The following is a 144,179-nucleotide window of genomic DNA, read 5'->3' as shown; positions in this document are numbered from 1 at the left end:
CGGCGTTATTACAGTCCATGGAAACATGGAGCACTCCGTCCATACTGAGGAGCATAAGGCGGTCCTTGCAGTCGAAATACAGGGTGGCCTCATTAAACTGAGTACTACATCGGCAGTCAAGCCCTCGAACACTGTCAAAAGGGTCCGTTCTACCCTACAGAATGGCAGTCCGGCTCGTCCAGAGCTAGATTAGCAATTCAGCCTCCGCCAAAGCCCCAACCTGATAATGGCATATGTACCGCGCGTACATAACTACGCACTAAAGATACCATGGCCAAGGATAGAGGCATATTAAAGTCCACAATACGGCTCAATCCTATCGGGACCATCATATTCTTTCTTTCTTTTTCCTATTTTTATTTTTCCAGGCTCTTTATGACCCAAATCATTTTTAAAAGATCACACATCAAGGTGAAAAGCAGCACAGACATGTGGCAGAGTATCCAAAGGACCTTCAAGATCACTGCTACCTCTTTTAGCACTGCATTGGTTTTCCCCGAAGAGGAAGAGATGATGCAGCAAAGTAGCGTAAGTATTTCCCTCAGTTTTTGAGAACCAAGGTATCAATCTAGTAGGAGGCTACACGCAAGTCCCTCGTACCTGCAAAAAACAAATAAATCCTCGCAACCAACGCAAATAGGGGTTGCCAATCCCTATAGGGCCACTTACGACAGTGAGATCTGATAAGAAAATATTTTTGGTATTTTTATGATAAAGATGCAAAGTAAAATAAAGGCAAAATAAATAGCAAAGTAAATAACTAAGTAGTAGGAGATTGATATGATAAAGATAGACCCGGGGGCCATAGGTTTCCCTAGTGGCTTCTCTTGAGAGCATAAGTATTCTACGGTGGGTGAACAAATTACTGTTGAGCAATTGACAGAATTGAGCATAGTTATGAGAATATCTAGGTATGATCATGTATATAGGCATCACGTCCGAGACAAGTAGACCGACTCCTGCCTGCATCTACTACTATTACTCCACTCATCAACCGCTATCTAGCATGCATCTAGAGTATTAAGTTAAAACAGATTAACGCCTTAAGCAAGATGACATGATGTAGAGGGATAGACTCATGCAATATGAAGAAAACCCCATCTTGTTATCCTCGATGGCAACAATACAATAGGTGCCTTGCTGCCCTTACTGTCACCAGGAAAGGACACCGCAAGATTGAACCCAAAGCTAAGCACTTCTCCCATTGCTAGAAAGATCAATCTAGTAGGCCAAACCAAACTGATAATTTGAAGAGACTTGCAAAGATAACCAATCATACATAAAAGAATTCAGAGAAGATTCAAATATTATTCATAGATAGACTTGATCATAAACCCACAATTCATTGGTCTCAACAAACACACCGCAAAAAGAAGATTACATCGAATAGCTCTCCACAAGAGAGGGGGAGAACATTGTATTGAGATCCAAAAAGAGAGAAGAAGCCATCTAGCTACTAACTATGGACCCGTAGGTCTGAAGTAAACTACTCACACTTCATCGGAGAGGCTATGGTGTTGATGTAGAAGCCCTCTGTGATCGATGCCCCCTCCGGCGGAGCTCCGGAACAGGCCCCAAGATGGGATCTCGTGGATACAGAAAGTGACGGCGGTGGAATTAGGGTTTTGGCTCCGTCTCTGATCGTTTGGGGGTATGTGGGTATATATAGGAGGAAGAAGTACGTCGGTGGAGCAACAGGGGGCCCACAAGGGTGGAGGGCGCGCCTGAGGGTGGGGGCAGGCACGCCCCCCTACCTCGTGGTCTCCTGTTGATTGGCTTGACGTAGGGTCCAAGTCTCCTGAGTTGTATTCGGTGAGAAAATCATGTTCCCAAAGGTTTCATTCCATTTGGACTCCGTTTGATATTCCTTTTCTTCGAAACCCTAAAACCGGCAAAAATCAGCAATTCTGGGCTGAGCCTCCGGTTAATAGGTTAGTCCCAAAAATAATATAAAAGTGGATAATAAAGCCCAATAATGTCCAAAACAGTAGATAATATAGCGTGGAGCAATCAAAAAATATAGATACATTGGAGACGTATCAAGCATCCCCAAGCTTAATTCCTGCTCGTCCTCGAGTAGGTAAATGATAAAAACAAATTTTTTCATGCGGAGTGCTACTTGGCATACTTTTAATGTAATTCTTCTTAATTGTGGTATGAATATTCAGATCAGAAAGATTCAAGACAAAAGTTCATATTGACATAGAAAATAATAATACTTGAAGCATATTAACAAAGCAATTATGTCTTCTTAAAATAACATGGATAAAGAAAGTTATCCCTACAAAATCATATAGTCTGGCTATGCTCTATCTTCACCACACAAAACATTTAAATCATGCACAACCCCGATGACAAGGCAAGCAATTGTTTCATACTTTTGACATTCTCAAAAAAAATTCAATCTTCACGCAATACATGAGAGTGAGCCATGGATATAGCACTATAGGTGGAATAGAGTGGTGGTTGTGGAAAAGACAAAAAAGGGGAAGATAGTCTCACATCAACTAGGCGTATCAATAGGCTATGGAGATGCCCATCAATAGATATCAATGTGAGTGAGTAGGGATTGCCATGCAACGGATGCACTAGAGCTATAAGTATATGAAAGCTCAAAAAGAAACTAAGTGGGTGTGCATCCAACTTGCTTGCTCATGAAGACCTAGGGAAATTTTGAGGAAGCCCATCATTGGAATATACAAGCCAAGTTCTATAATGAAAAATTCCCACTAGTATATGATAACATGAGAGACTCTCTACTATGAAGATCATGGTGCTACTTCGAAGCACAATTGTGGTAAAGGGATAGTAACATTGTCCCTTCTCTCTTTGTCTCTCATTTTTTTCTTTTTTTATTTGGGCCTTTTCTCCTTTTTTATGGCCTCTTTTTTTTCTCTTTTTTTCATCCGGAGTCTCATCCCGACTTGTGGGGGAATCATAGTCTCCATCATCCTTTCCTCACTTGGGACAATGCTCTAATAATGGTGATCATCACACTTTTATTTTCTTACAACTCAATAATTACAACTCGATACTTAGAACAAGATATGACTCTCTATGAATGCCTCCGACGGTGTACCGAGATATGCAATGATGCATGAGTGACAAGTATGAAAGAATTATGAACGGTGGCTTTTGCCACAAATACTATGTCAACTACATGTAACGCCCGGGTAATCAAGCTACAGTAAATCCATGCTAATGGTGCCACGTCACCACGATTACTGTTGCTAATATACCATTAGTTCAAAACCGAGTCAAATTCAAATTTAAAATAAAATTAAATAATAAAAGTTTTCAAAAGTTAAAACAAAAATGTTCGGGCGGTGCCATAATTTGCATATGTAATTATGGTGTAATAAACACATTTTTATAAAGTGCCTAAGTATTTTAAAATGAAATAAAACAGAAAAAGAAATAAAAGAAAAGAAAATACAAAAGTAGAAGTCAAAAAAAGGAAAAGAGAAAAGCCCCCCCCCCTCCCCGCTGGGCCAAGTGGCCCAGCTGGCCTCTACCGACCCAACCGGCCGGCCCACCCCACTCCCATAAACCGTCCCCCACTCCACCCACTCCACCGACACCCCCACTCCTCCCACGAAAATATCTCCTCCCCCTCTCCCCCGATTGGATCGGGATCGTGTGGGAGGCCACCGACGCCGTCGCCTGTCGCCGCCAGGAGATCACGCCGCCTCACCGGAGCCCCTCCCCACCGGTCTGCTCCCACGTCGCTCGTCGTCCCCGTCCCCCACCTTGTGCCCCACTGCCCTTGTACCCACGCGCGCGCCGCCCGTCCCGCCGTGGCCTCTTCCTCACCGCCTCGCCCCGCACGGCCAGCCACCTCGCCTCCACCCGCGGCACCCCCTGTCGCCGCCCTGTGCCCGTGCCACCCAGACGCTGTGCGCGCCCCGTGCGCCCGTCCTGGTCGGGCCCCTCCTGGCCGCGCCAAAGCGCGCGCGCCTGCACCCCGTGCTCCTCGCCTCGCCCCTGATGCCTTTGCCCACTCGTTGGCCCAGCAGCTCAGCCGCTACAGCCGGTTGCCTGTTGCGCCCTGGCCACGAGTCCTACCGCACCCGTCCACGCCCCGCACCCGTTGCGCCCGTCCTGGCCTCCCCCGCACCCCCTCTCGCGCCCCCTGCTTCTCCTCCCGCGCCGCTGCCGCCGACAACCACAGCCGTCGCGCCCCTACTCCCCCCGCTCCGCTCCGCGTCAGGCCCCCGCGCTCCCGCTCGCTGCTGCCTTCTGCTACAACTGCGGCGGCTACCACCGTCTGCGCGCTCGGCCGCGACCACGGCCACCGGCGCCAAGGCGCGCGCCCACCCTCTGCACGGCACCCCACAGCGCCTGTTTGGGCGGGCTAGCGCTCGTCGCCTGGCTCTGCCCGGTGCCCGTTTGCCCGCTATGGCCCCCTAGGGCCTATGACAAAGGGGGCCCACCCCAGAACGTTTACAAAAAAAGGAAACAAAAATAATAAAAATAAATAAATAAATAAATATTATTAATTAATTACTTAATTAAAGAATTAATTAAATTAATTAATTTTGATTAATTAAACTAATCAAATAACTAAACTAATTAATGCTGATTAGGTTAATTAATATGTTTAATTAAAATGTGTCACTGACCAGTGGGACCCACTGGTCAGGTTGACCAGTCAACCCCTGTTGACTGCTGATGTCAGCATGACATCATGCTGATGTCATAAATCCAATTTTGAATTAAATTAAATAATTAATTAAATTCTAGGAATTAATAAAATCTTTAGAAAATCATATCTTTAATCCGTAACTCGGATTAAATTATTTTCAACATGAAAATTGCTCAGATCGACGAGAAGAATCCGGATACGCAGCCCGTTCGTCCGCCACACACCCCTAACATATCGAACTCGCAACTTTCCCCCTTCGATCCATCGGTCTGAAAACGCAAAACACCGGGGATACTTTCCCGGATGTTTCCCCCCTTCGTCGGTATCACCTACTACCGCGATTGGGCACACCTAGCCTCACGCTTTGTCATGTCATGCATCGTCATGCATTTGTTTGCATTGTATTTATTGTTTCTCCCCCCTCTTCTCTCGCTAGACACCAAGACCGACGCTGCTGCTACCCAGTACGACTACGGTGTTGACGACCCCTCCCTCATGCCAGAGCAACCAGGCAAGCCCCCCCCCTTGATCACCAGATATCGCCTACTCTTCTCTATACTGCTTGCATTAGAGTAGTGTAGCATGTTACTGCTTTCCGTTAATCCTATTCTGATGCATAGCCTGTCATTGTTGCTACAGCTGTTGATACCTTACCTGCAATCCTAAATGCTTAGTATAGGATGCTAGTTTACCATAAGTGGCCCTACATTCTTGTCCGTCTGCCATGCTATACTATCGGGCCGTGATCACTCGGGAGGTGGTCATGGGTATATACTTATATACATAATATATGATACTTGTGGTGACGAAAGACGGGTCGGCTCGTAGGAGTACTCGCGAGTGATTCACGGATTGGGTCCGAAAGGACGTTTGTCCCGACGGCCCTCTGAGTGGATCTTTGTGGCGGAGCGACAGGGTAGGTTGAGACCACCTAGGAGAGAGGTGGGCCTGGCCCTGGTCGGCGTCCGTGGTTATTTCAAAATAACACGCTTAACGAGATCTTGGTATTTGATCTGAGTCTGGCTACTGGCCTATACACACTAACCAACTACGCGGGCAATTATGGGCACTCGACGTCATGGTATCAGCCGAAGCCTTCGTGACGTCAGCGACTGAGCGGCGCTCGCCGGATTGGACTTGAACGCCTGCTAGGCTAGGTCTGCTTCCGACCGCCCTCACAACATGCAGGTGTGCAATGGATGATGGGCCCAGACCCCTGCCCTTAGGATTTAGACCGGTGTGCTGACCTCTCTGTTGTGCCTAGGTAGGGCTGCGACGTGTTGATCTTCCGAGGCCGGGCATGACCCAGAAAAGTGTGTCCGGACAAAGAGGATCGAGCGTGTTGGGAAATGTGGTGCACCCCTGCAGGGAAGTTAATCTATTCGAATAGCCGTCATCTTCGGTAACAGGACGACTTGGAGTTGTACCTTGACCTTATGACAACTAGAACCGAATACTTAATAAAACACACCCTTCCAAGTGCCAGATACAACCGGTGATCACTCTCTCACAGGGCGACGATGGGAGGATCATTGGTTAGGATTATGCTACATGATGTTACTTGGTGAACTTACCATCTACTCTCTTCTTCTGCTGCAAGATGGAGGTTACCAGAAGCGTAGTCTTCGATAGGATTAGCTATCCCCCTCTTATTCCGGCATTCTGCAATTCAGTCCACATATGATACCCTTATTCCATTTGATACCAATGCATACATATGTAGTGTAGCTCCTTGCTTGCGTGTACTTTGGATGAGTACTCACGGTTGCTTTGCTCCCTCTTTTCCCCCTTTCTATACCCGATTGCTGCGACCAGATGTTGGAGCCCAGGAGCCAGATGCCACCGTCGATGACGAGTACTACTACTTGGGAGGTGCCTACTACTACGTGCAGCCCGCTGACGACGACCAGGAGTAGTTTAGGAGGATCCCAGGCAGGAGGCCTGCACCTCTTTCGATCTGTATCCCAGTTTGTGCTAGCCTTCTTAATGCAAATTTGTTGAACTTATGTCTGTACTCAGATATTGTTACTTCCACTGACTCGTCTATGATCGAGCTCTTGTATTCAAGCCTTCGAGGCCCCTGGCTTGTAATATGATGCTTGTATGACTTATTTTATTTGTAGAGTTGTGTTGTGATATCTTCCCGTGAGTCCCTGATCTTGATCGTACACGTTTGCGTGTATGATTAGTGTACGATTGAATCGGGGGCGTCACAAATTGGTATCAGAGCCGACTGCCTATAGGAATCCCCCTTCCACACTCCTTGGCCGAAGTCGAGTCTAGACATTACAAAACTTTTACTAACATGGTTGTGTGCCTTACGGGCCCACGTCGCCATCTGGGTGGTATTAGGATCTTTTACTCCTCGATCCTTACTCTGGGACTCTGAACTCTCTTCTACTCGGGTTAAACGATTTTACTTACTCTAACATTAGGATCCCGTGACCACGTTCACCCCAAAGTTGGATAAGCCCTAGTTATTCTTTAGAGTAGTATTTGAACATTATCCACATTGTCATTTGACTCCTTGAAAACATCTTTGTTTTTCAGATGGAACCCACGAGACAGGTCGTGCGCCACACGATGGCCATTGGTGCCACAGGATCACCTGCTGTGTTGGTTGAGATGATGACATATCTGGGTTATCCCTGGCACCCTGAGTACACCGTCTATGAGGAGTACCAGGACTTCAACCAGGAGCAGTACCGTGCCATCGTCCACCTCTACTCTCGGGAGTATGACTCCACTACCGTGCTGCACACTGCTCATGGTGTTGGTGTGACTATCGACATGGCGGTGCACGATGCTGCTTATGCTGCTCTGACACGTCTTCGTGGAGAGTACCGGGAGTTGGACACCTCCCCCTTTAGGCACATTGCTATCGCATCTGATGTTGGTGCGGAGGGATACTACACTGCTGCCTACTCCACCGTCACCCGAGATCCCTTCTACCATCAGAACCTGGTTCTGCATGCTGATGGGCTAGATAGAGCTAACCGAGCTCTTCGCCACGAGTTGTACACCACCCGTCAGCACCTGTACCGTGCTCTGACGCTGTTGCACCCCTCTGTCCGATCCGGTGATCTGTCGTGTTCTATGATATACCCTGGCAGGACCGTGATGCCCCAGGGCGTAGGATGGCCAGATGTGGGAGGCTACTCTCCTGCACTTGGTCCTCTCCTGCCACCTGCATGTCGGGTTCCGCACCAGAGTATCCGCGGACCCCAGGCTACTCGCGTGGAGGACTTCCCTTCTCGTCACTACCAGCTGTCAGGCTACACCTACCTCCACAGTTCCTCCTGGGACTGATGTAGGCTTGCTTGTTAGTGTTAGATGCATTCACCGCGAGCCTGCGTGCCGCCTATGATGTTCTTAGTTTGTGTACTAAACTCTGTGTACCGAACTCTATGCATGATCTCTTTTATAAGCTATGCCAACTACTATGTAGTATCTATCATGTTCCTTTCATTATTCATATTTCATCATGAATGATTTTCGCCCTTGCGAATTCTCAATGCTGAACTACCCCTGTTATATATTGGCAGGATGGTTAGACCAGGTGGTTGTGGTCGTGGTAGCCATGCCCCACCACCGCCTGAGTACATGGCTGGTATGATCCAACAGTTAGAGCTAAACCGCCAATTCATGGAAAATATGATGGCTCGGTTTCCTCGCCCCAATATGAACCAGCAGCCAGCCCAAGTGACTCTGCAGGATTTCATGCGCCTCAGCCCAACTGTGTATTGCAGCTCAACTCAGCCTCTGGATGATGATGACTGGCTCCATGACATCACCTACGAGATGGAGTCTGCTGATGTAGCCCCTGCCAGCTACGTCACCTTTGCTTCCTTCTTCTTGAAGGGACCCGCTGCTCAATGGTGGGACATTCACAGGCATACTCTGCCAGTTGGAACAATCATCACCTGGCTAGACTTCCAAGCTGCTTTCCATGCTCACTTCTTTCCTCAGAGAGTCATGGACCATAAGAAGCGTGAGTTCCGCAACCTCACCCAAGGCAACAAAACTGTTGAAGCTTATCAGCGGGAGTTTCTGGACTTGTTTCGCTATGCTGAAGAGGACATTGCAACTGATGCGCGTAGACAGGAGAAGTTCCGTGACGGCCTTCAAGCTGACATCAAGCTCGCACTTCTAGTGCATGACTTTATTGATTTCGCCACCTTGGTGAACAAGGCCATTAATGTCAAAACTAGTCTGCAGGAATACCAGAGCTCTCACAGGCACAACCGTGACACGGGCTCATCTTCGGGCCCGCCCTCGCAGAAGCGTAAGATATGGATTCCCAACAGCATGTACTAGCCAACTGCACCTGCCCTAAGGCAGACCTATGCTGCACCTCATCTGCCTACTCCTCCAACTAGGCAGCCAAGGCTTCCAGCTCCACCACCCCAAGCTCCTGTTCCCACTCCCAATAATGGTTTGTGCTTCAGGTGTGGTCAACCAGGGTACCGTGCTAGGGAATGCAACCAGAACCAGAATCAACTGGCCCTCCCAGCAACTGGCCGTGGAAGCAACCAGCCCCGCAACAATAGTGCCAAGTCTTATGGACGTGTTCATGCCAACCACGTTGATCTCAATGAAGTTCTAGACCATCCCGCTACTGTGGTGGGTACACTCCTCATAAATTCAGCACCAACATCTGTTTTATTTGATACAGGTGCATCACATTCATTCATGTTAGAGGATTTTGCATTCATGCATGGCATTAAAAGTGAGGACATGAACACTTCGCTATTAGTACACACTCCCGCGGGCCAATGTCGGACCTCCATGATTTGCAGCGACGTCCCCGTTGAAATCGAAGGACTGGAATTCCTTGTCTCTCCCATCGTACTAAAGTCCTGTAGCATCGACCTCATTCTGGGAATGGATTTGTCGAAAGCGCATACTGCTCCTATAGTTTGCGCCACTAAGGTCGTCCATCTGCTACACCCTTCTGATGAAATAATTGCTTACCAAGCTCATCTAGTTCAGAACGCCGAGGCACGGCTTTATGCCTTGAATGCATTGAACGCTGCACCACTTGAGGGCATTGAAAACATTCCCGTTGTTCGTGAATTCCAAGACGTCTTCCGAGAAGAACTTCCAGGGATTCCCCCTGCTAGAGTTGTTGAATTCATCATCGACTTAAAACCCGGCACCACCCCTATAGCTAAACGACCCTACAAGATGCCGCAACATGAACTCATTGAGCTTAAGGAGGAAATCGACAAATCTCTTAGCAAAGGGTTCATTCGCCCTAGTTGCTCTCCTTGGGGAGCACCTTCTCTCTTTGTTAAGAAGAAGGATGGGACAAACCGATTGGTCCAAGACTACCGTCCTATAAACCAAGCTACCATTCAGAATAAATATCCTCTTCCTCGGATCAATGATCTTTCTGATCAACTGGCTGGTTCATCAGTGTTTTCCAAACTCGACTTGAGGTTGGGTTACCACCAGATCCGTGTTCGTGAAGAGGATATCCCAAAGACCGCCTTCGTGACTCGGTATGGGTCATACGAGTACACCGTCATGTCATTCGGCTTAACGAATGCTCCCGCCACCTTCTCTCGTCTAATGAACTATATATTCATGGATTACCTCGACAAGTTCGTCGTGGTTTATTTGGATGATATCCTTGTATTTTCCAAGAACAAAGAAGAACATGCTGAACATCTTCGTCTTGTGTTGGAAAAGCTTCGAGAGCACCAACTCTATGCTAAGTATTCCAAGTGTGAATTCTAGCTCCCCGAAGTAACCTATCTTGGGCATGTCATCTCCAAGGATGGTATTGCCGTCAACCCTGAACGAGTTCATGATATTCTCGATTGGACTCCTCCGAAGAATGTCAAGCAAGTCCCAAGTTTTCTCGGTCTCGCCAGCTATTCCCGTCGATTTGTCGAGAACTTCTCCAAGATTGCCAGGCCTCTGACTAATCTGTTGCATAAGGGTGTCAAGTTCGAATGGATAGACAAGTGTCAGGAAAGTTTCCAGGCGCTCAAAGACAAGTTGACTTCTGCCCCAGTGCTTGCTCCACCTGATACTAAGAAGGACTTCGTCATTTACTGTGACGCTTCCCGTCAAGGATTAGGCTGTGTCCTAATGCAAGAGCGCAGAGTGATTGCTTATGCCTCTCGTCAACTGCGTCCTCACAAAGAAAACTACCCAGTTCGCGACCTCGAGCTTGCTGCTGTCATTCATGCGCTGAAGCAGTGGTGACATTACCTTCTCGGTAATCGTTGCGAGATCTTCACCAACCACCAAAATCTGAAGTATCTGTTTACTCAGCCAGATCTGAACCTCCGTCAGCAGAGATGGATGGAGACTGTTGCAGACTTTGACGTGGGTATATCCTATACCCCCGGCAAGGCTAATGTAATGGCTGATGCCTTGAGCCGCAAGTCTTACTGCAACCACCTCCAGGTTCACAAAGTTCAGCCCTCGCTTGTCGAAGAATTTAGAAAGCTGAACCTTCATATTGTTCCCCCTGGAGCACTCGCTCCCCTCCCCAGAGTTTCAGAAGATGAATCTTCGTGTTGTTACTAAGGGTTCTCTAAATACCCTGGCTGTCGTACCAGATCTCGTAGATGGTATAAAGACTATTCAAGGTTATGACTCTGAAGTCCATAAGATTAAACGCCATCTAGCAGAAGGAAAGCCCTCATTCTTCACTATCGCCGATGATGGCGCCTTGTACTTCAAAGGCCGCCTAGTGGTACCACGTTCGAGGAAAAACCTGGATCAGACTAAAAAGGTTATGAAAGAAGCTCATGATACGCCTTTGTCTATTCATCCCGGTAGTACAAAGATGTATCAGGATATTCGTCAGAGATTCTGGTGGTCTAATATGAAGCAGGACATTGCTCGTTATGTTGCTGAGTGTGACGTTTGCCGTCGTATCAAAGCTGAACATCAAAGGCCTGCTGGAACTCTGCAACCTATCTCTATTCCTGAATGGAAATGGGACCATGTTGAAATGGACTTCGTCACTGGATTTCCCAAATCGCAGAAAGGTAATGATGCTATTCTTGTCGTCATTGACCGGCTTTCTAAAGTTGCACATTTTCTGGCGGTCAAAGAGACAATCACTGCTAGTCAGCTTGCTACTCTCTACATGTCCAGAATTGTTTCACTTCACGGTATTCCACTGGTTATCAGTTCAGACCGCGGCAGCTTATTCACTTCAAGATTCTGGGCAAGTTTCCAAGAAGCTATGGGGACTCATCTGTCGTTCAGTACTGCGTTTCATCCTCAGTCGCAAGGTCAAGTTGAACGTGTCAACCAAGTTCTCGAAGACATGCTTCGAGCTTGTGTAATTTCCTTCGGCAAGAAATGGGAGGAATCTCTTCCATATGCCGAGTTCTCTTATAATAATAGCTATCAAGCTAGTCTGAAGATGTCCCCCTTCGAAGTGTTATATGGACGAAAGTGTCGGACCCCTCTGAACTGGTCAGAAACTGGGGAACGTCCACTCTTCGGTCCGGATATTATCCAACAGGCCGAAGAACAAGTTCGCATTATTCGTGAGAATCTCAAGACTGCTCAGTCACGTCAGAAAAGTCAGTATGACCGTCATCACCAAGACATGGTCTATCAACCTGGCGAAAAGGCTTTTCTTCAAGTTACACCAATGAAGGGTGCTCACCGCTTCGGGATCAAGGGCAAGCTAGCTCCTCGCTATATCGGTCCCTTCACTATTCTTGAAAGGCGTGGAAAAGTGGCATATCAACTGGAGCTTCCGCCAAACCTTTCCTAGGTTCACGATGTGTTCCACGTGTCACAACTCCGCCGTTGCTTCAAGGATCCAATCCGAGCAATGGATCATGAAGTGCTCGAATTGCAACAGGACCTCTCCTACAAAGAGCATCCGGTCCGCATTCTTGACCAAGCTGAACGCCTCACACATCAAAAGGCGATTAAATTCCTCAATGTCCAGTGGTCGCATCACTCTGAAGATGAAGCCACTTGGGAACGTGAGGACCGCCTGCGTGATGAATACCCCGCACTGTTTCCTTCTACCTCCTAAATCTCGGGACGAGATTTCTTGTAGTGGAGGAGTTTTGTAATTCCCGGGTAATCAAGCTACAGTAAATCCATGCAAATGGTGCCACGTCACCACGATTACTCTTGCTAATCTACCGTTAGTTCAAAACTGAGACAAATTCAAATTTAAAATAAAGTTAAATAATAAATGTTTTCAAAACTTAGAACAAAAATGTTCGGGCGGTGCCATAATTTGCATATGTAATTATGGTGTAATAAACACATTTTTATAAAGTGCCTAAGTATTTTAAAATGAAATAAAACAGAAAAAGAAATAAAAGAAAAGAAAATACAAAAGTAGAAGTCAAAAAAAGGAAAAGAGAGAAGCCCCCCCCCCCGCTGGGCCAAGTGGCCCAGCTGGCCTCTACCGGCCCAACCGGCCGGCCCACCCCGCACCCATAAACCGTCCCCCACTCCACCCACTCCACCGACACCCCCTCTCCCCCACGAAAATATCTCCTCCACCCTCTCCCCCGATTGGATCGGGATCGTGGAGGAGGCCACCGACGCCGTCGCCCGTCGCCGCCAGGAGATCACGCCGCCTCATCGGAGCCCCTCCCCACCGTCCTGCTCCCACCTCGCTCGTCGTCCCCGTCCCCCACCTCGTGCCCCACTACCCTTGTGCCCACACTCCCGCGGTGAGTCTCCCTCCTCTTCTTCTCCTCCTTCCCTGCGGTCACCGCCGCGCACCGGCGCCCGCGCCTCCCTGCCTCGTGCGTCGCCCGTCCTGCCATGGCCTCTTCCTCACCGCCTCGCCCCACACGGCCAGCCACCTCGCCTCCACCCACGGCACCCCCTGTCGCCGCCCTATGCCCGTGCCGCCCGCACGCTGCGCGCGCCCCGTGCGCCCGTCCTGGCTGGCCCCCTCCTGGCAGCGCCGAAGCGCGCGCGCCTGCACCCCGTGCTCCTCGCCTCGCCCCTGATGCCCTTGCCCGCTCGTCGGCCCCGCTGCTCAGCCGCTACAGCCGACCGCATGTTGCGCCCTGGCCACAAGGCCTGCCGCGCCCAGCCACGCCCCGCGCCCGTTGCGCTTGTCCTGGCCTCCCCCGCATCCCCTCTCGCGCCCCTGCTTCTCCTCCCTCGCCGCTGCCGCCGACGACCACAGCCGTCGCGCCCCTACTCCCCCCGCTCCGCTCCGCCTCAGGCCACCACGCCCCCGCTCGCTGCTGCTGCCTTCTGCTACAACTGCGGCGGCTACCGCCGTCCACGCGCTCGGCCGCGGCCACGGCCACCGGCGCCAAGGCGCGCGCCCACCCTCCGCACGCCGCCTCGCAGCTCCCGTTCGGGCAGGCTAGCGCTCGTCGCCTGGCTCTGCCCAGCGCCCGTTTGCCCGCTTTGGCCCCCTAGGGCCTATGACAAAGGGGGGCCACCCCAGAACGTTTACAAAAAAGGAAACAAAAATAATAAAAATAAATAAATAATATTAATTAATTACTTAATTAAAGAATTAATTAACTTTATTAATTTTGATTAATTAAACTAATCAAATAACTAAACTAATTAATCCTGATTAGGTTAATTAATATGTTTAATTAAAATGTGTCACTGACCAGTGGGACCCACTGGTCAGGTTAACCAGTCAACCCCTGTTGACTGCTGATGTCATAAATCCAATTTCGAATTAAATTAAATAATTAATTAAATTCCAGGAATTAATGAAATCTTTAGAAAATCATATCTTTTAATCCGTAACTCGGATTAAATTATTTTCAACATGAAAGTTGCTCAGATTGACGAGACGAATCTGGATATGCAACCCGCTGATCCGCCACACACCCCTAACATATCGAACTCGCAACTTTCCTCCTCCGGTCCATTGGTCCGAAAACGCGAAACACCGGGGATACTTTCCCGACTGTTTCCTCCCTTCGCCGATATTACCTACTACCGCGATTGGGCACACCTAGCATCACACTTTGTCATGTCATGCATCGTCATGCATTTGTTTGCATTGTATTTATTGTTTCTTCCCCCTCTTCTCTCGCTAGACACTGAGACCGACGCCACTTCTACCCAGTACGACTATGGAGTTGACGACCCCTCTCTCTTGCCAGAGAAACCAGGCAAGCCCCCCCCCCTTGATCACCAGATATCGCCTACTCTTCTCTATACTGCTTGCATCAGAGTAGTGTAGCATGTTACTGCTTTTCGTTAATCCTATTCTGATGCATAGCCTATCATTATTGCTACAGCTGTTGATACCTTACCTGCAATCCTAAATGCTTAGTATAGGATGCTCGTTTACCATCAGTGGCCCTACATTCTTGTCCGTCTACCATGCTATACTATCGGGCCGTGATCACTCGGGAGGTGGTCACGGGTATATACTTATATACATAATATATGATACTTGTGGTGACGAAAGACGGGTCGGCTCGTAGGAGTACCCGCGAGTGATTCACGAATTGAGTCTGAAAGGACGTTTGTCCCGACGGCCCTCTGAGTGGATCTTTGTGGTGGAGCGATAGCGTAGTTGAGACCACCTAGGAGAGAGGTGCGCCTGGCCCTGGTTGGCGTCCATGGTTATTTCAAAATAACACGCTTAACGAGATCTTGGTATTTGATCTGAGTCTAGCTACTGGCCTATATGCACTAACCAACTACGCGGGAACAGTTATGGGCACTCGACGTCGTGGTATCAGCCGAAGCCTTCGTGACTTCAGCGACTGAGCGACACGCGCCGGATTGGACTGGAATGCCTGCTAGGCTAGGTCTGCTTCCAGCCGCCCTCGCAACGTGCAGGTGTGCAATGGGTGATGGGCCCAGACCCCTGCGCCTTAGGATTTAGACCGACGTGCTGACCTCTCTGTTGTGCCTAGGTAGGGCTGCGACGTGTTGATCTTCCGAGGCCGGGAATGACCCAAAAAAGTGTGTCCGAACAAAGAGGATCGAGTGTGTTGGGAAATGTGGTGCACCCCTGCAGGGAAGTTAATCTATTCGAATAGCCGTGATCTTCGGTAACAGGACGACTTGGAGTTGTACCTTGACCTTATGACAACTAAAACTGGATACTTAATAAAACACACCCTTCCAAGTGCCAGATACAACCGGTGATCGCTCTCTCACAGGGCGACGAGGGGAGGATCATCGGTTAGGATTATGCTACATGATGTTACTTGGTGAACTTACCATCTACTCTCTTTTTCTGCTGCAAGATGGAGGTTACCAGAAGCGTAGTCTTCGATAGGACTAGCTATCCCCCTCTTATTCCGGCATTCTGCAGTTCAGTCCACATATGATACCCTTATTCCATCTGATACCAATGCATACATATGTAGTGTAGCTCCTTGCCTGCGAGTACTTTGGATGAGTACTCACGATTTCTTTGCTCCCTCTTTCCCCCCTTTCTATACCCGATTGCTGCGACCAGACGTTGGAGCCCAGGAGCTAGACGCCACCGTCGACGATGACTGCTACTACTCGGGAGGTGTGTACTACTACATGCAGCCCGCTGACGACGACCAGGAGTAGTTTAGGAGGATCCCAGGCAGGAGGCCTGCGCCTCTTTCGATCTGTATCCCAGTTTGTGCTAGCCTGCTTAAGGCAAACTTGTTGAACTTATGTCTGTACTCAGATATTGTTGCTTCCGCTGACTCGTCTATGATCGAGATCTTGTATTCGAGCCTTTGAGGCCCCTGGCTTGTAATATGATGCTTGTATGACTTATTTTATTTGTAGAGTTGTGTTGTGATATCTTCCCGTGAGTCCCTGATCTTGATCGTACACGTTTGCGTGTATGATTAGTGTACGATTGAATCGGGGGCGTCACACTACATGATCATGCTAAGCAATATGACAATGACGGAGTGTGTCATGAACGGAACGGTGGAAAGTTGCATGGCAATATATCTCGTAATGGCTATGGAAATGCCATAATAGGTAGTTATGGTGGCTGTTTTGAGAAAGGTATATGTTTGGTGTATGATACCGGCGAAAGGTGCATGGTATTAGAGAGGCTAGCAAAGATGGAAGGGTGAGAGTGCGTATAATCCATGGACTCAACATTAGTCATAAAGAACTCATATACTTATTGCAAAAATCTACAATTTATCGAAGCAAAGTATTACGCGCATGCTCCTTGGGGGATAGATTGGTAGGAAAAGACCATCGCTCGTCCCCGACCGCCACTCATAAGGAAGACAATCAATAAATAAATCATGCTCCGACTTCATCACATAACGGTTCACCATACGTGCATGCTACGGGAATCACAAGCTTCAACACAAGTATTCCTCAAATTCACAACTACTCAACTAGCATGACTTTAATATCACCATCTCCATGTCTCAAAACAATTATCAAGTATCAAACTTATCATAGTATTCAACACACTCATAAGAATTTTTTTATTATTAATCTTGCATACCAAGCATATTAGGATTTTAAGCAAATTATCATGCTATTTAAGACTCTCAAAATAATCTAAGTGAAGCATGAGAGATCAATAGTTTCTATAAAACAAATCCACCACCGTGCTCTAAAAGATATAAGTGAAGCACTAGAGCAAAATTATATAACTCAAAAGATATAAGCGAAGCACATAGAGTACTCTAACAAATTCCAAATCATGTATGGCTCTCTCAAAAGGTGTGTACAGCAAGGATGATTGTGGTAAAATAATAAGCAAAGACTCAAATCATACAAGACGCTCCAAGCAAAACACATATCATGTGGTAAATAAAAATATAGCTCCAAGTAAAGTTACCGATAGAAGTAGACGAAAGAGGGGATGCCTTTCGGGGCATCCCCAAGCTTTGGCTTTTAGGCGTCCTTAGATTATCTTGGGGGTGCCATGGTCATCCCCAAGATTAGGCTCTTGCCATTCCTTGTTCCATAATCCATCAAATCTTTACCCAAAACTTGAAAACTTCACAACACAAAACTTAAAGTAGAAAATCTCGTGAGCTCCGTTAGCGAAAGAAAACAAAAGATCACTTGAAGGTACTGTAATGAACTCATTCTTTATTTATACGGGTGTTATACCTACTGTATTCCAACTTCTCTATGGTTTATAAACTAATTTACTAGCCATAGATTCATCAAAATAAGCAAACAACACACGCAAAACAGAATCTGTCAAAAACAGAACAGTCTGTAGTAATCTGTAGCTAGCGCAAGATCTGGAACCCCAAAAATTCCAAAATAAATTTCTGAACGTGAGGAATTTATCTATTAATCATCTGCAAAAATAATTAACTAAATAGCACTTTCCAAATAAAAATTACTGCAGTTCTCGTGAGCGCTAAAGTTTCTGTTTTTACAGCAAGTTCAACAAGACTTTCCCCAAGTCTTCCCAACGGTTCTACTTGGCACAAACACTAATTAAACACAAAAAAACACAACCAAAACAGAGGCTAAATAATTTATTTATTACTAAGCAGGAGCAAAAAGCAAGGAATAAAAATAAAATCGGGTTGCCTCCCAACAAGCGCTATCGTTTAACGCCTCCCAACAAGGAGCAAAAAGCAAGGAATAAAAATAAAACAGAGGCTAAAATAGACTTGATCATAAACCCACAATTCATCGGTCTCAACAAACACACCGCAAAAAGAAGATTACATCGAATAGATCTCCACAAGAGAGGGGGAGAACATTGTATTGAGATCCAAAAAGAGAGAAGAAGCCATCTAGCTACTAACTATGGACCCGTAGGTCTGAAGTAAACTACTCAAACTTCATCGGAGAGGCTATGGTGTTGATGTAGAAGCCCTCCGTAATCGATGCCCCCTCCGGCAGAGCTTCGGAACAGGCCCCAAGATGGGATCTCGTGGATACAGAAAGTTACGGCTGTGGAATTAGGGTTTTGGCTCTGTCTTTGATCGTTTGGGGGTACGTGAGTATATATAGGAGGAAGAAGTATGTCGGTGGAGCAACAGGGGGCCCACGAGGGTGGAGGGCGCGCATGGGGGGGGGCGCAGGCGCGGCCCCCTACCTCGTGGCCTCCTGTTGATTGGCTTGACGTAGGGTCCAAGTCTCCTGAGTTGTATTCGGTAAGAAAATCACGTTCCCGAAGGTTTCATTCTGTTTGGACTCCATTTGATATTCCTTTTCTTCGAAACCCTAAAATAGGCTAAAAACAGCAATTCTGGGCTGGGCCTCCGGTTAATAGGTTAGTCCCAAAAATAATATAAAAGTGGATAATAAAGCCCAATAATGTCCAAAACAGTAGATATGTTGGAGATGTATCAATCACCTTGTCATTTCTTGGGACCTGTATACAGCTTTCCCTTGTTCTCAGCATATAAAATAGCCTCAAGGCCTATGGCATCCTTTGTAAAAATATGTTTTGGCGTATCCATCAGACTTGGCTTATCTCCTAGTATGTATCCCCTCTTTTCATCCGATTGCCATATACACATTGGCACGACTTAAATCGCCATGGGCTCTACCCAGCCACACATATTTTTCAAAAAAGAAGTCCGAACACTTTTTATAGTACACTTCGGCATCCCAAATATAGCATTATATGCATCGACTCTGAATCATGTCTTTGGTCAATAGTTGGGTTGCCAGGCTCCTATTGTTACTACCTTACGTTCTGCCCGTTCGACTAGGGTAGTAAAAGGAGAACTACTGCGATTGTGTTTCCGGCTCGTCCGGTCAAACACCTCAGTAGAGAAAGCCGAAAACTGACTGTCATGATACGGCGAGAGCTGGTCAGCTATTCGGTGACTAAATACAAATCTCTTGCGATTTCTTTCCATATTATATGAAGGACGGGCTTCCACCCGGTCAGGCGTCTAAAGCATCTAAGTTCGGATAACCGAACAGCACCAGGGGCAACGCCTATAATCTCATTGTCAAACTCCTATGGCCAAGTGAGAGTGATAAAATCGCATAGTTTGATTTCCTGGTTCGTCGCACCGACACCTCCTTCAAGGACCAAGACGTTGGGTTAAGTGTGCTCATGTGCTATTTCGAACACCCCCATAGTATCAATGTGGGGGCTAAAGCCGACGACTGGTAAACTTTCAGATATAGCAAACGACCGCACAGGAGGAAAATAATCTGAGATAAAACAAGCAAACATATTATACAAAAGTCTCGTTTCATAATGCAAAGTTCGGGCAACCCAGATACATTCATTCAAAAATAATATCCTTCGAACACTGGCCCTCTACAATGCGGGATCCTTCCAGGACTTCATTAAAATACTGCTTCGGCTGCTCCTTGTCTGCGGGTGGTCCCTCGGTTGCAAGCTTGGTGGCATTCATCTTCGCCCACTACACCTTGACACAGGTGAAGGCCATCCGGGCACCTTCGATACAGACCGACCGCTTTATGGCGTCAAGCCGGGGACAGGCAGTGACTATCCGCTTCACGAGTCCGAAGTAGCTGCTGGGTATGGGCTCGGCTGGCCAAGGACGGACTATAACATCCTTCATGGCCAATCTTGCCACCCTATGTAGTTTGGTCAACTACTTCAGCTGATCACTGAGGTCCACTAGATGCTCTGGCACAAGGTACTGCGACCAGAACAGCTTCTCCGTTGAGCTCCCCTCTTCGGCTTGGAAGAACTCCGCAGCGTCAGCAACACTGCGGGACAGATCCGCAAACGCTCCTAGAGAACTCCAAACCCGAGTCAGTAAGATATATCTTCTCCTTACAAATTTGCACTACATATTAAAGGACTTACTCGCCGCTATCTTCCTTGCCTCTTGGATCTCCCGGTAGGCTCCTTGGGCTTCAACACGGGCCTTCTTCGCGCTTTGGAGGGCCTTAGTAAGATTGGAGTCTTGATCCGAAACCTTGCGCTCCAAGGACTCACATTTTTTATGGCATCCTTGAGCTCTTGTTGGACTTCATCCAGCCCCGCTTCTTGTTTTTGCGGGCGGCTCGTTCCTCCTCCACCTCCTTTTGGCTTCGCCAGTGTGCTCTTGAGGGATTTGACCTCAGAGGCATTCACTATGAGTATAACCATAAAACCCAGCAACATAACCAATCAGAGCTCATATCATTTCAGGTATGTATAGGTACCACATACCTTGCTCTTCCTCAAACCGCTTATTAGTGCGGATGAGTTCTTCATCGGCCCACTCCAACCTCTCCTTAAGTTCGGACAATTCGGCAGCCTGTGTGGTTGCCGCTAATAGTGATGCCTGTTTATCAAAATAGACATGTATGTTATCTCCTGCAAATACTAATTGATTCTCTATTCGGCCCTTCTTGGCAAAAGCCGAATAGAGTCTCAGGGGCTACTATCTATACACAGGCATATTTTTTGCATATGCAAAGCAGATAAAAAAATATTATTTCACATACCTCAAAGCCTGTAAGTAGGATGGTACAGGCTTCATTTAAACCACTTTTAGCGGACCGAACTTTTTCAACCACCGTAGCGATAAGGGTACAGTGTTCGTCCACAATGGAAGTGTGCCGGAGCGCTTCCACCAGAATGTTCGGCGCCTCTGGATTGACAGAGCTCGCCGATGGAGTTGACGCGCCCCCTTCTTTCAAAGGAGGCTTCTCGCTTGATTCCGGAGCCATGCGGATCTCCGGAATGATATTCGGTTGGGGCCGAATTGAGCATGACCCCGTTGCCAGTATCCATGGGGGTCTGTTCCCCCATGTTTTCGGCACCTGAGGTACTACCCTCTGGCGCCGTCTTGACAGCCTCCCGCACCTCTCCTTGCCCTGGAGATGTTCTTCGGGACAACACTTCGGTGTTGTCCATGGCAGTAGGCGGGGAGGCCTGCGGAGGCGTCTCTGTCTCCATCATGTTCGGCCCTAGCGAATTCCCAAAAGACGATGATCGTTGGGGGAGATCGCGAGCTGGACTACAGCACGCAATTCAACGTGTTAAACCAACAAAACATAAAACCAGATATATGTATAGTGTCCTTGGATACTTACGATTTGGCCAGGGCCTTCGGCCTGGGGCGCTACTCGGGGATGGCTTCAGCGTTCGATTCCGAATCATCCGAAAGGGAGATCTTCCCTTTCTTGGACGCCTCTGCCTCTAGGTCCCCAGAAGCCACCCTTTTCTTGTTTCCCCCCTTAAGGGGAGAATTGCTCTCCTCCTCCTCCTCTTCATCTTCGCCCCCCTCGTGCGAGGAGGGAGCTTCGGTATCCCCAGACACAGCGTCCGAAGTACCTTTTTGGTGAAGGCCACCTCTGGCCCCCTTGCCCTTCTTCTTGGCCTTCTTCTCTGGCACCCGGTACGGCGCCGGGACCAGCATCTTCATCACAAGAGGAATAGCTGGATCTTCGGGCAGCGGAGCCGGGCATCGGATCCGCTCCGCCTTCTTTGTCCAACCCCGAAGAAAGAATGGAAGGCTCACTATACCCCTTTGGGTTTTCTAGTTGAAATTATGGTTTGGAAATCCGAAAACTTACAGGAGTGGCTGGATGAGCACAGTCGAGGCTGATGTCTTCAGTCGGCTCCGGCCATGACTTCTGGGCCTTGAAGAGCAGCTTCCAGATCTCTTCATGTGTCATGCCGAAGAAGCATTGTAGGGTCCGAGGGCTAGCCGGATTGTACTCCCACATGTGGAGAGTCCGGCGCTGGCAGGGGAGAATCCGGTGAAAATGCATCACCTGGACCACATCAGCAAGGCTGGCGTTCTTCCTCATTATATTCTTGATGCACTTCTATAGCATCATCACCTCATCGGATGACGCCCAATCCAGACCCTTGTTTATCCATGATGAAAGCCGTGTCGGGGTCCGGATCTGAACTCAGGAGCCCCCGCCTAGTTGGCACCACGGGGTTCGGTGATGTAGAAACACTCCTGCTGCCATATCTTGACGATCTCCACAAAGGCCCCTTTTGGCCAGGTGACATTTGGGAGCTTGCTCACCATGGAGCCTCCACAGTTTGCATGATCTCCATCAACCACCTTCGGCTTCACGTTGAAGACTTTAATCCATAGGCCGAAGTGGGGAGGGGTGCGGAGGAGTGCCTCACACACGACGATGAACGCCGAAATATGGAGGAAGGAATTTGCGGCTAGATCATGGAAATCTAGTCCGTGGAGAAAGTGAGGGATGAACTGTAGCGCCCAAGATGCGATTCTATCCCAATCATGTGATGAATTCCGGATTGGGGCACAACGGCATTTCGAGCGCATAGCAATGTGGATATCATTACAACATACCATGTACTGAATAGATGAGAATACAAGATAAAGGCTTACACTCGCCACAAGCTACAACATCAATACAATAGTTCATCCATACATAGCAATCATCATATAGAAGAGCGGGATGCGACTATGGATGAAATCAAATGAAAAAGAAGAACGACATCGACCCTGCTAATCCCAGGCTCCCCGACTCGAAACCTATCCCTTGATCGATGAAGAAGAAGCAGAAGAACTTCAAACAATCAAGCATCGCACTCGCGTTAGATCATCGCATTACCTGTACCTGCAACTGTTGTTGTAGTAAACTATGAGCCACGAGGACTCAACAATCCCATTACCATGGGTATCAAGACTAGCAAAGCTTAATGGGTATGGAATGGATAAGTGTTGAGGTTGCAGCAAGCGACTAAGCATTGTATGGTGGCTTGCTTACGGGTACAAGAGTAAGATGTGAAGCTATGTAACGGTCGCAAACTAGTAATGATCAAGAAGTGATCCTAAACTACTTACGGTCAAACATAAGCCAACCATGTTCTCTTCTGGAACATACCCGAAAAGAGACAGTCACGGTTACGCACGCGGTTGGTGTACTTAAATTGAGTTCACTTCAAGTCCTCTACAACCGGATGTTAACAAATTCCCATCTTCCAAAACTCCGCGGGCACGGCTCTCGAAAGTTTAAACCCTGCAGGGGTGTCCCAACTTAGCCCATGACAATCTCATGATCCGCGGTTCATCACGTGATTGGGATAGAATCGCATCTTGGGCGCTACAAGTTGGGATCAGAGCCGACCCTCGCGGTTACTTGGATGTTTGCAGATAGGTGCGTGGTCATGTTGTTCATGACGTTTGTGACCCGTCGTGGCACACGGCATGGCACATGTACCGGACTGGATGCACAGACGTAAGTGCCAAGATGGAACGTTCCTGTGGCCCGACGAGGACGTCGGTTCCTCTGAGTGGGAGTGTATGTGATAGCCTCGCTTATTAGGGATGATAGACTACTCATATCAATAAGGATTCCGTATTTTTTGGGATCCCATTCAGACAGAACTCCAAAGTTAAGCGTGCTCAGCATGGAGTAGTTTCAGGATGGGTGACCGACCGGGAAGTTGCTCCTGGGTGCACATGAGTGAGGAAAAGTGCGTAGAAAAGACTAGTATTGATCTGTGGGGCCAGTCTAGATCCCGCCAGGAGTAATGACCACCGGTGGGTGTGTCCGGGGCGTTACATGAACACTACCCTCTCATTAGGCTCCGGAGTGGGGATGATCTGCTTTTTGGCAGGAAGCCGGTGGGTGATGTTTGCGGCTAAATACCCCGCTTCCCAGAGTCCCTTGATGTTCCTCTCCGTGACGGAGTAAGCCATCCACTTTCCCCGTGAGCCGGATCTGGACATGGCTGGAGTGTTTGGTGGCGACGGAAAAGATCGAAACTTGGGCGCTGGAGCTCGAGGATGGAAGGGCAGAGGAGGAAGAAGGCATGGGGTAATAAGGTGGGTTCTTATCCTCTTATAAAGGCGGTGAATATCAAGTGCCTCACTCACAAGCCTTAAAGCTCTCCTATTCCCAAGGGGTCGTGCGAACGACATGGTTGGATTACCCAAATCCATATTGATGAGAATCCCGCAATAAGGGGACACGATCTCTGTTTTGACAAGACGTGTCAATAGGGGCCACGCCTCGAGGCGTGGAGTGGGAGGCCGCCGAAAAAGCTGTCAGTGGGCATGACTTGTTTTTCTAAGTATTTCACCCTTGTGGTTCAGGGTTGTAACTGATTATACAGAGCCGGATGTAGTTCTTTCGTTCAGCTACTTTGGAGTATTCAGAGGAGGAACCCGCCTTGCAATGCCGAAGACAATCTGCGCGCCGGACACATCGTCATTGTAGCCTAGTTCAGGGGCTACTGAGGGAGTCCTGGATTAGGGGGTCCATGGGCGTCCGGGCTAAGTGACATGGGTCGGACTGATGGGTCGCGTGTCGGTGTCAAAACCGGCCGATCTTAGGTAGGGGGTCCCGAACTGTGCGTCTGAGAATCGAAGGTAACAGGAGATAAGGGACACGATGTTTACCCAGGTCCGGGCCCTCTTGATGGAGGTAATACCCTACTTCCTGCTTGATTGACTTTGATGAGTATATGGGTAACAAGAGTTGATCTACCTCTAGATCGTAATGGCTAAACCCTAGATATCTAGGCTGTATGATTATGATTGCCTCTACGGACTAAACCCTCCGGTTTATATAGACACCGGAGGGGCCTAGGGTTGTACAGATTCGGTTTACAGAGAAAGGAATCTTCATATCTGAACGCCAAGCTTGCCATCCACGCAAAGGAGAGTCCCATTCGGACATAGGGGAAGGCCTTCTATCTCGTATCTTCTTGCCCCATCAGTCTGGCCCATATAACATAGCTCGGACGCCCGGGGACCCCCTCATCCAGGACTGCCTCACCGTGAAGATACAAGATAGAAGGCCTTCCCCCGTGTCTGGATGGAACTCTCCTTTGCGTGGATGGCAAGATTGGTGCTCGGATATGAAGATTCCTTTCTCTGTAAACCGACTTTGTATGACCCGAGGCCCTTCCGGTATCTATATAAACCGGAGGGTTTAGTCCGTAGAGGCAATCATAATCATATAGGCTAGACATCTAGGGTTTAGCCATTACGATCTCGAGGTAGATCAACTCTTGTGACCCCTATACTCATCAAAGTCAATCAAGAAGGAAGTAGGGTATTACCTCCATTAAGAGGGCTCGGACCTGGTGAAACATCGTGTCCCTTGTCTCCTATTACCTTCGACCCTCAGATGCACAGTTCGGGACCCCCTACCCAAGATCGGCAGGTTTTGACACCGATAGTCGCCGCCCGGGTCCGCCCCGATGGGCCCCCGCGCCCGTTAACGCATGGCTACGCCGCTGCCAAAGGGGCCCCACAAGCCCCATTTCTTTAAAAAATGTAAGAAAAATATATAAAAATATAATTTATTAATTATAATGGGTTATTTAGACTAATTACTTAGTTAACTTAGCTAATCTGTAATTAGTTAGGTGAGTCTATGACAGGAGGCCCACCCCCTGTTGACCAGTGAAACATTGACCGGTCAACTGGGACCCCCTAGCCCACCTGTCAGCCATTGGGTGCACCTAGCATTTAACATGTATTTTCAAATTAAAAGTAATTTCGGAATATTGTTAAAACTTTCGAAATTCGTAGAAAATAAACCGTAACTCGGAGGAAAAAGTTTTATACATGAAATTGCTCAGAAAAATATAATGAATTCGAATACGCCCTCCGTTAATTTGTCACATGCCCCTAGCATAGCGAACATGCAACCTTCCCCCTTCATTTCATTTGTCAATAATGCCTAATGCCAAACTTCGGGATAACTTTCCTGGATGTTTTCCGCCTTCACCTGTATCGTGTAGTGCCGCGTTAGAACACTCCTAGCACTGTGTATTGCCATGTTATGCCTTGTGATGCCTTGTTTGCTTTGTATTTACTATTTCGTCCCCCTCTTCTTCTCTCCAGTAGACCCCGAGACCATTGATGATGTCCCTGTGATCGACTACGTCGACAACGACCCTACTTCCGTTTCAGCGGAGCTTCCAGGCAAGCCCTGTCGGTGTCAAAAACGGTGGATCTCGGGTAGGGGGTCCTGAACTGTGCGTCCAAGGTCGATGGTAACAGGAGACAAGGGACACGATGTTTACCCAGGTTCGGGCCCTCTCTATGGAGGTAATACCCTACGTCATGCTTGATTGATATTGATGAATACGAGTATTACAAGAGTTGATCTACCTCGAGATCGTAATGGCTAAACCCTAGAGGTCTAGCTTGTATGGCTATGATCATGAATAATTCTCCCCCTCCGGACTAAGTCCTCTGATTTATATAAGCACTGGCAGGATCTAGGGTTACACAAGGTCGGCTACAAAGAAAAGGAATCTACATATTCGGTCGCCAAGCTTGCCCTCCACGACAAGGAGAGTCCCATCCGGACACGGGTACAGTCTTCGGTCTTTGTATCTTCACAGCCCATCAGTCCGGCCCATAGTTAACAGGCAGGACGCAAGAGGACCCCTTAGTCCAAGACTCCCTCAGTAGCCCCTGAACCTGGCTTCAATGACAAGGTATCCGGCGCGTAGATCTGTCTTCGGCATTGCAAGGAGGGTTCCTCCTTCCGAACTCCAAGATGGTCTTCGGATACATCGAACGTGTCCGGACCTGTAACACACACCACACACAACTGTAGAGAGAATATAATATTCCATGAGTCCAATCCATTGACAACTTTTTACAACATGACATCACGTCCGCCCGGTCACTATATCGAACCATTTTGTCTGCCATCCCGTGTTTAGGAATGTGATTTCCATTGGCACGTCTTGTCAAAGTAGAGATCGTGTCCCCTTATTGCGGGATTCTCATCAATACGGGCGTGGGTAACCCAACCGTGCCGTTTACACAGCCCTTGGGAGTAGGCGAATTTTAAGGCGAGTGGGGAGGCGTTCGATATTTACTGCCTTTATAGGGACATAAGAATCCCTTTTCTTCACCCACACCTTCTCTCTTCCTCTGCCCTTCTACTCTTGAGTTCTAGCGCCCAAGTTCTCATCTCCTCCGTCTCGAGCAAGCACTCAACCATGTCCGGATCCGGAGGTCAAGGCAAGTGGATGGTCACCTCCGTCAAGGAGGAGGACATTACCCAGCTTCGGGCAGCGGGTATCTGGCGAAGGAAATCGCCCACCGTCTTCTAGCCCAGGGGCAAATTGTCCCCACACCGAAGCCCAATGAGAGGGTGGTATTCCTCCCTCATTTCCTCCGTGGGCTAGGGTTTCCACTCCACCCTTTCGTCCGTGAACTGATGTTCTACTACGGGATAGACTTCCACGACCTATCCCCGAACTCCTTCCTCAATATCTCGATGTTCATCGTCGTGCGTGAGGCCTTCCTCCGCATCCAACCCCACTTTGGGTTGTGGCTCAAAATCTTCAATGTGAAGCCGAAGGTAGTGGATGGCCAGCACGCGGAGTGCGGAGGCCCCATGGTGACCAAGTTGACCAATGTCTCCTGGCCAAGAGGCACTTTCGTGGAGACCAACAAGGAATGGCAGAAACAATGGTTCTACATCACAGAACCCCGCGATGCCACTTGGACCGCGGCTGCCCAATTCAACTCCGGCACTCCCATGTGACTCACCTCCTGGGTCGAGAAGAGCCCGAACTGGTGTTCGTCAGACGAGCTGATAGCGCTGCAAACGCGCATCCAAATCATGGTGGACAAACACATCAGGCTCGTCGACATAATCCAAGTGATGTTGGTGCGTCAGATCCTCCCCTGCCAGAACCGAAGCCGCCCTCTATGGAAGTTCAGTCCGAAGAAGCACCATACCCTAAAGAGGCTCTTCGAAACCACTCACGAAGATGCCTGGAGGTTGCTTTTTAAGAGGAACGAAACACCGCCGGCCACAGATTCGGACTGCGGGCATGACATCAACCACCTCGCAAACGAGGTATATTATTCTTACTGCATCCCTTACTTGCTTGTTTCAAGGATGATGTCTAAGCTTTTGTCGTCATCGATTCTTTAGGACTGGATGGAGAGGGTGAAGGAAATCGAATGTCCGGCTCCGCTGCCTGAAGAACCAGTCATCCCGCATTTAGCGAATATGCTGGTGCCGGCACCCTACAAGGCGCCAGAGAAGAAGGCCACAGGGAAGACCAAGGGGTCCGGAGTGGCCCCCACCGCAAGGGCGTTTCGGACGCGACGTCCGAAGACAAGACCCGCTCCTCCACCGCCGAAGACAACAACGATGAAGAGGAGGAGGAGAACAATCCTCCCCCTGACGAGGGGAGGAAGAAGAGGGCGGCTTCATTGAATTTGGAGGCAGAGACATCCAAGAAAGGGAAAAGCTCCCTTGCGGATAACACCGCGTGGGACGTAGACAGCAGTCCGGAGAGACGCCACCGCACTAAGCCGCCTTCCACGATAGCTCCCAAGTCTTTCCCTTCGTTGAATTGATATAATTAGTTATGCTATTACAGTCCAGCCCACGATAGCTCCCAGCCCCCTTGCCATCCCTCTCGCTGCCTCGCACCCCATTCCGCGCGGGAGGCAGGGATTAGGAGGTGCCTCCACCACCTCCTCCCTAAGAAGGCGCCCTGGCTCCAGGGCGCGCAGCCCCAGGGCGAGACCCTCCACGTCCGGCGCCTGCGCAGCAAGAAAGGAGCTGCCAAGAGATCCCTCGTCCCCAAGAAGGTGCTCGCGCGCTCCCAGCGCCGGCACGCCAAGATCGCGTCCCTGCACCTCCAGGCCAAGACCCCGCGCTGCTCCAAGCGGCACGCGGTAATCCCCAGGAACAAGCCCAGCACCAGCAAAAGGCACCGGTGGCCACGGCAGGCTGCCGCGCCCTCACCCCCGAGCTACGCGGCGTCGCCTGGCCAGGCAAATTCAAGCCCGACCTGCCCCGTCGCTATGATGGCACGGTGGACCCCGCGGAGTTCCTACAGCTCTACAAGCTATGCATCGAAGCCACCAACGGAGACGAAAGGGTCATGGCGAACTGGTTTCCCCTGGCGCTCAAGGACGGGACCCGCACCTGGCTCCTGAACCTGGCTCCTGGCACAATCTCCTCCTGGGACGAGATGCACACTCGCTTCATCGCCAACTTCCAAGGCACTCGCGACCGGCCGCCCGCCGTGAGCGATCTGTGCCACATCAAGCAGCAACAAGGGGAAACCCTGCAGAAATACATCCAGCGCTTCAACAACGCTCGCCTCAAGATCCCCAAGGTGACTGAAGAAGCCATCATCTCGGCCTTCTCCGATGGCGTACGCGACATCAAGATGAAGGAGGAGCTAGCAATCCATGAAGACCTGTGCACATCCCTGGAGCTGTTCAACTTGGCAACCAAGTGCGCCAGGGCCGAGGAAGGGCGCCTTTCGCTCCTCGAACTCTCGGCTGCCGACCCAGAAGAGAAGAAACCCAAGGCCAAGGACGTGAAGCACAAGGGGGCTGTCGTGCTTGCAGCGGAACCAGACACAAAGCGAGGCACAGATCAGCCTGAGTCATCCAAGGGCAGTCGGTACTGCGTGTACCACGACCTCCACACCCACAACACCAATGAATGTCAAGAGCTCAGGTCCGTGAGAGATGGACGTGTCGGCCGACACCCCGAGCGCAACGACAGGGGCTAAGGCTGAGGAGGACGAAGAGGTGGCGGACGATGGGAAGACCGTGGCCCTCGCCAAGGGTGGCGTGACCGACCTCGCGACGATCACTGGCAGGACCAGCCTAGCGAGGGAGGCTGGAGAGATCAGCCTCATGAGGATCGCCCGTATGGCAACGTAGGCCTTCCTCCTCTGCCGCCACCGCCAAGGAGGAACAAAGACCAACATCAAGACGAGGGGGCTGGGGGCTTCCAGGAGCTGTGCACAATCGCTTGCATCTTGGGTGGAGCGCAGGCTCCAACCTCACAGCGCATCTTCAAGCAGTTTGCTCGCGAGGTGAATGCAGTCCTCCCCAAGCTTGAGGGCACGCGCCCTCTCAGGTGGTCTGCGTGCGCTATCACGTTCAGCTCAGCGGATCAGCTCAAGTGCGTGGCAACGGCCGGAGTCCTCCCAACGCTTTGCTCCCTAGTTATCAGCAATGTGCAGGTCACCAGGACCCTCATTGACGGCGGAGCAGGACTCAACGTCCTATCCGTTGAGACGTTCGACAATCTCCAAGTGCCGTACGATCAGCTTCAGCCGACCAAGCCCTTCTCAGGAGCCACCGATGGTTCCACTGTTCCAATAGGGCAGGTTCGCCTTCCAGTCACCTTCGGGCAGCGCAACAACTACCGCACACCGCTCATCGACTTCGACGTCGCCCACATCCTTCTGCCATACAATGCCATCCTCGGGTACCCGGCCCTGGCCAAGTTCATGGCAGTGACTCACCATGGGTACAATGTCCTCAAGATGCCAGGAAGCGGTGGAGTCATCACTGTACCCTGTGAAGAAAGGGACGCAGTGTGTTCACTAGAGCGCGCGTTCCAAGCCACAGCAATCGAAGACCCGGACCACAGGAACGGAAGGCTTCTCGAGGTGACCCTTAAGAAGAAGAAGGTTTCGCCTGGCCCAAGCCACAAGGAGGCAGGCGCCTCCGGAGGTGTTGCGTCAGGATCTGTGCCCAATCAGGGAGCGCCACCCTCTCTCGCATAGGATGGCGCGCCCGGCGCCCTCCTCAGGCAAGGCTCGGGGGCACTTTCTTGGAGAACCACCGACTTTGCCAAGGTCGCGAGGGAGGCGCTCGAGCACCGCTTTGAGGGGTGCTTCCAGGAACGTTTCCCTCAGGAAGGTACAAGGCAAGGAAGACCAAACCCTCAGGAGTTCATCGCAAGAAACACCGAGGAGCTACAGGAGTCGAGAGTCATGCGCGGCAGTCGCCGTTTGCCCGCCGTGGCCGCACATCCTGGCGAGGATGGTGGGCTGCGCGTCTGCATCGACGTGCTAGGGCTCAACCGAGCCGCGTCTCAGGAGCGCCTCTGGCCTTCGTGCGTGGGGCGTTGCGAGGGTCCACCTCATAGCTACGTCTGCATGTCTCTCGGCCTGTCGAACGCGGTCACCGCTCATCAGCGCCTGCTGAGGAGCATTCTGGAGTCTTAGGAGGTCAGGCATTGTGCGGTCCTGGCGGAGATGGAGATGGCTCTCGGAGACCCACCTGTGCCCCCGGAGCCTCCCGAGGCTCCTGGGCCTGGGGGCTCGTGAGGGTCGACGTCTTCATCGCACATTGCCCGCTTCTTCAACATCACTCCATCTTCAACGGCACCAGGTGAAACCTTTCTAAGTTCCGTTCTTAGCTGGGAGCGCCCACAGGGCCGCATCATTCCCAGGTCGCGTGGGTCCGTCCCTGCGGCATGTATCCGTTTTGCTTATACTCTTTACTTACCTTGTTGGGGGCGCCCCTCAGGCTGCATCATCCCCAAGCTGCTCGGGCCTAGCCCAGCGGCGTTTGCTTTTCTCGCGTCTACTTAAAATGGATTTTCTCTTTCGCGCTTAATTGTCACCTGCTGCTTATCGCGGACTTCTTCGCTTTCATGCAAAGCGCTTGCACGTTAAAAGGGGGGTACCTGAGCATCGCGACTCATGGGCTCCTACTGGCTCTCCAGCCCTCACCCCCTGGCCTTGACCCATGGCATCGCGACCTGTCAGACCAGAGGCGGCTGAGCTAGCTTGAGGGCCGGGACCTGAGGACGTAGAGCATTTGCATTCTAACCACCCTGCAGGAACACACCATTGATAAAGGCCCAGAGCCAGGCGCAACCCGCCTCGAGGTAGGTCCTCGTGAGTCCCGCGCTGGCTCACGAGTGCCTAGATACACCTCTCCTAGCCCTACCGTGCCGGCCACGTGTCAGGGCGGGGTTGTACACGCCCCGGGGGCTCCTTTTGGAGGGGAGCCCCCTCCCATGTACCAGTGGAAGCACCATGCTCCGTGCTGGTTGACAACACTGCCGAGGAGCGGCTATGCCCGTACACATACGGAAGCGCTATGCTCCGCGCTAGTGATAAACAACTGAGGGCGGTCTACGGTCGTACCAACCTGAGGAAGCTCAGAGCTTAGTGTCCGGCACCATCGCAACGCCTCCCCTCGAGAGCGCCGCGAGAGGGGGCTGGACACGGGGGCTACGCCCGGGCCTCGCCCGAGCACATGCCACCCAGCCAGGTCCCTCGGACCTGGTCATCACGCGCCCCTCCCTGAGCGGAGCCAAGGGATGGAAACCCGTTTGAACGTCAAGGGGGACTCCTGAGCATTGCGACTCAGGAGCCTAACTTGCACCGTAGCCCCTCACTCCTTAGTCCCGTCCTGGTATCCGGTCGGGGCTAACGCTGGGTGAGGTATGCGTGGGGCCGGGCCCTGTCGACGCAGAATGACTAATCCACTCCTCGTTCCCCCCTTTCCTACATGTTGCTTGCGCGTCAAGGGGGACGCCTGAGCATTGCGACTCAGGAGCCTAACTTTCCACGTAGCCCATCGCTCCTTAGTCCCGTCCTGGTTTCCGGTCGGGACTAACGCTGGGTGAGGTATGCGCGGGGCCGGGCCCTGCCGATGTAGAGCGCGAGCAAGTAGGGGAGAAAAATGCAAATTCCAGGAATTCAAAGCAAATATTACAAGCCATAGATTGTTTCACAACGCCAAACACAAGTTTAAACGCCTCCACGAGGCATGGTGCATGTTGCAGGAATAAAAACATGACAGAAGCCGCGAAGGGATCACTCCCCAGTGGCGCTGCCGCCCGTGGTGGAGTCACGCTGGGCGACTCCGCCTCCCGGGGCCGCGGAGCTGGCGGCACCGCGCCCGGGCATGACACCGAAGGCGCGGAACCTCCCCAGCAAAGCTTCGGCTCGGCCTTTCACGGCCTCAGCGGCAGCGGCGGCAAGGTCGCCGCCCACGGGTTCCAGCAGGCTGTCGAAGTCGACGTCGGGGTCGCGCAGGTAGACGTGGCTGAGGACATGCGTCAGCGCTGCAGAAGACAGGGCACGCGCCTCGGCCACGGCCGTGGGGCCAAGGCCGTCTACGACATCTTCAAGCGCACGAACCAGGAAGGGAAGCAGCTTGGTGGGGACGTCCTCCGTACCGGCCAACGGTTCCTCCAAGCCGCTCTCGTAAAGCGTCTTCAGCGCGGCACGAGCCTTCTCCTCGATCCTCGCGAAGGCCACCCAATCCTCCGCCAGGACCTTCGCCTTGGCATCAAGCTCGGTCCTCTCCGCCTTCAGCAACCGCTCCAGTGTCTCCATTTTGCTGTGGCGGTCATCAAGCTTGGCATCCCGGTCCTTGACGGCAACCTCCCGAGCCTTCATCTCCTTCCCTTTCTCCTGGCGGTCATGGACCTCCTTGGCGAGCTCGTCGCACTGGCCTTGCAGCTCGGTCTCCAGCGCCTCACAACGAGCCTTGGCAGCCGCAGCATCACCCAGGGCAGCGTCACAAGCGGCCTTGGCTTCGTTGGCAGCCTGCTTCTCCCCATCAGAGGCCGCCACGGCCTGGCTCAGTGCTGTTCGGACGGAGGCAGCGGAACGGGCCCAGCCAGATGCTAGCTCCAGGTGCCCGGCCACTAGGCGAGGGTCCACGCTCAGAAGATCCTCCCGCAGCTGGCTCAGTTCATTGGCGACCTGGTCCAGGACGGTGGCAGAGGGAGCAGAAGAAGCGGGAACCGGCGGAGCAGGCGAAGAGGACGGCGGCGTGATCACGACTTGGCAGGAAGGAACCCCCTGGGGCTTGGCTGCCCCGGCTGCAGCATCGAGCGTAGCCGACTCCAGGGTCAGCGGGGCCACGGGGGCTGACTCCTCGCCAAGGCGTCCCGGCCGGCCTCACGAAGATGATTGGACCGGGGAGGCGCGAGCCTCGCCGTCTTTCCCCTCAGCGGACAAAGGCGCCATCACGACAGGTGAGCTCGCCCCAAGCAGGGCCGCAGAAGCCCCTTTCAACCTCTTCGCCGCAGGCGCCAACCTGACAAAGAATATGGACGTCAAGCCTCGGTGGCAGAAACCAAGCAAAACACGAATCGAGTACTTACTGGTCATCGCTCACGGACCCAAGCAACCTCCAGCCAAACTTGAAGCCCGAGAACCTGCAGCTGGGGTCAGCCTCGGGAGCCCGAAAGTAGAGGGCACGTCAGGAGGGCTGGAGCTAGCCTCAGACCGCCCAGGGACTAGAGTAGACCCTGGGGGAACCAGCCCCGACCTGCCCTTCCTTGTGACCAAGGGAGAGTCCTCCCCTCCACGCCTGGCGTCAGCCTCGTCGTCGTCCGGCATGGAGCGGAGGGCCTGGGACTTGTGCCGAGGGAAAGACTCCCTCGACTCCTCGCCAGTCGCCTCAGAGTCAGACTCTTCCTCCTCCGCCTCTTCTTGCCCCTCGCTCTCGCTGGAGCTGTCAAAGGACACGTTCACCATCGTCAGCGCCCCAAGACCCTCGGGAGCTTCCGCGGGCACCAGGCCCTCACAATTGAAGGTGGGCATGGCGTTCACCATCTGCTCCCAGTCGTCACGAAGGAACAGGGGGACGGGGGCGCCCACCGGCCTCGCCACGTCTCCCCCAACCAAGGAATGGAGGGCAGCGACCAGATCCTCGTCGGTCAGGGCCTCAGAGCTTAGGCGCAAGACGGCGTCCGCTTCCCCAAGCCTCCACAACGGGAGCGAGTTCTCCTGGAGTGGAGCCACCCGGTGCTCCAAGAACTCCCTCAGGAGCGTGGCTCCAGTCAGCTTCGCCACCCCCAAGTTGCTTGGCCTTAGGTCGTTCATCCTCTTCAGCACCGCCCTCGCACGGGGATCGACGAGCTTCGCGCGGGACTGTCAGGACCGGATTTTCGGGATATTAATTTCCCAAAAGCGGCCCTTGTGCTCACCAGGCCCAGGATTACTGTTAGCTGATGAGACACCAACTTGTTATAGAAACTCCAAGCAAAATACAAAATATGAAGTACAAGACCATTCTGGCCTATGGGTACAACAATTGGTTTCTAGTGGTTGATGGCGGAAGCGGTTTGCGGATCATCAGCGTCTATGGGACTCCATTTCCCACAGGAACAGCTGACCATGATAACTCCTATCTTTGCGAGGCTGCTATCACCATTACGTAGGTTTCGGGGCTGTCATGCAACGCTCCTTTCCACGCAAGAAATCTGGCCAAGAAAATAGCCAAGGACAAGCCAGTGAGTACTTTGAATGTACTCACAAACATTAAGAACACAGGTATAATATAGCCATTGATAATCATGTTTTGAAATATTCCATGATCACTTCGTCAGTTATGAAATAAGGTTCATGATGCACGCAAGCAGATCATTCAAATAAAACATGAGTAAACAATCAGGGAGTAGAAATGAAAAGCACCGATCGGGTGTCTGAAGTGACGCCTCGAAAGGATAATAATATGAAGCGTGCCTCAGTCGGGCGTCTGTGCGACACCACATAAAGGGCTTATAAGCAAATGACATAACAAGCATGCCACAGTCGGGCGTCTGTGCGACACCACATAAAGGGCTTATAAGTAAATGAAATGACAAGCATGCCACAGTCGGGCGTCTGAGCGACACCACATAAAGGGCTTATAAGTAAATGAAATAACACGCATGCCATAGTCGGGCGTCTGGGCGACACCACATAAAGGGCTTATATAAGAATAATCACGGTGAATATCTAGGAGGTAGAACCGTCCCAGGGATACTCTATAATTCAAATAACATAAATGGTTAGTCCATAATAATAATAATCATAATCATCATACGTCACCGGTCATAATCAATGTTCTGGTTTAGTAGTTTTTCCTCCGAAGACTGACACTAAGACCGACACTTGACCCATCCCAGACTGTAGTCCTTAACCATGGACACGGCTATTCGAATAGGTATTATATCTCTGCAGAGGGTGTACTCTTTACCCACGAGTAACAGATTTCTTTAGTCCATCGGAACTAATTCCGTCTACGGTCTTTTAATTGAAAACCCACCTAACCGCACACACCAGCCAAACTCACCGGTGTCTGGAATCACCCTTGACACCCGTTAAGCAAAACTCTAAGTGGGGAGGCTACAACCTCGACTTAGCATTGGATCACAAAATTTATACCATGCGCAAACTGGGGGAGCTACCCCCTTCGGCTACAACCGAAAACACCCATGCCCCCGGACCAGGTGGCATGCCTACCGGATGCAGCCGGTATCTTCCACCATGGCCTCTCTGTACGGTGTGTGCTAGGATAGGGGTTGACAACTTAGTGAACCGTACCCTACCTACGACAGGGACAAGTGGCAGCACGAAACAAGTATGAGGGTTGCTAGAACAAGACTCGATCTACGGTGGACTCTGGAGGCTTAAGTATTTCCTGCATGATTAGCTCAAGGATAATATTTCACATCCATCAGACACAACCACCACTCCTCATACCCCCCCTGCCCCACCGGTCATAACCGTCTCGACGAGGGACAAGCTCGTGTCTACCCAAGACAGATACTTTCCCGTATCCTTCCCGGTAGGCATGAGAGGCATATGAGGGTGATTTCTATCACAAGTATGTCCATTTCCAACAGCAAAAATTTCCATTTTTGCACTCAAAGTGTATGATCACATCGTCACAAAAAAATAACTAATGCTTCATGTCGAGGTGGTGTTATAACCGTATCAAACAACCCACGAAATATTATGCCAGGGTTCAGAATGCTTGCCTTCAAGGTGTGGAGAGGCAGGGGGCATGCCAAAACTTTTGAAAGTTTTCTCCTTCTTCAAATTCCTATTTTTGAAAATATTCAAATAACACATACTTTAAAAACAGTACAAAAAAGTTGTTTGGAAAATTTTGAAATAAATATGAAAATAAACTAGACAACATTTGGGAAACAATAGAAAAAGAATCAAGTCACTTGGATTTATATTTAAAAAGTTATAGCCAGTCAAAGTTTTAGTCAAACTCTGTTTTTTTTAAAATAAAACAGAAAAGAAAACGTTTCAGATAAGAATACACTTTCGAAGCAGGGGATACACACTTGGGGGTTTTACGCCTTCACTTATCCAGCGTGGACGGGCACGTGGGTCACTGACAGTGGGTCCACGGGGCCCACTGATCAGGTTTGACCAGTCCTCTCTCCCTCCTCTTCCTCTGCTCGAACGGAGGCGGGACCCCGGTTTATCAACGCCGACAAACGGCGGCTCCCCGTGGGCTCCAGAGGGTCGGGATGGATACGCAAGACCGGGGCGGTCCTCCCAGTGGTCGTTGGGTCGGCGGGGGTGGAGGGAGTCGCCGGCGGCGAGCTCCGCGGCGGAGGAGGCTTTGGGTGGGTTTTGGGGTTCTGGGTTGCAGTGGTTCCCGATCGCATATGAGAGGCTGGGCAGCTCCGCTAGGTTGAGGGGAGTTGAGTGGTGTCGCTGGATGGGCGGGGGAGGGTCTGCTCGCGACGAATTGGACCAGAGCATGGCGGCGACCGAACCCGTCGGAGGTGAGGAAGACGACCTCCTCCCGTCGTTCTCTGGCTATGGGGGTCACTTGGAGGATGGTATGGGGCTTCCTGAGGGCTTTGACAAGCTCAGGGGCCTCCTTTTATAGTGCAACGAGGTCGGTTTTGCGGTGGCCATGGATAAGCTCATCGGCGACCGCCGTTCTGTAGGTGCAGGGCGACGTGGAGCTGGCCGGCGCATTCCGACGAGTTCCATACTGCTCAAGGGGCGAGCTGGCGCGCGTGTATGGCTTGGGCGGTGCTGCCACGGCCGGGGCCTACTGCGGCCGTCAGCTAGCCGCCACGGCCGACCTGACGGCGGCGCTGTGGGGTGCCAGAGGTGGTCGGGGTCGCTCTGCGGTGTAGGAGGAGACGGGGCGCGCTAGCTGCGATTGGCCAAGGGCCAGAACGGGCGCGGGGTGGGCGGCAGCAAGACGCGGCGGCTCGGTGCACGCGTGTGCAAAACATGCGCTCTGGGCGCCCCCAGAGCACGCACGCTAGCTTCTCGACGAAATGCCAATGCATGCTACAGGGCTTGGGTGAGGCTGGCAATAAGCAGACCTAGGTTAGGAGTAGCTAGGAGCCTAGTGGACAAGGTTGTTGGGTCAGTGGTTCAAGTTCAAATAGCAAACTAAAAACCATGCCAATTCTGGCTATGCACACAGGGTGTTTGGCAAAATGCCAAAGGCATTTAGGCAAATCTTGGGGTGGCCCAAATTTCTAGATCATAGTCTCTTTGTATGAATAAGAGGGTGGTGAAGTTAGTTTGCCAAAAGCTCAAACTTGTTAGTGTAAGTTTCGCAAATCTCCAGTTTTGGACAAAAGGAAAAAGGCATGATTGCATGCACTTAAAATCCTCCACTCTCCTGGACTTAACGGTTTTGCAGGATGGGCTATAAGTAGGAAAAGGAATCATAGCTAAAAGGGGAAGTGAAATGATGGTTGTTGTACAAATCACCATGCTGGACCAGTATGAAAAAGAGGTTGATTCACTCAAATATTTCAAAGAACATCCAGGGGTTTTTGCTTAAAGTTGAATAATATACTCCTATGAACATCCCATAATTTTGGTGGAAGTTTTAAAGAAATATTTAAAGGGGTTGTAGTGCAAAAATTGTCCACTGGACCAGATTTGAAAACTTGGTGTAGAGCTCAAAAGATTAAATGAATGAAATATATTTTTGCATAGAAGTGATTTAAAAACATCACATGACAACTCCAAATTTTGGTGAAAATTTTAAATAAATTTATCAAGTGGTTGTAGTTCAAAAAAGAGCTCCAAAACTAATGAAAAATCATTTTAGGAATAAAGCTCAGAGAGAAATGATAGTGCAAATAAGTTCCACTGATAATAGAAATGTTTTTTTCTTGAAAGGGCAAACAAGTCGAATAATATATTTGGAAAGTTTTTACTTGGGGTAAAAACTCCATAATAACAAAGAAAAGAATGGCTTTGAAATCAAGGGAAAAATCTAGAAAATGAAAGTTTAAATTTCCTGGCAAAATTTTAATCAATGAAACAAGGTCAAAATTTTGGGGTGTCACAACACTACCCCCCTTAAGAAAAATCTCGTCCTCGAGATTTGCTAAAAGCTGTTTTAGGAAAATATATGCAATAAAATGTGGCTACAGGGAGAGAGCAATAAGTGTTGTAAAACCACAGTGTGGAACACTGGCGCTGCATGGAAGAATCTACGTTTATGGGGGAGAACGAGAGATTTCTACGCTGGATACAGTAAATTTAGAATAAATTCTGAATTTAAAATACGTTGGTCGCACCCGAGAGCACAGTGCTCTCTCTGGCTGACAGGTGGACCCGAGGCCACTGTCAGCCTCTTCTTCTTCCTCTGGCTCTCTCTTCTTCCTCTCTCCCGCGCGCTTTCCCGCGCTTTCTCCATCGGCGATGTCTAGCGCATAGGGCATCTAGGCCGTACCTGTGGTAGTGCGTGGCGTGCTAGCTGCCGGTGCAGCGTGCACTCACCTCGCGGGCCAGTGTGCTGTCGGCACTGCTCGCGGATTTGCCTCCGAACACCAACGATCGGGCGACGAGCGGCGCTGGTGGACTTCGCCCACCATACACCGAGCTCAAGCTATAAAATGGCTGAGGTGCTTCTCTCTTCTTCCTCACACCTGGCCTCGCTTTTCCTTCTCCTTCTTCCTCCTCCGTTTCTGTTTACCGAAGCTCGAGACGAGGCTCTAATGGCGGGGGCGGTGCCGGACTGGTATGTGATCCTGGTGTGCGGAGGGCTGGCGGCATTGCTGGGGCTCTTCGTGCTCCTGTGTGCGATGATCCTCGATGATCATCGTGATGCTGCCGCTCGAGTGTTGGCTCTCCACGGTGGCGGTGATCACGAGGAGTAGGTGTGGTGTCAGGTGCTAACTATTGTCGGTATGCTGGGTAACTTGTACCCGGATGATTACCCACTAATCTCTCCTTCAGATACTGTGGTGTGTTAGGGAGATGATTAGCCAGATGCAACACGGTTACGTGGTGTCGCAAGTAGTGTATGTGTTCAAATGGTTGTGGTTGTGAGTCTGCGGCCATGGTGCTGCATGAATAAAATTCCATGTCGTGAGGAGACATATGCTGTAGCAACTCAGGGAAAAGAAATCTCACTCCAAGATTTCTCGCGAGGAAAAATTAGTTAATCAAAATTTACAGCAGCAAAAATTACTCACTACAATTGAAACCAAATGTTCATCTCATCGCACAAGATTTAGAATAACACGCATGAGTTACAACACTTAACTAAATGCGAGAATAAAAGAACATAGCAGTGACGTCTAGAATGAAAATGGCAACTGGACGGGGTCCCGAGAAAACGTCTCTGGTACCGGGGCGCACTCTTCTTCTATCGGGGGAAGTGGATTGACCAGTCGATGAACGCGTCTCTCCTGGTCGGGTCTCAGCAGTCTGCGGATGGCGATCTGAGGATTTAAATCAGCGAGGCTCTGGAGATAACCCATCACTCGCTGGGTCAAACGCTCTTGAGCGATGACATACTGGACAAGGTTGGCCAGTACTGGGTCTCTCTCAATTCGTCCACCGGGAAAAGATGTCACTTCCCCAGGTGCTGCACGGCTCGGAAAGTAATAATACCCTCGTTCGCTGGCATAGGGTACCGCGAATCGAAGGCGAACAATCGCTTCGTGTGCAGCCCCTTCTATGGCCATCTGCGGAGTTGGCATAGATTTCCCTAGGAAGGAGACTTCCGTTGGGTCCTGATTTGAGTTTACGGGAGGGATGTGCACTACTGCCCAATATTTCGAGGTGGAAGAGTTGATCCTCGATTTGAGCAGCTCGTACTGGGGTGGCTGGGTAGAACCCATGGTACTGCAGGTAAAGTCCCACAATATTTTGACAAAACTACCCGGGGTTGCATCTGGGGTTCTCAGATAAATGCTAGGGCTCGGCATGGCAAGAAATGGTTGTGAGGGTTGCGCACAAGATGAGGGGTAGTCGACAAGGTCACGAGGTGTCCCTTTTATAAAGTAACTGGGCTAGGTTATTTACCGCGGTGAGGGTCACTAGTTTGCTGGTTCTGCTCTCATGGGTAGGGGTCGAAGCCACAGATACACACATGTCGCCAAAGCGACGCATTACTGTGGGTGCCGTCAGGGTTGGTTTTGGTAGCTACGCCCGGAATTAAAAATGCAACCGCACATCAACACACTTATGCACAGCTACTTTTTAAAAAATAGGGGCGCACATGCATACAACACTGCGGTAATACAAGATCACACAACTACAGGTTGTGGACATACTGAGACTCGGTACTACTCGAGTGACTTAGTCTACCTCGTTTATATCTAAGCGGGTGTGCCTTGTGGCTGTCGAGTTTTCTCCACGGGCTTCACCATCGGAGTTAGCTGCAGGGGGTTGCGGAACTGCACGGTCGGGGTAGTGATGATGACCATCACGGGGATTGTTGGCCACAATCTCGTTGGAGTGTGTTTCCAAAAGGCGATGAAGCACTTCTGGGGTCATCAAAGCACCTTGGTTGATGGCTGGGGCTGACTTCAAGGTCTCGATCGGTTGTACGAACAGCACGACTGGATTGTCGGCGTCGGGCTCATCTTCTCTTCTTGCTGGGGGTCGGCGGATCAGTTCTCCACGAGCTGCGATCAGATCTAGGGTGATTTGATTGAACAGTCCCTCTAGTGCACTTACGTAGCGCACTAGATGCAATAATGCAGGATCCGTCTCGTGATCTCCGTTGGCAACTTGTGGTGGTCTACCATACCTGTCACGGCTGGGGTAGTAGTAGAAGGAGCGACAGTTAACTCAGGGCGATAGGTGCCGGAGTTGAACTATAGCTTCTCGAGTAGCTAGTTGGATGGCTTGTGGCTCAAAGGAAGTTGTCCTTCCGGTGAACCTGTAGGGGTGTTCTAGTGATAGACCCCTACCATAGACGTGCACAGTGGCCCAAAATTGACGGCTCTCACCGCTCATGGACCCTTGGTACACAACATATTCTGGGGGCTCTTCTAATGCAAAGGCACGGCGGGTGAGGTTCGCTAGCACGGTCACAAAACCTCCAAGGTTGGTTGTTGTGGTCTCATTGTGAACAATGGGGCCAGGCATTCTAGCTTGGTTTGGGGTTAGAGGCTGTGCTGTGCTGGGTCGAGGCTAGCGTGCCCTTTTTATAGAAAAAGGGGGCGGAGTCTTCCTTCGCACGCTTGCGAAAAAGACTATTCAGGGGCAGGTCACTGGCGCATGATCGACAGGCTAGGCTGATAGGTTGGGCACCGACTGCCAAAAGGTGTCGGGTCACTGTGTGGCTATCTTACACGAGAAGCTTGGCCGGGGTTTTGGTTAAGGTCTGGTGGGTTGGTTTACCTAGGTTTTTCGACCTGGCTAAGATAGGATTAGCCAATGGTCAGCCTGGCTCTGATACCAAGTTTGTCAGGACCGGATTTTTAGGATATTAATTTCCCAAAAGCGGCCCTTGTGCTCACCAGCCCCAGGATTACTGTTAGCTGATGAGACACCAACTTGTTACAGAAACTCCAAGCAAAATACAAAATATGAAGTACAAGACCATTCTGGCCTATGGGTACAACAATTGGTTTCTAGTGGTTGATGGCGGAAGCGGTTTGCGGATCATCAGCGTCTATGGGACTCCATTTCCCACAGGAACAGCTGACCAGGATAACTCCTATCTTCGCGAGGCTGCTATCACCATTATGTAGGTTCCAGGGCTGTCATCGCAACGCTCCTTTCCACGCAAGAAATCTGGCCAAGACAATAGCTAGGGACAAGCTAGTGAGTACTTTGAATGTACTCGCAAACATTAAGAACACAGGTATAATATAGCCATTGATAATCATGTTTTCAAATATTCCATGATCACTTCGTAAGGTTCATGATGCACGCAAGCAGATCATTCAAATAAAACATGAGTAAACAATCAGGGAGTAGAAATGAAAATCACCGATCGGGTGTCTGAAGCGACGCCTCAAAAGGATAATAATATGAAGCGTGCCTCAATCGGGTGTCTGTGCGACACCACATAAAGGGCTTATAATTAAATGAAATAACAAGCATGCCACAGTTGGGCGTCTGTGTGACACCACATAAAGGGCTTATAAGTAAATGAAATGACAATCATGCCATAGTCGGGCGTCTGAGCGACACCACATAAAGGGCTTATAAGTAAATGAAATAACACGCATGCCACAGTCGGGCGTCTGGGCGACACCACATAAAGGGCTTATATAAGAATAATCTCGGTGAATATCTAGGAGGTAGAACCGTCCCAGGGATACTCAATAATTCAAATAACATAAATGGTTAGTCCATAATAATAATCATAATCATCATACGTCACCAGTCATAATCAATGTTCAGGTTTAGTAGTTTTTCCTCCGAAGACCGACACTAAGACCGACACTTCACCCATCCCAGAATGTAGTCCTTAACCATGGACACGGCTATTCGAATAGGTATTATATCTCTGCAGAGGGTGTACTCTTTACCCACGAGTAACGGATTTCTTTAGTCCATCGAATCTAATTCCGTCTATGGTCTTTTAATTGAAAACCCACCTAACCGCACACACCAGCCAAACTCACCGGTGTCTGGAATCACCCTTGACACCCGTTAAGCAAAACTCTAAGTGGGGAGGCTACAACCTCGACTTAGCATGGGATCACAAAATTTATACCGCGCACAAACTGGGGGAGCTACCCCCTTCGGCTACAACCGAAAACACCCATGCCCCCGGACCAGGTGGCATGCCTACCGGTATCTTCCACCATGGCCTCTCTGTACGGTGTGTGCTAGGATAGGGGTTGACAACTTACTGAACCGTACCCTACCTACGGCAGGGACAAGTGGCAGCACGAAACAAGTATGGGGGTTGCTGGAACAAGACTCGATCTACGGCCGACTCAGGAGGCTTAAGTATTTCCTGCATGATTAGCTCAAGGATAATATTTCAGATCCATCAGACACAACCACTCTCATCGTACCTCCCCCTGCCCCACCAGTCATAACCGTCTCGATGAGGGACAAGCTCGTGTCTACCCAAGACAGATACTTTACCGGATCCTTCCCGGTAGGCATGAGAGGCATATGAGGGTGATTGCTATCACAAGTATGTCCATTTCCAACAGCAAAAATTTCCATTTTTGCACTCAAAGCGTATGATCACATCGTCACATAAAAATAACTAATGCTTCATGTCGAGGTGGTGTTATAACCATATCAAACAAGCCACGAAATATTATGCCAGGGTTCAGAATGCTTGCCTTCAAGGTGTGGAGAGGCAGGGGGCATGCCAAAACTTTTGAAAGTTTTCTCCTTCTTCAAATTCCTATTTTTGAAAATATTCAAATAACACATACTTTAAAAATAGTAAAAAAAAGTTGTTTGGAAAATTTTGAAATAAATATGAAAATAAACTAGACAATATTTGGGAAACAACAGAAAAAGAATCAAGTCATTTGGATTTATATTTAAAAAGTTATAGCTAGTCAAAGTTTTAGTCAAACTTTGTTTTTTTAATAAAACAGAAAAGAAAATGTTTCAGATAAGAATACGCTTTCGAAGCAGGGGATACACACTTGGGGGTTTTACGCCTTCACTTATCCAGCGTGGACGAGCACGTGGGTCACTGACAGTGGGTCCACGGGGCCCACTGATCAGGTTTGACCAGTCCTCTCTCCCCCCTCTTCCTCTGCCCGAATGGAGGCGGGACTCCAGTGATCAACGCCGGCGAACGGCAGCTCCCCATGGGCTCCAGAGGTCGGGATGGATCCGCAAGACCGGGGCGGTCCTCCCGATGGTCGTTGGGTCGGCGGGGGTGGAGGGAGTCACCGGCGGCGAGCTCCGCGGTGGAGGAGGCTTCGGGTGGGTTTTGGGGTTCTGGGCTGCAGTGGTTCCCGATCGCATATGAGAGGCTGGGCAGCTCCGCTAGGTTGAGGGGAGTCGAGTGGTGTTGCTGGATAGGCGGGGGAGGGTCTGCTCGCGACGAATTGGACCAGAGCATGGCGGCGGCCGAACCCGTCGGAGGTGAGGAAGACGACCTCCTCCCATCGTTCTCTGGCTATGGGGGTCAGTTGGAGGATGGTATGGGGCTGCCTAAGGGCTTAGACGAGCTCGGGGGCCTCCTTTTATAGTGCAACGAGGTCGGTTTCGCGGCGGCCATGGATAAGCTCGTCGGTGACCGCCGTTCTATAGGTGCAGGGCGACGTGGAGCTGGCTGGCGCATTCTGACGAGTTCGATACTGCTCAAGGGGCGAGCTGGCGCGCGTGTATGGCTTGGGCGGTGCTGCCACAGCCGGGGCCTGCTCCGACCGTCAGCTAGCCGCCACGGCCGACCTGACGGCGGCGCTGTGGTGTGCCAGAGGTGGTCGGGGTGGCTCTGCGGTGTAGGAGGAGACAGGGCGCGCTCGCTGCTGTTGGCCAAGGGCCAGAACGGGTGTGGGGTGGGCGGCAGCGAGACGCGGCGGCTCGGTGCATGCACGTGCAAAATGTGCGCTCTGGGCGCGCCCAGAGCATGCACGCTAGCTGTTCGACGAAATGCCAATGCATGCTACAGGGCTTGGGTGAGGCTGGCAATAAGCAGATCTAGGTTAGGAGTAGCTAGGAGCTTAGTGGACAAGGTTGCTGGGTCAGTGGTTCAAGTTCATATAGCAAACTAAAAACCATGCCAATTCTGGCTATGCACACAGGGTGTTTGGCAAAATACCAAAGGCATTTAGGCAACTCTTGGGGTGGCCCAAATTTCCAGATCATAGTCTCTTTGGATGAATAAGGGGGTGGTGAAGTTAGTTTGCCAAAAGCTCAAACTTGTTAGTGTAAGTTTTGCAAATCTCCTGTTTTGGACAAAAGGAAAAAGGCATGATTGCATGCTCTTAAAATCCTCCAATGGGTCCACTCTCCTGGACTTAAGGGTTTTGCAGGATGGGCTAAAAGTAGTAAAAGGAATCATAGCTAAAAGGGGAAGTTAAATGATGGTTGTTGTACAAATCACCATGCTGGACTAGTACGAAAAAGAGGTTGATTCACTCAAATATTTCAAAGAACATCCAAGGGTTTTTTGCTTAAAGTTGAATAATATACTCCTATGAACATCCCATAATTTTGGTGGAAGTTTTAAAGAAATATTTAAAGGGGTTGTAGTGCAAAAATTGTCCACTGGACCAGATTTGAAAACTTGGTGTAGAGCTCAAAAGATTAAATGAATGAAATATATTTTTGCATAGAAGTGATTTAAAAACATTACATGACAACTCCAAATTTTGGTGAAAATTTTAAATAAATTTATCAAGTGGTTGTAGTTCAAAAAAGACCTCCAAAACTAATGAAAAATCATTTTAGGAATAAAGCTCAGAGAGAAATGATTGTGCAAATAAGTTCCACTGATAATAGAAATGTTTTTTTCTTGAAAGGGCAAACAAGACCAATAATATATTTGGAAAGTTTTTACTTGGGGTAAAAACTCCATAATAACAAAGAAAAGAATGGCTTTGAAATCAAGGGAAAATCCAGAAAATGAAAGTTTAAATTTCCTGGCAAAATTTTAATCAATGAAACAAGGTCAAAATTTTGGGGTGTCACAGGGACCACGCATCGACAGCCTTGGGCTGCCCCGTAGGCAACACCAGACGGGGGTGGAGGCATTCGACGTCCACCATGACCCACTTGCTCTGGAAGCCTTCGATTCTCTTCCCAGGCTTCAAGATAGCATTGGAATTGGAGTATGCGATGAAGCTCGCACATGCGGAGATATGGCCACCAGAAACCCAGAGGGAAAAATAGTGATGCAACAAGGCCACCGAGGTCTTTACCCCAACGTGAGCCTCACAGTAGTAAGCAAAGATCGCCAGGAGAAGAACAGAGGTGGGGTGGAGATGTAGAGCCTGCAAGTTGTACTGGCGGAGAACAACAAAGAAGAACTCAGAGAAAGGAGGCACCAGACCGGCGAGAATGGCGCTCACAAAGAGCGGATAGAAGGTGCTCCCCCTGCCTTCAGGCTGGTCGGAGCCGGCCTTGAGCACAGTTGCCCCCTTGCTGCCCTGCGCCACCATCATCAGGCGCGTGAGGGCGAGGTTCTTCTCCGACAGGTTCGGGGAATCCAGAGCCGGCGAGTACCAGGCCTCGGTCGGGGACTTGCGAGGCGCCATGGCGTGCTGGATGAGAAGGATTGAAACAGATCTGGAGGATTTCAGGAGCAAGAAGGAGGAGAGCGAGAAAGGGGATCTGGGGCGAGGCGAACGAGAACAAAGCAAGTAAGTCTGGCCCGGGCACCTCTTTTGTCAGATGGGCGGTTGCCGAGGCGTCGTGGGGAAGCGCAGGCGCCCACGTCCAATCAATCGCCACACGGCGCCCAAGGCCGCAGGCTGTTGAACTCACCCAAGCAGTTCATCGCACTAGCTCAAGAACACCTCTCGCGAGGCTGTTCTTCCCTTGTACTGTTCCTCATCAGCCCCTGAGGCAATCCACCACACCACACACTGGAGTAGGGTATTACACCACAATGGTGGCCCGAACCAGTATAAACCTTGTGTCCCTTGTGTTGTTTGTTGTTTTCCAGCTTAGATCACGCGAGGAGATTGAACTTAGATCGGTAGGGGAGAGATCTCCGCATGCACCCTAATGTTCGAACCTCAAGGGTCTGCCGGAACCCGAAATCCGACAGATGAGCACCGTGTCCTTATGGGCTCGGTAATTGAAAGGGTTCATTCCACCAAGAGCGAACTAATCAAAGCCTGCAGCAGCCTGTTGACAGGTTTTGAGGTAAGCGGTGCAAAAAGGAGAAAATCCCAATATAGACAGTAGCCCCTGAGGCACTGTCCGGTGTTCGGAAAGAAAAAACCGGACAAAGGATCAATCTCCTATTGCAGGAAGGCTGTCAAGGAGCAGGCCGCCCGTAAGAGGCTCAAGGCCCGGGTCAACGAAGTCCAACAATAGCTCCAGGACGCGGTGAGGAAGTGCGAGACCTTGGAGCACAATGCGCCGGCTCAAGAGGCCGAACTCGCCAAGGCTCGTAAGAGTGCAGAGACGGCCCGGAGTGAAGCCCAGGGCGCCCTCCAGGAGATCCAGGAGGCCAGGAAGATCACGACGGGTAAAACATTCAATATGCAAAGCAAGAATGTGAAGAGGAAATATCTTTTACTGACCCGGATTCGGAGTTCTCCAGGGGCTTTTGTTGATCTGCCACGCAGTGTGACCGACGCCGCAGAGTTCTTCCGAACCAAAGAAGGGGGCTCCCCAGAGAAGCTGTTCTGGTCGCAATATCTTGCGCTGAAACATCCGGTGCCCTTCAACGATCAGCTAAAACAGTTGGTCGAGCTGCAAAGGATGGCCTAACTGGCCATGAAGGATTTAATAATCCGGTTGTGGCCAGCCAAAGCTATACCCAACAGTTACTTCAGCCTCGTGAAGAGGCTGGTTGATGCATGTCCTTGGCTGGACGTCATCAAGCGGTCCGTCTGCATTGAAGGCGCACATCTGGCCTTCTCCTATGTCAAGGTCTGGTGGGCGAAGATGGACGCCATCAAGTTGGCGACCGAGGGGCCGCCTGAGGGCAAGGAGCACCGCACACCCGAGCGATACTTTGGCGATGTCTTGGAAGGGTCCCGTATTGTTGCGGATCATTGTGCGAAAGACACTATCTTTGAATAAATGTATTCGAGCTCCCTCTACCTTGTATGATAAAACAAAGTGATTGTGCAATATAATGTTGGTTATGTTTTTAAATTTTTACTTCCAGTGCGGCCGTGTTGTATGAAATCTGAGGGTTAACCAGTCGTCGGCTTCTGCCCTCACGTAGGTAGTACGGGGGTGTTCGGGATGGAATCTAAACAATCTTGATCCAATTAGATGGTCCTTGAAGGTGTTGTTTAGCGCAACGAACCAGGCAACCAGACTATGCGGCTGTAATGCCCTCACTTAGCCATAGGAGTGCGACAATAAAAACATGGGCGCGTCCCCTAGTATCCGAACTAGAGTGTTATAAGCGTCTGATCGGGAAGTACCAATTCTTCGCGTAATGCGGAAGAAATCTCCAATGATTTGCAACCTCCGAACAGTTTACCGGCTCTCGCCGCATCATGACGGTCAGTTTTTGTCTTTCTCTAGTGAGGGGCTCCTTTGGATAAACCAAGGCATCATAGTAGTTCTCCCTTTACTACCTTAGCCGATATAGCGGAACATAAGGTAGCAAGCACAGGAGCCGGGCAACCCAACTATTGACCAAAGACATGATTCGGAGCAAATGCATATAATGCTAAATTCGGGGTGCCAAACTATACTTATAAAAAGTGTTTAGACTTTTGTTGCCGTAATATGGGGTGCTATGAAGCCCCTGGAAAACATCAAACATACCAAAGTGTACAGGTGCTACCTGATAGGGTTATCCACAGGGGAGCTCAGAAAGAGAAAGAAAACAGAAAAGGTACGAAGGTAAAAAGCTGGGGTCCTATAGCTCCAGTCGCAAACTGTTCTCATTATATTTAATTAGTACGTCAAGGCGTATTGATACGGGTAGTGCGATAAGCAACATGCTATTTGACATGCCGAAACCAAGGGAGAGCTGCATGTGGGTCCTAAAAACAGCTAGAGTTATCGTTAACGTAATCACCGAAAAAGTCCCCCATATGTCTGTGTTTCTCGCCGTCTTGGTGTCTTTATCCTTCAAGAGGACCAATGACCAGACCACTAGATGGTGTCTATGGGATTGAGACCTGAAAAGGAAACAAGTGAAAGTGAAAGTATGTGTCTATCCGATGTCGGTTGAGCAGTACTATGGACCACAAGCTAGCTATGCCTCCGTCGATGCCCATGGGATTTTGAGTGTGTAGTTATGTACACGCGGCACAAATGCCACCACTTGACCGGGACTGAGACGGAGGCCAGATTGCTAGTCGAGCTCTTGACGAGCCGAGCTCTCCTGCTGCAGAGTAGTTCGGACCCTCTTAACGGTGTCCGTGGGCTCGACAGCCAAATTAAGGTTTTGCTTGAGAAGGCCACTCTGTACTTCTGCTGCTAAGGCAGTTGTGTGCTCTTCTATACGGAGGGAGCATTCCGTATGTCTGTTGATTGTTATGACGCCGCGTGGACCGGGCATCTGGAGCTTGAGATAAGCATAATGTGGTACTGCATTGAATCGAGCGAACGCAGTTCGTCCGAGCAGTGCGTGATAGCCACTACGGAAGGGGACGATATCAAAGATTAACTCCTCGCTTCGGAAGTTGTCCGGAGATCCGAAGACAACCTCTAGTGTGATTGAGCCCATACAGCAGGCCTCTACACTTGGTATGACTCCTTTGAAGGTAGTCCTGGTGGGCTTGATCCGAGATGGGTTAATGCCCATTTTTCGCGTTGTATCCTGATAGAGCAGATTGAGGCTGCTACCTCCGTCCATAAGGATGCGAGTCAGGTGGAACCCATCAATTATTGGGTCTAGGACCCGTGCAGCTGAGCCACCGTGACGGATACTGGTCGGATGATCCCAGCAATCAAAGGTGATCGGGCATGACGACCATGGATTAAATTTTGGGGAGACTGGCTCTATCGCGTAGATGTCCCTGAGCGCACGCTTGCACTCCCTCTTGGGGATGTGGGTAGCGTATATCATGTTCACGGTTTTGACCTGAGGGGGAAACTTCTTCTGTCCCCCTGTGTTCGGTTGTTGGGGCTCTTCGTCATCGTCCTTGCTTTGTGATCCCTTTTCTCTGTTCTCGGTGTTTAATTTGCCGGCCTGTTTAAAAACCCAGCAATCTCCATTTGTATGATTGGTTGGTTTGTCTGGGGTGCCATGAATGTGGCACGGATGATCAAGGCCTGAATTGTTCTTTTGGAACGACTTCTTCCGCTAACCAGACTTAGAGCCCCTGAATCCGGCATTGACTGCCGTGTCCTCGGTGTTATCACTGTTGTTTCGATGCTTGTATCTGTTGCATCGAGACTTGTCTTTGCTAGTTCTTCAGGGGCCAACCAACTATCCTCGCCCGCACAAAAGCGGGTCATGAGTGTTGTGAGGGCTGCCATGGATTTTGGCTTTTCTTTGCCGAGGTGGCGAGCGAGCCATTCATCGCGGATGCTGTGTTTGAAGGCTGCTAGGGCTTCGGCATCCGGACAATCGACGATTTGGTTCTTTTTGGTTAAGAACCTAGTCCAGAATTTCCTGGCGGACTCTCCGGCCTGTTGAACTATATGGCTTAAGTCATCTGCGTTCGGAGGCCGAACATATGTACCTTGGAAATTATCGAGGAACGCCTCTTCCAAGTCCTCCCAGCTGCTAATAGAATTTGCAGGAAGACTGTTGAGCCAGTGCCGAGCTGGCCCCTCGAGTTTTAAGGGGAGGTATTTGATGGCGTGGAGGTCATCGCCGCAGGCCATATGAATGTGGAGAATGAAGTCTTCGATCCACACCGCGGGGTCTGTGGTTCCATCATATGATTCTATATTCACGGGTTTGAACCCTTCTGGGAATTCATGATCCACGACCTCATCAGTGAAGCAATGACGGTGTGCGGCGCCTCTATATCGGGTCGTATCGCGACGTAGCTCTGATGGAGTCCATCTGCGGGTTTTCAGCCCGCACATGACTAAGTTTGTCACGTCCGAATAGGTGGCCGTCGTCGTGTGTCGAGGCACGTCCTCGTGATCCGTAGATTGATCTGGTATGTCCTGCTGTATTGTTCAGGTTTTGCCGGAGGTCATATGTATGACTGTGGGCTAACTTACCTCTACCTGTGCGATGAGGCGGGACTGGCTGGTGTTCGGCATGAGTTGTCGTTTTGTCCCGACCACGTGGAGGTCGGTCAGCCGCATTGTACGATGGAGGTATGTATTCTGGTGCCTCCTCGTCAAACCAAGGTAGCAATTTACGCTTTGGGTAGCTTTTGGTTGGGCGCTTGAAGCCGTATTCTTCGGCTGCTAGGACATCGGTCCATTTACCATTGAGCATATCTTGGTCAGCTTGAAGCTGCTGCTGCTTCTTTTTCAGGCTCCTTGCAGTGGCGATTAGCTGGCGCTTGAAGCGCTCCTGGTCCAGAGGTTCCTCAGGCACGATGAAATCATCGGTGCCAAGGCTCACCTCATCCTCGGAGAGCGGAAGATAACTTCCGTCCTCTGAGTCTTCATGCGTGGCCTGCTTACCAGGGCTAGCCTGCCCATATTCCCGTTCATCTTGTTCATTAGCTGTTTCAACGGGGTCTTCGTTGTCTTCGGCACCTTCTGGAGTGTTATCTTATCCTGTGCCAGTGTTGCTGTCTTTGCTGCGGCATGACTTAGAGCGGCGCCGCTGACGTCGGCGCTTGGATTGTATTTCGGAAGGTTTATCCTTAGTTGTATCTTCCTTGTCATCGCTGCTATTCTCCTTTGGTGCATCCACCATGTATACATCATACGAGGAAGTGGTCGTCCGATGTCTGCTGAATGGCGGGTTCTGGGCCTCTTCTTCTCCGGCATCATTGTCCATACCGTTGATGTGCTCGGAGTCGTAATCAAGTGTGTCGGTCAAATCCTCGACCATGGCTATGAAGTGGGTGGCGGGTGGGAAGGAAAATTCTTCAACATCAGCCCCTAGTTCGGGCCGGATATAGTTCGGCTATGAGTCCTCCGTGAAGGACAGGTTTTTTAATGAGTTTAGCATGTCGCCCAAAGGTGAGTGTTGGAAGATGTCTGCGACGCTGAATTCGAAGATCAATAGACGAAAAGGTCCGGCATCCGCGGGCCCACATGGTTCAGAACTTACGGCCGGAGACGAGTCCGGAGTTCCGGTGGCACAGGTATCGTGTGAGATCAAGTCTATGTGCGGCTCCAACACTAGGGAATATGTGGCCTCCGTGGCGGGGCTGAGCTTCCAGTCCTCGGATGCTGCAGTGTGCTCTGGATCTAAGGCCAGAGTGGTCACAGGAGCTATCTCCTGGATGCGGTCTGACGACAGATTTAGGTCGTGTTCATCAAGGTGACTGGGAGCAGTCACCGCGGTCTCGAATCCGGCGAAGATTAAATCTCCACGGAAGTCCGCAACGTAGTTCAAACCCCCAAATCTGACCTGATGGCCAGGGACGTAGCTATCGATCTGCTCCAGGTGGCCTAACAAGTTGGCCCGCAGTGCAAAGTCACCGAACATGAAGATCTGTCCGAGGAGGAAAGTTTCTCCTTGGACAGCGTCACTATCAGCGATTGAAGGGGCCATCGAACCTTTCGTCGATGGAATAGTGGAACTCTGAATGAAAGCACCAATGTCGGTGTCAAAACCGGCGGATCTCGGGTAGGGGGTCCCGAACTATGCGTCTAAGGTCGATGGTAACATGAGACAAGGGACACAATGTTTACCCAGGTTTGGGCCCTCTCTATGGAGGTAATACCCTACGTCCTGCTTGATTGATATTGATGAACACGAGTATTACAAGAGTTGATCTACCTCGAGATCGTAATGGCTAAACCCTAGAGGTCTAGATTGCATGGCTATGATCATGAATAATTCTCCCCCTCCGGACTAAGTCCTTCGGTTTATATAAGCACCGGGAGGATCTAGGGTTACACATGGTCGGTTACAAAGAAAAGGAATCTACATATTCGGTTGCCAAGCTTTCCCTCCACGCCAAGGAGAGTCCCATCCAGACACGGATACAGTCTTCGTATCTTCACAACCCATCAGTCCGGCCCATAGTTAACAGACCGGACGCCTGAGGACCCCTTAGTCCAGGTGTCCCTCAAGCCCCCCCTTTGATCATCCCGATATTTCCTATTCCATTCTCTCTCTTGCTTGCATTAGATTTTGCTACTATAATTGATTGCTCCTATGTTGATGCATAGCCTGCTTTTGTACCTGCTATTGTTACCTACCTGCTTATCCTAAACTGCTTAGTATAGGTTGGTTGGTGATCCATTAGTGACCCCCACCTTGTCCTTGTTGCCCCTGCTTCATCATCGATGACTCGATCAACGTGATCGATGACCAGAGCCCGTGACCTCACATCACATCACACACCCTTTCTTGCTCGACTCTGCAGAGCTACCATCGAGTGCCGAGGGTGATACCTCGTAAGCACTCCTGATGATAATTCTGTAGTGTAGCTATTCGGTCGTGGTCATCGAGGGTGATTCCGCTTTCACCACTCCCGATACAACTCTGTTGTGCAACCCCTCAAGTGTGGACCTCGAGGGTGATTCCTCCTATGTTTACCTTGATGATTACATCAAGTGGTTTCCACCGAGGGTGATTCCTCGGGTTTTCGCCATTGATGTTTTGGACACACGGTTACCCGGACTTTACTTGAGACCATTTTTTAAGTCAAGTCGGCCCTGAGGGGTACCCACGAGTTGATGTGAAAGTCGGGCAGGCCCATAGAGCACCCGCGAGTTTTCTACGAGGCACGGTCGGGCATTCTGGTCCCTTGCCTTAAGTCCACGAGACGGGGCGATGGGGTCACATTATTGTGAGTCGTTATTCATCTCCACGAACCCCCAATGCACTAACAGGTTTGGGTATTTGTTCTGAGTTGGCCTTTACACACTAACCACCACACGGGAATAGTTATGGGCCTCGGCGTCATAGTATCAGCCGAAGCTTTGTCAAACATTAAGTTCAGCATTCCGGCACGGCTGGGCCGGCACCCCAGAGGTGGTGGCTAGGTCCGCCCTGCTCGCAACGACCCGGAGTGCAACGGGCGATGGGCCCAAGACCCCGGAGTGCTTAGGATGTTGACCAACGGGGACCTCTCTACTGAGCCTAGGTAGGGCTACGACGTGTTGATCTTCCGAGCCTGGGCGTTGACTCTGAAAAGTGTGTCTGGCCAGAGTAATCAAGTGTGTTCGGTAACGTGGTGCAACCCTGCAGGGAAGTTATCTATTCGAATACCGTGTCCATGGTAATCGATGTTCAGACTTGTATCCTGATCTATTACAACTAGAAATGGATACTTGAGATATGTGATGGATATGTGGCTCCGAGATTGCTTTCTCAAAGGGAGTCGTGGAAGGATCTCTGGGCGTTAATACTACATCATGTTTGTTAAATATAAACTGCTATTCTGTACTCTTCTGAATGTTGCAAGATGCTTGGAGCTGCTTGAAGATGCTAGTCTTTGATAGGCTAGGCCTTCCCCCTCTACTCTGGCATTCTGCAGTTCAGTCAACAGATACATACCTTCCTTTGATACCAATGCATACTTAGTATAGATCTGATGCTTGCGAGTACTTTGGATGAGTACTCAAGGTTCCTTTGCTAACCCTTTTCCCCCTTCTTCCTTCTTTCTAATTGTTGCAACCAGATGGTGGATCCCTGGAGCTAGCTGCCACTGCAGATGTGTGCTACTACCCCGAGGGTACCTACTACTACGTGGAGATCACTGACGACCAGGAGTAGTTAGGAGGTCCCAGGCAGGAGGCCTTGCCTCTTCGATCATGTTGCTTTTGTGCTAGCCTTCTTAAGGCATCCTTGTTTAACTTATGTATGTACTCAGATATTGTTGCTTCCACTGATGCTTGTGTATCGAGCTTGTATTCAAGCCCTCGAGGCCCCTGGCTTGTAATATGAAGCTTGTATTATTTTAATTTGTGTCTATAGTAGTGTTGTGATATCTTCCCATGAGTCCCTGATCTTGATCATACACATTTGCATGTATGATTAGTGTACGGTCGAATCAGGGGTGTCACAAGTTGCTATCAAAGCCGACTGCCTGTAGGAAACACCTTTCCAACTCCTTGGCCGAAGTTGAGTCTAGTCACTACAAACTTTTTACTAACATGGGTGTGTAGCTTACGGGCCAACCTCGCCAATGGGTGGTATTATGATCCTTTACTCCTCGTCTATACTCTGGGACTCTGATCTCTCTTCTATTCGTGTTAAATAAATTTGTTAACTCCAACTTTAGGATCTCGTGATCACATCCACTCAGAGGTTTGTATTACCCCTTTCTTGAATTAAGGGCCAAGATCTGCTTCACATTGTTCACTGACCGCAGGATCCTCATATCGAGGGCGCCCTGCGTCGTCACTTGCAAATCCCTTGCTCCAGTGGTTATCTTCGACGATGATGTAGCTTTTGCTATGTCTCATTGTTATATCCCTTGATTGCGTGCTTGCGTGCTGCCTAGTATGTCTAGAATGTTTCTCTTGTCCAAACTGATCCGAACAACATGTAATTGGCCCCGCATATGTATCAGTATGTCCTTAATGACTATTTCTTTGTACATATTGCACCTTTGCTCATTATTCTAATTACATCATGAATGACTCCATACACTTGCTCCACCCTTGTTATCCCCATGTTGCATTTAAGTAGGATGGTTATACCCGATGGTCGTGGCCGCTCGAATACACGGCTGGAATGATACATCGGTTGAGCTGAATTGCCAATTCATAGGAGTCATGGCTCATTTTCCTCGCCCCAATATGAATCAGCAACCAACCCCAGTGAGACTACATGAATTTGCACATCTGAACCCTATCATCTACCGCAGCTCAACTCAGCCCCTTGATGCTGATGACTGGCTCCATGACATCACTTTTGAGCTGGAGTCTACTGATGTAGCCCCAGCTAACTATCTCACCTTCGCGGCTTACTACCTAAAAGGCCCCGCTGCTCAATGGTAGGAAATCCACAATCGTTCCTTACCTGTTGGAACCGCCATCACTTGGGCAGAATTTCAAACTGCATTCCGCGGGCCAATGTCGAACCTCCATGGTTGGTCATAATGTCGCAGTTGAAACTGAAGGACTGGAATTCCATGTTTCCCCCATTTTTTTAAAGTCGTCCAATATCGACCTCATTCTGGGAAGAATGGTTGAAAACACATACTGATTCTATAATTTGCGCCACTAAAACCGTCCACCTACAACATCCATCAAATGAGATAGTGAGCTACCATGCTTATCTTGTTCGTAATGCCAAAGCACAAATTTATTCCTTGAATGCATGAGACGCTTCTCCTCTTGTGAGAATTCGAAGCGCTCTAGTCATTTGTGAATTCCAAGATGTATTCCCAAAAGAACTACCCAGTCCATAACCTTGAACTTGCTGCAGTTAAGTTTGCCCTAAAGTTGTGGTGAAAATTCCTTTTTGGTACTCGTTGCTAGATCTTCACCGATCATCGAAGTCTGAAGTAATTCTTTACTCAGCTAGATTTGGATCTCCATCAGCAACAATGCATGGAAACAATCACAGGCCATGACTATGGTATTTCTTATACCCCTGGCAAGTCTAGTGACATGGTCGATGCCCTGAGTCGCAAGTCTTATTGCAACAACCACATGGCCTATAAAGCTTAACCCCTGCAAGATGATCTCACTTACAGAGAGCATCCGATCCGCGTTCTAGTTCTAGCTGAACGTCGCAACTGGCTGAGGGCTATCAAATTTCTAAAAATTTGGTGGTCAAATCATTCTGAAGATGAAGCCACTTGGTCATGCGAGGACCATCTTTGTGATGAATATCCCGTTTTGTTTCCTTCTACCTCCTAAAATCTTGGGACGAGATTTCTTGTAGTGGAGGACATTTGTGACGCCCGGATAATCAAGCTACAGTAATCCACTGTTAAGGGTGCCATGTCATCACATTACTGTTGCTAATCCTTGGTTGATCCAAATCACAATATGAATTCAAATTTAAAATAAAATTCCAAAATTCAAATTTCTCAAACATGCAAAGTAAAAATTTCCAAGTGTGGCAAATATTCCATAAATAATTATGGTGGTGACCCAAAACTTTTGTAAAGTATTTAAATGCCCTTTGTGAATATAACAGTGGATAAAAATAATTATTAAATGCTTTTAAAATTATAAATATGCTAAACTATTTTATTTAAACCTCAAACTAATTGTGGTAGTGGCATAATTACTAATACTAATTTAGGGGCTAAGTTTGTGTTTTATAAAACCTAAAATTTAAATAAAACTAAAAAGAAAACAGAAAGCAAAGAAAGGGTAAAAGAAAAATAGAAACGGAGAAAACCCCCCGGGCCTTAGCCGCCGAACCGGCCTAGGTGGCCTAGCCCAGCCCACTCCCCTGCGGTCGTTCGCTTCCCCCTGTTCACCCGATCGAGGCACGCTCCCGCACGGTCGCCGCCTGACCGCCTCGCCACCCTGCGTCTCGCCGCTGAGGGATAAGGCCGACCCCCCCCGGCCTCATCAGCTCCTCCTCGACCCCTCGATTCCCTTGTACGGTCTCATCCAGTCAACTCCTCTCTCTCGCTCTCTCGCTCTCTCTCTCTCTCTCTCTCTCTCTCTCTCTCTCTCTCTCTCTCTCTCTCTCTCTCGACCACGCGCTCGCCCCCTCCTCTAGATCCGTCGCCGCCCACCTCACTCTGTCATGGCCATCGGCCACCTCTCGTCTTGCCGTTGTGTCCACGAAGACCGCCGTCGTCCGCTACGTCCACTACGGAGACGAAAACGAGCCGGAACCCCCTTCTTCGCCGGATTCATGGCGCCCTCATCCGCTTCGATTGCCAGCCATCTCTGTCAACTCCGATCACCCTGCAGCTACTATGCCGTCACCGGGCCCTCTTGCGCCACCCCGGTGAGCCTCACCTGCCTTCCCCATTTCTTCGTCACCTTGCCGCGTGCGTAGCCGCCGTCTTTGCCATGGGCAAACCCGCCACCACTGACGAGCTCGCTGCCGTAGCCATCGTCATCGTAGCTCGCTCTCGAGTTCATAACCGTGCTCATGGGGCTCGTGTGGGTCCAACGCCACTGCCTGCATCGACAACAATGCCCCACATTGTCGTAGCCACCAACGCCCGCCGCCACCTGACGTCGGTGTCCTCGCCGCGACCCCTCCCGCTCCCGGCACAGCTCGAGACGTGCCCACACTACCGCTGCTGTCGCCGCTCCCTCGGTTCGTGCGCCCTCGCATCCCCCACCCGCTGCTCCCTGTCGCGATGGCCGCCTACCTGCACACCCCTGTGCCACCCACGCTGTCCCGCATTGTGTCGGCTGCTGTCGCTCCGCCGCCGCTGCTGCTGGACGCCACAGCCGCCTCCCCCTGTGCCCCGTTGCTCCCGCACTCACCGTAGCCGCCACTCGATACTGCCCCGTGCTCCCCTGCCGCCCCCGCGATGCCTCTCCTCTGTGCCGCCCCGCGCCACTCCTCCCATGTTGTCCTGCTCTGCCGCTGTCGTGCCACGCCCGCTCCAGCACCACACCGCTGCCGCGCGGCCCGTTCGCCCCAGGTGTCGTGGCGCCTCTGCGCGGGTCGCCATCACCGGCCGCCGCATCCCCTCGCTGGCCGCCGCTCGGGTCCACCCCGATGGGCGACCGCACCCGCGCGACCAAAACCCGCTTGCCCAGCGCCCGCTAAGGCATGGCTGGGCCGCTGCCAAAGGTGCCCCACCGGCCCCTTTTCCTTAAATATATATATATATATATATGTAAAAATATAATTAATTAATTAATTTAATTAAAATGGTTTGATTAAAATAATTACTTAGTTAACCTAACTAATCTGTAATTAGTTAGGTGAGTGTATGACAGGAGGCCCCACCTCGTGTTCACCAGTCAAACGTTGACTGGTCAACTTGGACCCCTGGCCCACCTGTCAGCCACTGGGTGCACCTTTGTGTACCCTGTGATGGGTGCACATAGCATTTAACATGTATTTTCGAATTAAAAGTAACATCAGAATATTGTTAAAACTTTAGAAATTCGTAGAAAATAAACCGTAACTTGGATGAAAAAGTTTCATACACGAAAGTTGCTCATAAAAATATGAAGAATCCCAATATGCAACTATCCCCTTCGTTTCATCTTCCCGTAAATGCCAAACTTCGAGAAAAACATTCTGGATGTTTTCCCCCTTCACCTGTATCATGTAGTGCCGCGTTATGACACTCCTAACATTGTGTATTGCCATGTTATGCCTTGTGATGCCTTGTTTGCTTTGTATTTATTGTTTCTTCCCACCCTTCTTCTCTCTGGTATACCCCGAGACCGCTGTTGATGTCCCTGTGATCGACTACGTGGACGACGACCCTATTTCCCTCTTAGCGGAGCTTCCAGGCAAGCCGCCCCTTTGATCATCATGATATCTCCTATTCCATTCTCTCTTCCTTGCATTAGATTTTGCTACTGTAATTGATTGCTCCTATTCTGATGCATAGCCTGCTTTTGTACCTGCTTATCCTAAACTTCTTAGTATAGGTTGGTTGGTGATCCATCAGTGACCACCACCTTGTCCTTGTTGCCCCTGCTTCATCATCAACGACGCGATCAACGTGACCAACGACCAGAGCCCGTTATCTCACATCACATCACACCCCCTTTGTTGCTCGACTCTGCAGAGCTACTATCGAGTGCCGAGGGTGATACCTCGTAATGCACTCCTGATGATAATTCTGTAGTGTAGCTATTCGGCCGTGGTCATCGAGGGTGATTCCTCTTTCACCACTCCTGATACGACTCTGTCATGCAACCCCTCAAGTGTGGACCTCGAGGGTGATTCCTCCTATATTGACCTTGATGATTACATCGAGTGGAATCCATCGAGGGTGATTCCTCGGGTTTTCCCCCTTGATGTTTTGGACACACTGTTACCCGAACTTTACTTGAGACCATTATTGAAGTCGGGTTGGCCCTAAGGGGTACCCGCGAGTTGATGTGAAAGTCGGGCGGGCCCGTAGAGCACCCACGAGTTTTCTACGAGGCATGGCCAGGCATTCTGGGCCCTTGCCGTAAGTCCACGAGATGGGGCGACAGGGTCACATTATCGTGAGTCTCTTCTCATCTCCACGACCACCTAATGCACTAACAGGTTTGGGTATTTATTATGTGTCGGCCTTTGGATTTTACACACTAACCACCATGCAAGAATAGTTATGGGCCTCGGCGTTGTAGTATTAGTCGAAGCTTTGTCAGACGTCCAGTTTAGTATTGCGGCACAGTTGGGTCGTCGCCCCAGAGGTGGTGCCTAAGTCCGCCCTGCTCGCAGCAACCCGGAGTGCAATGGGTGATGGGCCCAAGACCTCGGAGTGCTTGGGATGTAGACCGGCGGGGACCTCTCTGTTGAGCGTAGGTAGGCCTGTGATGTGTTGATCTTCAATGTCGGGTGATGTCTGCTAGACTACGTCGGTATTTCCCCAAAGAGGAAGGAATAATGCAGCACACCGACAGTAGGTATTTCCCTCAGTGATGAGACCAAGGTTATCAAACCAGTAGGAGAAACAAGCAACACTACATAAACAACACCTGCACACAAATAATAAATACTCGTAACCCAGCGTGTTAAAGGGGTTGTCAATCCCTTTCGGGTAACGGCGGCAGAAATTGTCAAACGAACGTGATAAAAATATGATAGATAGGATAAATAGATCTCAGATAAAATAAATTGTGCCAAGGTATTTTTATTTTTGGTTTAATAGATCTGAAAATGAAGGCAAAGGAAAATAGATCGCGAACACAAATATATTAAAGAAGAGACCCCGGGGCCCTAGTTTTCACTAGTGGCTTCTCTCGAGAAAAATAGCAAACGATGGGTGAACAAATTACTGTTGGGCAATTGATAGAACTTCAAATAATCATGATGATATCTAGGCAATGATATTATATAGGCATCACATCCAAGATTAGTAGACCGACTCCTGCCTATATCTACTACTATCACTCCACACATCGACCGCTATCCAGCATGCATCTAGTGTATTAAGTCCATGTAGAAATGGAGTAATGCAATAAGAACGATGACATGATGTAGACAAGATCTATTTATGTAGAAATAGACCCCATCTTGTTATCCTTAATGGCAACGATACATACGTGTCGGTTCCCCTTCTGTCACTGGGATCAAGCACCACAAGATCAAACCCATCACAAAGCACCTCTTCCCATTGCAAGATAAATATATCAAGTTGGTAAAACAAAACCCAAATATCGGAGAAGAAATACGAGGCTATAAGCAATCATGCATTTAAGAGATCAAAGAAGACTCAAATAAATTTCATGGATAAAAACATAGATCTAATCATAAACACAAGTTCATCGGATCCCAACAAACACATGCAAAAGAGTTACATCATATGGATCTCCAAGAGACCATTGTATTGAGAATCAATGGAGAGATAGAGAGGAAGCCATCTAGCTACTAACTACGGACCCGAAGGTCTACAAAAGACTACTCACACATCATTGGAGAGGCACCAATGGACATGATGAACCCCTCTGTGATGGTGTCTAGATTGGATCTGGTGGTTCTGGAATTTGCGGTGGCTGGAATTGATTTTTGTCGAGGCCCCTAGGGTTTGTGGAATATTGGGGTATTTATGGAGTAAAGAGGCGGCCCGGGGGCACCCAAGGTGGGCACAACCCACCAGGGCGTGCCTGGGCCTCCAGGCGCGCCCTGGTGCGTTGTGCTCCCCTTGGAGTATCCCCCTAGGAGATTTTCCGGCCCATTGGATGTCTTCTTGTCCAAAAAAGCACAAAAAGTCTCGCTGTGTTAGGACTTCGTTTGATATAGATTATCTGCGATGTGAAAAACATGCAAAAAACAGCAACTAACACTTGGCACTATGTCAATAGGTTAGTACCAAAAATGATATAAAATGACTATAAAATGATTATAAAACATCCAAGAATGATTATATAACAACATGGAACAATCAAAAAATTTAGATACGTTGGAGACGTATCAGCATCCCTAAGTTTAATTCATGCTCGTCCCAGAGTAGGTAAATGGTAAAAACAAATTTTTTGATGTGGAATGCTGCCTAACATGTCATCTCATATTATTTTGTTTATAGCATGGACATTTGGACTTTTATATGGTTCAAAGCAATAGTCTAGTTTTGACATGAGACTTAAATACTCAAGCATATCAACAAGCAACCATGTCTTTCAAAATATCAACGCTAAAATAAGTTATCCCTAGCCCATCATGCTCAATAATTGATCCATTTATGAAACAAACTCGCATATTAGCTACACCTTATGCTCAAATACATTCATAGTGCCCCCTAGTTGGTGCTTTATAAGAGGCCCTTCACAGAGGGAAGTAGGGATCTGTAGAGGTGCTAGAGCTCAAAGCAAAAATTGAGAGATAAAAATATTTTGAGAGGCATACTTTTCCCACCAACGAAAACGACTTTGAGTTCCCGACACTTTCCATGCTAGATATATCACAGGCGGTTCCCAAATAGAAAATGAAGTTTATTCCTCTTTCCACCATACTTTCACTTTCCATGGCTAACTGTATCCATGGATCCCTTCCATACCAACACTTCCCAAGAATTTATTATTGGACAACATAATGTAAATTCATTTTTCATTTCAGGACTGGGCATCCCTAATACCTTTGCCTTACACTCGTGCAATGAAAAGTGAATAAACACTCATCGTGAGAATAACACATCTAGCAAGGAAAATATAAGCCACCCCTCACTGCCTCATGAGCGGTACGAGCACACAAAAGAGAAATTTATTTTGAATATTAGAGATGGCACATACAAATTTGCTTAGAACGGCAAAAGAATACCGCATATAGGTAGATATAGTGGACTCATATGGCAAAACTGGTTTAAAGGATTATGGATGCACAAGTAGTGATCATACTTAGTGCAAAATGAAGGCTAGCAAAATATTGAGAAGCAACCAACCGAGAAACGAATAATCTCATAAGAGAGCATTGAGCATAATTAACACCGGATAATGCACCACAAGTAGGATGTAATTCATTGCATGACTATTGACTTTCGTGCTTGCATAGGGAATCACAAACCTTAACACCAATATTCTTACTAAAGCACAATTACTCATCAACATGACTCGCATATCACATCATCATATCTCAAAACTATTACAAGGAATCAAGTTTATTTTGTCCAATGATCTTCATGAAAGTTTTTATTATATACTTCTTGGATATCTATCACTTTGGAACTAATTTTCATGTGTTGCTTTTTATAATCTCAAAATAAATATAAGTGAAGATCATGAGCACAATATTTCTTTCTCTCAAGTTAATTTAAGTGAAGAAAGAGAGAATTTCTTAAAAATTTCACTAACTCTCAAATAAATCTAAGTGAAGCAAGAGAGCATTTCTTCAAAAATACTAAAGCACACCATGCTCAAAAAGATATAAGTGAAGCACTAGAGAAATTCCATAGCTCATAAAGATTTAAGTGAAGCATATAGAGGAATTCTAGCAAGTCATGGCATAATTTTAAATCTCTCAAACAAGTGTGTCCAGCAAGGGATCAAGACTAAAAACAAAAAAACATGTAAAGACTCATATCATACAAGACGCTCCAAGCAAAACTCATAGTATGTGATGAATAAAAATATAGCTTCGAGTAAATACCGATGGTCGTTAGAAGAAAGAGGGGATGCCACTCGGGGCATCCCCAAGCTTAGTTGCTTGCTTCTCTTTGGATAATAGCTTGGGATGCCATGGGCATTGATACGTCTCCAACGTATCTATAATTTTTGATTGCTCCATGCTATATTATCTACTGTTTTGGACATTATTGGGCTTTATTATCCACTTTTATATTATTTTTGGGACTAACCTATTAACCGGAGGCCCAGCCCAGAATTGTTGTTTTTTGCCTGTTTTAGGGTTTTGAAGAAAAGGAATATCAAACGGAGTCCAAACGGAATGAAACCTTCGGGAACGTGATTTTCTCAACGAACAAGACCCAGGAGACTTGGACCCTACATCAAGAAAGAAAAGAGGAGGCCACGAGGTAGGGGCACGCCTACCCCCCCCCCCAGGCACGCCCTCCACCCTCCTGGGCCCCCTGTTGCTCCACCGACGTACTCCTTCCTCCTATATGTACCTACGTACCCCCAAACGATCAGATACGGAGCCAAAACCCTAATTCCACAGCCGTAACTTTCTGTATCCACGAGATCCCATCTTGGGGCCTGTTCCAAAGCTCCGCCGGAGGGAGCATCAATCACGGAGGGCTTCTACATCAACACCATAGCCCCTCCGATGAAGTGTGAGTAGTTTACCTCAGACCTACGGGTCCATAGTTAGTAGCTAGATGGCTTCTTCTCTCTCTTTGGATCTCAATACAATGTTCTCCCCCCCCTCTTGTGGAGATCTATTCGATGTAATTTTCTTTTTGCGGTGTGTTTGTTGAGATCGATGAATTGTGGGTTTATGATCAAGTCTATCTATGAACAATATTTGAATCTTCTCTGAATTCTTTTATGTATGATTGGTTATCTTTGCAAGTCTCTTCGAATTATCAGTTTGGTTTGGCCTACGAGATTGATCTTTCTTGCAATGGGAGAAGTGCTTAGCTTTGGGTTCAATCTTGCGGTGTCCTTTCCCAGTGACAGTAGGGGCAGCAAGGCATGTATTTTATTGTTGCCATCGAGGATAACAAGATGGGGTTTTCTTCATATTGCATGAGTCTATCCCTCTACATCATGTCATCTTGCTTAATGTGTTACTCTGTTTTTAACTTAATACTCTAGATGCATGCTGGATAGCGGTCAATGAGAGTAATAGTAGTAGATGCAGGCAGGAGTCGGTCTACTTGTCTCGGACATGATGCCTATATACATGATCATACCTAGATATTCTGATAACTATGCTCAATTATGTCAATTGCTCAACAGTAATTTGTTCACCCATCGTAGAATACTTATGCTCTCGAGAGAAGCCACTAGTTAAACCTATGGCCCCCGGGTCTATCTTTATCATATTAATCTCCTACTACTTAGTTATTTCCTTTGTTATTTACTTTTCCTTTATTTTACTTTGCATCTTTATCACAAAAATACCAAAAATATTATCTTTATCATATCTATCAGATCTCACTCTCGTAAGTGGCCTTATAGGGATTGATAACCCCTATTTGCGTTGGTTGCGAGGATTTATTTGTTTTGTGCAGGTACGAGGGACTCGCGCGTAGACTCCTACTGGATTGATGCCTTGGTTCTAAAAAACTGAGGGAAATACTTACGCTACTTTGCTGCATAATCCCTTCCTCTTCGGGGAAAACCAACCTAGTGCTCAAGAGGTAGCAAGAAGGATTTCTAGCGCCGTAGCCGGGGAGGTCTACGCAAAAGTCAACATACCAAGTACCCATCACATACCCTTATCTCCCGCATTACATTATTTGCCATTTGCCTCTAGTTTTCCTCTCCCCCACTTCACCCTTGCCGTTTTATTTGCCTTCTCTCTCTCTCTATCCTCCCTCTCTTTCTCTATTTGCCTCTTTTTGCCCGCTTGCTTTTTGTTTGTTTGTGTGTTAGTTTGCTTGCTTGTCATGATGGCTCAAGATAATACTAAATTGTGTGACTTCACCAATACCAACATCAATGATTTTATTAGCACTCCAATTGCTCCTCTTACCGATGCTGAATCTTGTGAAATTAATACTGCTTTGCTAAATCTTGTCATGAAAGTCCGTTTTCCAGCCTTCCTAGTGAAGATGCCGCTACCCATCTAAATAGCTTCGTTGATTTGTGTGACATGCAAAAGAAGAAATATGTGGATAATGATATTGTTAAATTGAAGCTATTTCCCTTTTCGCTTAGAGATCGTGCTAAAGCTTGGTTTTCGTCTTTGCCTAAAAATAGTATTGATTCATGGAATAAGTGCAAAGATGCTTTTATCTCTAAGTATTTTCCTCCCGCTAAGATCATCTCTCTTAGAAATGATATAATGAACTTTAAGCAACTTGATCATGAACATGTTGCACAAGCTTGGGAGAGAATGAAATTAATGATACGTAATTTCCCTACTCATGGTTTAAATTTCTTGATGATTGTTCAGAATTTTTATGCCGGGTTGAATTTTGCTTCTAGAAATCTTTTAGATTTGGCCGTGGGAGGCACTTTTATGGAAATCACTTTAGGAGAAGCTACTAAACTCCTAGATAATATTATGGTTAATTATTCTCAATGGCACATTGAAAGATCTACTAATAAAAAGGTGCATGCGATAGAAGAAATTAATGTTTTGAGTGGAAAGATGGATGAACTTATGAAATTATTTGCTAATAAGATTGTTTCTTCTGATCCTAATGATATGCCCTTGTCTACTTTGATTGAGAATAATAATGAATCTATGGATGTGAATTTTGTTGGTAGGAACAATTTTGGTAACAACGCGTATAGAGGAAATTTTAACGCTAGGCCTTATCCTAGTAATCCCTCTAATAATTATGGTAATTACTACAAAAATTCTTATGGAAATTATAATAGGATGCCCTCTGATTTTGAATTTAATATTAAAGAATTTATTACTTCGCAAAAGAATTTTAATTCTATGATTGAAGAAAAATTGCTTAAGATTGATGATTTGGCTAGGAACGTTGATAGAATTTCTCTTGATGTTGATTCTTTGAAACTTAGATCTATTCCACCTAAGCCTGATATCAATGAGTCTCTCAAAACCATGAGAATTTCCATTGATGAGTGCAAAGAAAGAACCGCTAGGATGCGTGCTAAGAAAGATGCCTTTATAAGAGCGTGTTCTTCTATTTCCTATGAAAATAAAGATGAAGATCTAAAAGTTATTGATGTGTCCCCTATTAAATCTTTGTTTTGCAATATGAATCTTGATAATGATGGGACTGAATATGATCCACCTTTACCTAGAAGGCGTTCTAAGAATTCGGAATTTGTTGATCTTGATGCTAAATTTGATATAAGTGGGATTGAAGAAATTAAAACCATAGATGTTGCTAAACCCACTATTATGGATTTCAAGGAATTTAACTATGAAAATTTCCCTTTGATTGATTGTATTTCCTTGTTGCAATCTGTGCTAAATTCTCCTCACGCTTATAGTCAAAATAAAGCGTTTACTAAACATATCGTTGATGCCTTGATGCAATCTTATGAAGAAAAACTTGAATTGGAAGTTTCTATCCCTAGAAAACTTTATGATGAGTGGGAACCAACTATTAAAATTAAAATAAAAGATCATGAATGCTATGCTTTATGTGATTTGTGTGCTAGTGTTTCCACGATTCCAAAGACTTTGTGTGATTTGTTAGGTTTCCGTGATTTTGATGATTGCTCTCTAAACTTGCACCTTGCGGATTCCACTATTAAGAAACCTATGGGAAGAATTAATGATGTTCTTATTGTTGCAAATAGGAATTATGTACCCATAGATTTTATTGTTCTTGACATAGATTGCAATCCTTCATGTCCTATTATTCTTGGTAGACCTTTCCTTAGAACGATTGGTGCAATTATTGATATGAAGGAAGGAAATATTAGATTCCAATTTCCATTAAGGAAAGGCATGGAACACTTTCCTAGAAAGATAATTAAATTACCTTATTAATCTATTATGAGAGCCACTTATGGATTGCCTACCAAAGATGGCAATACCTAGATCTATTCTAGCTTGTTATGCCTAGCTAGGGGCGTTAAAAGATAGTGCTTGTTGGGGGCAACCCAATTTTATTTTTATTCCTTGCTTTTTTTATCCTGTTTAGTAATAAATAATTTATCTATCCTCTGTTTTGGTTGTGTTTTTTGTGTTTAATTAGTGTTTGTGCCAAGTAGAACCGTTGGGAAGACTTGGGGAAAGTCTTGTTGAACTTGCTGTAAAAAACAGAAACTTTAGTGCTCACGAGAACTGCTGTCATTTTTATTTGGAAAGTGATATTTTGTTAATTCTTTTTGAAGATGATTAATAGATAAATTCCTCATGTCAAGAAATTTAGTTTAGAATTTTTTGGTTTCCATATATTGCGCTATCTACATATTACTACAGACTGTTCTGTTTTTGACAGATTCTGTTTTTCGTGTGTTGTTTGCTTATTTTGATGAATCTATCGCTAGTAAAATAGTTTATAAACCATATAGAAGTTGGAATACAGTAGGTATAACACCAATATAAATAAAGAATGAGTTCATTACAGTACCTTGAAGTGGTCTTTTATTTTCTTTCGCTAACGGAGCTCACGAGATTTTCTACTTTAAGTTTTGTGTTGTGAAGTTTTCAAGTCTTGGGTAAAGATTTGATGGATTACGGAACAAGGAGTGGCAAGAGACTAAGCTTGGGGATGCCCATGGCACCCCCAAGATTATCTAAGGACACCTAAAAGCCAAAGCTTGGGCATGCCTCGGAAGGCATCCCCTCTTTCGTCTACTTCTATCGGTAACTTTACTTGGAGCTATATTTTTATTCGCCACATGATATGTGTTTTGCTTGGAGCGTCTTGTATGATTTGAGTCTTTGTTTGTTAGTTTACCACAATCATCCTTGCTGTACACACCTTTTGAGAGATCCATACATAATTTGGAATTTGTTAGAATACACTATGTGCTTCGCTTATATCTTTTGAGTTATATAATTTTTGCTCTAGTACTTCACTTATATCTTTTAGAGCACGGTGGTGGATTTGTTTTATAGAAACTATTGATATCTCATGCTTCACTTAGATTATTTTGAGAGTCTTAATAGCATGGTAATTTGCTTAAAATCCTAATATGCTAGGTATTCAAAGTTAGTAAAATTTTCATAAGAGTGTTTTGAATACTAAGAGAAGTTTGATGCTTGATGATTGTTTTGAGACATGGAGATAATAATATCAAAGTCGTGCTAGTTGAGTAGTTGTGAAATTGAGAAATACTTGTGTTGAAGTTTTCAAGTCCCGTAGCATGCACGTATGGTAAACGTTATGCAACAAATTTGAAACATGAGGTGTTATTTGATTGTCTTCCTTATGAGTGGCGCTCGGGGACGAGCGATGGTCTTTTCCTACCAATCTATCCCCCTAGGAGCATGCGCGTAGTACCGAGGTTTTTGATGACTTGTAGATTTTTGCAATAAGTATGTGAGTTCTTTATGACTAATGTTGAGTCCATGGATTATATGCACTCTCACCCTTCCATCCTTGCTAGCCTCTTCGACAACGTGCATTGCCCTTTCTCACATTGAGAGTTGGCGCAAACTTTGCCGGTGCATCCAAACCCCGTGATATGATACGCTCTTTCACACATAAACCTCCTTATATCTTCCTCAAAACAGCCACCATACCTACCTATTATGGCATTTCCATAGCCATTCCGAGATATATTGCCATGCAACTTTCCATCATTCCGTTCATCATGACACATTCATTATTGTCATATTGCTTAGCATGATCATGTAGTTGACATAGTATTTGTGGCAAAGCCACCGTTCATAATTCTTTCATACATGTCACTCTTGGTCCATTGCATATCTCGGTACACCGCCGGAGGCATTCATATAGAGTCATACTTTGTTCTAGTATTGAGTTGTAATCATTGAGTTGTAAATAAATAGAAGTGTGATGATCATCATTTTCTAGAGCATTGTCCCAAGTGAGGAATTATAAAAAAAGAGAAAGGCCATAAAAAAAGAGAAGGTCTGAAAAAAAGAGAAGGCCCAAAAAAATGAGAGAAAAAGAGAGAAGGGACAATGTTACTATCCTTTGCCACACTAGTGCTTCAAAGTAGCACCTTAATCTTCATGTTAGAGAGTCTCTTGTTTTGTCACTTTCATATACTAGTGGGAATTTTTCATTATAAAACTTGGCTTGTATATTCCAACAATGGGCCTCCTCAAGTGCCCTAGGTCTTCGTGAGCAAGCAAGTTGGATGCACACCCACTAGTTTCTTTTGTTGAGCTTTCATACATTTATAGCTCTAGTGCATCTGTTGCATGGCAATCCCTACTCCTTGCATTAACATCAATCGGTGGGCATCTCCATAGCCCATTCATTAGCCTCATTGATGTGAGATTTTCTCCTTTTTGTCTTCTCCACATAACCCCCCTCATTATATTCTATTCCACCCATAGTGTTATGTCCATGGCTCGCGCTCATATATTGCGTGAAGGTTTATAGGTTTGAGATTACTAAAGTATGAAACAATTGCTTGGCTTGTCATCGGGGTTGTGCATGATGAGAGCATTCTTGTGTGACGAAAATGAAACATGACTAAACCATATGATTTTGTAGGGATGAGCTTTCTTTGGCCATGTTATTTTGAGAAGACATAATTGCTTAGTTAGTATGCTTGAAGTATTATTATTTTTATGTCAAGATGAACTTTTGTCTTGAATCTTTCGGATCTTAATATTCATACCACAAATAAGAAGAATTACATTAAAATTATGCCAAGTAGCATTCCGCATCAAAAATTCTGTTTTTATCACTTACCTACTCGAGGACGAGTTGTAATTAAGCTTGGGGATGCTTGACACGTCTCCAACGTATCAATAATTTTTGATTGCTCCATGCTATATTATCTACTATTTTGGACATTATTGGGCTTTATTATCCACTTCTATATTATTTTTGGGACTAACCTATTAACCGGAGGCCCAGCCCAGAATTGTTGTTTTTTGCCTGTTTTAGGGTTTCGAAGAAAAGGAATATCAAATGGAGTCCAAATGGAACGAAACCTTCGGGAACGTGATTTTCTGAACGAACAAGACCCGGGAGACTTGGACCCTACGTCAAGAAAGAAAAGAGGAGGCCACGAGGTAGGGGGCGCGCCTCCCCCCCAGGCGCGCCCTCCACCCTCGTGGGCCCCCTGTTGCTCCACCGACGTACTCCTTCCTCCTATATGTACCTACGTACCCCCAAACGATCAGATACGGAGCCAAAACCCTAATTCCACAGCCGTAACTTTCTGTATCCACGAGATCCCATCTTGGGGCCTGTTCCGGAGCTCCGCCGGAGGGAGCATCAATCACGGAGGGCTTCTACATCAACACCATTGCCCCTCCGATGAAGTGTGAGTAGTTTACCTCAGACCTACGGGTCCATAGTTACTAGCTAGATGGCTTCTTCTCTCTCTTTGGATCTCAATACAATGTTCTCCTCCCCCCCCCTCTTGTGGAGATCTATTCGATGTAATTTTCTTTTTGTGGTGTGTTTGTTGAGATCGATGAATTGTGGGTTTATGATCAAGTCTATCTATGAACAATATTTGAATCTTCTCTGAATTCTTTTATGTATGATTGGTTATCTTTGCAAGTCTCTTCGAATTATCAGTTTGGTTTGGCCTACGAGATTGATCTTTCTTGCAATGGGAGAAGTGCTTAGCTTTGGGTTCAATCTTGCGGTGTCCTTTCCCAGTGACAGTAGGGGCAGCAAGGCATGTATTTTATTGTTGCCATCGAGGATAACAAGATGGGGTTTTCTTCATATTGCATGAGTCTATCCCTCTACATCATGTCATCTTGCTTAATGCGTTACTCTGTTTTTAACTTAATACTCTAGATGCATGCTGGATAGCGGTCAATGAGAGTAATAGTAGTAGATGCAGGCAGGAGTCGGTCTACTTGTCTCGGACGTGATGCCTATATACATGATCATACCTAGATATTCTCATAACTATGCTCAATTCTGTCAATTGCTCAACAGTAATTTGTTCACCCATCGTAGAATACTTATGCTCTCGAGAGAAGCCACTAGTGAAACCTATGGCCCCCGGGTCTATCTTTATCATATTAATCTCCTACTACTTAGTTATTTCCTTTGTTATAAACTTTTCCTTTATTTTACTTTGCATCTTTATCACAAAAATACCAAAAATATTATCTTTATCATATCTATCAGATCTCACTCTCGTAAGTGGCCTTATAGGGATTGATAACCCCTATTTGCGTTGGTTGCGAGGATTTATTTGTTTTGTGCAGGTACGAGGGACTCGCGCGTAGACTCCTACTGGATTGATGCCTTGGTTCTCAAAAACTGAGGGAAATACTTACGCTACTTTGCTGCATAATCCCTTCCTCTTCGGGGAAAACCAACCTAGTGCTCAAGAGGTAGCAAGAAGGATTTCTAGCGCCGTAGCCGGGGAGGTCTACGCAAAAGTCAACATACCAAGTACCCATCACATACCCTTATCTCCCGCGTTACATTATTTGCCATTTGCCTCTAGTTTTCCTCTCCCCCACTTCACCCTTGCCGTTTTATTTGCCCTCTCTCTCTCTCTATCCTCCCTCTCTTTCTCTATTTGCCTCTTTTTGCCCGCTTGCTTTTTGTTTGTTTGTGTGTTAGTTTGCTTGCTTGTCACGATGGCTCAAGATAATACTAAATTGTGTGACTTCACCAATACCAACATCAATGATTTTATTAGCACTCCAATTGCTCCTCTTACCGATGCTGAATCTTGTGAAATTAATACTGCTTTGCTAAATCTTGTCATGAAAGATCCGTTTTCCAGCCTTCCTAGTGAAGATGCCGCTACCCATCTAAATAGCTTCGTTGATTTGTGTGACATGCAAAAGAAGAAATATGTGGATAATGATATTGTTAAATTGAAGCTATTTCCCTTTTCGCTTAGAGATCGTGCTAAAGCTTGGTTTTCGTCTTTGCCTAAAAATAGTATTGATTCATGGAATAAGTGCAAAGATGCTTTTATCTCTAAGTATTTTCCTTCCGCTAAGATCATCTCTCTTAGAAATGATATAATGAACTTTAAGCAACTTGATCATGAACATGTTGCACAAGCTTGGGAGAGAATGAAATTAATCATACGTAATTTCCCTACTCATGGTTTAAATTTCTTGATGATTGTTCAGAATTTTTATGCCGGGTTGAATTTTGCTTCTAGAAATCTTTTAGATTTGGCCGCGGGAGGCACTTTTATGGAAATCACTTTAGGAGAAGCTACTAAACTCCTAGATAATATTATGGTTAATTATTCTCAATGGCATATTGAAAGATCTACTAATAAAAAGGTGCATGCGATTATGTCAATTGCTCAACAGTAATTTGTTCACCCACCATAGAATACTTATGCTCTCAAGAGAAGCCACTAGTGAAACCTATGGCCCCCGGGTCTATCTTTATCATATTAATCTCCTACTACTTAGTTATTTCCTTTGTTATTTACTTTTCCTTTATTTTACTTTGCATCTTTATCACAAAAATACCAAAAATATTATCTTTATCATATCTATCAGATCTCACTCTCGTAAGTGGCCTTATAGGGATTGACAACCCCTATTTGCGTTGGTTGCGAGGATTTATTTGTTTTGTGCAGGTACGAGGGACTCGCGCGTAGCCTCCTACTAGATTGATACCTTGGTTCTCAAAAACTGAGGGAAATACTTACCCTACTTTGCTGGATCATCCCTTCCTCTTCGGGGAAAACCAACGCAGTGCTCAATAGGTAGCAGGCATCCCCAAGCTTAGGCTCTTCTTACTCCTTATTCCTTCACCCATCGTAAGATAACCCAAAACTTGAAAACTTCAATCACACAAAACTCAACAAAATCTTCGTGAGATCCGTTAGTATAAGAAAACAAATACCTACTATAAGTGCTGTTGCAAACCAATTCATATTTTATTCTTGCATTATATCTACTGAATTCCAACTTTTCTATGGCAAAAAATCTTCAAAGAAAACCATAGAATCATGAAAACAAGCACACAACACAAAGAAAACAGAATTTGTCAAAAACAGAACAGTCTGTAGTAATCTGGGTATTTCGAATACTGCTGTAACTCCAAAAACTCTGAAAAATTAGGACGACCAGGGCAATTTGTATATTAATCTACTGAAAGTATATTGGTATTTTATCATGCTCTTAGAAACGAAAATTATTTCCGTGAGCGCAAAAGTTTCTGTTTTTCAGCAAGATCAAACAACTATCACCCAAGAAGATCCTAAAGCCTTTACTTGGCACAAACACTAATTAAAACACAAAATACACAATCATAACAGTAGCATAATTGTCCTAACACTCAAGAACAGGAAGCAAAAAGCAAAAATAAATTTTATTCATTGGGTTGCCTCCCAACAAGCGCTATTGTTTCACGCCCTGAGCTAGGCATAAATCAATGATATAAGTTTTGTCATCCTTCTTCTTAAATTCCTTAGAGGTGTTTTCATCATGAGATTTTGTAAAAACAACATAAAACATACTATCCATAGAAACCTTAGCACTGTTAAGTTGCTTAACATCATAACCCCTTTATTTTTCGCCAACAATCCAAGAGTAATGTTGATTAACATTATTGAAAACTTGTTGGATTATATCTAAAATGGGGACTTCCTTTTTAAGATTCTCATCAAAGATTTTATTATCCCCAACCAAATTTCTTAACGCATAATCACTATTGTAAAGAATTTCATCTATCATGGGCTTTTCATGATTCATACCATAAAAACCAAAGATTTCCCTAGCTTCCCGTATGATGTAGTCAAACTCATTCATAAGAACAAGAGTGGCCAAATTTTTGGCATTGGGATTCTTTATAACGGAAATCTCAAAAAACAATCTTTGTAAACTTGGGTGAGTACGGATAAATTTACTTTCAAGTTTTAGAATTGAAGCTAAAATAGCATCCACATAAGATCTAGTAGTTCTAAGTATAGGAGCATCATCGAGACTTAGATTTCCCACACAATTGAAAAATTCTTGGATACGTTCCTTTCCCATAACATTCCCTTGCCACAAGATAAAAGTTTTAGCATCCAGATTGCCCGTACGTCCAATCTTAGGAGTTAGGCCATCATTTGTTGCTGCCATACCGAAATCACTCGTGATTGCAAGCAAAGGATAGATCTGACGAGAAAACGGCGAAAGAAAAAGAGGGCGGATAAAACGACAATTTTTTGAAGTGGGGGAGAGATGAGAAGAGGCAAGTGACAAATACTGTAAACTGCGAGGAGATGAGATTTGTGATTAGGAACCTGGTAGATGTTGATGATGTCTCCCTGGCAACGGCGCCATAAATTGGCACGTTGATGGGAGACTATCTTGACTTCATCCTCCCCGGCAATGGCGCCAGAAATTCCTTTTGATGTCTGCTAGACTACATCGGTATTTTCCCAAAGAGGAAGGGATGATGTCGCACAATGACGGTAGGTATTTCCCTCTGTGATGAGACTAAGGTTATCCAACCAGTAGGAGAACCAAGCAACACTACGTAAATAGCACCTGCACACAAATAACAAATATTCGCAACCCGATGTGTTAAAGGGGTTGTCAATCCCTTTTGGGTAACGGCGCCAAAAATTTTCCAACTGACATGATAAAAATATGATAGATATGATAAATAGATCTTGGATAAAATAAATTGCAGCAAGGTATTTTTCTATTTTTGGTTTAATAGATCTGATACTAAAGGCAAAGGAAAATAGATCGTGAAGGCAAATATATTAAAGAAGGGACTCGGGGGCCGTAGTTTTCGCTAGTGGCTTCTCTCGAGAAAAATAGCAAACGGTGGGTGAACAAATTACTATTGGGCAATTGATAGAACTTCAAATAATCATGACGATATCTAGGCAATGATCATTATATAGGCATCACGTCCAAGATTAGTAGACCAACTCGTGCCTGCATCTACTACTATTACTCCACACATCGACCGCTATCCAGCATGCATCTAGTGTATTAAGTTCATGGAGAAATGGAGTAATACAATAAGAACGATGACATGATGTAGACAAGATCTATTTATCCAGTAATAGACCCCACCTTGTTATCCTTAATGGCAACGATATATACGTGTCGGTTCCCCTTCTGTCACTGGGATCAAGCACCGTAAGATCGAACCCATCACAAAGCACCTCTTCCCATTGCAAGATAAATAGATCAAGCTGGCCAAATAAAACCCAAATATCAGAGAAGAAATACGAGGCTATAAGCAATCATGCATATAAGATATCAAAGAGGACTCAAATAACTTTCATGGATAAAAACATAGATCTGATCATAAACTCAAAGTTCATCGGATCCCAACAAACATATCACAAAAGAGTTACATAATATGGATCTCCAAGAGACCATTGTATTGAGAATCAAACGAGAGAGGAAGCCATCTAGCTACTAACTACGGATCTGAAGGTCTACAAAAGACTACTCACACATCATCGGAGAGGCACCAATGGACATGATGAACCCCTCTGTGATGGCGTCTAGATTGGACCTGGTGGTTCTGGACTCTACATCGACTAGAATTGATTTTCATCGACTCCCCTAGGGTTTCTAGAATATTGGGGTATTTATAGAGTAAAGAGGCAGTCCGGGGGCACCCAAGGTGTGCAGAACCCACCAGGGCACACCTGGGCCTCCAGGCATGCCCTGGTGGGTTGTGCTCCTCTCGGAGCACCCCCAGGCACTTCTCCGGCCCATTGGATGTCTTTTGGTCCAAAAAATGCACAAAAAGTTCCGCTGCATTTGGACTCCGTTTGATATTGACTACTTGCGATGTAAAAAACATGCAAAAAACAGCAACTGACACTTGGCACTATGTCAATAGGTTAGTACCAAAAAATGATATAAAATGACTATAAAATGATTATAAAACATCCAAGAATGATAATATAGCAGCATGGAACAATCAATAATTTTAGATATGTTGGAGACATATCACCGGGCACTGACTCAGAAAAGTGTGTCCGGCCAGAGTAATCAAGCGTGTTGGGTAACATGGTGCACCCCTGCAGGGAAGTTATCTATTCGAATACCATGTCCACAGTATTGGAAGTTTAGAATTGTATCTTGATCTATTACAACTAGAAATGGATACTTGAGATATGTGATGGACATGTGGCTCCGATATTGCTTTCTCTGAGGGAGTTGAGGAAGGATCTCTGGGCGTTAATACCACATCATGTTTGTTAAATATAAACTGCTATTCTGTACTCTTCTGAATGCTGCAAGATGCTTGGAGCTACTTGAAGATGCTAGTCTTTGATAGGCTAGGCCTTCCCCCCTCTACTCTGGCATTCTGCAGTTCAGTACACAGATACATACCTTCCTTTTATACCAATGCATACTTAGTATAGATCTGATGCTTGCGAGTACTTTGGATGAGTACTCAAGGTTCCTTTGCTAACCCTTTTCCCCCTTCTTCCTTCTTTCCGATTGTTGCAACCAGATGGTGGATCCGTGGAGCTAGCTCCCGCCGCGGATGTGTGCTACTACCCCAAGGGTACCTACTACTACTGTGACGCCCCCGATTCAATCATACACTAATCATACACGCAAACGTGTACGATCAAGATTAGGAACTCACGGGAAGATATCACAACACAACTCTACAAATAAAATAAGTCATACAAGCATCATATTACAAGCCAGGGGCCTCGAGGCCTCGAATACAAGAGCTCGATCATAGACGAGTCAGCAGAAGCAACACTATCTGAGTACAGACATAAGTTAAACAAGTTTGCCTTAAGAAGGCTAGCTCAAACTGGGATATAGATCGAAAGAGGCGCAGTCCTCCTGCCTGGGATCCTCCTAAACTACTCCTGGTCGTCGTCAGCGGGCTGCACGTAGTAGTAGGCACCTCCCGAGTAGTAGTAGTCATCATCGACAGTGGCGTCTGGCTCCTGGGCTTCAACATCTGGTCGCAGCAATCGGGTATAGAAAGGGGGAAAAGAGGGAGCAAAGCAACCGTGAGTACTCATCCAAAGTACACGCAAGCAAGGAGCTACATTACATATGTATGCATTGGTATCAAATGGAAAAAAGGATATCATATGTGGGCTGAACTGCAGAATGCCAGAATATGAGGGGGATAGCTAGTCCTCTCGAAGACTATGCTTCTGGTAAGCTCCATCTTGCAGCAGGAGAAGAGAGTAGATGGTAAGTTCACCAAGCAGCAACGTGTAGCATAATCCTACCCGGCGGTCCTCTCCTCGTCGCCCTGTTAGAGAGCGACCACCGGTTGTATCTAGCACATGGAAGGGTGTGTTTTATTAAGTATCCGGTTCTAGTTGTCATAAGGTCAAGGTACAACTCCGGGTTGTCCTTTTACCGAGGGACACGGCTATTCGAATAGATCAACTTCCCTGCAGGGGTGCACCACATTTCCCAACACGCTCGATCCCCTTTGCCCGGACACACTTTTCTGGGTCATGCCCGGCCTCGGAAGATCAACACGTCGCAGCCCTACCTAGGCAAAACAGAGAGGTCAGCACACCGGTCTAAATCCTATGGCGCAGGGGTCTGGGCCCATCGCCCATTGCATACCTGCACGTTGCGAGGGCGGCCGGTGAGCAGACCTAGCAACCTCCATTACAAAGGAAGTTGCGTTACGCGGTCCAACCCGGCGCGCGCTGCTCAGTCGCTGACATCACGAAGGCTTCGGCTGATACCACGATGTCGAGTTCCCATAACCGTCCCCGCATAGATGATTAGTGCGTATAGGCCAGTGGCCAGACTTAGATCAAATACCAAGATCTCGTTAAACGTGTTATCTTGAAATAACCGTGAATGCCGACCAGGGCCAGGCCCACCTCTCTCCTAGGTGGTCTCAACCTGCCCTGTCGCTCCGACACAAAGTAACAGTTGGGGGCCGTCGGGAACCCAGGCCCACCTCTACCGGGATGGAGCCACCTGCCCCTTCAGCGCCCATCTCTGAACAGTATCATAAGTAATGTAACAGTACAAGTATATATCATATGCCCGTGATCACCTCCTGAAGTGATCACGGCCCAGTAGTATAGCATGGAAGACGGACAAGAGTGTAGGACCACTGATGATAATCTAGCATCCTATACTAAGCATTTAGGATTACAGGTAAGGTATCAACAGTTGTAGCAACAATGACATGCTATGCATCAGAATAGGATTAACGGAAAGCAGTAACAAGCTACACTACTCTAATGCAAGCAGTATTGAGGAGAGTAGGCGATATCTGGTGATCAAGGGGGGGCGGGCTTGCCTGGTTGCTCTGGCAAGAGAGAGGGGTCGTCGTCGACGTAGTCGATCACAGGGGCAGCATCGGTCTCGGGGTCTACCAGAGAGAAGAGGGGGAAGAAACAGTAAATATAAAGCAAACATAGCATCACAAAGCATAACCTGGCAATATGATGTGCTGGGTGTGACCTAACGCATGGCTACACGATATAGGTGAAGGGGGAATTCAACCGGGAATGTATTCCCGGTTCCGGACCTGTGTCAGACAGATGACCGGAGGAGGAATGTTCCATGTTCAGATAGTTAGAGGCATCTAACAGGTAAATGGACCACGTATTCGGATTCGTCTCGTTGTTCTGAGCAACTTTCATGTATAAAACTTTTTCATCCGAGTTACAGATTATTTTATATGAATTTCTGAAGTTTAAGCAATATCCTAGATTTATTATTAAACAAAAATAGGGTTATTGCACCAACATGATGTCATCATGACGTCATCAGTCAGCTGACTTAACCATGGTCCACCCTGACGTGTGGGGCCGGTCAGTGCCCAGTCAGCAGTACAGTCAGCAGTTGACCAGTCAATGTTGACTGGTCAACAGGGTCAGCGGGGCCCGCATGTCATGGCTCTTACTTTTTAACAGGGTTTTGTTTTAATTTAATTTATCCTAATTAGTAGGTGGGGCCCATGGGTTAGTGGGGTTAGCAGGGGTTAATTATGTTACTTTAGTGGGGATTATCCCCACTAACAGATAGTGGGGGGGGGCACGCACTGGAGCCAAAGGCCCGGCGGGCACGGCCAGGCAGCGGGGCGGCGAGTAATTAGGCGGCAGCGGGCGAGCGGCGATGTGCTTGCACGCGTGGTCAGGCGAGGCGAGGCGCGGCCGGGGCAAAGCAAGGCAGAGGCGAGCTCGGCTGACGGCGGCGGCAGCAGTGTGCAGCGGGCAACGAAGTGAGCAGCAGTGGCAGAAGTAGAGTAGCAGCGACAGTAGCATGTGCGGGCAATGGCGAGCGCGGTCAGGCGCGGCGGGACGCGCGCGCGGACAGGTGATGGGGCTAGCAGGGCGCACCGTGAGCGCGGACGGGCATGGGGCGGTCAGAGTGGTCCGCAGAGGCGACGGTGGCGAGCTTCGCGACTGCCAGTGCTCGGGTTGGTGCGTCCGTTGTGAAGGAGCACGAGCTCGAGTGAACTAATGCAATAGAATTGGTATACGGGGACTAGCGAAACTAGTGGACGCACGGGTGTGACCAAAAGGTCACCAGCGTGACCCCGACGATGGCTTTGTGCAGCGACAGTGTGCGTGCATCTTGGAATTGATGGCTAGAGGTCAATCGCGAGTAGGAGAGAGATAGGATACAGAGAGGATCTCACAGCGACGCAGTAGGGAAAGCCACTGGGCTCGAGGAAGAGCCGGGGATGGCGAATCGGTGATGGAAGCCGCCGTCCTGAGCTTGAAGAAGACGGCCAGATGGCGACGTTGTGGCACGAGGCAGCTCAAATCCATTCCTGTAGTTGATGAAGACGAGGATGGCGCGACCTCTGGACATCCTCGCGAGGCTCAAGGAGTATAGTGGCCGTGGGTCGATGACATGAGGCGTCGGCGGTTGCGGCTGTGGGTACCGTGAGGAAGAAAGCGGCGCGAGGGCGAGGGGCGAAGTGAGGTAGGGTTCGCCAGGGGGGCGTGGAGGTCCTTATCTATCACACGGAGTCGCGGGATGGGCGACGCATGGACATCCACGACCATGGACGCGGCGGGTGCATCCAGCACGCCCCCTGTGAGCAGTAGGTTGAAGGAGGGAGCTGAGTTGGGTTGGGCCTGCACTATTGACTCTAGGCCTAGTCCAATAGGTAAGCTTTCCATTACATATTAGTTTTATCTTTATTTCCGTTTTCCATTTTATCTCACTGTTTTGCATTTATTTGGGCTACCAAAAGACTTAAGTTAAATGTACAACTTAACACATAAATACTAGGTAATATTTTGAGTTAAACCACCAAGTTTCAAATATTTTTGAATTGTTAACATATTTATTTAAGTTGAGATTGTTCAATTAAAAGCTTTATGGTTCAATTAAAAATATCTTAGGGGCATTTTATCATTATGAAAAATGTGGATTCTTTCACGACAATTTGTTAGTGAATATTTGCAACCTAACCCACATATTTTTTTTGCCATTTTAAAATTTTATTTAGTTGACTTTAAATTAAATTTGAATTCGAACGGGATTTCAATCATTACGAGATTGACAACAGTAATTGTGGTGATGTGGCAGCATTAACAGAGGTTTACTTTAGTGAAATTATCCGGGCGTCACAATTCTGCTCCACTACAAGAAATCTCGTCCCGAGATTTAAGAGACGGGGTAAAGGGGGAAGGTTCTGGTTACGAAATTCTAACGGAGCTGCTCGGCCTTGGTTGCTCTTCTCGAAGAGGTCGATCCATTACCTTGACGTCTTCCTTCCTCTGTTTCGGGTCATCATGGTGAAGTCGTCCTCTTTTTTTTGGGAACTTCAGCGTACTTACGAATAGGTAAAGGGCAGCTCGCCTACGACAGAATGCTTAGGAGGGAAACAATCTGGGGTTAACCCATGAATGAGCATAAGATTATCTCTCGAGTTGAACATATAAAATACATTGAGAGTAAGGTACGAAGGTACAATATGAGGTTCCAAGTGGATAGATAGTTGCTCGAAGTCTGAACCATTGTGAGAAAGGGGTTCAGAGCAGCGAGAGTAAGTATTGCATATGATACCAGGATAGAGAACTAGGAAGGTGGACCGTGAATTAAATACGAAGCCAAGCGTGGGGAATAACCATTAGAAACAGGGTTGTACATGAGAGTCAGGTTTCAGTCCCGTGGAACGGTGGGTTATGGGCCCATCATGTGGGTTAAAAGTAGGAAGGGTGGTGACATCTTGCATGATCATGTAAGCAAGGCATGTCAGAGGATAGTCTGTCGGTTATTCGGCAACATCGGTACCAAGGGCGAGGGACGAAAAGAACCATTTTCCTGCTCGTTGAACGAGGCGGGCCATTAGGCAATGTTCTCGTCCATCGGCGGTTACCAGAATGTCATCAATAGTAGAAACAGGGTCTCACTGACAGAGTTGTACACCGAGGTGTTTACATAAGCAGTGAATTATTACTGCTTAGATTATATAGATCACAAGAAAAAGTCAAACAAACCAATGGAAAGGAAAATATGATTATCAGATTAAACAGAACAATGGAAAGGAAAATGTGTTGAAACACATATTCCAAGGGTATATCCTTCCCAAGGACAAGCAGAGCATGATATCCATGACATGATATAACATGGAAAACCTTTTTAGGTAAGGGGAGAGGAATTTCATGACATTACCCATACAATGGTGTTTGGATAATTGAGCAGGAAACGTTTAGCATTGGGCTTCAAATGTTCTTGTTGAAAATCGGAGTACTAGTGACATGCTTCGAGATAGCATTGACATGGTCTTCAAGCAAAGGTCAGACCTTGGATACACAAAGGATCCATCAGGAACAACTTATGGAATAAGTCTTACAGTTTCCTCATGGAAGAATGGATAACATTGCTAAAAGGGAACTATAACAATAGGGCCTCCGGCCAGGTGGGTTAGGTATGACACCACCTTACCGGGTCATATAAAGACCAATGTTATAACTCTTGGAAATATGTTCCAACCATCATATCTGACCGAGATTCATATTTGATTGGTGTCAGGATACCTCAGACTCAGGATGCCTGAGAAGAAAAGGTGCAACACAATTTGACGAGATGACATTGTGAGATTCTCAGAAATGATCTATGGAAGTGAGCTCTAAAGCAAGAGTTCATCAGTAAACCAAGGAGAGGATGAGGAGGTGGCTGATAGGCTCAACAAAAAATCATCGAGATTTCCAAAGGATTGATTTCCACAATTATGTGAACAAGGAAATATCATTTGTCGGATCAAATGATATAATGATGTATGCTCGAGGGAAACATACACAACTGAACAATGATAGAAGGGTGCACCCAGGAATCTGGACTAGGTAGCACGATCAATATTCGAATGATGATTCAATAAGCAATAGACTTAGCATGAAACTGTAGACCAATAACTTCAAAGCAATAGGGTTGCTAGAAGTTTAGAATTTACACATGACATACCATTTGTCGGTATTCCGGTTAGAAACAACACAGAGACCAAGAAATGAACGCAAAAGGCGAGGGATATTACTATATCAAGAATTCTCAAGAGGTGGTAAAATTACCACGACATTCTTGATATAAAAGGTGGTAATATTCCAAGGTAAATAAGAACAAATGCTGGATAGCAAGGATCTCAAGGTATAACACAAAACATGAATAAGTTTGTGTTGAACGGAAGGCATTAAGGTGGTCGGTGATAACACAAACCATTGAGGGGCGAGGATGGTATTTTTCATCAAGAATTCGATATATATCTTGAAAGAGCTCAGGATGTTGATGATGACCACGACATATTTGTCGAGAGATTTCATGAAGATGTAATCGGTCAGCGATGACATCAAGTCAAATGATGATGCAACAAAAGAAAAATAATACTTGAAGAAGAACTCATAAGAAGTTATGCAGTTCCGTGATAATCTCGAGATACCAGAGGGGGTAATACTCGATGATAGATCAAAGTAGAGGTTGGACTGGGGTATTTCACTACAGAAGACAAGCGCTTAAACTTGCATGCGAAATGGTATTTAAAGGAGAACATGGTCGGAACCACGATTGCAAAAGGCCAGATCCTGGATATAAGATGAACTTATACCAAAGGAATAATTTAATTTAAGAGAAGCTTTAATGATAAGATCTGCATCGTGTCCATGGGCATGAACACAAAGTTCAAGGTCGACTCCCACTTCTCCAATGCATAACCTTTCATTCACTTCTCACTTTCGAAGAAGTTGTAGTGTTGAAATTTTATCTGGCAAAATACCAGAAGTGTATGACTCGAAAGTAGAGCAAGGTTGAGAAAGTAGAGCAAGGTTGAGAAAGTAGATGATACAATTTACCAAAGGCATTATGTATCCGAGGGAAGGCTCACAAGGTTATTGAATATGAAGGACGTTGTCGGATAAAATCCATGAAAGGATCTGCCGGTCCATAACAGAGCTGACTGAGCATCGGCACACAACCAGAGGAAGTAACAATGCAAAGGCATTGGATTATGGAAACAACTGACTAATCCAGAGCTCAAATGCAAAGGAATTATGATTTTCAAATCAAGGGATCAGAAGCAATGTTCTGATTAGGGATGGATAAGTTGAATAGCCTTAGGGGTACAATCGATGGCAATTGGATTTGTTGAGAACCAGCTCATGTTTAAAATGACGTCTGAGCTGGAAAGATAATTTAAAAGGATCAACTGATGATTGCGTGCATTCGCACTCATGTTGAATCAAAGGGATCAAAATGACGGTGCCTAAGGATACTAACGAATATTGCCAGACATATGGAAAGCGTCCATCATGCAAGCAGACAAGTATTGCAGAGCAATAAGCTACTAAGGATTTTTGGAGGATCAAATAGTATTTCGATGACCATTGTGAAACACATGAACAACAGGGGGATGAGCGGATACTCGATAAGTGCAAGAATTATCCGTAGGGGTATTCAGGTGACAAAGAACAGCAAGGTAATAAGCTCAAAGGATTTTCGGAACAACGGAGAGAATTTCGGGGTATCTTGTAATAACAAGATCAACTGGGAAACATTGTATGAATGGCGAGTATATGCGATTATCCGTAGGGGTTTATCAATGGGAGGAAATTGCAAAAGCGACGGCATAAAGTCTCGAGAGAACATCGGAGAGTATCTTCGGATTCTTCTGGTGCAGCAGGCGATCATCTATAATAAGGGGCTCTCCGGGAGAAAGTTGTTACGAGAACCTAATGTTAGAGTTTAGCAAATTCATTTAACCTGAGTAGAAGAGAGATCAGAATCCCAGAGTATAGGTCGAGGAATAAAAGATCCTAATACCACCCAGATGGCGACGTGGGCCCAGGGGCCACACAGACAAGTTAGTAAAACAATTTTCATCGACTAGGCTCAACTTTGGCCAAGGAGTTTGGAAGGGAGATTCCTATAGGTAGTCGGCTCTGATACCAACTTGTGACGCCCCCCATTCAATCATACACTAATCATACACGCAAACGTGTACGATCAAGATCAGGGACTCACGGGAAGATATCACAACACAACTCTACAAATAAAATAAGTCATACAAGCATCATATTACAAGCCAGGGGCCTCGAGGGCTCGAATACAAGAGCTCGATCATAGACGAGTCAGCGGAAGCAACTATATCTGAGTACAGACATAAGTTAAACAAGTTTGCCTTAAGAAGGCTAGCACAAACTGGGATACAGATCGAAAGAGGCGCATGCCTCCTGCCTGGGATCCTCCTAAACTACTCCTGTTCGTCGTCAGCGGGCTGCACGTAGTAGTAGGCACCTCCCGAGTAGTAGTAGTCATCGTCGACGGTGGCGTCTGGCTCCTGGGCTCCAACGTCTGGTCGCAGCAATCAGGTATAGGAAGGGGGAAAAGGGGGAGTAAAGCAACCGTTAGTACTCATCCAAAGTACTCGCAAGCAAGGAGCTACACTACATATGTATGCATTGGTATCAAATGGAAAAAGGATATCATATGTGGGCTGAACTGCAGAATGCCGGAATATTAGGGGGATAGCTAGTCCTCTCGAAGACTACGCTTCTGGTAACCTCCATCTTGCAGCAGGAGAAGAGAGTAGATGGTAAGTTCACCAAGCAGCAACGTGTAGCATAATCCTACCCGGCGGTCCTCTCCTCGTCGCCCTATTAGAGAGCGACCACCGGTTGTATCTGGCACATGGAAGGGTGTGTTTTATTAAGTATCCGGTTCTAGTTGTCATAAGGTCAAGGTACAACTCCGGGTCATCCTTTTACCGAGGGACACGGCTATTCGAATAGATCAACTTCCCTGCAGGGGTGCACCACATTTCCCAACACGCTCAATCCCCTTTGTCCGGACACACTTTTCTGGGTCATGCCCGGCCTCAGAAGATCAACACGTCGCAGCCCTACCTAGGCACAACAGAGAGGTCAGCACGCCGGTCTAAATCCTATGGCGCAGGGGTCTGGGCCCATCGCCCATTGCACACCTGCATGTTGCGAGGGCGGCCGGTGAGCAGACCTAGCAACCTCCATTACAAAGGAAGCTGTGTTACACGGTCCAACTCGGCGCGCGCCGCTCAATCGCTGACGTCACAAAGGCTTCGGATGATACCACGACGTCGAGTGCCCATAACTGTCCCCGTGTAGATGGTTAGTGCGTATAGGCCAGTGGCCAGACTCAGATCAAATACCAAGATCTCGTTAAACGTGTTATCTTGAAATAACCGTGAACGCCGACCAGGGCCAGGCCCACCTCTCTCCTAGGTGGTCTCAACCTGCCCTGTCGCTCCGCCACAAAGTAACAGTTGGGGGCCGTCGGGAACCCAGGCCCACCTCTACCGGGATGGAGCCACCTGTCCCTTCAGCGCCCATCTCCGAACAGTATCATAAGTAATGTAACAGTACAAGTATATATCATATGCCCGTGATCACCTCCTGAAGTGATCACGGCCCAGTAGTATAGCATGGAAGACGGACAAGAGTGTAGGACCACTGATGATAATCTAGCATCCTATACTAAGCATTTAGGATTACAGGTAAGGTATCAACAGTTGTAGCAACAATGACAGGCTATGCATCAGAATAGGATTAACGGAAAGCAGTAACAAGCTACACTACTCTAATGCAAGCAGTATTGAGGAGAGTAGGCGATATCTGGTGATCAAGGGGGGGCTTGCCTGGTTGCTCTGGCAAGAGAGAGGGGTCGTCGTCGACGTAGTCGATCACAGGGGCAACATCGGTCTTGGGGTCTACCTGAGAGAAGAGGGGGAAGAAACAATAAATATAAAGCAAACATAGCATCACAAAGCATAACGTGGCAATATGATGTGCCGGGTGTGACCTAACGCATGGCTACACGATATAGGTGAAGGGGGAATTCAACCGGGAATGTATTCCCGGTTCTGGACCTGTGTCAGACAGATGACCGGAGGGGGAATGTTCCATGTTTAGATAGTTAGAGGCATCTAACAGATAAACGGACCGCGGACTCGAATTCGTCTCGTCATTCTGAGAAACTTTCATGTATAAAACTTTTTCATCTGAGTTACATATTATTTTATATGAATTTCTGAAGTTTAAGCAATATCCTAGATTTATTATTAAACAAAAATAGGGTTATTGCACCAGCATGATGTCATCATGACGTCATCAGTCAGCTGAGTTGACCATGGTCCACCCTGACGTGTGGGGCCGGTCAGTGCCCAGTCAGCAGTACAGTCAGCAGTTGACCAGTCAATGTTGACTGGTCAACAGGGTCAGCGGGGCCCGCATGTCATTGGCTCTTTCTTTTTAACAGGGTTTTGTTTTAATTTAATTTATCCTAATTAGTAGGTGGGGCCCATGGGTCAGTGGGGTTAGCAGGGGTTAATTATGTTAGTTCAGTGGGGATTATCCCCACTAACCGATAGTGGGGGGCACGCACTGGAGCCGAAGGCCGGGCGGGCACGGCCAGCAGCGGCGGCTGTGGGCAGGTGCGGCGGCCACGCCAACGACCGGAGGCGGACGCATGGCCAGGCGGCGGGGCGGTGAGTAATTGGGCGGCAGCGGGCGAGCGGCGACGAGCTCGCACGCGTGGTCAGGCGAGGCGAGGCGCGGCCGGCGATGGCCTCGGCGCGGCCAGGGCAGAGCAAGGCAGAGGCGAGCTCGGCTGACGGCGGTGGCAGCAGTGCGTAGCGGGCAACGAGGCAAGCAGTAGTGGCAGAAGTAGAGCAGCAGCGACAGTAGCGTGCGCGGGTAACGGCGAGCACGGTCGGGCACGGTGGGACGCACACGCGGATGGGTGACGGAGCTAGCAGGGCGCGCCGTGAGCGCGGACGGGCGTGGGGTGGTCAGAGTGGTCCGCAGCGGCGATGGCGGTGAGCTTCGCGACTGATAGTGCTCGGGTTGGTGCGGCCATTGTGAAGGAGCATGAGCTCGAGCGAACTAACGCAATAGAATTGGTATACGGGGACTAGCGAAGCTAGTGGACGCACGGGTGTGGCCAAAAGGTCACCAGCGTGACCCCGATGATGGCTTTGTGCGGCGACATTGTGCGTGCATCTTGGAATTGATGGCTAGAGGTCAATTGCGAGTAGGAGAGAGATAGGATACAGAGAGGATCTCACAGCGATGCGGTAGGGAAAGCCATTGGGCTTGAGGAAGACCCGGGGATGGCGAATCGGTGATGGAAGCCATCGTCCTGAGGCTGAAGAAGACGGCCATATGGCGACGTTGTGGCACAAGGCAGCTCGAACCCATTCCCGTAGTTGACGAAGACGAGGATGGCGCGACCTCTGGACATCCTCGCGAGGCTCAAGGAGTATAGTGGCCGCGGGTCGATGAGAGGGGGCGTGGCGGTTGTGGTTTCGGGTACTGCGAGGAATAAAGCGGTGCGAGGGCGAGGGGCGAAATGAGGTAGGGTTCGCCAGGGGGGTCGGGGAGGTCCTTATCTATCACACGGAGTCGCGGGATGGGCGACGCGTGGACATCCACGACCATGGACGCAGCGGGTGCATCCAGCACGCCCCCTGTGAGCACTAGGTTGAAGGAGGGAGGTGAGTTGGGCTGGGCCTGCACTGTTGACTCTAGGCCCAGTCCAACAGGTAAGCTTTCCATTACATATTATTTTTATCTTTATTTCCGTTTTCCATTTTATCTCACTGTTTTGCATTTATGTGGGCTACCAAAAGACTTAAGTTAAATTTACAACTTAACAAATAAATACTAGGTAATATTTTGAGTTAAACCACCAAGTTTCAAATATTTTTGAATTGTCTAGGTTAATGAAGATCAAAGAAGATCTCAAAAACGCAACACCAGCCCCGGCAAGGCCAACATGTACGCCTATGCATTCGATGAGCCTACCCAAACATCTCCCGGCGGCACATATGGACCAGGCCCGGGGGCTCCTATCAGCGCAACAAACATTTGTGTTTGCCACCCGGACTTGTGCACATGCTCACGGTGGATCATACATCAAGTATCAATGCTTGACTCAGGATAAGCGAGAGAAACTGCTCTTCATGAGATAAAGGAGTGCATTAAGAAGGTTCCCAGAAAAGCCTCCATTGCTGGGCTAACAGGGCCGGTGGGGTCGAGATTGCGCCTGGGGACGAGGCCAAGCAGCCCCGACAAGTTCCCCAGGGCCGCCAAGGCCAAAACAATAGCACAAGACAAGATCCCGGCAGGCTCCATGCCGGCAGGCCTGCGCCAAGACGCCACTACTCCACCTCATCACACCAGTCAGTAATCAGTGCAGTGTCAAGCTCCCGAGCGGCTTGGTGGACCTTGTCGAGCACGTGGCAACCTACTAGAGAAGAGATTACCTTTAATGACACCCGTTCTAGAGGCGTGTCGTGCAAATAAGAGGTAGTTAGGCAAGCGGTGGAGAAACCTTGCCGGGGCTACGTCTCCATAAGACACCTAGCAGTGCATTTAATGCACTTTGTCTCAACTGCTAGAGTTAGGTATGATAGCATTGTTAGCTATCTAATCATAATATAATGAATATTTTGCCACTGTGGTCGCCCCTTAAGTTATAAAAGGAGGCCCAAGGCAACCTCACAAAGGGTTTAAACTTTTGAGCCCTCAACTCTTGTATGCGCATAGCTGCTCTCCCCGAGGCATTCTTGTCAGGCTTGAGTGCTCCGTGTCTTTGTGTTCCTCCAAATCAAACCGCCAAAGCAGGAGTAGGGTTTTACGCTACTAAGCGGCCCAAACCTTGGTAAAAAGAGAGTTGTCCCTCGCTGTGCTGCCCTGCTGCCTCTCCTCTTTGTGCAATCTGATCATCCCCCACCGAACCACAATGGGGCAACCCTGCCCCATAGGTGATCGTGCTCCTCCACGACACAGGAATACCAACTATACCTTGCTCCATTAAAATAAACTATGTTAAAACTGCTTTGTGTGATTTAGGAGCAGGTGTTAATGTTATGCATTTCTATTTATATCAAAGACTTGATTTGAATAAGTTGACACCCACTGAAAACTCTTTGCAAATGGAGGATAAATCAACTACGACACCCATCGGTATTTGTGAGGATATGTCTATCATAGTTGCAAATGTTACTATCTTAACAAACTTTCTTATTCTTGATACACCTGGGGACGGTAGTATGTCGATCATCCTAGGTAGACATTTTTCGAATACTGCAGGGGCTGTTATTGACTGCGACACATGCAATGTCACTTTTCATGTCAATGGTAATGAGCATATGGTTCACTTTCCGAAGAAACAACCTCAAGTGAATAGTATCAATTCTATTGGAAAAATTTCAACAATTACTATTGGAGGTTTTGAATTCCCTATTTCTACTGTCATAAAGAAATATGAAATCCTTATTATTGGGGACATTCATATGCCCATTGAGATAACCTATTGTTATACGAAGATTCTCTGGTTCCATATCTTTCGGAAGAAGTTTGTAAATAAGAAGAAAAACCTTATTAATGGGTTCCTTTTGACGGGCATGCGGTCGATGAATTTAGTAAACACAATTTCCTGTACCCACTTTTACTTCCTGTTATTTAGAATTAATAAAGAAGAAATGCCATGATTATACTGCCTTTTGAATTATCTGTGCAATAAAAAAGATCAGAAAATAAAAGTTCTCCAAATAACCTAAAAAATTAACATGATTTTTCTGCAATGTTTAAAAATTAGTGGCACTGAGCACACCCCAGGGGGTGCACCTGTAAGCCACAAGCTCACAGGGCATGCCCACCCCCCTAAGCGTGCCCAACAAGCTTGTGGGGCCCACATAGGCCCCCTCACTTATTGCCACCACCCATGCTCTTCTTCTTCCTCCATAAAAAATCACTTGCTTGCTCAAACCCGTGTTCTTGCTCATCTTGCTGCCATTTTCAATCTCCTTGCTCGGAACTCCATTTCTGAATTTTTTTTGGGGATTGTTCATCGGTATGTGAATCCTCCGATGGTACAATTAGTTTTTGTTCTAGTAGTTTAATATTTTCACATTTAGCTACTGTTGGTGACCATGTTCTTGAGATTGTATGTCAAATTTATATGGTTCAAACTAGTTTTGATGAATGATATGGCCTCTAGACACTTGTAGGAGTAGGTCCTATCGAATTTGCTGAGTTATGTTCACTTTTATTTTTAATCACTAAAAATTTCAGAGAAAAGGAAAACCATGAGGAGGTGCTTAAGGGGCCCATCAAGCCCAATTCGGAGGAAAATCTGAAGGAAAAACTCAAGTACCACCTTCCGCGTGCAGCAGAGTTTTGACCGTGAGAGTGACCGTGTGACACATTCTTGAAGGAAGTAGGAATTTATGAGGATTTTTGGCGAGAAACACCGGCATCACTCCCTTCCTCGAAGATAAGCGTGATCAATATCTCCGACTCACTAATACCTTCGTGCAAAGCTTTCGCTTTTATCCTAGGAAGGAACCACCCATTGTAGAATTTAACCTCTATGATGTGCCTAAGGAAATGACATTATACGATTTTTGCAATGTTTGCAAGATACCTAATGGGGGCAATCACCGTGATCCACGTCCTAGAGACATGGATGATTTCATCTTTGAAACTACTTTGGGAGAGACAAGGGGAGTGTCAGAAGCAAGAGTGGCTAGTTTACATTTCTCCTATTTTACCTTATTATGCATTACTTATGGGGAGATGTTTGACTGCTTGCTGGGAGAGTGGGATGCTCAGTGCGCCTGACCTTTCTATTTTGCGCCATGCTTTATATGTTGATACAACTTTTAGTTTGGGCGCCATGGTTGCTCGACAGTTACACACAAAATGTTCGAAGGGCGTTATTTATGGTGGTATCTATGCCTCCCTGATACATCTCCAACGTATCTATAATTTTTGATAGTTCCATGCTATTATATTATCTGTTTTGGATGTTTTATAGGCATTAATATGTTACTTTATATTATTTTTGGGACTAACCTATTAACCTAGAGCCCAGTGCCAGTTTCTGTTTTTTCCTGGATTTTGAGTTTACAGAAAAGGAATATAAAACGGAGTCCAAATGGAATAAAACTTTCATGATGAATTTTCTTGGACCATAAGACACCCACGTAACTTGGAGAGAGGGCCAAAAGAGTCCCGATGGGCCCACAGGCCCCCTGGCTTGTGGACACCTCGGGAGTCCCCCAACCCTAATCTTTGCACTATAAATTCCAAAATATTCCCCCAACATCAGAAGCATTCACCAAAATACTTTTCCGCTGCCGCAAGCCTCTGCTCCCGTGAGATCCCATCTTGGGGCCCTTTCCGGCACCCTACCGGAGGGGGATTCGATCACGGAGGGCATCTACATCAACCTTGCTTCCCTTCCGATGAAGCGTGAGTAGTTTACCACAGACCTATGAGACTATAGCTAGTTGCTAGATGGCTTATTATCTCTCTTTGATCTTCAATACAATTTTCTCCTCTATGTTCTTGGAGTTCTATCTGATGTACTATTCTTTTGTGTGGTGTTTGTCGAGATCCGATGAATTGTGGATTTATGATCAGATTATCTATGAATATTATTTGAGTCTTCTCTGAACTCTTTTATGCGTGATTAAATATCTTTGTATTTCTCTTTGAATTATCAGTTTGGTTTGGCCAACTAGATTGGTTTTTCTTGAAATGGGAGAGGTGCTTAGTTTTGGGTTCAATCTTGCAGTGTCCTCACCCACTGACAAAGTAGGGGTAGTGAGGCACATATTGTATTGTTGCCATCAAGGATAAAAAGATGGGGTTTTCATCATATTGCTTGAGTTTATACCTCTAAATCATGTCATCTTACTTAAGACGTTACTCCGTTCTTATGAACTTATACTCTAGATGCATGCTGGATAGCGGTCAATGTGTGGAGTAATAGTAGTAGATGCAGAATCATTTCAGTCTACTTGACACGGACGTGATGCCTATATTCATGATCATTGCCTTAGATATCGTCATAAATTTTCGCTTTTCTATCAATTGCTTGACAGTAATTTGTTTACCCAACGTATGTTTTCTTTCAAGATAGAAGCCTCTAGTGAAACCTATGGCCCCGGGTCTATTTTCCATCATATATTTTCATATCTATAAACCAAAAAACGCAAAAATACCTTGCTGCAATTTGTTTATATTTACTTTAGTTTGCTCTTTTATTTATCTTTTATACCTATCTCTATCAGATCTCACTCTTGTTCGTGACCGTGAAGGGATTGACAACCCCTTTTTGTATTGTGTGCAAGTGTTTGTTAGTTTGTACTGGTGCATAGATTGGAGACTTGCTTGTGCCTCCTACTGGATTGATACCTTGGTTCTTAACTTAGGGAAATACTTATCTCTACTTTGTTGCGTCACTCTTTCCTCTTCAAGAGAAAAATCAACGCAAGCTCAAGAAGTAGCAGGAAGAATTTCTGGTGCCGTTGCCGGAGAGGTTCTACATCAAGCCTACCAACTAACCATCATAAAATATCATCTCTTTCACTTACATTATTTGACATTTGCCTCTCGTTTTCCTCTCCCCCACTTCTAAAACGTTTCCAGAAAAATACAAAAATATTTGCCTTCTTTCCATTTGCCTTTATGTCTTACTTGGTTTGTTTGCTTATTTGCTTGCCATAATTGTGTATTTATTCCAAATTAGAAAGCAAAAAGTTTATGGATCCTCATCCGCTTGCTAATATTTTTAAGAGATCCAATTATGATGAACCAATAGAGTTGAGTGCACTAGATTATTTTTATGAAGTTTTGCTTGAAATTCATGAATCTGAAAATTGTGATGAAATTTATGAAGTGATTCACAATATCTCCCTGAATGAAAAGCATGATTGCAATGATTTTATTATAAATTTTATTAATTTTAATTGTGCTATGCAAAACATAAGCTTGGGGATGCTAGTTTTGCTATGCCCACTACTTATTGCAATGATCATGATTGGGGTGATAATGCTTCTTATGACCTTGAAAATTTATTTAAGCCTCATGATAATAATGTTTGAAATAATATTGAAAGTGGGTTTGGAATAGTGTCAACTTTAGGAATTAATAATCCCACTACTTTGGAGTTTGATCAATCTTATGGAATTTTTGATAAAAGTGGGCTTGGAGAAGTAATCACTTTATTCTATGTTAATCCCACTATTTTGGAAGAGTGTCAACTTTGCATGCATGTGGATCATGTACAGAATATATTATGTGATAGCTATATTGTTGAATTAGAATATGATCATACATGTAATTATTATGAGAGAGGAAAATATGGTTGTAGAAATTTTCATGTTACTAAATTACCTCTCGTTATGTTGGGATTGCTATTGTTTCATTCTTCTTCCTTGCATATGCTAGTTTTTGCCTGTCTTGATAAATATTTTCCCTATGAAATGCATATGCATAGCAAGCATGTTAGACTAAAACTTTTTTTCACAATGCTACATCATGCTCTCTTCACATTTCAATTGCCATCTTTCATGTGAGCATCATTAAAATTATCAACACCTAGCTAAAAGGCTTCAAAGAAAAGCGCTTGTTGGGAGACAACCCAATATTTTTATTTTCTGTTTTTATGAAAATATACATTATTAACTTTGTAGTAATTGTGTTTTGGTGTTTTAATTAGTGTTTGAGCCAAGTAAAACCTTTGGGATGGTCATGGTGATAGTTGATTCGATTTTGCTGAAAAACAGAAACTTTTGCGTCTAGTAACAGAATTGATCTGAGCTGCTGGAACTTGATAAATTCTTGAATTTTTACACAACATTAATATACAAATTTCCTAGATTGTCCTACTTTTTCAGAATCTTTGGAGCTACATGAGAATACGAAATTTCCAAATTACTACAGATTGTTCTATTTTTGATAGATTCTGTTTTCTATGTGTTGTTTGCTTATTTTGATGAATCTATGGGTAGTATCGGGGGGTATGGACCATGTAGAAGTTGGAATACAGTAGATATTACACCAATATAAATTTAGAATAAGTTTACAACAGTACCTAAAGTGGTGATTTATTTTATTATACTAACAGATCTCACGAGTTTTCTTTTGAGTTTTGTGTTATGTAGTTTTCAAGTTTTGGGTAAAGATTTGATGGACTATGGAATAAGGAGTGGCAAGAGCCTAAGCTTGGGGATGCCCAAAGAACCCCAAGGTAATATTCAAGGAGAACCAAGAAAACTTGGAGCTATATTTTTATTCACCACATGATATGTGTTTTTCTTGGAGCGTCTTGCATGATATGAGTATTTGATTTTTAGTTTGCCACAATCACCCTTGCTGTACACACCTTTTGAGAGGGACATGCATGAATCATGAATTTATTAGAATACTCTATGTGTTTCACTTATATCTTTTGAGCTAGGCAGTTTGCTCTAGTACTTCACTTATATCTTTGTAGAGCACGACGGTGGCTTTATTTTATAGAAATTGATGAACTCTCATGGTTCACTTATATTATTTTGAGGTTCTTTAAACAACATGGTAATTTTCTTAGGTTATGAATTTAGTCCTAATATGATGGGCATCCAAGAGGGATATGACAAAAAACTTTCATATAAAGAGCATTGAATACTATGAGAAGTTTGATTCGGTGCATTTGTTTTGAGATATAAAGATGGTGATATTAGAGTCATGCTAGTTAGTAATTGTGGATTGGAAATACTTGTGTTAAAGTTTGTGATTCTCGTAGCATGCACGTATGGTGAACCATTATGTGATGAAGTCGGAGCATGATTTATTCTTTGATTGTCTTCCTTATGAGTGTCGGTCGAGGACGAGCAATGGTCTTCTCCTAGCAATCTATCCCCCTAGGAGCATGCATGTAGTACTTTATTTTGATGGCTAATAAAGTTTTGCAGTAAGTATGTGAGTTCTTTATGACTAATGTTGAGTCCATGGATTATATGCACTCTCACCCTTCCACCATTGCTAGCCTCTCTAGTACCGTGCAACTTTCGCCGGTGCATTAAACCCACTATATACCTTCCTCAAAATAGCCACCATACCTACCTATTATGGCATTTCCATAGCCATTCCAAGATATATTGACATGCAACTTCCACCGTTCCGTTTAATTATGACACGCACCATCATTCTCATATTGCTTTGCATGATCGTAAGATAGCTAGCATGATGTTTTCATGGATTGTCCGTTTTTTGATGTCATTACTATGCTAGATCATTGCACGTCCCGGTACACCACCGGAGGCACTCATATAGAGTCATATTTTGTTCTAGTATCGAGTTGTAATTCTTAGGTTGTAGGTAAATAAAGGTGCGATGATCATAATTATTAGAGCATTATCCCATGTATGGAAAGGGTGATGGAAGCTATGATTCCCTCACAAGTTGGGATGAGTCTCCGGACTTTATAAAAAATAAAAGAGGCCAAAGAAGCCCAAACGAAAAAATGAAAGAATTTTGCTTTTTTGAACCAATTGTGCCACAACCCATCCTAGATAGAACTGCGGAGGGGCGGACACCCCAGCCGACGGGGCTCCGTACATGGGAGTCGGTCCTCCGGCGACGGCTGGACCATACGGTGATGCATACTTCCGAGCCTGGCCATAACCAGGGGGCAGGTTCACACCATAGGAGTAAACCCGCTGATGCGGAGCATCCTACGGTCATCCCCAAGGACCTACCTCCGTCTCCCCAAGTGCCAAGTGGACCGATGACACAAGCACGTGCAAGAGCTCTCGAGACCGAGGTGACATCTCTCCTTAGTGACCGAAATGCTATGTGTGCTTAGGTACCAAGAAGACTCCCTCAGAGATTCTCAAGATATTTGTTACTTGTGAGCTGCGTTGGGATTTCCCCGAAGAGCAGAGGCTGAAGCAGTCACTACAAAAAAAAGACACATGCATGACACTTTGGGCCGAACGAATTTTTCTGTCATGCTTATGACACTTCTATGACGATAATTGTGAAAAAAAACCGGTATCCTCATAGATGTGGTGGGCTCCTACTTCTATGACACAAAATGGGTTTTTCATCCTGGGTGGGCTAGAGACGCAGCTGCATGACATTCTTTGGGCCATCCATGACGGAAAAAACTATGGTAGAAGCGAGGGCGAGGAAAATATCGGGGAGTTCCCAGTTACGGTGGGTGGTCGGGGGCCGAGCGATGCACGTTTACGGTGGGTGTGAGGCGTTGGGATCTAACTGAGCTCGAGCGAGGCATTCGCCTAACTGAACCCGAGCGATTGCACTGCAGGCTAGGCGTTACTAAACCTGAGCGATCGATCGATCCCTTACTGTTAACTAAACCCGAGTGATTCCTTCGCTACTGCTGCTAACTGAAGCCAATGATGCTGCCTCTGGATGAACAATGAGCGTTGTTGGGTGGGTTTGGATGAACAGTTCCCGGTGGGGGGTTTGGATGAACATGACCCCGTGGTAGTAGAGGCTCTTGCCGCTGGATGAGTAGTACCTCGATTGATCGAGTCGGTGGATGAATAGGACCCCATGGAGGGCTGGATGAACAGGACCCCGTGGAGGGCTGGATGAACAGGACCCCATGGAGTGTTGGATGAACAGGACCACGTGGAGGGCTGGTTGAATAGTAGACGATGGAGGGCTGGATGAATAGTAGCCCATGGAGGGGTGGGTGAACAACACCCCGTGGAGAGGGCTGGTTGAATAGTAGCCGCTGGAGGAGCGCGCGGTGGAGGTTGGATGAACAGGAGCCCGTGGATGAACAGTCGTAGGGTGGAGGCTGGAGGAGGTCGATGGTGGATGAACAGTAGCCCGTGGAGGCTGGAGGAGGTCGATAGTGTAGATGAACAGTATCCCGTGGACTCCCGTTTTGCGGTACGCCACACCCCTCCCGATGGATAGGACCCCCGTTTCAACCGTAGCGCTCCAACACAAGTCTGTTTCCTCCGTTTTGCGGTACGCCACACCCCTCCCAATCAATAGGACCCCGTTTCGACCGTTTTGCGGTACACTAGACCCCTCCCGATGAACAGGACATCGTTTCGACTGTGGCCGGTCGAACACAAGGCCGTTTCCTCCATTCTACGATACGCCAGGCCTCGTTTCCATCGGCTGTTCCATCCAAGACGGTTGGCTCCCGATGAATAGCACGCGTTCCGTTGCCTCCTGATGAACACGATGCATTCCGCTGCCTCCCCATGAACATGACGACGGTGCAGCTTCTCCGTTCCGACCCAGCCATGTACACGAGCCCTGGCTGTACGTATGCGCGAGTAGGCATTCGAGACCTCGCCCGTATGTACATACGTGGCCGTATTTTCTTTCTTGCACCCTGGCCGCTATACGTACGTGTACATGCTATGTGCACGCCTCTACTATGACACGTGCGCGCCTCTACATCGACCAGTATGTACGTACACGTTTGCGACCAGAATGACAATGCTATGTACACTTCAACTAGGTGGGTCCCGACTGTCAGGCACTTCCTTGCGTGCGAAGATGTAGCTGGTGGGTCCCAGCAGTCAGGGGGAAACGTTTTTTGGGAAATTTGGTGGCCCGTCCGGTGGGTCCCTGCTGCCAGGTGGAGGAATCATTGTTTTCCGTGTAATAAGGAGGCACTTCCTTGCTACGGCCGTGGACCCAGTTGTCAGCCTCTCCACGTATAGTACTCTTCCGATGGAAGTCCTTCCTTAACCACGTTGACCACGTCGCACCGAGAGCACCAGGGCGGTGGACAATGGCGAGGCCTAGGAAGAGGACGACACGGAGCCGGGGAAGACGCATCAGTGGTTGCCCACGCGGAGAGGAGTACAAGGGTTCACTGGTTCGGTTGCGGTATGAGGCTGCCGTCGCCGTAGAATAACAGGGGGTGTGGGTGAGTAGAGGGATGGCCAGGCCAGCGGTGGGAGTAGTAGGGGGTGGTGTGGCCTCTACGGCATCACAGTCGGCCACAGGAGGCAGGAGCACGCGGCACGACCGATGCTGGTTTGGGCAGCTGGAGCAAGAAGACCAAAGGTTGAAGAAGCACTAGGGCCATTGGATGGACATCGTACGATCACTACAACTAGAATCGTTCATATTGACTAAGTTCACAAAGCCGTCCGTCCCCGTCAACTTAGTAGGCCCACAAGTCAGCCTCCCACTATGGTGGGTCCCAGCTAGCATGGGGTATTCATTTTTTTGTGCGTAATAAGGCGGCACTTCCTTGCGTGTGAAGATATAGCTGCTGGGTCTGACCTGTCAGCGGGGGGAACATTTTTTTCACGAAATACAGAGGCCCTTCCGGTGGGTCCCAGCTGTCAAGTGGAGGAATCATTAGTTTGCGCATAATAAGGAGGCATTTCCTTACGTGCGGCCATGGACCCAGCTGTCAGCCTCTCCATGCAGAATCTACTTCCGATGGATGTCGTTCATTGACCATGTTGACCACTCCGCGACGAACGCATCCAAGGTGGTGGACGACGGTGAGGCCCCGGACAGCAATGAGCCGGAGATGGGAAGATGCGGGAGTAGAGTCACAGACGGAGAGGTGTACGAGGGTTAACTGCTTCTCGTGCAGTGTGGTTTGGCAGTCGGTGGAGAAGAACAGGAGGTGTGGAGGGGTGGAGGGATGGCCTGGCCAACGGCGGGGTAGCGCTTCACAGCGAAGTGTGCTAAGCAGAGCTGCTAGCAGCAGGTGGTCCCGGTGGCGCTGGAGGAAGAAGACGAGAGATTGAAGATGATGCCGGTCATTGGATGTCAATCCAACGGCTAATGATGTTAGAATCATTTGTTGACTAAGTTGAGAACGACTTGCGTTGGCTTCGACCTATTGGCCCACAATTCAGCCTCCAAAAATGTGGCACGTATTCAACCCATTTTTCAGAATTTACAGTCAATTTGATCTCTTTTTTTAGATTACAGTCCATTTTCTGGGCTGGGTGAAAAAATAATGTAGCGTCCATGCAACCCATTTATTTTTTTCCTAAAAAAATTACATGTTGTTTGCATTTTCTCAAAATACACAATTTTGCTGGGCTGATTCTAATTATAATGTTGGGTTGGGCGCAGCAATGTTATCAAAAAATAAACAGGGGCTGAGCATTTTGTTATAAATATATTTGAATAATAAGTGATTTATTATTACATTGGTCCTTAAATCTTACCAAGCTTGCCAAAAAAAATCCAGGGTTTTATTGTTAAGAAATTATTTTTATAAGTTAATAAGATGTGGGATATTGTTTCCTTACATATGTAAGTATCTGTTAAATATATGATGACAATAACAATAATATATAATAACATATAAAATAATTTAAATATATATAATATAGTTAGAAGGGAAACATAAGTTGGACCAGGCGTTTCTATTCTTATATAGAAAAATAAAATAGACCTCTGCGTTTTCTTGAAAAAAATACATAAATTGGGCTGCCGATATTTCAGGAAAAATAAAACCTCGGATGGGAGGTCCATAGGCCGGTCGATACATGACGCCCCTAAAAAAAATACAAATCGGCATGTCATGGTCTACACATGTTAAAAAACAAAGCCTAGATGGGGTAGCCCAAAACCCAGCTGATACTTGCTGCCCAGTGATAATAAATGATACCTGCCAGCTCCCGGCTTCGTTGTGAATTTATCTCCTATAGTAACTACGTTGAAGCACCTAACAATGTAACTATGTTAAGAAACCCGTGGGCCCCAATGTTAGTATAGCATTAGGAGGAAGTATTTTTTCGATGAGGCACTTGCTTGCATACGGCAATAGACCTGGTGGGTCTCGACTGTCCGCCTCTCCGCGTACATTCCTCTCCAGATTATTCTCATTTGTTCAGCATGTTCACAATGGCAGACAACAGCGCCGCGGCGAGCGCACAAAGGCGCAGGAGGAGATCGGACCACCTGAGGCAGTGCCTTATTTGGAACGAAAGTACTAAACTAGCCCAGTGGCCAAGTGACACTACCGGACAGTTGTTCCGCTCGGGTTCGATTCCACCTGACGTAGGGAAAATATCTCCAATTTTTTGCCTCTGCCATTACTGACATGTGGGTCCCCATTGTCATCTACGCACACCACGTCCAACACTTGCCAAAACTTCGTCCCTTGTTTTCCCTATTTTTCGCACACTCGACATTGTGTGGGCATTTTGAAAATAGCATACCTTTTTGACTGTGCATCATATGAAGATGTGCAATGCATGAATGTTGGTCAGCATGATGTTAACTGGCTGGTAGTTCCATTTTCGACCAAGAATAAAACTTCCAATATGATGTTAACCCTGTTTGAAAAGGCCATGTTAATATAAATGCTCTGCCTCTGAAAGTTGCAGTTTCTTATCTGAAACTGAACTTGCAGTTTCTTATCTGAAACTAAAACTTGCAGTTTCTTCTCTGAGAATCACATTGTCTACACTTTTATACTCATATGAAACTACATTTTTAAGTGCTAAAAATAGATCTCTAGAATTCATAAAATACTTCATATGCTCAATACTGCAAATCAGAAATTCAAAAGACATTCATATCTGAAAGTACTCTCAAAATACACAACACAAAACACAATTCACAACCTGCAAATACTGACAACCCTAAGCTCCTCCGGACAATTCACAACCTGCCCGACTATTGGGCTGGGGGGCAGTCCACTCCTATTCCTCGGCGGCAGACAACCGCCCCGTGAGACGATGTGAACGGCGAGGGAGAGGATGGCAGGGAAGCATCGTCGGGCCAACTGCTTTTCTCCTCTTGCAGTTGGGTTCGGTCGATGAAGACTCCACCGGCTCGCTCTATCATGACACCCTCACAAACAACACCCTGTAGATGCTTGATCCTTCAATCTCTGGTGGATGCTCCATATGGGATCGATACTCCCACCACCGCTCCCTCATGATCGGATTCGGTGAATCTGTTTGCTCCATGGCCCAGAGGAGCAGCTCTATGTACTCCCGCGCGACTCCCTTCGGGAGTATCGCCGCCTTTTCGCTCTATTGCGGATATTTGGCCATGGATGTCGTTGTCGCCGCTAGTTGGTCCTTGTTGTCAAACCAAGACTGTATCTCCAACATCCTAGCTAGCTTCACAGGGTCGCCGTTTGCGATCCTAATGTATCGGTTGTGCTCCTCCATCAATCTACTTCTCCACAACACCTTCACTCTCTGGCGGTGGTTTTTGGATGGAAGAGGAGAGGAGCAGCGCTGGTTTTGGATTACAATGGGAGAGGAGCGACGCTGGTTTTGGATTGGAACAAGAGAGGATGGCGGTGGTTTTGAAATGGAAGAGGAGAGGAGCGGCACTGGATTTAGATTTGAACGGGAGAGGAGCGGCGGTGGTTTAAGAGGAGAGGAGCAGCGCTGGTCTTGGAAGTATTTTTTTTGTTTTGTGTATTTTGGGTCAAAGTTTGACCATGTACTGTATTTGACAAGCAAAATGTGAATGCATGTCACCAAAAATTGAGTCGTTTGGTTCGTATCTGAATGTACTTTCAAATTATATTATTTTTGCAACATATAACATATATTTTATTTGTGAAAATCATGGTCAATTATGACCGAGAATAAAAGGGAGACTAGTTAATGTGGGATCACTTTCTTAATTGAAGGGTAAATTGATTTTGATTTTGATCTAGTCACAGCACGCCGGCCCTCTCGTCCAATCCTAAATCGCTGTTGCACGCTCCTCTCCCTCTTCTCCATTGCAAAACCACCTCCTCTCCTCTCCATCATCTCCATTCCAAAATCACTGCCTCGCATCTCCCTCTTCTCCATTGCAAAACCACCTCCTCTCTCCTCGGACGAGGATCCCCAGACGTAGCCCATCCTGCCGTTGAGACACTGACACATGGGTCCCACCAAGCGCGGGGCCCACCTGTCAGTGACCGAAAGGCAGGGAAACCTCTCCTCTCCATCATCTCCATTCCAAAACCACCATCTAGCCTCTCCCTCTTCTCCATTGCAAAACCACCCCCTCTCCTCTCCATCATCTCCATTCCAAAACCACCGTCTCGCCTCTCCCTCTTCTCTATTGCAAGACCATCGTCTCACCTCCCATCTTCCAAAGCTAGCACCGGACCACTCAGAAGGACATCTATGGACAGGATGCAGCAGCAAATCAGGCAGATCGCTGACGGCGACCAGGCAAAGTTAGCCAGGTTGAAGGAGAACCTTACTTGGTTTGACAACGAGTGGGATATTTCGAGGACGGTGAAGGCCATGTGGCAATGTATGAGAAAGAGCGAGACGGTGGCGATGAGGGCAGCAGTCATGCCGCAGTCCTTCGAGTTCATCGAGTATCTCCTCTAGGCGATGGAGCAGACAGATTTGCTCGAGGCGAAAGTCAGGCGGAGGTGGTGGGCGTATAGGTCGAAGGTCGAGCACCTAGAGGAAAATGAATCAATCGAGTATGGTGTGCCATTCGTGAGGGTGCAGAGCCAGCCGGAACCACATGAGTATTCATTCTACCACCGCAAGAGCAGGTCGGATGGCGCGACGTCGCTTCCTCGCCATTCTCCACGGTTCCCTCGATGCTCGCCTCGTTTCAACAGCGTTGGTAGGGTTTAAGGTAAGCTTCTCACTAACCTAATCTTCCATCTGCTCATGCTTATAATCAGTGTGACAGCTAATAAAAAGCATGCTTACAATAATTCTCCGAGTACTACGCCAATCACCCTAAAATAGCTCTGGAGCAGGGTTGGTGTCGGTAATTTTTACTTGGCACCTTGCACTCTGCATATATGCCGGTTCCATCCGTACATTTGTGCAGTTCCACCAAAATGCACCTGAATAACCCTGTTTGCACATATAATGAAAAAGCATGATTACATTATAGTGGCACTAGTTGATGAAACATACACAAATAAATAGAAGAAAATATTGCGATAGTATCATAGTATGCCATGCTGCGAGGGCGAGATGGGCCCTGCGACGCCTCATATGGTACGCCTCATACTGGAAATCGACCCAAGTTCCCCTGATACACCTTCGGCCAGTGATGAACATCAGTGTACAGCGGTAGTACAAAGAGGGGCATTGAGACATTCCAATCTCTATTTTTGTGCAGATCAACTAAAATTAAGCACCCCAGTTTGTAAAAATGCTTAAACATTAACAATGGGACTAGTTGATGAAACATATACTAACAAAGAGAAGCACTTTCTTTATCTACATTGGAAATGAAATGATAGAGAGGACACTCGCTCTATTTTGACTATATTATTACTTCATTTTATCAGTGGCACTAGGGTCGAGCAGGTGGCAAACGAAGTGTACTGTGCGTCGCAAGGATGGAGGCCGGGGGTGCTTAGACTGGGATGCTGAAGCTGGCTTTATCTCCCCCCTGATGTTTCTGTGGTAGCATTTGGGTTGTAATCCAAACTTGGTCGAGCTGGTGCTGCGTCCCCCTACCTGCCTAGCTTATGTGGCGAACTTGTCCCCTGCTAGTACTCAGTCCGGTCTAGTAGTAGTTGCATAACTACCCTTTTACACTGAGATGTTCTCGGATAATGGTTCTCTATGGTAGGGTTTCTTTAATGAAATCGGAGGAAACCCCCTCTTTCTATATATATAAAAATTAGTGGCACTCACGGTGCCAAAACATTGCTTCAAATTAATAGTGCCACTAGATTAAGGTGCAATATAATAACATTAATGATTTATCATGGCAGTGCCAAAACAGTAGCACAAGAGCAGACTCAACATACATGATCTTTGGCAAAGGTCAGACCAAAAATCCACATACCTCGTGATGGGAACCATATCTACAGTCAACGCCATCGTAGAAGGGATGACACCAGTCATCAACATGGATGATTCAATTCATGGGACCTTTTGGTGCAGTTCACCTAAAATGAAGCAATGTCCCATGAGCTAGCAGCTTCTTCTTCATTTTTTAAGAAAAGGGCTTCAACCCCGGTTCCATTTCCATCAGAAACGAAACCAACAGAGCTTCATCTTCATTAGTTGCAATAAAATTGAGCAACATCAAGGTTGGTTGTGAAGCTCCTAGAATGTTCAACTATAATTTGGATATCATTTGTGCAGTTCAACTAAGATCAACCGTGAAAAGTATGTCTCTGTTTGCACCAAAAAGGTGGAAAGGAGGGTGACAAACAAGTGATGAAACATACGTCAAATGAAAAGAAGCATGTTCCTTATCTGAATGGCAATCCTACAAGGACAGTAGCAATTTCTAAAGTAGTGGCATTGCTAGATATTAGTGTGGGCATTCGGATTAACTATGACAACCGTTAAATACAACATTACTTTAATGGTGCCATTGCTTCATTTTACCAGCAACATTACATTAACACTGCTACAGAGTCGGTATTTGGGCACGGGAGAGTAGGCGGACCAGGACAGTTGCATTTCTAACGAAAAGAAGCAACTTATCTTAATGGAAATTTAGCAGGACATGAAAAAAGTGCCAGTGATTCATATTACTGGAGGCATTACATTGAAAACAACATTGATTTAACGTGTCCTTACTTTTAACAGTGCGACTGCTACATTTTATTAGTGGCATTACATAAGAGTGGGTCGGGGCAACAAACATCATACAGGATATCTGGGTTGGTCCCATTTTTGTTCAGTATAGCCATCTTATATTGTGTGAGGCTAGCAAATATAGTGCTAGACTTACTCTATTGACTTGTCCCCCAGTCCCCACTTTCTTTCCTTTTCAACCAATAGATCGGGTTTATATTGAGTTTGTACTGTGTTTCCCTTTATTTCCCTATTAGACCAAGAGACCAGTTGGATAGCCAGTCTCTACTACTTTTCGCCCCCATTATTTCCTCTTTCGACCAAGTCCTAGATTCATGTAATAGATCTTCCCCCACCCCCACACCCTTTCTTCCTTGTTTTGAACCAAGTAGTACTAGATTTGAGTGCACGAACTACTTCTACCTCTTAACAGTCAAAATTTAGGTGGCTTTCGAATAGCCGATCGATCCCATCTACGAGGGGTCTTGGGAAATAGTAAAAGATACAAATGCAGCGACGTCAGGAGCTCGGGAAGTAGAGTAAGGCCGGTTCCGAAGGAAGTTATACCTGAGGGTCGCCGGGATGTCGCTAGGTGGGTGGCGGGAGGCCGAATCTGCCCACACTACGGCAGTGAGGAAGAAGGGGTCGGAGGCCCTCCCTAGCCAGTGGTGCTTTGGAGAGAACAGCAAGGCACGCTGATCGGGACGTGCTGGCAGTGGGTAAGACCGATCGCCGAGGACGACCATGTGAACGTTGCACCTTCTCACCTTCCCCGACGGAGAGGATCCGGCTGGATCTGCGGCCAGCGGTGAGCAGAGAGAAAGAGTGTGGCCACCGCTGTCGTGTTTAGATCTGGAGAGGATGAGACAGTGTGAAGAGAGCAACACTAGCAAGCAAGCGCGGAGGCTCCTGCCTATATAGTGGAGTACTAGTTTTCTTTTGTCTATCGTAGCCGGCTGGACCTCGTCAATGACTGTCGAGAAGTCTTCATGCACGTGCCCGGGCGGCGCAGTTGTCGTCATTTTGATATGAAGCACCGGATTATAACATATAACACGAAAAATGCCACATGACAAGAAACCATAACCTCACTGCCCAAAGGAGACAACATGAATCCCGACGGACAAATTAGACGAGGATCAAAGCTCAAATTAAAGATAAACTCTTAGAAAAGGGGTATGTCGATAGATGTCCTAATTAACATAGCCGGCTTGACCTAGATGACAGCCGAGTAGTCTTCGTGCATGTGCCTCCAATGACCAGCGCCTTAGAGGAACTCAGTTGTCGCTGTTTAACCCTCGTAGTGATTCGAAGCACATGACACCTAATATTGCGAGATGACAAGAGACCTTTTTTAGATTTCTCATCAGAACTACAGCCCTGTACAACACAACCGACACGATATGTAGACGATAGCCAATCCAGGCATGTCTGCTGGAGTCTGGTCACATGCATGGACGAATTGATCTTCCGTGTCATGCAGGGATCATCTAGGCACCAATGTCTGTACAACACTTCTCTAGTACTATCGCTCGTCTCTTTCTTCTATTAACTCAACCGAATTACGGGGCCAGGGAGTGTGCCTATGGTCGGTTCTTGATTGCGGTCCCACATGTGTGTGCAAATGCAATATGATGTGTGTTCCATTCGGAGAGCGGCATGCCAGACTGACCGATCGTCTGGGGTGCCATGCGAACACGATGGGCGTGTTGTATACTCCGTACATGTGTACTGCCCTTTTCTTGAGGCTTTGCTCCATGGCGCAATTCATGGATACAATATTAGTATATTGTACTATTTAAAAGTCGAGGGCGGGGCTTTTCCCGCGTGGTAGGCGAGGCAGTTCCTCCTAGTCGGTTCGACAGAGACGCGAGAAGATGAGGGAGTAGGCTGCTGCAAACATAGGGTTGTGTGATTTGACAGCGAGTTACTGCTGGACAGGTGGGGCCCCGTGATTTGACTTGCCATTTTATCATTTTAACTGCGGCACTACGACCGGCATGAGTCTCCCGATTCCTGACCACCTCCATGGTATACAGGTGCCTCTCCCAATGCTCCACCATGTAGAGGCTGGCTCTTGCATGAGAGCCCGCTCCTCCACTTTTTCCTTGCCTCTTTCCTCCACATATGTAAAAATGCCATGTAAGCGGGCTTATAGCCCACTATTGTACTTGCTCGTACAGGTGCTAAGCCTGCCACATAGGCATAAAGTATGATGTGGAAAGTTAATTACTCCCTCCATCTAGTTGTGCAAGTCATCTTACGAAAACTAAATAATCCCAAAACACTTAGGCGTGGTGCGTTAACTTCTACTCCCTCTTTTCCGGTTTATAAGGCTCAAATCCGAAATCTCATTAACCAAGGCATTTTTTGAGTGGAGGAATGTATCTCATACTTTACAAAACTAGCCTAATTAAACTCATGCATTAAATTGGATTAGTTGCAGTGCATGCATGCTTGGCCACTAGATAAGTAGAAACATTACATGCATTGGTGTGTTCCTTTTTAGTTCTTACATGCAAAGATTTAATGCGTCTCGGAAACTAAAAATGAGATGGAGATGAGCCCTATAAATTGGAAAAAAAAACAAAAAAGTTGAGATAAGCCCTATAAACCGAAAAGGAGGGAGTACATTGTTTCTTGTTTCTTGACATATCAACCAATAAGAGTTGTGGGGTGTGCATGCTTTTAATGACTTGAGACTACCATTTCACTGGAAGAGGTCACTCCTTGGCAAATGCAATAAATACTACGAAGAAAGAGATAGAGAGAAGTAAAAAATACTCTTATAGCCAACCTTATAGCTAACCTTGTTGTCTGAGTGACTAAGTGATGACTATGTATGACATGCCAACATCAGATAGCCTAACACACTGTGTTAAATCTCCAAGGGCGTGACCGCGCGAGCAAGGAGATGGTCGTGGTTGGCGCGACCATGATTCAGGCTGCTGGCAGCCCTTGGATCTGAGATCGAACGGTCGCATGCTATGTTGCTGAAAATTTGCAGAATAACCCTCCAGGATAGGATATTCACCCATAGGTCTAGAATCACGCCATGCAACCGTTCGATCTCAGATCCAAGGGCTCTCGAAAGCCCGTATCGTGGGAGAATGGAAAGCTTCGCATCACCTGTAATTTTTCCTACGCTTGACATGACATCGAAAGCCATTTAATTGGGCGTCGAGTAGACATGACATCTAATTGGGCCCCCATAGTACTGTGCATGAATCCATTTATCCACCAGGCAAGCCACTACCCTACCGTTCGCACGCCCCACTCAGCATTTTTAGAAAAACCACTGGCAGTTCGCTCCTACTCGTCCCCGGACGTCCTTTAACATTACGACAGTTTGCTCCTAGTTGTCCTGTCCTTTCACATTATGGTAGTTCCACTAATCCTAACCCTCCTCCAAAATCCATGGCGTCCCAAATCTCCATGATCGGCGGTGAGTACAAGGTTAGAACCATCACCGGCAATGAGTTCGACATCATCTACACCCGTTCTTCCGCGATGGTGAAAGGATGCCTTGCTCGCTTCAGACGCATGTTCGAAAACTAAAAGGATAAGTGGGTCATTGGGCTAGATGTTGAGTACACCACAGTCCTGCAAAGCGAGAAGACTCTAAAGGAGGCAGAGAAGAAGAAGCCCGTCGTGATCCAGGTTTGCATGCATGACTTATGCTTGGTCTACCACATATGACATGGCGACGTTGAGTGTCAGGATTTTAAGAACTTCCTCAAGGACGGCCGAGTCAAATTCGTTATTGTAGACTTTAGGAATGACATGGATGTCCTGGATCGGATAGGCCTCGTTGTAGGCAACCCTTTCGACCTCCAGAAGAAAGGGATGGTGCCCTCCCATGATCAGCCTTCAATGCTGACCCTGGCAGGAGCCATGGTTCATCCTTCGTACGGTACACTGAAGAAACCTCCGTTCAAGTTTCATCATGCATGGGAGTGGAATGTACTAGATATAGACCACATCCACTACATTGTAATGGATGGCTACCTTTGTTTCAATATCTGCAAGGGTTGGATGAAGAGCAAGAGCCAAGTGTGCGGTTCAAGCAAAGAAGTATCAGCCAAGAGGAAGAGGGACAAGGACGAAGTCAAGCAGGTGGACGAGGAGTTTGAGTAAGGTGGCAATGTCTTTGCTCATGGTGGTTCTAATGAAGTGTCTACTGGATTAGTTGCTTAGTTTAATTTCAGGTGTGCATAGTTTTATTTGAGGGGTGTGTTGTGCTGAGCCCCCAGCAGAACTATGTTATGTTCCTTCTCGTTACTTTCACTCTTCAGTACATACATACTAGTATTTCTTATAATTCATCTTTTAGTTGGTATAGTACTAGCACTCGTTTCTTCACATTATATACGTACAATATGTATGGCCAACATCATATAGCTAGCAGTTTAGTTGTCAAAGAATTTCAGGGTGCTTAGTTTTACTTGAGGGGTGTGTTGTGCTGGACACCATTATTGTGACTCAAATCTCTTTGGCCATGTTATAATGACATAAATACTGATGGACCAACATGCCAGCTCTCCCTCTATCTCACTATAGTAAAATAAAGTGTGGGGCCTACTTGATCCCAACAAAGTTCTTATTTTCATGTAAAATTATTCGCTTGGTTAGTCCTGACAAGCGGGGCCACACTTATCATTGTGAGAATCGGCTTATTTTTGTCATATAACATGGTCAACGGGTTTGACGTGAAAATAACAATGTCTAATGGCATTTTTGAGCAAACATCTAACTTAACGATGGCATTTTTGAGATATCTAATTGCATTTTTGAGCAGGCATCTCATGGATCGATGGCATTTTTGAGTAGTTGTAACTTCTAATGGCAAAAATGAGTAGTGATACACAACTAGTGGCATAAATAATAAGAATCCAAGAATTAAATATGTATACTAATTTCTTTAATATAATTTAGCACCCCATTTAAGCACGTACTAGCTTTTTTAATAGTACTATATGCATAGTTTGGCGACGAGCGCTCTCTATATGTACCGCCTTCATCATCTGTTCCACGGCCGCATTATGTACCTTGACAGCAGCCGGGTGCTCGATGTGGAGCTTCGCCAACTCCTCCTTCTGTTCCATGATGAGGGCCTGCAGCATCTTCATCAAGGAACTACTATTCTCATGCAGCTTCTTCCAGCTAGCGTTCTCCTCCTTCAGCAGGTCGAGCTTGTGGTAGAGCTTCGCCTTGTCCTCCTGAAGTTGTAGGATTTTGCTGGCCGCCTTCTTCTCCGAGGCAATGCTCTTCTTCAGCAGCATCACCAAGCCGGCGGTCAACTTCCCCTGCTCGTTGAGCTCAACGGGCATGTCGTCGAGGCTCTCCTTCAGCAGATCCACCAAGCTATGGATGAACTCCTTCTGCTTATTGATGTGCTTATTGAGCTGATCCGGCAGGCCGTCGAGGGATAACGACTCCAGCGCCGCCATCTCGGCATGTTCGCCTTCACAGCTAGGGTTCCCCTGGGAGCCATCACCTGCCCATGAGAGATCTTTCGAGGTCTCTGCGTGGCGGCGGGCCCTCTCTTTTTTTCCGCAACCTTGGTTGTCGCTCCCTTACGAGTAGTTCTCGACCTAGAGCTCTGCACACCGGCCATGGCAAGGACGGACGAAGAAGAGGGACTTATGAGGACGAAGGTAGAGTAATTTTCAGTTAGGCAGTTCCCCTTTTTATAACCTAAGTACTAGCACTAGTACTAAAACCTGCATAGTGGGAACACGTTCAGGTTTGGTACGTACTAGTAAGTGTGAGCAGGCTTGCACTTAATTGTAGCACTAGTACTTTGGATTTTGATGGGAACAAGGTAAAGACTAATTGATGGTTTTGGTTTCGAGGCCCGAAACAGCTCCCAATGAGTTTAGTGGAACATAAATTTCAAGTACTCCCTCCATCTCAGTTTACAAGGCTTGCACGTGTATCTAGGTTATCAATGTAACTTATATAAAATAAATTGTTTAACATAAAAATATATCATTAAAAAAGAATATTTGAAGTTTGTAATGATATATTTTTCGTAATGTATGCCTCTTATTCAGTTGGTAAAATTAACGACCTAGATACACGTGCAAGACTTGTAAATTGAGATAGAGGGAGTATTACACTACTCAAATGAGATCGCACAAGTCAGTGGTGTAACTAGTCGTACATGTTAGACCAAGCCGATGTGTGTCCCTTTGGTGAGACACTGGTCTGAACGACAGTCTGTTGGTGCGACCGACCGTAAAGTATTACGCAATGGAGACTTCTGGTTGTGGCTTTGGTTGATTGTCACGACGAAGCATTCTAAAACTAGTGATAAATCAATTACTATCTTTTTCCAAACGACCAAGTGTTTTCACAGGAATACACTACATATAGCTGGAGTGATTGTCAAGGTTGCAAACCAACATGGCATTGCAAGTTCACTGCAGCAGCAACCGACTAGGTCATTGCATCGCTGGAGGAGAAGGAGGGAAGATCACCTCGCCTATGATGCATGCCCGGCGGCGTCGCCGCAACTGGTCCTGAGATTTGGCTTCTCCTACCGCCCATTTGAATAGTTGCACCGGCTGCTCATGCCATTGTGCAGGCATGCGCGTTCTTTCCTCCGCAGTTGACTCCGTGAATATGATCTGTGCCATTAGCCCTAGCTCGAAATCAATGCGACATTGCCAGATGCTGACATCCCTCAGCATCTCTTCCCTGAGATCGACTTGCGCCTCCGCCTTGTGCTGCGCTAGGCGCAGCTCCTTGGAACTTCTCTCCAATCGATGCGACGTTTCCTCGATCTGATTTGCCCTTGCTGCCCACCACCTGAAACGCAGCCCTGGCATGTCCTCCCGCGCCACCGATCTATGATTCCAGAGCAATGGATCCCCTCTAAAACACATGTGGGTTTCGCTCAAAGGCGGCAGTGATGCGGGCCGCGGCGAGAGGGAAGCCCGCGGGATCCTAGGATGGTGGGATCCTCCATGGCGGGATCCTCCATGGCGGGATTCGGTGGGCGAGGCGGGGAAGCGAGCCTAGATGCTAGGAGAGCCCTACGATGCTAAGATAAAGATATTACTACTCCACTCCATCCATATTTAAATACAAAGGCCACTAACAGTAGCCCTGGCAAAAATTGATCATGCTACATGCGTCCTGGTTTATTGGCCCCCTTTTTTGTGCCACTTTTTATGACATGCATAAATATTATGTTCCTTACAAATATGTTCAAAAATTGGCACAAAATACGAAGGAGACCAATGGAAGTACTAGCAACCCATGATTTAACTACTCGCATGCACGCAGTGGAGTAGTAATGTCTTTCTTCCGCCCTCACGTCCACTCAATTTGCATGCGCTATATTAATTGACCATCAATGAAGTGAAGGACTTTACACGCATCAAATTATCACATGGGGTGGATCTTCGTACAAAAATGCATCCCCCCGTGTACCCGCGTGTGCGTGCGAGCGAATGAGTGCGTTCGTGGCGTGCGTGCACATCTTCGCTTCATGCATGTACCACCAGTGTGGCTCAGAGAGGATGAGTACCTTCTTCTGGAACAAGCAGCACGTCACTATGATCCATCCACACAAGGAGGTCGCGACAACGCCTCCACATGTGCCACGTGGCTTCATGAATTGTAAGAGAGACACTGTGTAGCGTGCCATTGGAATTCTAATTTACGTGTTTTGCACATACTCGAAGTACTAGTAAGGTACACGTGCATTGCACGCATCAGATTTGGCAACCAAATTATGAATAAATACCACACTATAGCATGTAAGCTCTGAGTCATATATGCCTGATGTAGACCTTCGTTTAATTCTTATAGTTCATCTCATTCAAAATAAATTAGTTTTTATAAAAAAGCTAGGGCCTCTTTGATTCGTAGGATTTCCAAAACGCGAGAATAGGAAAAACATGGGATTAGAGTGGAATGTCGTCTTGAATCCTACATGATTGTATGAGTGTTTCATTGTGCGTAGAAAAACGCAGGATTCTTTCAAAGAGGTTTGAGTGGATTGGATGTTTCCTATGAAATCTAGTGTAAATGAATCCTATGGAAAAATTCCTGTGGTTTACAATCCTACGAATCAAACAACCAAGATAGGAAAAATTCCTAAGGATAAGAATCCTCCAAAATTCCTTTGAGTATCCTTTGAATCAAAGAAGCCCTTAATATATTTTATGATTCATGGAATTGTGCGTTGTAAAGCATAAAGTAAAAACAAATAATGGCAATCAACTAGAAAAAAAGTGAGGGCAGTTATGATACAGAAGATTCTAGAACAAAGGAGAAGCACTTGTGTTTTGAGGTTTGTGCATTATGCTTAAGTTCAACCATGGAGTCTGCTAGATTGTACATGTGGCAAAATCCGGTAGGGGCTAGTAGATGGTGCGAGGGGCCAAGTGGAGGGAGACTATGAAGGTGTGCACAACTACGAGATCGATATTTAAAGAGAGGGGCGAGAACATGCGCTATTGCACGCAGTGGCGGAGCCATGAAAAATAAATGAGCTAGGGGGGCAAGCATTGCTAATCCTTTACGAGGAGGGCCAATTCATCAACATAAACCATTTTACTAGCTATTGTCTAATGATCACATTCATATTAGCCTTGATATATAGTGATGTTGGGGGGCAGGGCCCTTGCTGCCCCCTGTCTTCGCCATTGTGTGCGCGTCTGAGAGATGAAGCGGAAGGCATAGATGATGAGAGGGGGACGTTGGATATATAACTAATGTGTGTGTATTAGCTATGTAATCCTATATAGAGAGGTGTAGATGGATTGATGTGGGCCTGGGAAAGAGGGTGAGACCTCACTAGATATATAGATTGATCAGTTTGTGTGGTAAAATCTGAAAGACCTAACTATATATACACACACACATAGTGGAACATCGATCGTTGCGCATGCACGTGAGAGATAAAGAATGCCCTATATGATGGAGAGGGGGAGGTGTGTGTGTGTGTGCATGCATGGGAGACCGACCTTGATGTGGACATCAATACCATTGTTACACCCATAGCCCCTGCTGCTATACATATTGGACCAATTACTAGAGCTCGCGCACACCAATTAAATTATCAGGTATTTTCGTTTCTTAGTAATGATTCTAATGTTCATGAGAATATGATGCTGCCTAAATTGGATACATTTGTTTTGCTTACAAATGAAGGGCCTGGCATGGATAAGAGGGATGAACACTGGAGCAAGACCAAGCATGGAGATGATGGCATGCGCAAGGGGGTCAATAACGGAGTTACCAGTGTTGATTTCAGGACTTTGAAGCCACCATAAGGAGTGCATGAAGCCTTGGACGAAATATACAAGATGCCACTTCATAAATTTCGTCCAGAGGCTATTCTAGGTGCTGCGTCACCTTATTATTGGGCCAGGCCCATGTATTTTTGACATACTTAAGTATAGGCTATTTTTAGAGTCCGTATGTGTGGGGAAACAAGAGTTAGGGTTGGTTTCGGACCCCTCCTACAAGGGCCACGAAAGCCCCCCCCCCCTCTTCCTCCATATATACAGCCCTTAGGGCGTCGTTTAGACTTGGGATTTTGTTTAGATTAAAGTTCGCCATAGTTGCAACTTCGCGTACTTCGTTTGTGTTCAACGACCAGACAAAGGCGCCACAGAACCCCACCTTGATCAATAAAGCTTTCCTCTTATATTCGCAATATCTAGATTGCAATCTTGGTATCTTGCTTGTTCTTCGTTTGCTCGCAGGAAACAGACCCTCGTGGTCAGGTTGATTGTGCTCCGGCGTGGTCAGTAACCCTCGGAAGTTGGTTTAGCGATTGCTAAGGCACGACGTCTCGCACGTTCGTAGTCGGGTCGTCAAGGTCGACTCCCACCAAAAATGATAGCCACCATCTCATCAAAACATCGGGACACCTTCGCCTCTATCAAGTGGTATCCGATTTCCAGGTTGCTCGGTGAGATTTTACAGTTTTTTCATAGATTCGATTGAATTTCTTCTTCATACCTATCGTCCACGAAAACGCCAAAAAAATTAGGGTTAGTTCATCCTATGCGAACCAATCTGAGCCTTTGCATAATCTTTTCTGTATTTGCTTTGTTGAATTTGCGGTTGCATCATCGTGTCAAGTTGGTGGTCTTAGCGTCTTGTCCTTTAGAGTTTCCAGTTCTATTCACAAGTTGTCACACCGCCGTTGTATCATCATCGTCACCGCTGCCATATACCACCATCATCGTCACCGCTGCCATATACCACCATCGTCATCACCGATGCCATATACCACCATCGTCATCACCGCTGCCATATGTCACCATCATCATCACCGCTGCCATATACCACATATCCACCGCCATCACGATAATCCGAGTCCACCTCCATCACAGATTCACCACCAGTCCGTGTTCCACCGCCCTACATATATCCGCCACCAGTCCGAGTTTCCACCAGATTCATCTCCACCACCAGTCCTAGTCCGGGTCCAGTATTTGTTGCTTTGTTTTGGATTTCCAGATCATGCCATACTCTGAGTTGTGACAGAGTAGGATTCCCCAACTTCCATGCTACCCGCAGTAGAAAAATAGTTCCAAACTCAAAAAAACAAGTCTGGAAAATTATGGCTAGGCAATTTTTAGACCATTTGTAGACTTTTTTGAAATTTTTTTGTTGCGGAGCAAAAAAAAGAGATGAAAAAAGTGCAAAAAAGTGAAAAAAAATCAGAGCGTGCTCCTCCCTTGTTTACGTGTAGCGTCGTGATTTTGTTAGTGTTCTAGGATCGCGTCTATAGCATGGTCTAGCCTAGGACCAGCACAGTACCATCGTTGAGCATTTATTAAACTTTGCATCTCTGAATTGATTATTGCTGACCCTTTTTGCTACCATATTATAAGCCTTCCCAGCTCCACATACATCTACGCTATGCGTTTGACTCTCCCTGGTAATCACTCTATCCAAGCTTTGAGAGTTTTGACTACGACGGTTGCCGATCACCGCCTGCTATTGGGTAAGAACTGGTACGAATTTGAGATTTGCTTGGCGGATTTGTGGCACCCACCACCACCTCTTGTTAGTAGTTTGTAGGATCATATTCTTGTGTGTTTCTATTGCTGCTAATCATGGCAGGATCTCAAGCCGACGAGACTGACTGGGAGAACATGACAAATAAGGAGTTGCATGATAAATTTCAGCAAATGATGAGTGGACAGGTGCAAGATGTGCTAAACTGATTTGAGGCCATGGAGAAGATAGATGGCATGGAGAAGACGTTCAAAACAAAGCTCGATAACAAGTTTAATGAATTGCTCGCGCGTCTTCCACCACCACCACCGGCTGCACCTAATGCACCTCTACAACAACAACAAAAACAACAACAACAACAACAACAACAACAACAACAATGTCGCCTTCCAAATCAAGTGGGGCAAGCACAGCGCGTTCCCATTGACCCTGGGCAAAATTCTGGTGCCACTGTTGATGCTTCTGTAGCTCCTGCTGCTACTACAGAGGTGGAGGACCATTACAAGGATGCGGTTGATCAAAATCAGAACTACGTGCAACCACCAGCACCACCACCACCAGGTCGTCCTCAGGTATTTCATCGCAACGGTAGGGCTGCACGACCACCCGAGGTAGGAGATCATGACCTTTTTCCAAAACTGAAGTTGAATATTCCACCATTTTAGGGTAGATATGTTCCTGATATATATCTTACTTGGGAGTTAGAAACTGAACAACGTTTTACATGTTTACAATATCCCGAGGAGAGATGTGTTCCTGCTGTTGTTTGTGCTTTCACTAGTTTTGCATGTGTTTGGTGGTCTAAACATTGTAGATTATATCCTATTCCAGCTACTTGGGCTGCTTTGAAACTGCTATGCGTACTCGTTGGGTTCCACCATACTATCAACGTGAATTAATTCAAAAATTGCAGCGTTTAAGACAAGGAAAAATTGTGTAGACAAATATTATCAGGAATTACAAACTGGCATGATTAGATGTGGTATTGTTGAGGAGAATGAAGCTATGCTTGCACGTTTTATGGGTGGATTAAATAGAGATTCAGACCATTCTAGAGTATAGGTAGTATAATAATATCACTCATTTATTCCATCTTGCTTGTAAAGCTGAACGTGAAGTGCAGGATCGACAGGCATGGCGCGAACTAACTTTTCTGTAGGTCGATCTTCATCATGGACACCACGTGCATCCTCTACTTCCACTGCACCAGCACCTACATTAGGTGCCACCTCCAGCTGTGATACAAGAAAGCAGGCACAACCACCACTATCTGCCAAGAGCACACCTGTCGGGCTTGCGCAGAGCTCTTCTTCTACCATGGCATCAACAGGGCACACAAGTGATATTATTTGTCGTTGTTGTAAGGGAAGAGGACATTTTGTGAGAGACTGCAAATCTCCGCATGTGATGATTGCTACTGAGGTTGGTGGGTATGAGTCCGCTAGTGACTATGATAAGGAGACTTTGGCTCTTATTACACATGAAGAACACGGTGGAGATGATTCTGATCATGAGACGCAATACATGGCTGCTGAAGATGCTGACAGGTATGAATGTTTAGTTGCTCAACGTGTTTTGAGTTTGTAGGTTACACAAGCTGAGCAAAATCAGAGGCATAATTTGTTCCGTACAAAGGGAGTTGTGAAGGAACGTTCTGTTCGTGTCATCATAGATGGAGGGAGCTGCAACAACTTGGCTAGCATGGAGATGGTGGAGAAGCTATCTCTCACCACATCCACATCCTTACTAAATCCAATGGTTCAACAACAGCGGCAAGGTTAAGGTAACACGTACTATTCGTGTGCATTTTAGTATCTCTACATATGCTGATTATGTTGACTGTGATGTGGTACCCATGCAAGCATGTTCCTTATTACTTAGTAGACCATGGAAATTTGATAAAAATTCTATACACCATGGTAGAAATAATCAGTATACTCTTGTTCATAAGGATAGCCATATTACTTTGCTTCCTATGACTCCTGAATCCATTTTGAAAGATGATATTAATAGAGCTAATAAAGCAAAACAGGAGAAAAATAAGAGTGAAAATCAGATTGTGGCAAAAGAATTTGAGAAACAAATGGAACCTAATAATAAACCATCTAGTGTTGCCTCTGAAATTAAATTGAAAAGTGCATGTTTACTTGCCACAAAATCTGATATTGATGAGCTAGATTTCTGCAAATCTACTTGCTATGCTTTTGTGAGCAAAGAGGCATTATTTTCATTCAAGGACGTGCCTTCCTCTTTGCCCCCTACTATCACTAACATTTTGTAGGAGTTCGCCGACGTCTTCCCACAAGACGTGCCATCAGGATTACCACCTATTCGAGGGATTGAGCATCAAATTGACTTAATTCCCGGTGCATCGCTACCCAACCGTGTGAAGGAAATATGCATTAGAGGCAATAATAAAGTTATTATTTATTTCCTTATATCATGATAAATGTTTATTATTCATGCTAGAATTGTATTAACCGAAAACATAATACATGTGTGAATACATAGACAAACAGAGTGTCACTAGTATGCCTCTACTTGACTAGCTCGTTAATCAAAGATGGTTATGTTTCCTAACCATGGACAAAGAGTTGTTATTTTATTAATGGGATCACATCATTAGGTGAATGATCTGATTGACATGACCCATTCCATTAGCTTAGCACCCGATCGTTTAGTACGTTGCTATTGCTTTCTTCATGACTTATACATGTTCCTATGACTATGAGATTATGCAACTCCCGTTTGCCGGAGGAACACTTTGTGTGCTACCAAACATCACAACGTAACTGGGTGATTATAAAGGTGCTCTACAGGTGTCTCCAAAGGTACATGTTGGGTTGGTGTATTTCGAGATTAGGATTTGTCACTCCGATTGTCGGAGAGGTATCTCTGGGCCCTCTCGGCAATGCACATCACATAAGCCTTGCAAGCATTGCAACTAATGAGTTAGTTGTGAGATGATGTATTACGGAACGAGTAAATAGACTTGCCGGTAACGAGATTGAACTAGGTATTGAGATACCGACGATCGAATCTCAGGCAAGTAACATACCGATGACAAAGGGAACAACATATGTTGTTATGCGGTCTGACCGATAAAAGATCTTTGTAGAATATGTAGGAGCCAATATGAGCATCCAGGTTCCGCTATTGGTTATTGACCGAAGACGTGTCTCGGTCATGTCTACATTGTTCTCGAACCCGTAGGGTCCGCACGCTTAAGGTTTCGATGACAGTTTTATTATGAGTTTATGCATTTTGATGTACCGAAGTTTGTTTGGAGTCCTGGATGTGATCACAGACATGACGAGGAGTCTCTAAATGGTCGAGAAATAAAGATTGATATATTGGAAGCCTATATTTGGATATCGGAAGTGTTCCGGGTGAAATCGGGATTTTACCAGAGTATTGGGAGGTTACCGGAACCCCCGGAAGGTATATGGGCCTTAGTGGGCTTTAGTGAAAGAGAGGAGAGGTGGCCAGGGCTGGGCCGCGCGCCCCTCCCCCCTAGTCCGAATAGGATAAGGAGAGGGGGGCGGCGCCCCCCTTCCTATTCTCTCTCCTCTTTCCCCCTTCCGAATCCTATTCCAACTAGGAAAGGGGGGGGGGAATCCTACTCCCGGTGGGAGTAGGACTCCTCCTGGCGCGCCCTCCTCATGGCCGGCCGCACCCCCCATTTGATCCTTTATATACGGGGGCAAGGGGCACCCCTAGACACACAAGTTGATCCACGTGATCATATTCTTAACCATGTGTGGTGCCCCCTTCCACCATAGTCCTCGATAATATTGTAGTGGTGCTTAGGCGAAGCCCTGCGACGGTAGTACATCAAGATCGTCACCACGCCGTCGTGCTGACGGAACTCTTCCCCGACACTTTGCTGGATCGGAGTCCGGGGATCGTCATCGAGCTGAACGTGTGCTAGAACTCGGAGGTGCCGTAGTTTCGGTGCTTGATCGGTCGGGCCGTGAAGACGTACGACTACATCAACCGCGTTGTGCTAACGCTTCCGCTGTCAATCTACAAGGGTACGTAGATCACACTCTCCCCTCTCGTTGCTATGCATCACCATGATCTTGCGTGTGCGTAGGAATTTGTTTTGAAATTACTACGTTCCCCAACAGTGGCATCCGAGCCTAGGTTTTATGTGTTGATGTTATATGCACGAGTAGAACACAAGTGAGTTGTGGGCGATATAAGTCATACTGCTTACCAGCATGTCATACTTTGGTTCGGCTGTATTGTTGGACGAAGCGGCCCGGACCGACATTACGCGTACGCTTACGCGAGACCGGTTCTCCCGACGTCCTTTGCACAAAGGTGGCTAGCGGGTGACAGTTTCTCCAACTTTAGTTGAACCGAGTGTGGCTATGCCCGGTCCTTGCGAAGGTTAAAACAGCACCAACTTGACAAACTATCATTGTGGTTTTGATGCGTAGGTAAGATTGGTTCTTGCTTAAGCCCGTAGCAGCCACGTAAAACTTGCAACAACAAAGTAGAGGACGTCTAACTTTTTTTGCAGGGCATGTTGTGATGTGATATGGTCAAGACATGATGCTAAATTTTATTGTATGAGATGATCATGTTTTGTAACTGAGTTATCGGCAACTGGCAGGAGCCATATGGTTGTCGCTTTATTGTATGCAATGTAATCGCGCTGTAATGCTTTACTTTATCACTAAGCGGTAGCGATAGTCGTGGAATCATAAGATTGGCGAGACGACAATGATGCTACGATGGAGATCAAGGTGTCGCGCCGATGACGATGGTAATCACGACGGTGCTTCGAAGATGGAGATCACAAGCACAAGATGATGATGGCCATATCATATCACTTATATTGATTGCATGTGATGTTTATCTTTTATGCATCTTATCTTGCTTTGATTGACGGTAGCATTATAAGATGATCTCTCACTAATTATCAAGAAGTGTTCTCCCTGAGTATGCACCGTTGTGACAGTTCTTCGTGCTGAGACACCACGTGATGATCGGGTGTGATAGGCTCTACGTTCATATACAACAGGTGCAAAACAGTTGCACACGCGGAATACTCAGGTTATACTTGACGAGCCAAGCATATACATATATGGCCTCGGAACACGGAGACCAAAAGGTCGAGCGTGAATCATATAGTAGATATGATCAACATAGTGATGTTCACCAATGAAACTACTCCATCTCACGTGATGATCGGACATGATTTAGTTGATTTGGATCACGTAATCACTTAGAGGATTAGAGGGATGTCTATCTAAGTGGGACTTCTTTAAGTAATATGATTAATTGAACCTAAATTTATCATGAACTTAGTACCTGATAGTATCTTGCTTATTTATGTTTGATTGTAGATAGATGGCCCGTGTTGTTGTTCCGTTGAATTTTAATGCGTTCCTTGAGAAAGCAAAGTTGAAAGATGATGGTAGCAATTACACGGACTGGGTCTGTAACTTGAGGATTATCCTCATTGCTGCACAGAAGAATTACGTCCTGGAAGCACCGCTGGGTGCCAGGCCTGCTACTGGAGCAACACCAGATGTTATGAACGTCTGGCAGAGCAAAGCTGATGACTACTCGATAGTTCAGTGTGCCATGCTTTACGGCTTAGAATCGGGACTTCAACAACGTTTTGAACGTCATGGAGCATATGAGATGTTCCAGGAGTTGAAGTTAATATTTCAAGCAAATTCCCGGATTGAGAGATATGAAGTCTCCAATAAGTTCTATAGCTGCAAGATGGAGGAGAACAGTTCTGTCAGTGAGCATATACTCAAAATGTCTGGGTATAATAATCACTTGATTCAATTGGGAGTTAATCTTCCAAATGATTGCGTCATTGACAGAATTCTCCAATCACTGCCACCAAGCTACAAGAGCTTCGTGATGAACTATAATATGCAAGGGATGAATAAGACTATTCCCGAGCTCTTCGCAATGTTGAAAGCTGCGGAGGTAGAAATCAAGAAGGAGCATAAAGTGTTGATGGTCAACAAGACCACTAGTTTCAAGAAAAAGGGCAAAGGGAAGAAGAAGGGGAACTTCAAAAAGAACAGCAAGCAAGTTGCTACTCAAGAGAAGAAACCCAAACCTGGACCTAAGCCTGAAACTGAGTGCTTCTACTGCAAGCAGACTGGTCACTGGAAGCGGAACTGCCCCAAGTATTTGGCGGATAAGAAGGATGGCAAGGTGAACAAAGGTATATGTGATATACATGTTATTGATGTGTACCTTACTAATGCTCGTAGTAGCACCTGGGTATTTGATATTGGTTCTGTTGCTAATATTTGCAACTCAAAACAGGGACTACGGATTAAGCGAAGATTGGCTAAGGACGAGGTGACGATGCGCGTGGGAAATGGTTCCAAAGTCGATGTGATCGCAGTCGGCATGCTACCTCTACATCTACCTTCGGGATTAGTATTAGACCTAAATAATTGTTATTTGGTGCCAGCGTTGAGCATGAACATTATATCTGGATCTTGTTTGATGCGAGACGGTTATTCATTTAAATCAGAGAATAATGGTTGTTCTATTTACATGAGTAATATCTTTTATGGTCATGCACCCTTAAAGAGTGGTCTATTCTTATTAAATCTCGATAGTAGTGACACACATATTCATAGTGTTGAAGCCAAAAGATGCAGAGTTGATAATGATAGTGCAACTTATTTGTGGCGCTGCCATTTGGGTCATATCGGTATAAAGCGCATGAAGAAACTCCATACTGATGGGCTTTTGGAACCACTTGATTATGAATCACTTGGTACTTGCGAACCGTGCCTTATGGGTAAGATGACAAAAACACCGTTCTCCGGTACTATGGAGAGAGCAACAGATTTGTTGGAAATCATACATACAGATGTATGTGGTCCAATGAATGTTGAGGCTCGTGGCAGATATCGTTATTTTCTCACCTTCACAGATGACTTAAGCAGATATGGGTATATCTACTTAATGAAACACAAGTCTGAAATGTTTGAAAAGTTCAAAGAATTTCAGAGTGAAGTTGAAAATCATCGTAACAAGAAAATAAAATTCTTACGATATGATCGTGGAGGAGAATATTTGAGTTACGAGTTTGGTGTACATTTGAAACAATGTGGAATAGTTTCACAACTCACGCCACCCGGAACACCACAGCGTAATGGTGTGTCCGAATGTCGTAATTGTACTTTACTAGATATGGTGCGATCTATGATGTCTCTTACTGATTTACTGCTACCGTTTTGGGGATATGCTCTAGAGACGGCCGCATTCACGTTAAATAGGGCACCATCAAAATCCGTTGAGACGACACCTTATGAACTATGGTTTTGCAAGAAACCAAAGTTGTCGTTTCTGAAAGTTTGAGGCTGCGATGCTTATGTGAAAAAGATTCAACCTGATAAGCTCGAACCCAAATCAGAGAAATGTGTCTTCATAGGATATCCAAAGGAAACTATTGGATACACCTTCTATCACAGATCCGAAGGCAAGACTTTTGTTGCTAAATTCGGAAACTTTCTGGAGAAGGAGTTTCTCTCGAAAGAAGTGAGTGGGAGGAAAGTAGAACTTGACGAGGTAACTGTACCTACTCCCTTATTGGAAAGTAGTACATCACAGAAACCTGTTTCTGCGACACCTACACCAATTAGTGAGGAAGCTAATGATAATGATCATGAAACTTCAGAACAAGATACTACTGAACCTCGTAGATCAACCAGAGTGAGATCCGCGCCAGAGTGGTACAGTAATCCTGTTCTGGAAGTCATGCTACTAGATCATGATGAACCTACAAACTATGAAGAAGCGATGGTGAGCCCAGATTCCACAAAATGGCTTGAAGCCATGAAATCTGAGATGGGATCCATGTATGAGAACAAAGTATGGACTTTGGTTGACTTGCCCAATGATCGGCAAGCAATTGAGAATAAATGGATCTTCAAGAAGAAGACTGACGCTGACGGTAATATTACTGTCTACAAAGCTCGACTTGTCACAAAAGGTTTTCGGCAAGTTCAAGGGATTGACTACGATGAGACCTTCTCACCCGTAGCGATGCTTAAGTCTGTCCGAATCATGTTAGCAATTGCCGCATTTTATGATTATGAAATTTGGCAGATGGATGTCAAAACTGCATTCCTGAATGGATTTCTGGAAGAAGAGTTGTATATGATGCAACCAGAAGGTTTTGTCGACCCAAAGGGAGCTAACAAAGTGTGCAAGCTCCAGCGATCCATTTATGGACTGGTGCAAGCCTCTCGGAGTTTGAATAAACGCTTTGATAGTGTGATCAAAGCATTTGGTTTTATACAGACTTTTGGAGAAGCCTGTATTTATAAGAAAGTGAGTGGGAGCTATGTAGCATTTCTGATATTATATGTGGATGACATATTACTAATTGGAAATGATATAGAATTTCTGGATAGCATAAAGGGATACTTGAATAAGAGTTTTTCAATGAAAGACGTCGGTGAAGCTGCTTACATATTAGGCATTAAGATCTATAGAGATAGATCAAGACGCTTAATTGGACTTTCACAAAGCACATACCTTAACAAAGTTTTGAAGAAGTTCAAAATGGATCAAGCAAAGAAAGGGTTCTTGCATGTGTTACAAGGTGTGAAGTTGAGTAAGACTCAATGCCCGACCACTGCAAAAGATAGAGAGAAAATGAAAGATGTTCCCTATGCTTCAGCCAAAGGCTCTATCATGTATGCAATGCTGTGTACCGGACCTGATGTGTGCCTTGCTATAAGTCTAGTAGGGAGGTACCAAAGTAATCCAGGAGTGGATCACTGGACAGCGGTCAAGAACATCCTGAAATACCTGAAAAGGACTAAGGATATGTTTCTCGTTTATGGAGGTGACAAAGAGCTCATCGTAAATGGTTACGTTGATGCGAGCTTTGACACTGATCTGGGCGATTCTAAATCGCAAACCGGATACGTGTTTACATTAAACGGTGGAGCTGTTAGTTGGTGCAGTTCTAAACAAAGCGTCGTGGCGGGATCTATGTGTGAAGCGGAATACATAGCTTCTTCGGAAGCAGCAAATGAAGGAGTCTGGATGAAGGAGTTCATATCCGATCTAGGTGTCATACCTAGTGCATCGGGTCCAATGAAAATCTTCTGTGACAATACTGGTGCAATTGCCTTGGCAAAGGAATCCAGATTTCACAAGAGAACCAAGCACATCAAGAGACGCTTCAATTCCATCCGGGATCTAGTCCAGGTGGGAGATATAGAGATTTGCAAGATACATACGGATCTGAATGTAGCAGACCCATTGACTAAGCCTCTTCCACGAGCAAAACATGATCAGCACCAAGGCTCCATGGGTGTTAGAATCATTACTGTGTAATCTAGATTATTGACTCTAGTGCAAGTGGGAGACTAAAGGAAATATGCCCTAGAGGCAATAATAAAGTTGTTATTTATTTCCTTATATCATGATAAATGTTTATTATTCATGCTAGAATTGTATTAACCGGAAACATAATACATGTGTGAATACATAGACAAACAGAGTGTCACTAGTATGCCTCTACTTGACTAGCTCGTTAATCAAAGATGGTTATGTTTCCTAACCATGGACAAAGAGTTGTTATTTGATTTACGGGATCACATCATTAGGTGAATGATCTGATTGACATGACCCATTCCATTAGCTTAGCACCCGATCGTTTAGTATGTTGCTATTGCTTTCTTCATGACTTATACATGTTCCTATGACTATGAGATTATGCAACTCCCGTTTGCCGGAGGAGCATTTTGTGTGCTACCAATCATCACAACGTAACTGGGTGATTATAAAGGTGCTCTACAAGTGTCTCCAAAGGTACATGTTGGGTTGGCGTATTTCGAGATTAGGATTTGTCACTCCGATTGTCGGAGAGGTATCTCTGGGCCCTCTCAGTAATGCACATCACATAAGCCTTGCAAGCATTGCAACAGTTAGTTGTGAGATGATGTATTACAGAACGAGTAACGAGACTTGCCGGTAACGAGACTGAACTAGGTATTGAGATACCGACGATCGAATCTCGGGCAAGTAACATACCGATGACAAAGGGAACAACGTACGTTTTTATGCGGTCTGACCGATAAAAGATCTTCATAGAATATGTAGGAGCCAATATGAGCATCCAGGTTCCGCTATTGGTTATTGACCGGAGACGTGTCTCGGTCATGTCTACATTGTTCTCGAACCCGTAGGGTCCGCACGCTTAAGGTTTCGATGACAGTTTTATTATGAGTTTATGCATTTTGATGTACCGAAGTTTGTTTGGAGTCCCAGATGTGATCACGGACATGACGAGGAGTCTCGAAATGGTCGCGACATAAAGATTGATATATTGGAAGCCTATATTTGGATATCGGAAGTGTTCCGGGTGAAATCGGGATTTTACCGGAGTACCGGGAGGTTACCGGAACCCCCCGGAAGGTATATGGAGCTTAGTAGGCTTTAGTGGAAGAGAGGAGAGGTGGCCAGGGCTGGGCCGCGCGCCCGTCCCCCCTAGTCCGAATAGGATAAGGAGAGGGGGGCGGCGCCCCCCTTCCTATTCTCTCTCCTCTTTCCCCCTTCCGAATCCTATTCCAACTAGGAAAGGGGGGGAATCCTACTCCCGGTGGGAGTAGGACTCCTCCTGGCGCGCCCTCCTCATGGCCGGCCGCACCCCCCTTTTGATCCTTTATATACGGGGGCAAGGGGCACCCCTAGACACACAAGTTGATCCACGTGATCATATTCTTAACCGTGTGCGGTGCCCCCTTCCACCATAGTCCTCGATAATATTGTAGTGGTGCTTAGGCGAAGCACTGCGACGGTAGTACATCAAGATCGTCACCACGTCGTCGTGCTGACGGAACTCTTCCCCGACACTTTGCTGGATTGGAGTCCGGGGATCGTCATCGAGCTGAACGTGTGCTAGAACTCGGAGGTGCCGTAGTTTCGATGCTTGATCGGTCGGGCCGTGAAGACATACGACTACATCAACCGCGTTGTGCTAACGCTTCCGCTGTCGGTCTACAAGGGTACGTAGATCACATTCTCCCCTCTCGTTGCTATGCATCACCATGATCTTGCGTGTGCGTAGGATTTTTTTTTTGAAATTACTACGTTCCCCAACACCGTGCACCATACTGTACCAATCTAGAGGAGACAAAGGAGATTATGCGTCAAGTACAAGAGCTGCTCGACAAAGGTTACATATGCCAATCTCTTAGTCCGTGTGCTGTTCCTATTATACTAGTGCCTAAAAAGGATGGTACGTCGCGTATGTGTGTTGATTGTAGAGGCATTAATAATATTACTATTCGTTATCGTCATCCTATTCCTAGGTTGGATGATATGCTTGATGAATTGAGTGGCTCTACAATATTCTCCAAAGTTGACTTGCGTAGTGGATACCATCAAATTCGTATGAAATTGGGAGATGAATGAAAAACATCATTTAAAACTAAGTTCGGATTATATGAGTGGTTAGTCATGCCTTTTGGGTTAACTAATGCATCTAGTACTTTCATGAGACTAATGAACAAAGTTTTATGTGCTTTCATTGGACGATTTGTGGTAGTCTATTTTGATGATATATTGATTTATAGAAAATCTTTGGAAGAACATTTGAAACATTTATGTGCTGTTTTTATTGCTCTACGAGATGCACATTTGTTTGGTAACCTTGGAAAGTGCACCTTTTGCACCGACCGAGTATCTTTTCTTGGCTATGTTGTTACTCCACAGGGAATTAAAGTTGATAAAGCCAAGATTGAAGGTATTGAGAGTTGGCCGCAGCCCAAAATGGTCACACAAGTGAGGAGTTTTCTTGGTCTCGCTGGATTCTATAGGCGTTTTATGAGAGATTTCAGCACCATTGTTGCACCTCTCAATGAGCTTACAAAGAAGGATGTGCCTTTTGTTTAGGGTACCGCACAGGAAGAAGCCTTCACGGTATTGAAAGATAAGTTGACACATGCTCCTTTACTCCAACTTCCTGATTTTAATAAGACTTTTGAGCTTGAATGTGATGCTAGTGAATTGGATTGGGAGGTTTGTTATTACAAGATGGCAAACCTGTTGCATACTTTTCAGAAAAATTGAATGGGCCTAGTCTGAATTATTCTACTTATGATAAAGAATTATATGCTCTTGTTCGGACTTTAGAAACATGGCAACGTTATTTATGGCCCAAAAAATTTATTATACATTCTGATGATGAATCTTTGAAATATATTAAAAGTCAAGCTAAACTGAATTGTAGACATGCTAAATGGGTTGAATTCATTGAGACTTTCCCTTATGTCATTAAACATAAGAAGGGTAAAGAAAATGTTATTGCTGATGCATTGTGTCGTTGCTATACCATGCTTTCAGAACTTGACTTCAAAATATTTGGTTTGGAGACCATCAAAAATCAATATGTGCATGATGCTGATTTTAAAGATGTAATGCAGAATTCTAAAGAAGGAAGAACGTGGAAAAAGTTCGTCATTAATGATTGATTTGTGTTTTGTGCTAACAAGCTATGCATTCCAGCTAGCTCCGTTCGTATTTTGTTGTTGCAGGAGGTGCATGGAGGAGGATTAATGAGACACTTTGGCGTGAAGAAGACAGAGGATATACTTGCTACACATTTCTTTTGGCCAAAGATGAGACATGATGTTGAGCGTTTTGTTGCTTGCCTCATATTGAATTTGCTTAAAATCGTTCATTGCATTCTACTACTAGGATGTGCCCTTTTGAAATTGTGTATGGTTTCCTACCTCGTGCACCTATTGATTTGTTTCCTCTTCCATCTTCGGAGAAGGTTAATTTTGATGCTAAAGAATGTGTTGAATTGATTTTAAAAATGCATGACTTAACTAAGGAAAACATTGAGCGTATGAATGCTAAATATAAACTTGCTAGAGATTAGGGTAGAAAACATGTTGTGTTTGCACCTGGAGATCTTGTTTGGTTACATTTGTGTAAGGATAGATTTCCTAATTTGCGCAAATCAAAGCTAATGCCATGTGCTGATGGTCCTTTTAAGGTGTTAGAGAAAATAAATGATAATGCATATAAACTTGAGCTGCCCGTAGATTTTGGGGTTAGTCCCACTTTTAACATTACAGATTTGAAGCCTTATTTGGGTGAGAAAGATGAGCTTCCGTCGAGGATGACTTCATTTCAAGAAGGGGATGATGATGAGGACATCAATACCATTCTTACACCCACAGCCCCTGTTGCTATACAAACTGGACCAATTACTAGAGCTTGCGCACGCCAATTAAATTATCAGGTACTTCCGTTTCTTAGTAATGATTCTAATGTTCATGAGAATATGATGATGCCTAAATTGGATACATTTGTTTTGCTTACAAATGAAGGGTCTGGCATGGATAAGAGGGATGAACACTGGAGCAAGACCAGTCATGGAGATGATGGCATGCGCAAGGGGATCAAGAACGGAGTTACAAGTGATGATTTCAGGAATTTGAAGCCACCATAAGGAGTGCATGAAGCCTTGGACGAAATATACAAGATGCCACTTCATAAATTTCTTCCAGAGGCTATTCTAGGTGCTACGTCACCTTATTATTGGGCCAGGCCCATGTATTTTCGAAATACTTTAGTATAGGCTGTTTTTAGAGTCTATATGTGTGGGGAAACAAGAGTTAGGGTTGGTTTCGGACCCCTCCTCCAAGGGCCACGAAATTCCCCCTCTTCCTCCATATATACAACCCTTAGGTCGTCGTTTAGACTTTGGGTTTTGTTTAGATTAAAGTTCTCCATAGCTGCAACTTCACGTACTTCGTTTGTGTTCAATGACCAGACAAAGGCGTCATAGAACCCCACCTTGATCAATAAAGCTTTCCGCTTATATTCGCAATATCCAGATTGCAATCTTAGTATCTTGCTTGTTCTTCGTTTGCTCGCAGGAAACAGACCCTCGTGGTCAGGTTGATCGTGCTCCGGCATGGTCAATAACTCTCGGAAGCTGGTTTAGCGATTGCTAAGGTGCGACGTCTCACACGTTCGTAGTCGGATCGTCAAGGTCGACTCCCACTAAAAACGATAGCCAGCATCTCATTGAAACATCGGGACAGCTTCGCCTCTATCAGACCTGAAGAAAAAATTGCATGTGTGCGATGGATAATGCCGACTGGTACTGTGTGTGCATGCATGCACAGGAGAAAGTTAGTGGTACAATTATAAAAGAGAAGAAGATTGTGTGGGTGTAAAAGACTAGGTGAGGTCATAATCAATGTAAAGTTGAATTCAAATATTTGAATAAGAGATCATGATGTTTGAAACCCATGCATGCATGAATATATCTGAGATATGCGTGGTGTGGTTTGGAAACGAGCATGTTGTACTGTATACACATTGAACAAGGACAGACTGATTTGAATTTGAGATATCGATGGCAGACATCGTTTGGCCACATTACATCCGTGCATGGACACACTATTCTAATTGGAGATGATGGGTGGCTTTCGCATCACATATCTATATCTATACCCCTATATATATTATATTTCATATTTTTATATAGTGTGCAGATAACTTTAACTTTGAAAGATGGTCGGTGGATGAGGTCAATCCGATGGTGCAAAGATGGCAAATTTGAGCACTACTGGCCGTTGGATATCCTCTAGATTCCACCAGATTTTGCCACATGTACAATCAAGAAGACTCCATGGTTGAACTTAAGCATAATGCACAAACCTCAAAACTCAAGCACTTCTTCTTTGTTCTAGAATCTTCCGTATCAGAATTGCCCAAATGTTTTTCTACATGATTTGCCATTATTTGTTTTTACTTTGTGCCTTACAACGCACAATTCCATGAATCTTAAAATAGATTAGCTTTCTTATAAAAACTAGATGATTTTGAATGAAATGAACTATAAGAATTAAACGAACATCTACATCATGCATATATGACTCCAAGCTTACATGCTATAATGTGGTATTTATTCATAATTTTCAAATCTCATGCGTGCAATGCACGTGTAACTTAGTAGTCTAAATGGTGTTTGTGTGTGTGTTGTGCTTGTTGAACACATTTTACGTAGTATATCATACATGGTTTAGATTACGAACATCTAGCTAGAGCATACATGCACTATGATTTGAATTCAACATAAAATGGATACATATATTTGAATTTGAGATCGTATGTACGTGTAGTTTGTATTTATATAGGAATTTACTTCTCCTATATTCGTGTCATGTGTTGTGAAGATAATATTTAGATGGTTGTATAACTAACCCGAGTACAATCCCATTCAAACAGGGAAAATGTACTCAAATTTAGTCCATATGCTAGACAACACACATTGTTTTTGATTGTTGAGGGAAGTGCAAATTGTTTTGGTACTGTACACGTTATGTTTGTTGTCCTGATTTTTTTATTTTTTTTGTTGTATTTGAATGCATTTCTAGTAATATAGTAAAACGGGACATGGCTCTCTCTAGTGATGAGGTGCGAATTGGCTTTTTTTTGGGTACACGTTAAGCTTGTTCTCCCAAAATTTCAAGCCGCGCCTTGTTATGCCGAAATTTCAAGCTAGCGTCTCTGTCTATCGTGCTGCGAAACTCCCGCCTCTTCAACCCATGCCTTGTTACCCCGAAATATTTAAGTTATATCTTTGTATCGTTGTGCTCCGACAACTCCCTCCATCTCAACCCGCGTCTTGCTATTCCAAAATTACAACGCGCGCGAAAACTCCCACCTCCTGTGAAATCCTGACACACGAAATGCCCGTGATACCCCTGAACTGAAAGAACCGCCTAGCTCAAATCGGTGGGGGTGCTTTCGTAACTTACCCCACATTTCGGACAAGCGCATCCCTAAGCCATGGTTCCCCACTCCCATCCCATCCGCCCACCTATTCGTACACCGAGGCCGCGAAAACCCGCGAAGCCCCACACCCTCCTCCGCCTGCCACCTAGTTGGAGCCTCTTCCTCGACGACGTCGTCCATAGCAACTCCTCGACGTCCCTCATCCCCCGTATCGGATGAGGATCTGTCGTCGATCTCGTTGTCCTGCCGGTTCAGCCACCCTGTCCTCCACCTCCAAGGAGCTACCCTGACGTTCCCCTCATCTTTCGCACCACCTCCATTCCCACACCGATGTCTTCACCTGCACCACCGGAAGAGCATCATCATCTCCGTTTCCTCAGATGAAGTTGAGGCCTAATCGGCGCCACCAAAGAGGTTGTACACTAATCGCCACATTTTCTTCTTGATTCGATCTCACGGTGCTGTCGGCGCTCGGTCCCGAGCCGACACAGCGCGGCTCCATCCACGACGCTATAGCCGGCCACTTCCTCCATGGCGTCGCTCCCTCGGCGGCGACGTCCACATCAGTAGGAGCTGCTGCTGCTTTAGCTCTCGCTCGTGCTGCTTCTCTGCTCTTGCTCTCGGTCCCCTGCTTGGTCTGCTCTTGCTATTGCTCTTGCTCTCGCTCACACCGCTGCTCTCGCTCTTGCTCCTGCTCTTGCTTGCGATGCTACTCTGATTTAGCTACACTTTAGTCGACTGAATCGACTTTTGGGTCAATCGATTTTCAGGGGGTGGGTGGGGGGGGGGGCTCGCCGGAGTTAAGGAAGAACCAGCCGCATTGGGGAGGGCGGCTCACCGTAGAGGTACCCACTATCTATCATAGGGTTCAGGGTGGGGCGGTGGTCGCCGGCGGTGGTGGGGCGGTGGCTTGGGGATCGCCGGAGAAAAAGCTCGGCACGGGGGGGCTAGAGGGATGGCCAGCGAGGCGGTGGACCGGCGGTGGGGAGTGGTTTCGGGGAGGGCGGGGCGGCGCACCACCAGCCGCGGGCGTCGGGGTGGCTGTTTGACTGGTGGTGGCTAGCGGCTCAGGGTAGCCTCACCTTATGCTACTACACGACCAGCTACCCCGGCTCTCACACACGCTACTGCTGCTATTGCTTTTCTGCTACTAGTGCGTTCAGTTTCGACAGTAAAATTCAGTTTGGACAGCAAAATTCAGTTTCGACAGTTAACTTCAGTTTCGACAGTTAAGTTCAGAGATGAGCGGCTGATGTATTTTACATCTAGCACTTTGTGGTTATGTATTTTACGTCATCTATTGGAGATGCTATTAGAATTCTACTCAGGTTAACGTTGTCTCTCTTGTCCTACTTAAGCCTTGGCATCATACAACTCACAGGAGCTGCTGCAATGACGAAACCTTCCATCACAGCGGAGTAGTACCCCGGGCTCCATCTCCAGACGCCTAAGATCTTCCTCCCCTCCTCTGACAGCCAAGTCAGCCAGAGCATCCTCACCGACCAACCCAATCATGTTGAGATCGACATGGCTTCGCCAAAGAGGTTGTACACTTGTTGCATCTCTTTTATACTCTACGTGTTATATATATTGTCCACTGAGCACACGTAGTAACGTGAAATACGATTATTTTATCCTACTATATGACAAGTAGTGAGGGTACCAGGCAACTTAGCTATATGTGATGGACTCTCTTGAACGCCATCATTATTTATCTCTGCGCATTTGAACTGTGCATTTGTCGATGGGCCTAGGAGTTGAGCTAGTAGGGCAGTGGCCTGGGTCCAAAGTAATAGAAGTAGCACAAAAACATTTTTTGAGTGTAGGCTTTTCCTGCCTACTAGAATCGCCGGTGCTTGAAAGGAAAAGTGAAGGAAAAACATAGGAATTTGTAAGTTTCCTATGATACTACTATTCATGAATTTGGTTCAAAGGAATGGAGCAAAGGAAAACTATAGGATTTATTCCTTTAGTGTCTCCTTGAAAGAAAAACCATAGGAATTTTAATTTCCACTTGTCCTCCTTTTCAAATTCCTATTCATGAAGCACAAGACTAGGAGATAGTAGCGTAATAGCATTATAACCGTACATTTTCTTCTGGTTTGACTTAATCTCACCATGCTTCTTTGCATCATGTGATCTTCCAATTCTTGTGAATCAAACACTCAGATTGGCAGCAATCCTGTGTTTTTAAATTCTCTGTTGTGCACGTGCATTCCTATCCTATTGCTCTGTATTTCCTATCCCTGCATTGTTAGAATCCTCAAATTCAAAAAAGCCCTTACACAATTACTTCTGTTACATATATGTGTCAAAGAAAACCTTGTGTGGTTTATCCTGCTCCTGTTGCGCTGTGTTCCACTCCAGCTCAGCTGCTCCTATGATGGAAGGGTTCACCATAGCAGGGATTCACTCTCAAGGCTATCTTTTGCCGCCTCAGATCTTTTCCCCGACACCGGCAGCCAGGACAACTGCATTACCATCATCAACTGAGCAGATGACCTTGAGGACTACACGGGTCCGCAAGAGAGGTCACACTCTTCCGTGTCTGCTTATGTTATGCATCGCTTAATATGATGACATGCTACTTTATCGTCGTGTTCACCTATTAGACTCCAAGTCAGGTCCAAACTAATGCTGAAACTTGAGTTTTTAAATGATTGTGGGGTACATATCGGGGCAGCAATCAGTACTATCTGTCTACTATCTGGTTAATCTCGGGTGTCTAGTATGAGTTTCATGTTGGGTGCAAACAAACATTAAAGGAGCCATTATCTGTATTTTTTAACTAAAGTTATTATCTGCCTGCTATCATTGGTTTTGGGTCTATCCACTACCAGCACTCTGGATTTGTGCATGCACTCCTTACATAATCTCACTATGTTTTATTCCTATGCATGTCAGTTATTGTACACAATGGAACTGAACATGTAGAGCAAAAGAGACGAGCCTTGCGTGGCAATAAAATTTCATGCAGACATCGCTCCATGGTGGGCGCAAAGGCAGCCCCCTCCACCCATTTCGGATCCTAATCAAGAGGAAGATAACTGTTCTGAGGGGGCTTCAGAAGGAGATGACCACTCCTATTTACCCCCTGAGGTCTTCGCTCTAACTTGGGATGCTGATGTTGGTAATATCATGCATATGGTGCCTTGCATTGCTTATTGTATACATCAAATATGTCATCTGCTTAGTTTAGACATGCTTTGTGTCAATGCCATCTGTTTAGTTTCTTAATCGTATATGTGAATCATGCAATGCCATCTTGTTTAGCCAGGCATAATATATGTGAATTTTGCAATGCCACCCTGGTTAGCCAGTCATCTTATATGTAAATTATATTATGCCATCATTTTTTATTAAGTGTTAAATTTGTCAACAATTTTAGTACATTCAATTACTCTTCCTGTGCATCAGCCATTTTGCATGGTCATGGAAAAATCTGAAGTGGAAACAAGGTCTTCAGAGCAGACAATGCTATCTTACGAAGCGCATGTCTTGCTGGTTATGGATAGCTCCTCAGAGGAGGATTCAGAGACAGATGACCAGTCCTATTTCCCCCCTGAGGTGCATGCTCTAACTTGGCAGGGTTGTGTTGCTCATATCGTGCGTATGGTATCTTGCATTGCTATGTCATTTTTTTAGTTTAGACATGCTTTGTGTGAATGCCACCTGCTTAGTGTCTAATTACCATATATGTGAATTATGCAATGCCATCTTGTTGCAAGACATTATATATGTGAATTATGCAATGCTATCTTGTTGCAAGGCATTATATATTTGAATTATGCAATGCCATGTTGTCTAGCCAAGCGTCATATATGTGAATTATATCATGTTGTCCTTTTTTTGCATTTCTCGCTGCATTTTTCGTCAATGTTTGTATATTCAACTGCTCTTCCTGTGCATTAGCCATTTGAATTGGTGATGGAGAAATCTGGAGTGAAAACAAGGTCTTCAGAGCAGACAATGCTACCTGCTAAAGCAAATATCTTGTTAGTTATAGATATCTCTTCAGAGGAGGATTCAGAGGCAGATGACTAGTCCGATTATCCCCCTGAGGTGTATGCTCAAACTTGGCAGGGTTATATTACTCATATCATGCATATGTTGTATTGCAATGCTTAGTTTTTACATCATATACACAATATTGAATGCCATCTCCTTAGTTGACACATCATATATGTGATTGCCCTCTGCTCACTTGCTTAGTATATAAATCATATATTTGAATTATATCATGCCAAGATGTTTACATAGACATCATGTATCTGAATTATGGTATGCCAACCCATTTTCTAAAGACATAATATAGTGATATCATCTCATCATGTTTACATAGTCATCATATTTTGAATTATGTTATTCTATCCGTGAATTATATCATGCCATCATGTTTCCATCGACAGCATGTTTGTGATTTATGGCATGCCAACCACTTTAATATACACATCGTATAGTTATATCATGGCATCCTGTTTACATAGTCATCACATTTTGAAATATGTCATTCTATCTTGTTTAGTTAGCCATCATACATGTCAAATTGTGTCATGCTATCTTGTTTAATTAGCCATCATATATGTGAAATTATGTCCTGCTATTCTGTTTGGTTAGACAACATAAATGTGAATTATTTCATGCCCTGTTTTCTTCCCTACTATCCATTGCACCTGTCTATCTTACAATGTCTGTACATTCAATTACTTTTCCTGTTTATCAGCCATTTCAATTAGAGGGGGTGATGGCAGTATCTGTGGGAGTAAAAACACGGTCTCCAAAAAAGATCGTGCTACCTGTTAATGCAGATAGAACCACGGTTGTACTTGCCCAAGAACCAGCCCCGCCACACATAACCCAGACTCCCATAGATTGTACCCCTACCCAGTTGGACAGAGAACTAGCTACACCCCTTCTAACCCCAACCCCAGCAGATAGTAACCCAGTTCCAGTTGACACAACACCGTCTCCACCACAGAGCACCCGAACACGAGTAGTTAGTAAGGCAATTGCAGTGCCCAAAGCACGAGGACCATCACTCCGAACCCCAAGTCAACGCTTAAAGCAGCAGAAGAAGAATTGTTCTCAGGTCAGGTTCTGTAGATATGGTTCATACTACTTTGCTCTTGCATCACTGTATTTACTCATACCAACAAATTTCAAATTCAAAGGATGTAATTGAAACTCCAATGGCGCAACAGGTATGTTTTAAACCTGTTTCTTTAACGTGTTTGCTGTTGTAACTTGCTCTATGTTGATTTCAGTTTCAATTGAATAAACATTTATGTTCTCATGCCATGCACATTACAAGTGTTGTTATTGTTGTGTAGTTTCCCACAATTATATTCTGTCTATGCTGCTTTGTCTTAAATAGATATGATTCGAACTGTATCTATCTTGATTTGGTAACATAAACTAGAATGATATAAACCATACAATGACCATACAACATAGATATATGTTTGTTTCATGTTGTTATCCTGTCCACCTTACTACTGAACTAGTTTACCAAAATGAGTTTCATATACTACATTGTAAACCTGTGATGTGTTCGTTTGTTTCTCATTTAGAACGCGGATAAAATATTGGAGAAGAGTACCCCGTTATGCAATGGTAAAGGAAGTAATGCAGATAAGGTTCAAGATAGTGAGACATCCCTGTTGGTCTCCAAGAAAGCTGATAAAAACTATACTGAAGACACTGAGACAACCCCAAAGTCCTGTCTTGATGTAGTGTTCGAGTTACTGGCTACTACTGCTGGCACCAGCTCTTCGAACTCGCTGCCTGAATCAGATCGGCTTCTTAAGTCTCAACTTCAAGTTGAAAGACATCGATCAGATGTTATGCGACAGGAAGCCGAAGGACTAAGGAAGTCCCTGCATAATTTAGATGCATACTTTCTGGTGCAACAGCAAGTGCTGGAGGATTTAAGCGCCAAACAAGAGAAAGTTAATAAGCTTGTTAAGCATCTTGCTAGCATTATGGGTACCCAGAATATTGTTTCTTGAGCTCTTCTGAAGTGGTTTTAGTTCTGGACTTGTTTTGCCGCGGCGTTTATTTGCACTGGTCGCCAACTTGGACAACCAGTGTATATGATATGCTGCTTTGTTCCCTATATTTGCACTGGTGGTGAACTTTGATGCCCAGTGGATGTAATATGTGTAATAGCCATGATAGCCTAACATAAGTTGCTTGCTTATTTATTTCCTTGTTGTCTTGTTTATTTGTTTGCTTGTAGTCAGTGCAATTCCTTTCCCGCGGTTTTCTAGTGACCGCAATAACCTATTTTTTAAAACTAGGCCATAATAACCATGGGCTACATATTTACTGTAGTTACCATGGACCTCCTACAGGCCGTAGAAACAATGGGCCTTCTAAGGGCCATAGAAACAATGGGCCTTCTACGGGCCATAGCATCAATGGGCCTTCAATGTGTCGTATGATCAATAGGCCAAACATGGGCCAATAACAGACCGCAATATGGGCCGTAAAAGGGATAGATTTGGAATCATCTGTTCATGGGCCGACAATAACGGGCCCTCATTACTCGGTCGTATTTGATGACGCTATGAAAACGCCGCAACGGATTAACGGGCCGCAAACGGGCCGATTGTAACCGCGGGCTGAATTTGGCCCACAAGCAGAAAAGGCCAATAACGGGCCGTAAGTAACCGTATGCTGGAAATGAGCCCAAGAATAAATGGGCCCTGAGAAGGCTGAAACGGCCCAATGGAATAATGGGCCATTAATGAGTATAAAGGGGTACACTGTTCATTGGAGAGCCAGATTAATGAGGACATGACTACCTTAGATATGACCAAAAATATTGCATACATGCATATTTGTCAGGTGATTTCTAATGCAAACTATTGAATAGTCTATTTATGTTATCTAGAACAAAAATACTTCACACACTTTTGTGTTTTGTCTAATTGTAGGTGTATGGGACATTTGTACAATCCACATATGAAGATAAGGGAAAAGGAGATGTTTAGGTTGTGTTCAAAAAGTCCTCTCACGTCACTTTTGGGCCAAGAGAAGATAGAGTCCAAGTCTCTCACGTTCTGGATTCAGATTCGGACTGCACAGACATACCTGACTCAAAACGCCAACAACTTTTTCATACGGACTCCGAATTGGGTGATTCTTTTTTTGTTGGAAACTAGATTTCGTGCTCTTTCCATCCCAATTGGATTCACCTTTAAATTCGTCCGGAGAGTTGAGTTACGGACGAAACAATCTGACGTTGCAGCAGAATCCGAGTCAAACTACAAGCCCAAAGGTGTTGCATCACCTCCACTTGGGCCCATGAGCCTTGTACGACCTAGGGTTAGTTTTAGGCTGCCTTGGGACGTCCTCCCACCTCCGTGGCCGCCACCCCTTACTCCTATATAAGTAGATCCATCTAGTAGCTTTTTCCTTGGGATTTGTTTAGTTAAAAGTTAGCCATTGCAACTTCGTGTACTTCGTTTGTGTCCAACGACCAGACCAAGACCGCTTCCGGACCCCCACCATTATCAATACTTCATATATATTTGCAATATTCAGATTGCTTTATCATATTCTTGCTCGTTCTTCGATTGCTTGCAGGAATAGACCTTCGTGGTCAGGCTGACCGTGCTTCCAGCATCGTCAGTAACCTCAGGAGATTGGTTTAGCGATTGCTAAGGCGCAACGTCGTGCACGTTTGTAGTCGGATCGTCAAAGTCGTCTCCACCAAATCGATAGTTATCATCTCATCGAAAGATCGGGACCCTCGCCTCTATCAAGTGGTATCAGTTTTCAGGTTGCTCGGTGAGAATATTCAGTTTTCTTAGATTAGATTTATTTTCTTACCTATTGTCCAAGAAAAATCCACAAAAAAGAGTTAGATCTATTCATCCTTTGTCCAAGCCAGTCTGAGCCTTTGCAATTTTCTTTTCATTGCTTGCATAGTTGAATTATCGGTTGCATCGTCGTGTCGAGTTGCTGGTCTTAGTGTCTAGGTCGTTTAGAGTTTCGAGTTCTGTCCACATTAGTCACGTCGCCGCTGCATCATTATCCCTTCCGCTGTCCACCACCCATCCATCAATTTCCTCCACGTGCTACCCACCGTTCATTGTCATAATCATAGTTGAGATCGTTCCCATCTTCGCTTGATCCAATCTACATCTTATCTAGTTTTTTTTGGAAAGAGGGAGAGAGAAAAAAAGATAGAGAAAAAAATGAGAGAAAAAAAAGTAAAAAAAAGTCAGAGAAAAAAAAAGAAAGGAAAAGAAAAAACAGTGTGAGAAAAAAAAAGAGGAGAAAAAAAACAAAATTCGGATCTATCTAGACTCAATCTTGTAGTTGAATTCGGATTGGAATCTGTTTTGTGCACTGTTCAGTAAAACAGGCATAACTTCCTCATATGAAGTCTGTTTTGGCTCCGCGAGTACTCAAATGAAAGCTAGCGACGAGCCACATCTAAATAGTTGCAGAAGCTAGTTTAGTATTTGGCACCTCAACATCAGCTTATAAATAGGTCTACTGCTATTGTGATCTTCACTTATATCTTGCTGTCCAGAGCTACTTCATATCCTTTATTGATGCTAGTTGTGCTACCACGTGAGCTCATCAGTGTTCTAGGCTCGCGTCTCTAGTTTGGTCTAGCCTAGGACCAGCACAGTACCGTCGTTGAGCATTTATTCAACATTGCATCTTTGAATTGATTATTGCTAATCTTTTGCTACCATATATAGCCAACCCAACTCCACATATTTCTACACCGTGTATACGTACGTTCCCCTGGCAATCGATTTACACAATCTTCGGAGTTATTTGACACCGCTGGTTGCCTGTCACCACCTGCCGCATGGTAAGAACTTGTAAGATATTGATATTTGCTTTACTGTGAGCACTTTACAACCACATCCTAGTAGTTCATAGGAACATTATTCTCGAATTTTGGTTCTTGTTTCTACTAATCATGACAGGTTCCAGAGATAGAAGTTCTTGGATGATGGACACATCTTCACCATCACGAGAGTTGGGACAACACACACAAGCATATGGTCAGGTTATCTCTTTACCATCATTTGAGGGTAGATTTAATCCTGCTATTTATCTAGCTTGGGAGCTTGAAGTAGAACAAATTTTTAGTCACCATGATTTTTCTGAACTTGAGAGAGTACGAGCTACCATTAGAGCATTTACGGGTTTTGCTTCTATTTGGTGGAGTGTACATTGTAAGAAAAACATTGATAACCAACCCACAACTTGGAAAGTTTTGAAAGCTGTAATGAGACAACAATTTTTTCCTCCTTACTATCGTCGTGAATTGCGTCGCAAATTGGAGCAATTAAAACAAGGCAGTAACACTGTTCATGCTTACTACCAAGAGTTCAAATCTTATATGCATCATTGTGACATAGAAGAATCTGAGGATGATACAATGAATAGATTTTTTGGTGGTTTGAACCATGATATTCAAGCAAGATTTCAGTATATTCCTCGTTGCATTACTGGTATGTATGTCCGTGCTTGTACCTTTGAGAGACAAATACAGGAGGATGCATTGGGTGACTACAACAACTACTATTTTAGTTCATGCTCACCACCGCCGGTTGGTTACTCCACTATTGCACCTACTACAGCAGCCCCACCTCGAATTGTGAGCGCGATATCATCTCAAGAGTATGGTACATTGTCAACGTCCGTACCTACATCAGCTACATCTCTACGAGGTAACAGTAAAGGTCTTGATGATATAACTTCACATGAGAATGAAGCATGCCTAGTTAACTCGAATGCATCATGTGTTGAGTTACCTGTTGATTTGAGCACACCACCTATTTTAGAGACTCTTTTTACTGTCATGAATGCGTCATGTGATCAAACAACTGAAATATCAACAATTTTGAGTGCACCCATTGAATTAACTGTTGATGCAAAAGAACCAATGTTTAATCATTTTGATATGACCTCTAATCTTGATGATGATTCTGTGTCCAATGACTTATTGCATGTTTGCTTATTTAAGCATGTTGTAGCATGTAAATTTGATGCAAGTAAGGTTTATTCATCGAAGTTAGGATGGTTTAATGATGAACATTGCCAATCTTTTGAAGTGAATAAGAGCTTCACTTATATGTGCAAACTGAGTTGCAATATTTTCATGCCTTCTACTTCTTGTGATAATTTTTTGGCTTTAGATTTTATGAACAATGAAAGTTACTCATGTATACATGTGACATATGTGCAAAAATCAAGGAATGTTAAAATGGATGACATATACATATACAACATGTACACCTTGTCTCTTTTGTTAGCCACATTTCAGATTAAGCAATGCCGAGGACGGCTTTGTTTTCAAAAAGGGGAGGATGATGAGGCCATGACTACCTTGGATACGACCAAAAATATTGCATACATGCATATTTATCAGGCGATTTCTAATGCAAACTATTCAATAGTCTATTTATGTTATCCAGAACAAAAATACTTCACACACTTTTGTGTTTTGTCTAATTGCAGGTGTATGGGACATTTGTACAATCCACATATGAAGATAAGGGAAAAGGAGATGTTTAGGTTGTGTTCAAAAAGTCCTCTCACGTCACTTTTGGGCCAAGAGAAGATAGAGTCCAAGTCTCTCACGTTCTGGATTCAGATTCGGACTGCACAGACATACCTGACTTAAAACGCCAACAACTTTTTCATACGGACTCCGAATTGGGTGATTCTTTTTTTGTTGAAAACTAGATTTCGTGCTCTTTCCATCCCAATTGGATTCACCTTCAAATTCGTCCGGAGCATTGAGTTACGGACGAAACAATCTGACGTTGCAGCAGAATCCGAGTCAAACTACAAGCCCAAAGGTGTTGCATCACCTCCACTTGGGCCCATGAGCCTTGTACGACCTAGGGTTAGTTTTAGGCTGCCTTGGGATGTCCTCCCACCTCCTTGGCCGCCACCCCTTGCTCCTATATAAGTAGATCCATCTAGTAGCTTTTTCCTTGGGATTTGTTTAGTTAAAAGTTAGCCATTGCAACTTCGTGTACTTCGTTTGTGTCCAACGACCAGACCAAGACCGCTTCCGGATCCCCACCATTATCAATACTTCATATATATTTGAAATATTCAGATTGCTTTATCATATTCTTGCTCGTTCTTCGATTGCTTGCAGGAATAGACCTTCGTGGTCAGGCTG

The sequence above is a fragment of the Triticum aestivum genome, chromosome 7A (genome assembly GCF_018294505.1).
Source record: "Triticum aestivum cultivar Chinese Spring chromosome 7A, IWGSC CS RefSeq v2.1, whole genome shotgun sequence".
Taxonomy (NCBI): Eukaryota; Viridiplantae; Streptophyta; class Magnoliopsida; order Poales; family Poaceae; genus Triticum; species Triticum aestivum.
Note: the sequence above shows the minus strand (reverse complement) of the source record.